The 144,179-nt window shown below is 43.1% G+C and overlaps 1 protein-coding gene and 1 pseudogene across 4 annotated transcripts; both read left to right on the top strand.

The window, feature by feature from the left end:
• The first annotated feature begins 10,772 nt into the window (after window positions 1–10,772).
• LOC118077580 (gem-associated protein 8 pseudogene) lies at window positions 10,773–11,243 on the top strand (annotated as a pseudogene).
• A 52,564-nt stretch (window positions 11,244–63,807) lies between these two features.
• VDR (vitamin D receptor) lies at window positions 63,808–143,570 on the top strand. Of its 4 annotated transcripts, none has more exons than XM_035101210.3 (11): window positions 63,808–63,924; window positions 75,134–75,227; window positions 102,151–102,222; window positions 106,222–106,372; window positions 114,268–114,398; window positions 131,944–132,128; window positions 134,019–134,130; window positions 134,447–134,609; window positions 135,737–135,888; window positions 137,377–137,493; window positions 139,111–143,570. In XM_035101210.3, the coding sequence occupies exons 2-11, from the start codon at window positions 75,218–75,220 to the stop codon at window positions 139,368–139,370; spliced, it is 1,353 nt and encodes a 450-aa protein (XP_034957101.1). In that variant the 5' UTR covers window positions 63,808–63,924; window positions 75,134–75,217; the 3' UTR covers window positions 139,371–143,570. The 4 variants fall into 4 exon arrangements, with proteins under 4 accessions (XP_034957101.1, XP_034957102.1, XP_088517447.1 ...); XM_035101211.3 differs by having other exon boundaries at window positions 63,923–64,107; XM_088661321.1 differs by lacking the exon at window positions 63,808–63,924 and adding an exon at window positions 71,814–71,833.
• The last annotated feature ends 609 nt before the right edge of the window (window positions 143,571–144,179 follow it).

The raw sequence follows: 144,179 nt of genomic DNA, 5'->3' as shown, positions 1-144,179 counted from the left end.
TGGTATAGAGAAGGTGAACTTGCAGCTTTCTGCATGCATGGATCCCTCCCTAACTTGTGTGGGATTAGGCTGGTGGTAGTAAACAGGAAGCAGCAAAAGCAGTATTCTGAAAGGCGGTGAGGTTTTGCTGCGCATGCTCTATACTGCTACGGTACATGAACTGTGCAAATACTCAACAGCAGTAGGGTGCCATGTCCCCCCTCTCTGTCACAGGGCCTTCATCTGTAGTATTTTTCTTTGGGCAATATTCCAAATCTCTTGGTTCCTCCTTCTCTGCAGTTTCTGGGAATATTGGAACCCAAGGGAGCAGCACCAAGTTCCTCCCCCCCCTCCAAGATCTCCACCCTTTTAGTTCTTGGGAATCCTGGCTTTGTGATTATATCATTTCCCAAAGAATAAAAACAGTTACAGTGGCCTCAGATGCTCCCTTGAGGCAGTAATTTGGAAGATCCTAACATGTTCTCTGCACATCACTCTAGGCAGCTGTGGGCATGAAGGTGGTTTCTGCAGCAGAATTGTCCAGAGAGTGCACAATTGGGGGATGTGCCTTTTTCTTGGAATTTTGAGTTTTCAAGATGCCAGGAACGATTTGCACTGTTAACCGAAAAGATGAGCTAGAGATGCACTTGCAGGATCAAAACAAAGGTTTGTCCTGGAATATCAGTTCTGGGAGGGGGAAAGAGCTAAGTGCCTTCATGACCTGCCTGGGAGCTTCCTGGAATCATCCGTCCGGCTTTTGTGGGCATCAGTGTATTGGACTAGAATGGTTTGCATGACCCTAAGTAATTGCGAGGTTGGGTAACTTGCAATCTGAACAGCAATGCCATTTCCTAGAAAGTCAAACATCTTTTCTGTTTCTGTGGAATTAAGCTTTACTTAGAACAAGATACATTCTGCCCAAAACGCAGTCTCCCTCTGTCCTCGTCTGCCACAGTCCACAAAAATCTGGGTGTCCTTTTCTGTAGACCTTGTGCTTTCCAAACAACTGGCCTCCTCCCACAAACCGTAATGCTTATATACTGGGATGGATCTCGTACACGGAAAACCACAAGAAGAATTCATTTCTGCTCTTCAGCCTACGTCTGGCTCTGTGCTCCATATAGCAACATCTAGTCACCCCACCCACCCACTCCCACAAAAATCTCTGAAAATCCCAAAGAGGTCAATATAGGTCCCCCCCCATTGTGTTGTCCTTTGATTACAAAATCCAGGCTCAAAACATGTGGGTAAATTAATTGAGTATTAAAAGGATTCTATTAAGCACCCACCCATGATTTAGCACAGGCCAGCAGCACCCTGTGTTTCGCCAAAGAAAGAGGAGAAAGAGAAAGAGAAAGAGGAGGGGAAGAGTTTGGAGTACTCCAACCGTGGACTTTGGAGCATATGTGTGAATACCAAAACTCTCTTCAAAGAAAAGATGGGTTCTTTGATCTGCAAGAAGGCATGCATGCATGCACACGATGATGTCTTATCTTTATCATAATATATGTAGCCATATTACTACCTGGAGTATTTTAGTCTGCTTCTGGCATTTGTGAATTGTGGCAAGAAGTTATATAGCGCATTGTGCAGCCCCACCCAACCCCTAATCCTCTTACATGTCATCTCTGAGAATCTACTACCCACATGTTGCCAGGTGTATCTTTATAATCACCTTCAGGATTCAAACTTGATTTTTTTTTTAAAGTGGAAACAGATTCTAAGTAGAAAAAACTGAATCCCATTGAAAGTGCTTCATATACTGTCTATTGCTGTTTTTCTATGTTTCTGCATAGAGTGTGACATGCAAATAGCTCTGTTTGCGATGGCTTACCTGTTCATCAAGAGGTATGCGTGTGCTAAACATAAATAAAAACACAGGTACAATGAGAAGAATTGGAAGCTTTTTATTTAGAAATTTAATGAACGATTCTATAAGATTGTAATTTATGGTTTTGTATGTTTTGCTCCTTTTTCTTCTTTTCTTGTTCTAATCTTTTTTCTTATTTTTATGTGTGTGTGTGTGTGTGTGTGTGTGTGTGTGTGTATCTTAACTCAATAAAGATGATTTAAGAAAAAAAAGAGAGGTATGTGTGTTGATGACCCTCTGAGGAAAAACAATATTTGGCTCCAACTTTCAAAACAAGTACAGCAGTAGGTTCTAATTACCAACAATGAGGTAGGAACAATGAGGTTCCTGGCAGAATGGAGTGTTCCTGGTGGGGTATGTAATTTGAAAGAATTTTTTTTAAAAAAAACCAAAAACAAAAATGTTCATGGAGTGCTCTAGTAACAACGGTTTCTCTGTCCTTACTGTCAACAACAAAAACAGGCGCTCTCTTCTGGTGTCACCACCCTGTTCCTCCTCATCCACTAAGGCGTCGTCTGAGTTGTACAAGTGTCTCTTTGTGCGTGTTCTGGGAATGGAATGTAAATAACTGGAGTGAAAATAGTAGGGACAGCAGGTATTTCGCTGAGATGCAGCCCATCATATTTGCCGTCCCTGGGATGTCCTGACCTCGGCTACCTGAGCGCCAACCAAGTTAACCTATAATTCAGAATTGTCTACAGAATGTCAAGAATGAAAAGCGAGGTTGATGTTTGTGCACCTATAATGAACTGTTGTGAGTCACGCTCCTCTGTTATGGAAAGTAAAGGTAGAAGCCCTGATTTCTTCAGGCTTTGATATTGCCTTAAGGTGGGGGGGGGGGGCAACGGGGCTGTTGGTTGTTCCAAGTATTTGGAGTGTGAGTCACCCACCTAGAACAGGCTGTAACTGGCTTGCCCAAGCTGATTCTAGGAGAGCACCTGCGAGAAAAGCTAGGTGCTTTGGCTAGAGGTAAGGTAAAGCTAAAGGTAAAGGGACCCCTGACCATTAGGTCCAGTCGTGCCCGACTCTGGGGTTGCGCGCTCATCTCGCATTATTGGCCGAGGGAGCCGGCGTATAGCTTCCAGGTCATGTGGCCAGCATGACAAAGCCGCTTCTTGCAAACCAGAGCAGCACATGGAAACGCCGTTTACCTTCCCGCTGTAGCGGTTCCTATTTATCTACTTGCATTTTGACGTGCTTTCGAACTGCTAGGTTGGCAGGAGCTGGGACCAAGCAACGGGAGCTCACCCCGTCACAGGGATTCGAACCGCCGACCTTCTGATCAGCAAACCCTAGGCTCAGGTAGGGATGGGCAAATCCTTCCACACCGGCTTCTCATTTCTCCATCAATTCACCACATTCTGGCAGCAGCCTATGACTACCGGTAGCATACATGCTTGTACGTGATTTCATCTCATTTCATCGCATTCTGGCAAACATTTCCCCAGTAGGAGGCATTTTTGTATGTTACAGTGGTACCTCGGTTTACAAGCACAATTGGTTCCGGAAGTCTGTAGTTAACCTGAAGTGGACTTAACCTGAAGCGAACTTTCCCGTTGAAAGTAATGGAAAGTGGATTGATCCGTTCCAGACAGTCCATGGAGTGCTTAAACTGAAGCGTACTTAACCTGAAGCGAACTTTCCCATTGAAAGTAATAGAAAGTGGATGAATCTGTTCCAGACGGGTCCGCGGAGTACTTAACCTGAAGCGTACTTAATCCGAGGTATGAGTGTAATTGGTTCCGGAAGTCCGTACTTAACCTGAAGGGTACTTGACCTGAAGCGAACTTTCCCCCATTGAAAGTAATGGAAAGTGGATTAATCCGTTCCAGATGGGTTCGTGGAGTACTTAAACTGAAAATATTCAAACCAAGGCGTACTTAAACTGAGGTATGACTGTATTTTCACCAACATATATGCATCCTTCATGCACACTTTCCCCTCATACACAAACTTACGTACATGTTTTTTGGTTGGGTAAATGCTTCCAATATACAGTGGTACCTCTACTTACGAATAACTCTACTTACGAATGTTTCTACTTACGAATGGAGCTCCGTCCGCCATCTTGGATGCGGTTTAGATAGGATTTTTTCTACTTACGAATTTTTGGATAGGGTTGCTTCGACTTACGAATTTTTTTCTCCCAATGCATTCCTATGGGATTCGACTTACAATTTTTTTCTACTTACGAATGTGCGTTCGGAATGCATTAAATTCGTAAGTAGAGGTACCACTGTATAGGCATCTGGATGACCACTGAGAGAAAAGGATGCTGGACTAGATGGGCCACTAACCTGATTCAGCGGGTCTCTTATTATGTTCTTGGGCATATTTTACGCCCACTTCCTCTGAGGCATCAAAGGCTATGACAGAGAAAGGACACCGAGGAGCATCATTCACGTTTGGTTTTGAATGACTCAGCAGTATGGCGAAACACTAGGAACTGATAAATCAGATTAGGTCCTAGGAAGATGCAGAATGAGATTGGATTCATGACACTTGGGCTGGACTAAAGCAAGGGTGGGGGACCTGTAGCCATCCAGATGGCTCCCATCAGCCCTAGCTGGTGTAACCAATGGTCAGGGATGATGGGAGTTGTAGTCCAGCAACTTCTGGAGAGATGCAATTTCCCCACCTCTGGACTAAAGGCAGACTGAATGTCTTGCTTTCCTTTCCTACACCAAGGGTGGCCATATATTGTGTGGCCAGAGTCTCGTGCCCATTTAGTCATTGTCTCTTTCACTTCCTCGTCAATCATGTCCAAATCTAGCAAAAGGTTATACATTTTAGATTTTTTGTTTTTTTTAAAAAATAATGTTTCACATGTAAAACATATTTGACTGTCTCAGCATCAATCCAGTGAATCTGCAAGTGGAAACTATTGAAATCCACCAAGGACTCAGTTGGTGAAATCGGGCGATCTTGTTTTTAAAAACAGATTCTTCATTTTTATTGACTAATTTACTTCGTCCACTTGTGTATAGCATCTTATGTGCTTCAGAAATGGTCAGGGATACAGAATGTTTACCTTGGTTATATATTTCTTTGATTAACTTCTTGTCCTTGTGTTCGCTATTGCACAAACATCCTTCCTTTGGCCAGTACATACTTGTGCAACCCATTGTTCCCTAGACTGTTCATTATTATTTATCTGTGGAACAGGCAATAATAGGTTGATACCGCTTTGCCTTATGATAGGGATTGGCCAAAATGGCATTCAATAGAGAAAAGGTGTCGTGGTTTATTGTGGCATGATTTTTCAAGGACACCAGCCTCCTCCTTTTGACACCCGCATCTTTACAGGTATATGCACCCTCCCGCATGAGTCAAACATAATTGCTTTTCTGAAATTTGTGTTTACATAACCAAAGGCGTAATAACAGGGCTAGAATTGGGATCAATTTTCTTTAGCGAAGATGGAGGGGAGTGTGAACTCACTAGCTAGGTTGGTGTGTGTGCAGCAATGTCTGATGCCCAAAGAATATTCAGTTACTCCGGCTGCTTTCCATGTAAACTCAAAATCTCTGAAGCACCTGATCCCTGGGCTACAAAGTGTCTCTGTTGTCATTAAAACACACACACACACACACACAGAGAAAGAGAGAGAGAGAGAGAGAGAGAGAGAGAGAGAGAGAGATTTCCATAGTTTATCCATCCTTGCTGCTAAATTTGCATAATGCACCTGCTAAAAATGTCAGGGACAATTTAGTAACAAAGAAACCCCCCTTTCCTATGAAATCAAATGCAAACTTCAGAAATGTCAACTGCAAACTCTCTAACCTGAAGAAGGCATTCTGAACTCCTTTCTAGAAGTGTCAAATGCAGCAAGAGTCTAATGGGGCCTCTGAAAGAACTCTTGGTGAGAGTCCAGGGGTCTAGCCAGTGTCCTGTATCTCCCCCTTCCACCCCTTCATGCCCTTTCTTGAACAGCCTCTCTATATATTTGGTGGGTGAGCATGCACCCTTGTACACTCGCAAGCATATGTACAGCAAAACCTATGACCAAGGCAGATTTGGTGACATCACACATTACATTACAGACAGACATGGTAAGGACGCATGGCTGTTCATGTTTAGCCTGGAGAAGAGAACTCTGAAAGTCATCTTCAAATATCTGAAGGGCTGTCACATGGAAGATGGTGTCTGTAACCCCATGGAGCCTCTGTTCATGGAAGCAGCATGTAGGCATCATAAGTGGGGGTGGATAAACGTGTTCTAACCTGTCCTGTTAGAAATTGATATTGCCTTGCTATTTACTTGGTATAGGGACCCAGGTGACGCTGTGGGTTAAACCACAGAGTCTAGAGCTTGCTGATCAGAAGGTCGGCGGTTCGAATCCCTGCAACGGGGTGAGCTCCCGTTGCTCGATTCCAGCTCCTGCCCACCTAGCAGTTCGAAAGCACATCAAAGTGCAAGTAGATAAATAGGGAGTTTTTGTGTGCTGCTCTGGTTCGCCAGAAGCAGCTTTGTCATGCTGGCCACATGACCCAGAAGCTGTCTGCGGACAAACGCCGGCTCCCTCGGCCTATAGAGCGAGATGAGCGCCGCAACCCCAGAGTCGGACACGACTGGACCTGATGGTCAGGGGCCCCTTTACCTTTTTATGATCTGGCAGGACATGGATGAAGGCGACAAGGATCCTGGCAAGGGGTGTAGCCATGACTGATGCACACTGGGACAAACTGAAGAGGTGGGAAGGGGAGGTTGGAGAGATAGATAGAGAAAGAGGGAGAGGGAGAGGGAGAGGGAGAGATACCCATGCTTGGTGCACAGGTGGTGATTTTCAACATCTGAACTGACTAGTTGCATATTTTGGCTGCGTCACTGGCTTGTAGCCAGACACATTGCAGTGGTCAAGCATGAAGTTGATAAAAAGCCACAGATGCCAGCTCACATGCTGCTGAAGAAATGCAGTTCTAGACACAGCTGCAATTTCCAAGACACAACAAGCATATGGCCAGCCCACTTTAGGAATGTTTAGGATCTGGTTTAAATTATAGCGAAATTACCAATGCATAATAATTTATTGGTTTTAAGTAATTTTATGGGAATTTTCATTGTCCAAAATTTAGAATTTAACACAAAACATGCAGGAGAGGATTTATAATAAAGTAATATGAAAAATGAGGTCATCTCACATCCATCTTATCCTCCCGTGGGGTAAATTTGCCCTGAGAATTAACACAGTACTGTGATTTAGACTTAGAGAGTTGTTTATGTGAGGTTAGCACCCAGTTAGCACCTCATCTGAACCAAGCCTCAGCTCAAGAACATATGGAACAGCAGAACAGCATTTGCACAGATTTAACAAAGGGACAGACAGACTTTTAACACTGCTATTCTCGTGTCCGGTATCATGCCCAAGCCTCCCCAACACCATCACACATTACTGAAGGATCTACTCTGTCTCATAGCTGCCAAGTCTCCCGTATTCCCTGGGAACCTCCTGTTTTTCCAGCTGTTCCCAGCCAAAAAAACGGATTTTTTTGTTTTCCCCCGGTTTATTCTGGCGCGGCGGCCATTTTGGAACTGGGTGGAGCATGCTCAGAAGCGACTTTTGATGCTGCTTTGCCCAGTTCCAAAATGGCTGCAGCGCGACTTCTGGTGTGGTGACCATTTTGGAACAGGGCAGAGCAGCATCAAAAGTAGCTTCTGAGCATGCTCCGCCCAGTTCTAAAATGGCGGCAGCGCTACTTCCGGTCTGCTCCTTCTGGTCCAGTCCCTTATTTCTCAGGCCGGAACTTGACAGCTATGCTCTGTCTGCTGTTATGTTGCGTTAATACACTCTGCAAGAGCCTGCCTGGTCTTCTACTGAGTCTATAGAATGCTTCTTGTGGCTAAGAATACCAGGAAAGCATTGTCCAACATTGTCCAACGCTTGCAGGGCATCTGGTGGGCCACTGTGAGAACAGGATACTGGATTAGATAGGCCATTGGCCTGATCCAGTAGGGTTCTTATATTAATATATTATCAACCATTCAAAATACAACTCAGCAGCTGCAATCTGTGAAATGGCCAGGTGTATATTAATTAGAAGGGGCCTTACAGAGGAATCCTAGGCATGTTTACTCAGAATGAATCTGACCGAGTTCAATAGGACTTACTCTCAGTTAAGTGTAAGGCTAAATAGAAAAGTATAAGGAATTAAGTAGAATTTTTTTACTAAAATGGTATAGAACACAGGCACAAATGGCACATATAGCGAAAGGGTTTAGCCCCAAATGCTGGCACTGCGGGCATCAAAATGGACTATACTCACACATGTGGTGGGAATGCAATTTGGTTAAGGAATATTGGCAAAAGATATTGGCAAGGTAATTTCTGGGCTATTCCAAATAAACATAGAAATTAATAGGGACTTGCTATTTTGGGGAATACTGGGAAATAACAAAGTAAAAAGTAACAAAAGAGAGCTGCATAAGATCATGATTTTAGCCGGAATGGCAGTTATTGCTCTAGGATGGAAAGAAAAAGCTAAATGGAATATGGAAAAATGGAACGACTATGTTTTTGAATACGTACAATCAGAGATATTTGCACAGATAGTAGTGGAGGATAGATGGGAAAATAAATGCCAAAAAATCACAAATAAGTGGACATTCTACAGGAATTTGATAGAAAGGGGCGAAGCCAACCTGAATATACAGGCACGAATGAACAGACTGTGTACAACATGGTTAAAGATATGAACCAGGAAGGCCCGATTAGGGGGGTGGGGGTGGGAAGGGAGGGGGAAAGACTGGGGAAAAGAAAAGAGGGGGGAGAGGCAAACTGTAAAGATACGTGGAATGAACTGTTGTTATGTAAACCTTTATAGGAATCATATATAATAAATATATATGTGTGTGTATGCATTGGGCTTACAACCTTAGGGTTCATCAGTGTGTAGCTGCATGCATGTCATGTGCAGGGGATGGGGAAAGCTGTGGCCTAGCGATGGGGAAGAAATGCAATTAAATGCAAACCTATCCAATTTGCACTTTTCAAACAATGCAAGAACCGAAGGACGTTGTTATTTGAAATTTGCACCCAAATCTTGCAATGCAGTTCTTCTTTTTTTAAATAATGTATTTATTAAAGATTTTCTCAAACAACAAAACATACAAAAATACCAAACACACAAAGAAAATTACAAAGCATAAAAAAGAAAAAAACAAGAATACAAAAAGAATTTAAAAAAAGAAAAAATGCAAAAAATAATAATAATTCTAACTATAACCCTTATTTCCAATCTATTGACTACCTCATTCCACCTCCTTCTGCGATTCTTTACATGTCCTCCGTAGTAAACTCTAAATCTTATATACATTCTAATTATTACTTTAACTATACCTTAATTCTTTAATCTTTTATATCTTATCCTTTTATATTCTATCTAGATCTGACTTCTTAATTTAATTGTCCTTAACTTCTATCAATACTTATTTCACACCATTGTATTATCTACATCCTCTATTTTATCTCCCTCACTTCCACTAATTCTAATCTATTATACGTTTATTCTTTAACTAAATTTTAAATTTCTTCCAATCTTCTTCTAATGCTACCTCACTCCGATCCCGGAGCCCCTCCCTTCCCCGAAAAACATTTCCCTGGGTGTCCCGACCAGTCCCTTAATACAATCCAGTTTCAGACCTTTTTAATCCATCAATTTAAATCTTGCAATGCAGTTCTGTACAAAAGTGCATGCACGTAAGGTGGGCATAAAGACAGCATAAAAAGACATCATTTTAGGGGAAACTGCTTTGCAACACCTCGTTTAATATTGCATGCAGACATGTGTATATTAGGAAGCCTGGTGAATTTTCACGAGGACATTTAAAATAACAACAATGGTAAACTGATGAGGAGAACTGATTGGGAAAATGAGAGATGGAGAGAAACCAAAACGGACAGATTGGCCCATCCCTAAAGTGGTCCACTGGGTGGACAACTTCCATCAGATCCAGTCAGCATGGTCTGCAGTCCGGGATAATGACAGTTGCAGTTCAGAAGCATCCTGAGCCACCACTGGACTCACAGCTCTCTGCTAGAAGCCAAATGGATTTGCATCCCACTTAGACATGGAACTTCTACTACTCTCTGATGGAATGGGTGAGGGATGGGAGGAGAGCTAAACAGTGAAGAATGTCAATGCTAGCCACTCTCACCAACAACATTCAATGATTGCTGTTGACCCAGGTAAAGGTAAAGGGACCCCTGACCATTAGGTCCAGTCGTGATCGACTCTGGGGTTGTGCACTCATCTTGCATTATTGGCCGAGGGAGCCGGCGTATAGCTTCCAGGTCATGTGGCCAGCATGACAAAGCCGCTATAGCGGTTCCTATTTATCTACTTGCATTTTGATGTGCTTTCGAACTGCTAGGTTGGCAGGAGCTGGGACCAAGCAACGGGAGCTCACCCCGTCACAGGGATTCGAACCGCCGACCTTCTGATCAGCAAGCCCTAGGCTCAGTGGTTTAACCCACAGCGCCACCTGGTTGACCCAGGTACTCGATGAGTTAAGGGTACATAGCCATTCCTGGCAACCTTGAAACTATTGGCTATGAAGGTATCTGCTTGTTTTTATATGTTCTTAATGTAGGAACGTTTATAATATACCTTAGTTTAGTTGCAGAGTCAAACTTTTCCTTACTGAGGTCTGCACAGCAGCAAAACGGCTTGCTGACTCGTTGGAGCAGGCATCCCCAAACTTTGGCCCTCCAGATGTTTTGGACTACAATTCCCATCTTCCCCGACCACTAGTCCTGTTAGCTAGGGATCATGGGAGTTGTAGGCCAAAACATCTGGAAGGCCGCAGTTTGGGGATGCCTGCGTTAGAGTCTTTCTTAGTTGCAAATCCCTTTTATCCCTTCGGTTCTTGCTGCGCACCCTGCGCCCTAATTTGTATCAGACGCTGGTGCACATTCACATAGATCATGGGGGATTCAGTGTCTCCAGAGAAAGGACCATGGTATTCCCAAAATGTCTATGCAAGATACTGGAAGCATTACAACCAAGCCATGGAGTGGATGGGCAGGCACCGAAATGCTTACAGGAAAGCCATGGAGTCCTTGTACAATCTGCCATGTCCTCCTTCTGAAAGTCTTCCCAGTGGACGCTACTCTGATTGGGATGAAGGGGAGCCCCTGAGGACCGCATCCTATTCTGCTTTCACACCCAGGCTCCCTCCCAGGTCTCAACATGCCCCTCATAATGCTGCAGGCAGAGGGGTAGTAGAGAGCGATTCCGAAACTGACTCCGACTCCGAAGACGAAGGGGATATCGAGTGTGACTTGAGCAAAATGGAGATCACAGAAGAGCTCCGCCAGTATTTTGAGCAAACAGAGAAGCACCGGGGAGAGCTGCGCTGGAGTCATTTCAATGTCTGTGCACTAGTAAGAGACTAGTGTGAAGAGAAACTCTTTTCTGAAACACTCAGTTCTGTTGGAGAGTCTTCTGTATTGTCCTAAATACAGGACTAAAGGGTGTTTAATAGATTATTTTATTTCATTTTTCTGTTGGAAGCCACCCAGAGTGGCTGGGGAAACCCAGCCAGATGGGCGGGGTATAAATAATAAATTATTATTATTATCTTAAAAACAATACACATGAATCTGTGTTATAATAAAACAAACTAGTTTACTGTCAGATTCATACTTAGGTTACAAAATAAACTATATGTTACATATTAGTGAGTCTTTACAACTCCTTCATAGCAACTATCAGCAGCGGCAGCTTAACTGTTCAACGGCCCAAACAAACAGACACAGAGATGAAAGTTGGTCCTCCTTGGAATGTTGGAGTTGGCTGACACATCCCACACTTAATGTTCAAAAATGCTTTTAAATGTATTGCATTTTAAAATACTACTTTAATACTTTGGCGCTTGCTGCCCCGGTCTCCTTTGGAGGGACAGAACAGAAATCCCATAGATAGCTAGATAATAAGACAAGAAGGTGGAGTGATTCCACAACGCATGAATACAAGGCCTTTCTCTAATATCAATCAAGCCATCACACCCACACTCATCTAGGGTTGAGCCGTGTCTTTGTTAGGGGATATTGCATCCCAGCCAATTTGGGCCCCAGCATCTCTCAATTTTAGCAATTAGCCACGGCATTTGTGTATCAACAGACCCCCACTGTGAGGGAACAGACTGCCTGTACTGCTCATCTAGATGGGAAAAGCAATTACCAAGATGGAGTGGGTGCGCAACCTAATCAGTCATTCAGAGTCTTATTGGTTCCAGCCCAGTCCATTGTGCTGCATATTGCTGACCCTGATTCCACTCTGATGAGTTTTCTTGGAAATCCATTAGCTCTCAGAACATGGTAGTTGGATGCTGGCTCATTTCTGCGTGAGTGAATTCCTAAAGCACACAAACACATACATATACCAGTAATAATATACAAGGCATATTAAATGTGATTCCGGAAATCTCAAACTGGCTTGTTCTCTTCTATGAAAGCCTTGCCCCCGTCTAGTTGTTCAGTAGTGAGGAAGAGGCACTCTGCATATGCTCATAGGTACCTTCCTTCATGTTTGAAGGCTGAGATTTGGCATTCAGAACGGACCCCAGAGCTGAGTCTTGGGGTGCTGTCACTCAAATTAAACCTCAATGAAGGCATTGGTCTATGAATCTGCTCAAGGAAGTCCCATATTCTGGCTGTAATAGATTATATTCTATGGGTGGGGAACTTGTGGCCCACCAAATGCTGTTGGACTACAACTCCCTTCTTTCCCAACCATTGGCTATGCTGGCTGGGGCTGATGGGAGTTGGAGTCCAAGAAGGTCTGGAGGGGCACAGGTTGTTCACACCAGCCATATTCGTATGCTACAAGAACAGCTACAGTTTGATCTAGCCTATAAATTGGTGTTTCACAAACTGTAGAGGCATGCCTTTTCTGAATCAAATATCTGCTTTATTCTCTCCACACCACTTTTGTGTGGGTTACTGTTCCAGGCATGCCACCTTACTGGTTCATTAAGAGGTGCAACAGGCAGCCTTCTCCAAAAGCAGGTAATCCTCTAAGAGTGTAATTGCATGATCCAAATATCACACAACTTAAGACACAGACTGTCCCAAGGTCATCCAGTGAGCTTCATGGCTAAGTTGAGATGAAAACTTTGTTCTTCCTGGTTGTAGCCCAGCACTCTATTCTGCTCTGGTCAGACCTCACCTGGAATACTGTGTCCAGTTCTGGGCACCACAGTTCAAGAAGGATACTGACAAGCTGGAACGTGCCCAGAAGAGGGCAACCAAAATGGTCAAAGGCCTGGAAACGATACCTTATGAGGAACGGCATAGGGAGCTGGGTATGTTTAGCCTGGAGAAGAGAAGGTTAAGGGGTGATATGATAGCCATGTTCAAATATATGAAAGGATGTCATATGGAGGAGGGAGAAAGATTGTTTTCTGCTGCTCCAGAGAAGTGGACACGGAGCAATGGATTCAAACTTCAAGAAAGAAGATTCCACCTAAACATTAGGAAGAACTTCCTGACAGTAAGAGCTGTTCGGCAGTGGAATTTGCTAGCAAGGAGTGTGGTGGAGTCTCCTTCTTTGGAGGTCTTTAAGCAGAGGCTTGACAGGCATATGTCAGGAATGCTTTGATGGTGTTTCCTGCTTGGCAGGGGGTTGGACTGGATGGCCCTTGTGGTCTCTTCCAACTCTATGATTCTATGATTCTATGACTCTGACCACTACACCAAACTGGGTTGAATTAAGTCAAGCTTTGGAATTTGGACTCTGCCCCTTGAGCTACAGTTCCAGGTTTCAGATTTTAGACTTTCCAGAGATGTCAGCATTTGGATATCCCGGACAGTGGTGGAGCGTAGGTTGCTAGCACCTAGGGTCATGAGTGGGAGGGAAGCAGATGGAGGACACATGCTCATTCAACTACCTAACGGCGTCCACGTCACCCAAGAGATTGCAGCCACAGTTATGAAAAGAAGAGTCATTCCATTGTCGGGAGAGGTCACAAAATGGTTCGCATGAAGAGAAGCCATTTTCAATGGAACCCAGCGCTGGAAATGTGCAGCTGTATCGAGGCAGCACTGAGTGTTGAAATTTCGTGCCCCAAACAATTCTGAACCCAGGGCAACCGCCCTGTGCCCCCCCCCCACCATGCTACACCACTGTCCTGGAGACCTGGCAAATCAGCAGAGAAGGATTGAGAAGACACACCTATATGGGGACCACTTCTAATGAATATAAATTCATCTTGCACTTTCCCCTCTGCATCATTTTCCTTCTCTCTCTCTGTCCTCTCCACCCTTCTGCTCTAATAAAGGAGAAATATTAGAGAAGCAGTTGAGGGGGCATTGAGAGAGATAATGGGAAATTGTGGGAAGAGGAGAGCGTGAAGCAGAAATATTAATATATTTATTAAAATATCAAAAGCAGCCCCTCTATGAATGTGTTTGTGTTTATCTGTGTGTGTGCTTCAAGGTAACAGGGCGATGTTTTCCAGGGAAGCTGAGGATCGGCACCTCTCTTTTTTATATAATCATGATTGTAGCTGGGTCTCTGCCAAGTTCTTGAAAACACAATGCAGATTTGCCAACTACTACATGCAATTGAGGTATTTGGCTAACAATGGCAACCCAGCTCGTAATGTATTGCCAGCCTGGCCCATCTTTGCACTAGACTAAGGTAAATAATAAGTATGTCATATTCTTATTTAATAGCACAAACAGCCAAGACAATGGAAGGAGAGAGCAGAACAATAATCTGAAAGGACAGAGCTGCGCAAAAAAACATAAAATTTGCCTTGTTGGATCAAAGGTCAAAAAATCTCTGCACCCAATAATCATCCTGTTCTTTTCTCCAGGCATCTGGTAATCACAGTTGGTTTGTCTTTGACTGTGGGCTTTGCATGCTTCCCATACCTAAGTCTGGAAATAGGCATTGTGGAGATCTCTGTGCAGCAGCCAAAATCTCCAGGCAATATCTAGGCACTCAACAAAAACACTATGGTGTGACCTTGCGCCTGTGTTCTCCTGCTTCTACTGATGCCAGTCTATAAAGTTAGGCCTGTGTGTGTGTGTGTGTGTGTGTGTGTGTCAAGGAAACTTGCAACAAGATGACATCAGATCCTGTGTTTTCGTTTACTACAGGGGTGGGGGATCGTTTTCGACCTGAGGGTTGCATTCCCGTTTGGGAAGTTTCTGTAGGGGTCACATGCCGTTGGGGCTGGGCCAGAGGCAAAAGTGGGTGGGGCAATGGATGTAAATTCTACCTACGTCTCTAGTTTCTACAAATGCTCACACACCCCTCTCTACTCTCCTCCATTCAGACAGACAAGAGGTAGCGGGTGGTTGCCCCAGGTCCCAAATTGTTAGGGGGAGCAAAATTTCAACACCTGGTGCTGCCTCAATACAGCTGTGTGCTTCTGTAGCTGGTCTCCATTGAAAACGGCTTCTCCATGTGAACCAGACAACAGAACGACTCTTCTTTTCTCTGCAGCTGCAATCTCCTGGGCGACACAGACAATGTTAGGCAGTTGAATGCACATGCAAACTCCATCTGTTTCCCTCCCTCCCAACTCCATCATATCCATGCGGCCCTGAGGGCTGGCAACCTATGCTACACCACTGACAAGAGGCTTTAGCAGAGTTTAGTAGGCAGATTCCAACAACACAAAAATACTTGGGGGCAAAGCAAAAGCAAAGGAAGAGGCTACTGCTTCTGGTGGCAGTACAGATTAGCAGTACAAAAGTATTGTCAAGGTTGACATGCTTTCTGCCCTCTTCAGCCTCTGGTGTCATGGTACCTGCTATGCCACTCACCCCTTTGTTGCAGCATCCTGTTGCCATGGGAACCAGGACAGTTGCCAGAAGATGCTTACATTGGGGTGTCCTCAAGTGATGATACCACTGCGTTCACAGCCCCACTGCATGCACCAACCAGGGCAAGTGGCGGGGATGATGATTATGCAGTGGAGACTGGTACCTTAGGACAAGTGGGGCACAACCCCGCCAGCCGCCTTCTGCATGCCTCCTTCCTTAAATCCAGTCCAACACTGCATGTCAGCTTCCTCCTCCTCCTCCTCCTCCTCCTCCTCCTCCTCCTCCTCCTCCTCCTCCTCCTCCTCCTCCTCCTCCTCATTTTTGCCCCTCGTGGAACAAAACAGGGAGGAGGCTGGGGGCAACACTTGGATTAGCTGGGTTTGCTTTTCACTGGCTCAGCCTCCACTTATTCTGTTGGCCTCCCTGACCAGGGGTGAACTTTGGTAATATGGTACCCTGAGTAAGGACAAAATCCCCCCTCCCCATTTCTTATTTTCACAATAGAGTGGTACCGCTGGTTAAGAACTTAATTCATTCTGGAGGTCTGTTCTTAATCTGAAACTGTTCTTAACCTGAGGTACCACTTTAGCGAAAGGAACCTCCTGCTGCCGCCACGCCGCCAGAGCACGATTTCTGTTCTCATCCTGAGGTAACGTTCTTAACCCGAGGTACTATTTCTGGGTTAGTAGAGTCTGTAACCTGAAGCATCTGTAACCCGAGGTACCACTGTAACTCCTTTTGGTATACAATAGTTGTGTTTTAAATGGTTCTTCTCAGTAGGTACACAAATATAGGATACTAGCTGTACCCGGCCATGCGTTGATGTGGCTCAGTCAGGGCCCCCGTTTCCCAGGATAGGGGGAGGATGTGACCCACCCCAACCCCTGTCTGCCCCCCCCCATATAAAGCATTTGTAGTTTGGGAAGGCTCTGTGAGGGTCGCCCAGTGGATCCCGGTGGGGTAGGGGGGTACCTGTAGGTAATGTTGGGGAGGGTCTCCCATTTCCCCCGCGGTGGAGGTGGTTTTGGGGCATGGTCTGGCAGAGGGATCAGGTCCGTCTCTTCTGCCGTTGGTGGATTCGGTGGAGGGGACTTGTGGGTCCAGCCTGGCTGTGGAGGTGGCGGCAGGGACGGCGGACATGGGATCGGGGTCCGGCCTGGTTCTGCAGGAGGTGTTGGACGGGGGATGGGGGCAGGCCTGATTCCGGAGACGGTAGAGGTGACGGCACGGGAGTGGTGGCGGGACCGGGTCTGACCCTCCTGCCATGCCCGGAGTCAGTGGAGGGGACTTGTGGGTCCGGCCTGGCTCTGGATCAGCCTGGTGAGGTAGGAGGAGGGGTGTGGGGTGTGGCGTTAGTACACAAATGGCGTCTGTTCCTTTGCCGTCCACTGGAGGGAGCTATTTTTTGTCACAAATTCATGGTTTTACCTGTGACAGGTGTCACATCTGTGCAATCTAAGTTTATACAAACACTCAAATATTGGACTGGAACGTTGTGTCCAAATTTCAACTCAATCGGTCAAGCGGTTTTGGAGAAAGGTCATGAAACACAAACATAGACCTTTTACATTTTTATATGGTGGTGGTGGTGGTGGTGGTGGTGTACCCCCTGGCTTAGCGTCCTGTGCAGGGGAACTGCTGTGCCACCCTAAACCTGGCACTGCTCTGACTTCCACCCCACCAGTCCCAATGGGCACATGGCCTAGCAAAACTGATCCCTGTTTCCAGTCTTGTCATACGGGGACTGCCATAAATGTGAATTGGCACTCAGTTTGTCAGCTGAGAAAAGTCACTTCTTTCCCATGCCCTTTCAGGTTTACAAGGGAGCGCAAATGACTAACAGCCAAGTCTGTGTAGGCAGATGTGTAGGCCCAGTTAAAATATATTATGGTGCAGTAACTTTTATGAAGTTGTTTGAATGGCTACGGCTCTTCTGTCTTCACGACAGGTGCGAGTGCACAATTTTCTGTCTGATTTTGCTGGATTTGCTGTGGCTTCCTTCGCCTTTGGAGAAGGATCGGGCGTCATGCGCCCTCTGCGCACACAGACACGCCATGCTTCAGAAGTGCTGCCTCTCTTAAAATCATCAGTAATTTCCATCAAAGCAGTTTTATTCGGTGGATTTGCCCTCCCACGCACCTCTCTAATCAAGATGTTGATTGTGCCGCGCGAGAGGTACTGTAATTTCCTTAGGTATTGGTTTCATAATGTGACTTGGGTAAATTGTCGGTCCCATTCATAGGTTCGTTTGAGTTCAAGATTCTTTTGCTTCTTCTTAACTTCAAAGATTCTTTAAAGAGCATCAGGCTGCTTTGCACTGACAGTGGAGAGTAGGGCTATTGTTGAGGGTGTGGTGTATACAGAGAGACATCCAGGCAGAGAGGAGCAGACTTCAGGCTTGTGGGATCTACTTTGCTTTCTAGTAGAATCCCAAGGTCCACCAACCTTTGAGTTAAAGGATTCTGAAGCCCACCTAGTGTACAGTGTCCAGTTCTGGGCACCACCGTTTAAGAAGGGATATTTACAAGCTGGAACCCATATGAGCGAGATGATAAAGGGTCTGGAAACCAAGCATTATGAGGAGTGTTTGAAGGAGTTAGGCATGCTTAGCCTGGAAGAAGAGGAGACTGAGTAGTGATATGATAGCCATCTTCAAATACAGTGGTACCTCGGTTTAAGTACACAATTGGTTCTGGAAGTCTGTACGTAACCTGAAGCGTACTTAACCTGAAGCGAACTTTCCCATGAAAGTAATGGAAAGTGGATTAATCCATTCCAGACGGTTCACGAAGTACTTAACCTGAAGCGTACTTAACCTGAAGCGAACTTTCCCATTGAAAGTAATGGAAAGTGGATTAATCCGTTCCAAACGGGTCCACAGAGTACTCAACCTGAAGCGTACTTAACCCAAAGTATGAGTGTAATTGGTTCTGGAAGTCCGTATTTAACCTGAAGCGTACTTAACCTGAAGCGTACATAACCTGAAGCGAACTTTCCCATTGAAAGTAATGGAAAGTGGATTAATCCGTTCCAGACGGGTCCGCGGAGTACTTAAACTGAAAGTACTCAAACCGAGGCGTACTTAAACCGAGGTATGACTGTATCTGAAGATAGAAGATGGAGCAAACTTGTTTTCTGCAGCTCCAATGGATTCAAACTACAAGAAAGATAAGACATTAGGAAGAATTTTCTGATGGTGAGCGCTGTTCAACAGTGGAATGCGCTACCTCAGAAGGTGGTAGACTGTTTTAAGCCCTTGTTTTAAAAGCTCATCTGCTGAAGAACAAGGAGTGGGGTTTACATTCTGCTGTGCACCAACACAGAACTGAACCCGCCCCTTGCCCATCTGAATGACAGCTAAGCATGGTTTGGGGGAAATTGCCTTGCAAACCAAAGTCAGCCCCTGGTGTGCCAAGAATGACCCATAGACAAGAGGTTTCCCATCCCTGCTCTAATAAGAAAAGGCATTATTATTATTATTATTATTATTATTATTATTATTAATTATTTGTATACTGTTCACAACATAAAAATAAAATAGCCTAGTACTGTTACATTTTGTAACAGTCCCATTAGCTACTGCTTTTAGAAGACTACAGGAATGCTGTGAGATGCCCTCGCCAGAGAACACTGCCTGGCACACATTTGCATGCCCTTTTGGGGAAGGAACATTTATTTAAACAACAACAAAATGCCCAGTAATTTTAGCCTGGATTTAAAGATGGCTTTACCGTTGTTTTATAGCTATACTGGATTTTTAGTGAGCTTTGCTAGAGCCTCTGTGATTCTGTGGTTTTACCCTTTTCATTTTGTGACTTGATTGTATTTGATTTTAAATTATACCCCACCCCAAGAGTCTTGTTACCAAAGGGCGGTTTATAAAGTGAATGAATAAAAATAAAATAAAGGAAATCCAGCTTTGAAGGAGTCTTGAGTTCTTGGACAGGGCCGTCTTAAGCGCCCCTGGCACCGTGGTGCGACGGATCCCTTCGGCGCCCCCCACCCCGTTTTCCAGTGCGGTGGGCCGGCGCCGTGGTGCCCTGTGCCACCCAGCTTGGCCATAGGGCCGGCCCTGTTCTTGGAGATACTGGCAGAAGGGAGTTAATGGGTCTTACGAATACTCTGACACAGGACAAGGACTTCTTTTCCACATCCTAGAAGGCTTTCCCTGAAAAGTAGGCCAAGCCAGGACCTGGTGAGTCACAGCCATAGCTGCCAAGTTTTCCCTTTTCTCGCGAGGAAGCCTATTCAGCATAAGGGAATTTCCCTTAAAAAAAGGGATAACTTGGCAGCTATGGTCACAGCTGGCACCGAATGATTTCCAAGACCATGCCGCTGCGCTGAAATGACCTGGAAAAAGTCAGCCTCTCCATGTAAAGTAACAGCTCCCTTCAGAAAAAGGGTTACAACACTTGGGGCTTTTTAGTTCAGCAAAAAGGCAAGTGCAGGAAGGATGACACATAACAGGGGTGCATAAAATTATGCATGGTGAGCAAAAAGTGGACCGAGAGATTTTTTTTTTTTTGCATGTAGAGACCTTTTAACCACCCCCAGAAATAAATTCAGACAAGACTCAAATTTTTGGTTTGGTTTTTGGCAGAATTTAGGCCACAACTTTATTGATTACAATCAAGTGAGTGGTTGCATAGGCTCTGGGTCGACTAGCTACCTGCGTCGGGTGAACACCTGGGACAGTGGAAAGCAGGGGGGTCTCCTAGGCCTCCACCCAGATGAGCCCTGGACTCAGGCACAACCCCACATGGGGAAGACCAACCATGAGTCCGTGGATTCCTTCTTAAAGGAATACCCAACGCATAGGGATGGCTAGGCATCCTGCCATCCCTATCCACCTGAACCAGAGCCTATCCGCAACCTTACAAGTTGTGACGATTTGCTATGCGGCAGGCGAAACCCCAATGGCACCAGCCAATCAGCCAAGTGGGGGAAATTCCTGCTGTGCCCCTGTCCCAACGACAGGCGGCACACGACGGTATAGCAAGGTCAAATGCAAGTCCTAAATATAGGGAGAGGTGGGCGGGTGTTCCAGTGCACTGAAGCCCGAAAGAGGAAGCTCAGGGACACGTGCGCCGATTAAATGTATTTTGGTTTTTGTGGGAAGTCGCCCAGAGTGGCGGGGGAAACCCAGCCAGATGGGCGGGGTATGAATAATAATAATAATAATAATAATAATAATAATAATAATAATAATAAATTAAATAGTGGTCCCTCGATCGCTTTGACTGGCGTCCCTCAAACCCAATTGCTCCCAAGATCGAGGGACCACCAATAGGGTGTTGTGGCCGCTCCAATGTTCCCACCCACAACACAGGGTCTGGTTGCCAGGCCCCACAGCAACACGTGCCCTCTTGTGAGGGAGGACCCGATTTCTCCCTCTGCCCTAATGATAGAACCAATGAAGCTGGATCTTGGAAGACGCAGGACAAAGGGAAATCCTATTTCACACAGTGCATAGTTAAACTATGGAATCAATTCCTACAAGATGTAGTGATGAACACCAACTTTAAGAGATAAATACATGGAGGATGCTATCCATGGGTATTAGCTGTGATGACTATATACCTAGCACCTTTGTTGTCTGAGGAGGTCTCCATATGCTTCTGAATACCAGTTACTGAGGAACAGAAATGGAGGCAGTGCTGTTGTGCTCATGTTGTGCTTGTGAGCTTCCCACAGGCATCTGTTTGGCCTTTGGCTTGATCCAGATGGGCCTTGGGCTTCATCCATTAGGACTCTTCTTGCGTTGTGTGAATCATCCTCAGGGCAAAACGAATTCCGTGAATTAACATTCAATAAAGAGAGCCCTTCCACTGGGATGTGCATTGCTTTGAGTAAAGGCTCTGTCCACACTAGCTATTATCAGTTGATCAAGCCATTTCACTGCATTCCTCTTATGCTCCCAGGACTATAGGGAGACGGAGACACCTAATCGTGGTGAAGATCTTCTCCCTGGACTATTTCAGGAAGTTGTTGCTGAAGAATCTTCTTCAGAGACCTCCACAGAGGAAACACACACACCCCTCCGGCAGGAACCATGTGGCTATTGCTACCATACTAGTCTCAGAGGCGGCAGGCAGTGTAATACTTTCAGGCGATATCCAGGGAACAAGAAGAATGGGCCCCAAATCTAGCACATTTTGAAGGAATCCACATTCACACCTGAAGAGGGCCTCCCCCATAAGACCATTCAGTCTAAAATTATCTAGCTGCACTACTGGCAGCAGGTCAGGGGCGGGGGAGAAATTTCATTCACTTCTCATTCAAAGACAGATCTACCTAATTTGCACATCGCAAAACAATACACAAACTGTTTCAATATGTGAACCTTTAAAAGTCACACTTCTCTGAATTTTGCAATGCAGCCCTCCAGTCAAACAGACATAGCAGTGTAAAGTGTACAAAAAAATGCACATATTAGTGAAGAATAACATACAAAAAAAATCATAATATTGGAAGGGAATGCTTGCCAAAATGTGTATGTTAGGCAAAACTGCATGCAGGAATGTATGTATTAAATGCTGTGAATAAGACTATGAATTGAAAGTAGAGACAATAGGTGTGCCTTTCCCTGTTTATCTGTTCGTTTTGCAACACAAAAAGGCTTTAAGAAAAACTAATAAAAACATAATTATCAAACGGATATGGAGAACTGAACTTAAGATTGGAAAAATGAGAAACTGAGATAAAGCAAAGCGGATTCATGCATCCCTCTGCTGGGCAAACTACTGGCAGCATTTGCATGGATCAGAAATGAAGTGCTTTCTCTAGAACTGTGTGTTGTTCTTCCTCAGAGAGGGCAACTGCACACACACACACACACACACACACACACACACACACACACACACACGTATATCTGCCACAGTATATAAAGCCCTCAGTAAGCTTCTGATCAGTGTTGGCCCATTCCTGTTGTTATAAGAATTTTGAGGTCATATCTATATATATATAATAATTGTTCATAAAACATGTACATGAATGTACAGGCACATGTCTGAAGCAGCACAGGAAGACAGGCCTTTCTGACACCATTTTGACTCTCTCTCTGACCAGGTGTTCCTCTGCAAGGAAGAAGTGGGGTGGGGGGAACCTTCTCATTGTCTCAGGAATTAAAGTGATAATCCCTGGCATCCTGATACCTGACTGCCAGACAAAAGGGTGGGATTAACTTGGCTGGGAAACAGGGAAATGTAAATATCTCTCAATTTTGTTGATTAGGTTTTGGGGGGCAGGGGGCAGGGTCCAGACTGCTCAGATTACTGCCACCAGACCTCCCCTTTCATGATGTACCTATGATGAATCTAGGGAGGGGGGTCTTGGGCTACACCCCTTCTGTGACATATGGATGATGCTTCTGGGGGGTGGGCTGAAACCAATTTCAAATTTCTTTTTAAGGGCAAGACATCTTTGTTTGGGGTTCCTTCCTTGTTCTCCTGTGTGAGAGGAAGGACCCTGTTGCAACAGCAAAAATAAAAGTGCCTTGCTTCGTACGTCCTGGTTTGGTCTCTGTTATTTGGTGGGCAGGAGACGCTTAAATTCGTCTGCTTGCCTGGATCCTTGAGCTCTCCCTGGGTCAAGATCCATTTCTCTGGGTTCATAGGAACCAGCTTAAATTTTACAACAATTTGGCGACCACTTCGGGGACCCAGTTTTGCCTTGAGCTCCGGGTTCACTGAGGAAGGGGAGCCCAGCGCGCCCTTGCCTCTTTTGCAGGGGGGTAAACCAACCTCAGGACCCGAGGCACTTGGTAGTAATTGAGAGTCCAAGCGGGACCCCCAGGACGAAGCAACGTTTAAAGGGACAAGGCTGTTTTTTTTTCAGGAACCAGTTGGAAGCTGGAGACAACGGGATTCGACTGAAAGGATCGGTCGTGAGTATTAAAAGGGGACACCTTGGGTGAGCTAAGAACCACAGCAACTAAAAATCTATTTCTCCACTTGGACTATCCTTTTCTACTCTCCTCTTTGGACCTTAGTTGCAGCAAGGCTGCCAGGCACAGTTACAAGGTAGAACTGAGGTCCAGGGCAACAGTCTTTACGTTAAACGCAGAGCTCAGAAAGACTGTCCCAGCTCCCTTTTGCCAAACTGAGCAGAAGTCTGAGCAAACTGTCGCTTTTCTACCAATCTGGGAATCTGGCTATCCCAGCTCTGTTTCCTATTCCTCTGCTCTTAATCTTCGGGTGAAGACGCCCCCCTGCCATGGCGACCTTTGTTAGGTATGACCCATGACCAGAGATTGCAAGTGCGCCCGTTCCTTTCCTACTACTCTGTATCTCTGTATTCCTCAGTTCCGACCTGACATTGCGTAGGCAAGCGTTCAGTAGGACCTGAGTCTAGTGTGTAAGAGGCAGGGAAGTTGCTGTGGAACCCTCAGGCAATTGATGACCAGTGGGAGGGTTCCAATAGGGTTTTAGCTGCACCAGGCCGCCTAGTAGTTAGTGCACGCGAACGGCAGGCAGGAACACCACTAGGACGTGGGGGTGAGTCATAGACTCGGGAAGTTAAGAGTGTCCAGGAACAGGGTCGGGGACCCGAACTGCAGTATAAAAAGGCTTAAGTAAAATGGGTGCAACCCACTCTAAGGAATTCCTTTCCCAGACTCCCAACCGAGGCAAAGCACAACTGAGGCTTGGCTCCGGTAAGGACTTTGAGGATGAAAGTCCACTCCAATTCGTTCTCTTAAATTGGCACGAAATCCCCGGGGCGGACAAGCTTGAAGGGAACCAATTGCAAAAACTTTGTAAGAAAAAAACACTGGGTCCGCTTTACTATGGACCACCCAGATGAGGGGAAATGGCTACCAGGAGGTTCCTTTAACATACAGTGAATCTCCGCTTTAAAATTAACCCTGGTGAACTCTGAATGGGAAAAGTTTTGTGAGGAATCCTGCAAAGTATGTTATGGTATAAAATTATATATGTTTGCATGTTACATGTTGTCTGTGTTGTCTGTGAAGTGTATGTGCGTCTGATCCTTGTGTCTGCTATAGTTCATTGTTCCCCTTAAAGTAAATGAGAGATATAATCCAGGTTTAGGAAATTAGGGGTTTGTGTAAAATTTGGCCATGACACCCACAGACTGCCTTTTTTAAAGCATGCATAGTTTAAAATAATATAATAATAAGGCAAGCTTGCTTAAATAATCTTATGTAAGGGCTTGATCAACCCAAAAACAATGGCAAATATTTAAAAGAGTGGAGGTAGTGTGTAAAGGTTTGTTTTAAAGAGGCTGTAGAAGGCCATTTTTTCCTCTCCAAAAGTAAAAAGAGGGGGCAGGATGAAGGAAAATAAGAGTAGTAAGTTTGAAAATGCTTGCTCAATGCTTTGAAAATATTTTGAAACTTGAAAATGTTCACTTCATGAGGTGTGCAAATGTTTGTTATTGAGAGAGGCTCTAAAAGGGAGTCTTCCTCCAAGTGACTAGAGGAATATTGACTAAAGGAAAATTGAACAGCTATTCCTATAAAGGTGAATTGTTTGTCAAAAGTAGAGCTTCCTTAGCCAGGAATTGTCTATCTGAGTCTAGTTTTAACTTCAATTGTGTTGGGCTCCTGATATCACCTCTTAAGGAAAAAAACTCATCTGCTAAAGGGTTCTATATAAAGTTGGTATTTTCATTCAAATCTTGTGAATCCTGTATCTTAGAGGGTTAGACTAAATGACCTCAGGGTCCCTTCTAACCCCCATTTTAGAGCTATGTGAAAGGCAATGTGTCTGATGTGGTGATGGGTTGAAATTCAGCCCAGCTCTGCTTTCTGGCAAGGAAAGATTATTGGTTTTCAGAGTTGGAACAAGAGTGTAATTGTTGTTTTTGTGGAGTGATTATATAAGTTTTTATCACTTTCTCTATTAAGGGTTAAAGTTTAAGCACATATGAAAGTCTTGAACATTTCCCAATCTTTCTCTAGAGAGTAAAAGTGGGGTGTATGTGCATACCTACCCCTTTCTGTACAGAAAGGGGGAGCGGGAAGGGAAAAGGGAGATTGTAACCTTGAAAATGTTTGTTTGTGAACTCACAATATTTAAGGTCTGTGTCACAAGGGAGCCATGTGCTCTGTATGTAATGTTTCACCATGTGACTATGGAATATGGTGTTCCTTCTAGGGAAATGTTATTAAAAGTAGAGGATCCATAGCCAGCAAATGTCTATCTGAGTCACTTTAACCTTGATTCAAATGGACAGAATGGTTTTAGTAAGGAAGTAAATTCCCTCTTAAACTGTTTATCCAATCTTAAGGTTTGCTAAAGGCTTCTATATAACGTTGGTACTTTTAATCTTCCCCTTCCTTATTTTTCCCTTAGTACACACATGTGCTTCCGTGATAGGGCATAGCCTGTGTTTCCTTCCCAGTCAGGCGTCTGTACTCAAATGTATGTGTATCCTAAGGGCAGTGATAGTGTTGAGATCCCCATATTTCAGAAGGGGTGGACTAGATTACTCAAGATCCCTTCCAACCCTTTCCAAACTTGCAAAAAGGAGGGAGAGAAAATGTGTTTGTAAGCACTGAAAAGTGAGTTTCTGTGTAAAATCTAACCCTATTTTAAAATCTACTCTTTCCCCTTCCCTTCCTTTATTCAGATGGTAATTTTGTCAAGAGGTGCAGCACTTTAAAAAATGGTACAATAGACTGCCGAATCATGAACTCTGTACATGCACAGAGGCTATGTCAGCTTGAAGAGGAAAATAGAGGAGAAAAATGAGGTTTTAACTAAGGGGCGAAAAGGTTATAATCTGCTCATGAAATATTATTCAAATTTCTTAATGTAAAGCTTTGAACCACTGAGGGAAAACAACCTCATGTGTGTTACTGGTCCATCAAGGTTAAGTGGTTGCCAAGTTCCAAAAATCTTAACATGCCAGATTCTTTCCACAGGTATAAATAGCAGAGTACTACTATAAGTCTGTCTCTTGAGTAGTTTATAAATTAATTAAGAGGTTCAAGGTTATGCTTTGCACATGAAACTTAAATTTAAATTTCCTTATGTAAAAATAAATAGATAAAGAACCATTGAGAACCATCAACTGTTTAGAAGCTGCCAATTCCAGTTCAACATGCAAAACTCTGTACATTTTAGGAACATTTCCTGACTGATTTTCACATGAAATAATTTTCCCTTTCCAGCAGAATACTGAGATTCAGGGTGTGGAGAAATTCTTTCAGAACCTTAATGCAAAATTATCTCCCAATGGGGGGGGGGGACGCCACCTAAACAAGCCCCTCCACACTTGGAAATTCATAGAAAATTGCTGTCTACCAGTTGACAGACTATGCAAACAAAAGGCTCCATTTCTTTCCTAGCAGGTACTCAGGATGGATACTTATCTCCCATTTGCATTTCACCCCGAAGCATTACCCTATGTTAATATAACCCTCCCTTTTCTAATGTAGCAATGATTGAGTGTTTTGCCAATTCTTTTCTTCCACAGCAAAAAAAAAAAAAAAAAGTGAGGAGTGAGGAGATACAAACAGTAATTTCATTTCTCTTTGGCGCTTCTCTTTAGCTTATAAATAATCTGCTTCCATTTATTATATCAGTTTTTCCATTATGTCTATGAAATTATTCTAACAATAACCAGGTAAAAATTGTTGTGTGAGTGGTAATCTAAATTTTATTTTGTTTTATTTTTGTATCTTTTTTTTTTGGTATTTCTACTTTTTCTTTCTGTACATACAAATGTAGCATCTAAGTCATTCTTTCCTGTAAATAATAATAATAATAATCCCTTTCAAACAAGATACATGAACCTCAAAGAGAATTCAGAACCACATAAGGAAAATGTTAATAACTTATCGATTGTGTCCTAATTAACAAAATTTTTGTCCTTTGTTTCCTCCACAGCCAAACTAGGTGAAGTAAATTAAACTGACTGAGTAGACAATAACAGCAGTAATTAAATAACTATGATCTTATATTATTTGCAGCTCCCCAAGAAGAAATTTCTAGAATATTCTCCCCTTTCTTGACTATTTATCACTATTATTTTTTAACTAATTATATCTTCAGGCCCCAACCCCCTGCAGGCCTATTTTCAAAAGGATGTTTTACAGGAAACCAAATTGACATTTTATCTCTTTGATCACAACCTAAGAAGGAGGACCTAGAAAGCTATAACGTTTCAGCAAGGTTTAGAAGTGCTGTTATAGAAGTACTGTTAACTTCCTCCCAGTGACTCGAAGGCAGACAAGAAAACCCCCTTGTTGGAGATACATGCAAAAGCAGCAAGAATTATCTCAAGTTCACCTGATTGCCTCAAGATATACAAATGGCGTATAATTAATAATTTGAAGGTTTTGTGCATTATGTGTTATATAGGAATACTGAAATGTGTCAAATGACTTTGGGACAAAGGGGGAAAGTGAATTGCAAGGACATTCTCTCTCCTTGACCTCAAGACTCTGTGCCCTAGGATTTAAAAGCAGCCGGAATTGTCTCAAGATCATGATGGCCTCAAGACATACAACTGATATATAATTATTAGGTCTTATGTTGCGTGATATTCGACAGAAACATTGAACTATGTCTGACAGTATGTTATTTCCACAAGGAGGGGGAGGTGAACCAATTTTGTGTTTAATTGTTGGGTTTTTTTTAAAAAAAAAAATGTATAGTGTCCCAATGTTTTTTTTTTTGTATTATTGCCATGCATTGTATGCCTTTTAAAGGATCAGGATATTGCATAGTTCAGTATTTAGATTAGATCAACTTATGACCACATTTTCTTGTCCCACCTGGCACTCTGCAGTGTGCCAACCTTCTCTACACATTTTTTAAATTTGTTTTTACTCATTTTACCAATTTTGAGGTCATATCTATATATATATAATAATTGTTCATAAAACATGTACATGAATGTACAGGCACATGTCTGAAGCAGCACAGGAAGACAGGCCTTTCTGACACCATTTTGACTCTCTCTCTGACCAGGTGTTCCTCTGCAAGGAAGAAGTGGGGTGGGGGGAACCTTCTCATTGTCTCAGGAATTAAAGTGATAATCCCTGGCATCCTGATACCTGACTGCCAGACAAAAGGGTGTGATTAACTTGGCTGGGAAACAGGGAAATGTAAATATCTCTCAATTTTGTTGATTAGGTTTTGGGGGGCAGGGGGCAGGGTCCAGACTGCTCAGATTACTGCCACCAGACCTCCCCTTTCATGATGTACCTATGATGAATCTAGGGAGGGGGGTCTTGGGCTACACCCCTTCTGTGACATATGGATGATGCTTCTGGGGGGTGGGCTGAAACCAATTTCAAATTTCTTTTTAAGGGCAAGACATCTTTGTTTGGGGTTCCTTCCTTGTTCTCCTGTGTGAGAGGAAGGACCCTGTTGCAACAGCAAAAATAAAAGTGCCTTGCTTCGTACGTCCTGGTTTGGTCTCTGTTATTTGGTGGGCAGGAGACGCTTAAATTCGTCTGCTTGCCTGGATCCTTGAGCTCTCCCTGGGTCAAGATCCATTTCTCTGGGTTCATAGGAACCAGCTTAAATTTTACAACACTGTGCTGTTGGTTTCTATCGATCTGTTCAGGGTCCACTGTGCTATCTCAGGGAGTGGAATGATACTGGTTGCTTATCACAGCTGCTTACAAGCCAACTACTGTACTGAAAGTGCCTGGTGATGAGACTTCAAAGTGTTTCTGCAGCTTTATACCTGCCAGGTTTTGGTTTTGACTAAGGGAACGGCTTGAGTCTGCCATTCATATCACAGGGTGTTAACATTGGTGAGTTGTTTCAATCCCTTTCAGATACGTCCAAGTGACGTTTAGATCTACTGAGATAGCAAAGTTGGCTGAATGGGATACCAGCCACATTATTCTTCTAGATGGTGCAAGTAAAAGAAATTGGCATTTGCCTGACACCAGTCATATACTCTCCTTTCCCCAAATTAGGCCTTGAAGTAGTTACAGAGACTCTTTGTTCGGACAGCAACAGAAACCAGAGGGTGCCTTCAGACAAAATACTTAGTATTTTGCGGGAGGGTTTCAGGGGCATATGGGGAAATGTATGGTAGGTTTGCACAATTAAGGTGGATTAAAGCGCTCTGTCACCCTAGCACAATAAATCTGCTTTTGAATAGAACCCGACTTTATGCAGTTAGAGATGGAGCGATGCACTAAAAGCATGTGGGGTGAATTAATGGTGGACAGGAAGATACATAAACATTGCACAAGTAAATCAGGACTAATGTGCATTGTTGTATAATCTCCCCACCAAGGAATCACAGCCAACGCTCAATAAACAGCAGATATAGTCTATTATCTGCACAAACTTTAGGCAAGCAAATCAGGCTGACATGCCCTCCAATGTTTCTTTGATGAAAATAGGGACACTTGGAGGGTATGAAATGAATGCTCAATAAATAGATCATCTGGAGGCTCCAGAGTGATTTGTGGTATCCAGACACGCTTGTCCGATAATCACAGCTCAGATGTGTCTCAGGTGTGTCTTTCCTTGTACAGTTTTCTGTAGATCAATAATAATTTTCAAATACCTTGTGCACTCCATACCAAAATTACCGTAATCTAGGAATAGTGCCCAGTACTGTCTGCAGGATTGAAGTCTCAACTTGCCTATCCAAATAGCCTGGGCAGCATCCAAAACCCGTAGCCACAGAAGCATGTGCAGGTGCACGCACACACATATATACCGGTAACTGATAATTCTGGCAGAATTTACATAGTATTATTTGCATAGGGTGTTCAATGTAAATACGTAACTTAGATTTTTCAGCAGACAAAATCCCAATCCCAGCTGGGATTTTTGTATTCCTTGCAAGAGGCGTGGGTAGTCAGCCCATTGGTCCAATCTGAACTTTTTTTCAACTGTCCTGTGGGTCTATTTATTTGGCAAAACCTGCTTTTTTTTAAAAAAATTGATTTTTATTGCATTTGTTCACTATACATAACATATACATAAAAGTTGTTTTGTACAGAAAATAAAAAGAAGAAAAAACCAGTATCACAAATAAAGCTCAAATAAAGAATATTTTACAAATTATACCACATGTTGTACCTTTTTTTTTTACCTCTCTTCTTCCTCTTATACATTTTTCTCTTAACTTGACTTCCTCATTCCTCTCTCTTAGTTTTATATTCCAGCTTACACTTCTCGGCGCTTTATTTATTTCTTGCCTGTCTCATTTTTGCATAGATTACCCATATTATATTTTTTTTCCCCGACGGCGACTATATAAAGCTTTGTTGTATTTTCTGCAATAAACCTACTGGTATTTTCAAATTTTATAACATTCTTTCAAATATACTTCAAATTTGAACCACTCTTTTTGATATCTTTGTTCTTTTTGATCTCTTAGTTTTAATGTCAACCTTGCCAACTCAGAATACTCTATCATTTTTTGTCTCCAATCATTTACAGTTGGGATTTCTGGAGTCTTCCACCTTTGGGCCAAAATCTGCTTTTGATTTGATCTCCGTGGGCTGTCTCCTGGCTGGAGTGGGTCTAAGGCTGGTAAAGGTAAAGGGACCCCTGACCATTAGGTCCAGTCGTGACCGACTCTGGGGTTGCGTGCTCATCTCGCATTATTGGCCAAGGGAGCCAGCGTACAGCTTCCAGGTCATGTGGCCAGCATGACAAAGCCGCTTCTGGCAAACCAGAGCAGCACATGGAAATGCCGTTTACCTTCCCTCCAGAGCGGTCCCTATTTATCTACTTGCATTTTGATGTGCTTTCGAACTGCTAGGTTGGCAGGAGCTGGGACCAAGCAACGGGAGCTCACCCCGTCACAGGGATTCGAACCGCCGACCTTCTGATCAGCAAGCCCTAGGCTCAGTGGTTTAACCACAGCGCCACCTGGGTCCCTATTGGCTGGTATTTTACTCCATCCCCAAAAGCAATGAGGCAATCGCATGTTGGATTCAGATGCCTGAATTTCGGAAGTATATGATCTATATACGATGGTGGCGGTGGCAGTACTGAGCACTGAGCCTAAAAAACAAACAAAAACAAAGTCACCCTAAGAGCTTTCCGCCTTTCCTGAATTTTCAGCTTTTGTGTTAGTATAAATAAATAGTAAAGCTGCAAATACTATGCACACAGAGTAAAGTTGCAACCAGGTTTGCACCCTTGAGTGATGCTTTTCTGCATTTAGCTGGAAGAGGAATTAAAACTAGAGCCGAGTGAAAAATGCTTCCCACCTTTTGAGGTCTCACTTGTCTGTAAAGCTATTTTTATTACAGCAAAGAAAAACAAACAAAGAAAACAATATTCTGAAGTCAACATCAAATATCAAGCATTTTTTTTTAACATGAAGACTAAAAGAAAGGACAGGAAAGAAAAAGAAAATACTTTTGATTCCCCATCTATCAGCTTTAAAAAGATATGCAAAATTCTTACTCCATAATAACATTCAACTCTTATACTTTTCCATAAACCAACTTTTTTCTGTCTTCAAACTGAAACCCTCGGGTATTTTTGTTGTTGTTTAGTTGTTTAGTCGTGTCCGACTCTTCGTGACCCCATAGACCATAGCACGCCAGGCACTCCTGTCTTCCACTGCCTCCCGCAGTTTGGTCAAACTCATGTTCGTAGCTTCAAGAACACTGTCCAACCATCTCATCCTCTGTCATCCCCTTCTCCTTGTGCCCTCAATCTTTCCCAACATCAGGGTCTTTTCCAGGGAGTCTTCTCTTCTCATGAGGTGGCCAAAGTATTGCAGCCTCAGCTTCAGGATCTGTCCTTCCAGTGAACACTCAGGGCTGATTTCCTTCAGAATGGATAGGTTTGGTCTTCTTGCAGTCCATGGGACTCTCAAGAGTCTCCTCCAGCACCATAATTCAAAAGCATCCATTCTTCGGCAATCAGCCTTATTTATGGTCCAGCTCTCACTTCCATACATCACTACTGGGAAAACCATAGCTTTAACTATACGGACCTTTGTCGGTCCAATTCAGTTCAATCAATAAATCAATAAAATATCACAAGCCTTTTGAGGTCTCATTTGGATAGCAGAGGGTGCTAAAGTTTCCAGGGCTGCTCCCAGCTCCTTGGATCTGCCAGGTGCCATATTTAAATCCTCAAAATGCAGAATTTGAACAGTTCATGTAATGGAGGTTCCATACAATGCTTAACATACCATAACATTATCCATCAGTGTCCTTGTGCATGGCTAAAACCCTTGTATAATGTCTACTTGACGGCATGTTCTATTCAAACGTACACATAATGGATCTGTAAATTTCTATCCTTTTTACTGTGGAGAAATAAGAGATGCATGCAGGGAGTGAAGGCTGGTCCATTTGGATGAATGGACTACTGCCCCACCGGCAGGGGTGCCAACCTATGAGGCTGAGGTGTCTTCAGTGCCTTCCATATCTTCTGGGAGGGGGCTGGGCCCCCTCCACATTGAGGGAGTGGAGGAGGCTGAGCATGGAGCCGAGTGTGGCACAGCTTCAGTGACCAGCTCCTCCTCTGCACTCAACTTCCTCCCGATGATGTGACATTGCACATGAGATGCACATCCTGTGCATGACATCACACACACGCGTCAGACGCATGATGTCACACAAGCATGACGTACAGCGCATGCTTTGGGCGCAATCGTGAGCCAGTGTGGTTAAAAGTGGTAGACTCGTAATCTGGTGAACCGGGTATGCGTCTCCGCTCCTCCACATGCAGCTGCTGGGTGACCTTAGGCTAGTCACACTTCTCTGAAGTCTGTCGGCCTCACTCATCTCACAGAGTGTTTGTTGTGGGGGAGGAAGGGAAATGAGAATGTTAGCCGCTTTGAGACTCCTTTGGGTAGTGATAAAGCAAGATATCAAATCCAAACTACTCTTCTTCTTCCTCTTCTTCTTCTTCTTCTTCTTCTTCTTCTTCTTCTTCTTCTTCTTCTTCTTCTTCCACAAATGGGCGCCTCTGCCCACTAACTTTAGTCTGCCCTCAGCCAGTCCCCATCTGCCTGCCTTCTTACCGTACTTACAGCACATCAGCTTCCTCCTCCTTAGTCTCCATGCCACCTTTGTAGAACTCATCAGGCTGTGGCAAATGAGTGCAAAGGCACTGGGGGTATTTGGTAAGTAGTTCAACCAAGGCTGGCCCAAGACATTTTGTTGCCCTGAGACAGAAATGTAAATGATTTCCCCAAGGGATAAAAGACACAGCGCCAAAGAGCAGGTGGGTACATTATGAAGAAAATGGCAGCTCCCACATTGAATTCTCCCCAACCCACCATGATGTATATTTGCCCTGCATACCATGTGTCTATTTTATGGTACAGTTTCATTTTGTGTCACATAGCTGCCAATTGGCCTCTTGTTAAAGGTGGCCCCCAAATATGTTGCCTAAAGTGTCCATTTGACCTCACAGTAAGTAAGACTGGGGTGTGTGTGTGCTTGTGTCATGCTAGTTAGTTAGTTAATTTATTGTTACGGTTCTTGACCAGCACAGTGTGGCATGCTAATAAGTTAAATGACTTAAGTTTAAAACCAGCTGAACTACTGAAATCACAAATGACTTCTCACTTACTCCAGTAGTCCCTACTGAAAGTGCCAGGTTTGTGGGGAAATGCACATTCATCTTGCGTCTGTCTGCAGCTCCTCACACTTCTTGTTGTTGCTGTTGTTGTTGTTGTTGTTGTTTAGTCGTTTAGCCGTGTCCGACTCTTCGTGACCCCATGGATCATAGCACGCCAGGCACTCCTGTCTTCCACTGCCTCCCGCAGTTTGGTCAAACTCATGTTGGTAGCTTCGAGAACACTGTCCAACCATCTCGTCCTCTGTCGTCCCCTTCTCCTAGTGCCCTCCATCTTTCCCAACATCAAGGTCTTTTCCAGGGATTCTTCTCTTCTTATGAGGTGGCCAAAGTATTGGAGCCTCAGCTTCACGATCTGTCCTTCCAGTTAAGGACAGGTAAATTGTGTGAGCCTTAGGCTGTGGGTAGACAATAACTTTAAAACACATTTGAAGCACATTCCTTCCCTCAAAGAATTATGGGCACCATGGTTTATCCCTCCAGACCAGGGGTGCACAACCTGCAGCCCTCCAGATGTTTCTGGACTACAAGTCCCATCAGCCCCAGCCAGCAAAGACAGTAGTACAGAGACAACTCTAGACTTATAATTCCCAGAAATTCCTGTTTTAAGTGGGACATACTGGATCACAGAAACCAATCCCAATCCCAATCCCAGAATGCTCTGTTTTTTGGTCCAGCGCTCTGTTGATCATTAACAGGGTTGCGCCAAAGCATCTTCTGGTCCAGTGCTCTGGAACAACCCTGCTGATGATCATCAGAGCACCAGACTGGAAGGTGTGCCCCTCCTGACCTCCTAATTTGGGGGACAAAAAATGTTGGAGGGTATTCTCTTACCAAAGCCATTCTTCCTGTTCCGAAAAGAGAGAAGGGGATATTTCAAAAAACAGTTTTCAAAGTGCTTTGGTCATGGGAAAAGAAGAGTAATATTGATGATGTCATGAATACTAGCCAGTAGATACCATGACATTGGGCCGATGACATTGGGCATATATATGTGTGTGTGCACACACACACACACACATGCTTGCAGAATCCTTTATAGAGCTCACTCTGGGACACAAAAGTGTTTGTTTTGTTTTGGGGAGCATTAAGGTGTGTTCCGCTGCACTTAAAATGCTATGTTTGCCTTCATCCTTTGAATCAGTCAACTTTATACTGCACAAGATGGGAGAGAGTTCTCCTGCAGAATAGACACAACCCCAACTTATTTGGACCCCGGTGCTGTCCTCATTCACCTCCGAATGCCTAGAGTGGGCAGAATAACTCCCGTACAGAGTTTCTCTTAAATTAACTGTTAAATTTCCTGCAAGTGCCACTTAATAATGGTGGCTGTATAACTGTAGGATCATTATCAAACATCATGCTGTAATGTAACACCAATATAACCCACCTACATAACAAGCAATATTATCCAAATCAACTTGGAGAGGTAACATTCGGCAACAGAAATAGATCTAATGTGCAGTACCATCTCCCTGCATGTTTGAGAACATTGTCCTCTCCAGAAAAGAATGATCCCTTCTTCACGAATCCTTAAAAGTAATTTAAAAGAAGAACAACCAAGTCTGATCACAAACTCTTTAGATTTTCTGACAGAAACATGGCAAAAAACATGTTTCTCGGTTGTTTAGAAATTGGTCTGTGCCTGTCTGTCAGGCTTCATGGACCATTGTTTGTTTGCTATTTCAATATTATTAGGGCTGGTACCTATGGATTGTGGGACGTGGGTGGCGCTGTGGGTTAAACCACAGAGCCTAGGGCTTGCCGATCAGAAGGTCAGCGGTTCGAATCCCCACGACAGGGTGAGCTCCTGTTGTTCAGTCCCAGCTCCTGCCCACCTAGCAGTTCGAAAGCACCTCAAAGTGCAAGTAGATAAATAGGTACCACTCTGGCGGGAAGGTAAACAACGTTTCCATGCGCTGCTCTGGTTTGCCAGAAGTGGCTTAGTCATGCTGGCCACATGACCCGAAAAAACTGTCTGCGGACAAACGCCGGCTCCCTCGGTCTATAGAACGAGATGAGCGCCAGAACCCCAGAGTCGTCCGCAACTAGACCTAACGGTCAGGGGTACCTTAACCTTTACCTATGGACTGTGTGTGGAAGACAGGAGTGCCTGGCGTGCTATGGTCCATGAGGTCACGAAGAATCGGACACGACTAAACAACTAAACAACAACAACATGGATTGTGTACCCAGAAGAGTAACACGGCTGAAGCTCTGTTTCAAAACCCAGTGTCGGCCCATACGGGCAAGAGAGAGAGAGAGGCTAACATTTGTGCAGCTGAGTTAAAGACAAAGGGCAGTTGCATCTTGCAGCCCTGCTCTTACAGTGGTGGGGTCACAGTGGGCTAACCTGGTGGGGAGTGACAGCAGCACTGCAAAGACACCGACTGACATTTTGATTTCCTACAACATTTCCCCATGGTCCCATCACAGGCTACAGCAGAACTAAAAATAGCAGGTGGCTGCCAGACCAGGTACACGGTATGGGCAACAGCTGTGGGCTGCCGAAGGGTGTTGGTCCTCGCCTGGACGGATAATCAATGCACTGGGCCCAGCACTGATAATTAAATTAAAGTATAATGCAATATTATAAATGTCGCAAGAAGAGCCTTCCATAGACCTTTCCTTTTAACCTCACATCAACACAAGGCAAGTTAGGCAGAGAGAAAGAAAGTGTATGTGTGTGTGGGGGGGGTAAGTTTCCAGCTCTTGAACATGTGTCTTCCCAGAAACAATTTCTTGTTTCTAGATGCAAGATGGGAAGAATCATTAGGGAAGAAGCAAACAGATGTTGCATGCAGTTGGGTGGAACTTCCCACCGTTTTGGTCTGTTTGTTTTGTTTTAACCAAGCACAGCCTCAAGAAGAGGTTGTGAGCTGAAGTGGAAGGCCAGTTGGGAAGGAACTGCCCTTAAGCGCTGCTCAACCAGCTCAAAACCACCCTCCCTAAGTTGATTTTGTGCTCAGAGAGAATATGGGAACATGGGCTACATTTCCCTAGAACAGGTTGCTTACATCACAGGGCCGTGCTGAATAAGTTCTCAGGAATATTATCTAAGATTCTATCGCATCATCTCGCTATCGGTCTATGCCAGAAGGAAATTCACATCTGTCAAGAGTGACTCATGATCTTCTGCATTAGGCCATCTATGCAATTTAGAACAAGGCGCTGTTGTTACATGTCACATTTCCAGTCTCCACAGTTGATCCGGGAAGGAAGTTAATTGCAGTGTCATAAATCTACTGAGGTGATAGAAGTAGCTGACATCAGGAGAGGAGCTGAAATCATGGCTTCATTTCTATGAACGTGGAGGATAACTATACTGGGGTTGCTTCAAACTTTATCTATTTTGTTAGTGTGCCCAGGGTGTGTGTGTGTGTCAATAATTAAGAATCCAGGTTTACAATCTGTGGCAATGCCGCTTTCAGGATTTGAAGTTGTTTTTACATTTGAAAGTGCTTTTTAATTGTTGCAATTGTGTTTCTATACAAAATGGTGAAATTGTTTTCATTGTGAAATTGCATCAAGATATTTTATGAGAAGTACAGTAATTCATAAAAAGATATGAATGGATTGGGGATGCTTTCACTCTAGAGATGAACTCATTAACTTGAAACATCTGTCCTCAGAGTAAAACTGATCCGGATCTAACCATTCATATATCATATGTCCAATGGATTTTCCTCCTCAGCGGATAAATTCTGAAAGCATAAGGACTCAAACCTGTTGTGTTTATACAAGACCAAGGGCTGTGAATGCAGCAACTCAGGAAGGTGTGTGTTGTCTGTTGAATCTTTGACTACACTCACCTCACTTTTCTCAAGTATCAGCACCATTTTAAAAAAAAACAACCCAAAAAGCATTAGCTCCAATATCATTGTGTGTATATATTACTGAACTGAGCACTAAGTAAGTTCTTGAGCACAGGCGTCTGTTTAACAGCCTTCTTGAGCTCCGAACACAGGCCTGCATCAACGCTTCTCCGAGTCGCAGGAAAGAGGGGAAGGAGCAATTCTCAAAGCTGGATTGTCCTTAAAGGAACAATGCACAGGGTCTAGATCAGGCATCCCCAAACTGTGGCCCTCCAGATGTTTTAGCCTACAACTCCCATGATCCCTAGCTAACAAGACCAGTGGTCGGGGAAGACGGGAATTGTAGTCCAAAACATCTGGAGGGCCGAAGTTTGGGGATGCCTGGTCTAGATACACCACATATGGGACATAACTTAGGGATCATCTACATTTCCTCTTCTCCCGTGCCTAGAAAGCATGGGTCTGAGAGGTCCCCCCCCCTTGCCTCACTCCTTTCCCAAGGAAAATCCACTCTCTAGTGCTAAACCGAAGAAAATGTCAATCTGGAAAAAAACCCAAATTGCTGTTTGCTCCAACTGAGCACTAAAGAGCAGTTTTCCCTGGGGCAAAGCAGCAAGAAAAGAGGAAGTATGGACAAGCCGTTAGGGAGCTACTCAGAGTTATGAGTGCACAGCCTCCTCCTGGTCTCTTAAATGCCCTACTCCAGGGTACCCTTGCATGAAGAACACTCGTGCAGTTTTGAGAAAGGGATGAGAATGTTGATCCACAAATGTCTAGACAGTGCAAGATGGAGAACTGTGTGTGTATGCCATATCTGGTTCACCATTTCCTGTTTGTGCTGATTGGCAGTGCTGGTGGCCAGTGAATGAACACTTAGAAGTAGGCTGATAGCAGATGGTGCTGGTAAAATGCTCCAAGAAACATTCTGCTCAAGTCTCCCTTTTTTCCAGGGACAGTCTCAGATTTACAGAAGCTATCCTGGTTTCTGATCTGATCCCGGAATGTCCCACTTTTCCTTATGATGTCCCTATTTTCATCAGAGAAATGTTGGAGGGAATAGAGTTATGTGACCCCCTGAGCCAAGGAGATAAGTAACTTTACAACCTTTAGAAGACATCTGAAGGCAGCCCTGTATTGGAAAGCTTTGAAATGTTTGTTTTATGAAGTTTTTATATATGTTAGAAGCCACCCAGAGTGGCTGAGGCAACCCAATCAGATGGGCAGGTATAAAAAATAAATTATTATTATTATTATTATTGAATAAAGGGACCCCTGACCGTTAAGTCCAGTTGCGGATGACTCTGGGGTTGTGGCGCTCATCTCGCTTTACTGGCCAACGGAACCGGCATTTGTCCGCAGACAGCTTCCGGGTCATGTGTCCCTTTTATTGAATAGGACGTCCCTATTTTTATCAGAGAAACGTTGCTGAGTGGCTGAGGCAACCCAATCAGATGGGCAGGTATAAAAAATATATTATTATTATTATTATTATTATTATTATTATTATTATTATTGAATAAAGGGACCCCTGACCGTTAAGTCCAGTTGCGGACGACTCTGGGGTTGTGGCGCTCATCTCGCTTTACTGGCCAAAGGAGCCGGCATTTGTCCGCAGACAGCTTCCGGGTCATGTGTCCCTATTATTGAATAAGACGTCCCTATTTTTTATTAGAGAAACATTGCAGGGTATGTAAACAGTTCCTACAGTCACATATTTAAATGGAAGGGTGAGTTTAGGACACTGCGAAGATCATCCTTTCCAAAGATCAGTGGGAGAAAACTCCCTCCTTAATGCTATCTTTGGTGCTTTGATAACTGAAAAAATTACTGCTGCTGCAGCTGAAGGTCTCACCCCTATCCTAATTCCTAATTGTAGCCACTTTCCCTTTCCTGAAAGGGAGAACACTACAGATAGCAGTGCTCATCATTTCATATGATTAATGTTAATGTTATTACAGTTCAAAATAAACAAGTTCTCCAGCAGCTCCAGGCATTGGCTTGAATCCTAACTTTCCTTCCCTGAGTGGATTTCACATGCACAGAATGGGTCTTTCATGCGTCTCCGTTCCTTCTGCAGCCCCCTACAAATCTGCTCCTGGGGTTTAGGGGGCCTTTAGGAATGTTTTGGAGGCTATAGATGGAGGGGAGAATTGGTCCAAGTGGATGGGCAACTTACAAGCCAAGCCATTACATTTATGTACTAATCGCTGCAGGGTTTTTAGAAAGCAGATTTGCCAACTGCACAAAATCCCCATCAGACATTCCCCACACTTTAAGAAGGAGAGAGAAAAAGAAGGCATGTGTTGCTCCTTGCTTTTCAGTATGTGTTTCTCCCTAGTTCTTACAATTCATTTATGAATCTGTCTTAGTTCAGAAACTGAGGACATGATACTCTTATAGAATCTGTGTACATGTTTCCCTGGGGTGTATGGATGTTGGGAGAGGGGTAGTACCTCTGCACTCAGCTCTCACCTGTGCCTCCTAGAAGCCACACCCCAGGAACAGCTTGGACCAGCCAGCTAAACCAGGTGAGGATAGCTGAAGGGTCTCAAACCCTCGGTGAGCAAGGGACTTCAGGCTCTGAATGCAGTGAATGCAGGCTCTGGCACACTGAGCGTCCGAGATCAACAGTGGGTCAAGCAAGGGCGAAACTAGGCTTTATTTCACCCAGGTCAAAGATGCAGTTTTGGCACCCCTCCATGAATATTTGCGTACACACACACACACAGGCTGGGGGTCTCAATGGCGCCCCTCTGGAGGCTTCACTCGGGGCAAAAATCCTGTCTACCCCCCCGTAGCTATGGCTCTGGGGTCAAGAAGGTGGTTTCTGCACGTGCCGTAGAGCAGGCATCCCCAAACTTTGGCCCTCCAGATGTTTTGGACTACAATTACCATCATCCCTGACCACTGATCCTGTTAGCTCGGGATCATGGGAGTTGTAGGCCAAAACATCTGGAGGGCCGCACTTTGGGGATGCCTGCCGTAGAGGGAAGTGAGAGGCAAATGAGGTTCGTCAACCTGGGAAGGTAGCCCATCTAGGAGAAGGACAAGTTTGATCCTAAACCTCCACTGGCTTGTGGGGTACTGTATCTTCAGGAGAAGAAAAAGCCAAGGTGTAAACCTCCTTCCAGCAACTCCTGCAGCCAGGTTGGTGCCAAACATCTTGCTCTGCTTTCCTTTGGACCACATCGGGGAGGACAAGAGGGGGGTCTTGTCATCTGGGCAGCCCAGGACCTCCACACACTTGTGCCCCAGGGAAGTCACTTTGGTACTGCTAATGCAGCCATCTGACTTCATCCCTGGAGGCAGACTCCATTGCCTCTAGAGACGGATGGATGCCCACAATAGCAACATGCTTCCCCTCACATTGCCTGTCATTTAAGTGCTTACTAAACACATAGGTCTAATGTGTTTGATTCAAATGGCACACTATCAGCTTTCCAACTGCACAAACTCTGAATTTTCTTTCAAACTGCACAAACTCTGAATTTTCTTTCAAACTGCACACTTAAAAAACCCTGAACATATTGAAGCCTGTGACTCATGCTTAAGATGTGTATGTACATGTCAATTAGGCTTTTTCTAAAGAATTCCCAGAGTGGAATAAAATGTACTGATGGGATTCCATGTGGTAGAGCAGGAAAGATGAATATGTGTACGGAGAACAATAGCAGTTCTTCTGAGAAGCTTCCAATTCTCTGAAAAAGCTATTGTCTGTTTTTCTTTTTTTTGGACATTATTTTTAGGGAGATCATTTTTCTACATCTTCTTACATATATAAAAATGTCAGGCTGTCATCACACAACCCGCACTGGAGAATTTCTAGTACCACATCACAATCCTGGATAAGAATGACGCCAGGGCAGAGAAAAGGAGCAAAAGAGAATAGATTCTATCCAGAAGAGTGAATCCCTTAGTTCAGTGTTTCTCAACCAGTGTGCCTCCAGATGTTTTGGGACTACAACTCCCATCATCCCTAGCTAGCAAGACCAGTGGTCAGGAATGATGGGAGTTGTAGTCCCAAAACATCTGGAGGCACACTGGTTGGGAAACACTGCCTTAGTTGAGAGTTATTCAAACTCAAAGCAGTGCTCAGTTTGGGAAAATAATAATAGTCTAAAACATCTCAACAAGCTGTTTTCCAGAGTTGGTTATTACTCAATTCCATATAGCACAGTACAGGAAAACACTTAAGACTTCGAGTATGAGACTTTGCACACATTTTTGAATCTCCATGTATATGTGAAGGTTGTTTATACATTTAAATATTTGCACCTTGCCTTATGGTCAGCCAGATTCTGTGTGAAGAAGAGCTGCTATTCCTGATGGTAGAGAGTATAGCTTTCAACAACAAAAAAATTCTGTAGAGTTTCCCAAACATTAATGGAGTTCAAATCAAAACCCCAGATTTGAACACCATAGAGCATTTGAGTAAGCACTTTGCTACCAAATATCTTTAGGGCAGGCTCAATCAGCCGCCCTCCCTTATTGTAATAGAACAGGCATCCCCAAACTTTGACCCTCCAGATGTTTTGGACTACAGTTCCCATCACTCCTGACCACTGGTCCTCTTAGCTAGGGATCATGGGAGTTGTAGGCCAAAACATCTGGAGGGCCGCAGTTTGGGGATGCCTGTAATAGAACATCAACCCCCCTATGTTTTTCACTGCCTCCATATAACACTTCCAACAGAGGGTTTTGCTAGAGAGTACACTCAAGTATCTAAATCAGTGAGGTTGTTCTATAACTTGTTGTTCCACCATTTATACATAGGACTGTGTTTGCCAAAAATCATAATCTTGGTCTTAGAGTAATTTATTGATAGGCTTTCCTCTGTACTGAACAATTCCAAGAGATTTCTGAGGCCCAATCGGGAAAGAGAGAGGAACACTAAATCATCTGCAGGCATCAAGATTGAGATCTTTCTGTTCCTAATTACGGGAGAGGCGGAGTTTGATTTCGCTAAATACCACACCAAATCATTAATATAAAAGTTTAAAAGAGTGGGAGCCAGAAGGATTGCAATCTGTAAACCCAAACTCCCATCTACAGCAGCACTCTTTCCAAGGAATTTTCACTGGCTGAAGTTGCCCAGTTGTTGGAAAGGCTGACCTTGGCTCTCTGGTGCCCTGAAATCTTTTCAGGAAGACTTCTCACTAAGTCTATGCTTCACACTCATCAGTATTCTTCATTCCAGCTGACTGCAGAGTTCAGCACTTTAAAATTGACTTTAAACAAGAGATCAAAATTTCATAACAAGTTCTTTCCCTGATCTGCACCCATTAAGTCAATTTTAAAACATTTAGCAAAACATTTTCCTCCAGGCAAATTAAAGTTGTCGAGGCTGGTACAGACGGATCATCTGTGTTACTGCCTCTTCTACACTTATTTCAGATTTTATCACTTCCTTTGGGTTCGCCGTTTGTCTCCACATGGAAGGAGATGGGGCAAATATCTCCTGAGGGCCAGGAGGGGTCAAAAGATATCGTCCATCTTACAAAAAGAGATAGAAGAACTAGAAAATGTGTATCCACTAACACAGGTAGGGGGAATGCTTGGCCCTTCAGATGCTTCTGAACTATAACTCCTATCATCCCAAACAAGCATAGTGATGATGGGAGTTGTAGTTTACCAGCTTCTGGAAAACCAAAGATTCCCCACACCTGCTCAGAAGAAAATGATTCCTTAAAAATAAATAAATCGTGTGAACTCAGCGTCATTTTTTGTTATTTAAAAAAATTAAAAAGTTTTCCTTTGCTTAGAGTGGCTCCCACCTGACCCCACTCACACACTCCTTTTAAGTAACAAGAAGGGGATTTAGCAGGTGGTGGTTGTAGGCCTCAGCCCTCTACCTACCATTCAGTGTAGCCCACCTGAAGAAATGGCCTAACAACCAAAGATCTTGACTCTGAAAGATCTTGCTCCTCTAGGGTTGCCGGACTCAATAGAGGACAGGACTTCTGTGCCTTTAATTGCCCCGCTCTCTTTTGAGCCTGGAAACCTTAAAGAGAAACCAGCAGACCCTTTGCTTGGAAATTAAACAAAGGGTCTGCTGGCTTGTTCTTTAAGGTTTCCAGACTCAAAAAGAGAGCAGGGCAATTAAAGGCGCAGAAGTCCTGTCCTCTATTGAGTCTGGCAACCCTATGCTCCTCCCACAAAGATGCCTTGTGATGTGAACTGGGATAGCTGTGAGATTAAAGAAGACAACTTGCCGGTGCCCATCTAGTTACCCCTGATTCACAGGAAATGTTTCTAGCATTCCTCCAAATAACATCAATTTCCTAATGTTACAATTATGTTTGCCACACAGTCTTTAAAAGCAGTGAGCCTTGGATTAACTTTTATTAAGTTTACTCAGGTGCATTTGCATCTACAATTTTAAACAGCCGCCATCTGCTGCCCCCACATTACCTCTGTCTGAATTATGGTGTGCTTTTGCGTTTTGTGCAGATTGCCTGCAGTGCAGCAGTGGAGGAATAAACTTACTGGGGAGAGGCGCTTTGCTCTGTCCCCTTCCTGACCAGAAAGCCATGGCTGTACCCAGAAGCAGGTGGCTACTGTAATAAGCAAAAATCTGCTCTTATTCCCTTATGGGGTACACAAGAGCCCTTATTGGGCTCTCCATTGGTCGGAGAATATAACCAGAGAATTTTGAGAAGCAAAACCTTTATTTTTGCTGTTGCAACAGGGTCCTTCGCCTCACACAAGAGATCAAGGAAGGAACCCAGAACAAAAGAGAACCTCCCCTTTTATCATTATTCCCATCCCCAAGAAACAACCCCAAAAATACATCATTCCTACATCACCGCTACATAATCAGTACCTCACGAAAAGGGAGGGTTCAAGGTAGAAATCTGAGCACCTTTGACACCTCTCCTAGTCCTCCTCTCACCCCTCCCAGGCGTGAATTCCTAAACACAAAGAGAAATTAACAGTTTCCTAAAAGTTGATCACTATCTTTTGTTCGGAGGAGTCTTCTTGTGAATGAGATGGCTAGTAGTCTGGCAGAATTGATGGGGAAACGTCCAGTTGGCAGAGCCTCCGGCTTTCAGGATTGTGGCTCCCAAGTTGATAGTCATGTGGAAATGTGTGTGTGATTCTGGTCAGAGAGAGTCAAAATGGTGTCAGTCAGGCCTGTCTTCCTGTGCTGCTTCAGACATGTGCCTGTACATTCATGTACATGTTTATGAAATATATATATATATATATATATATATATATATATATATATATATAACCTTAAAATTTACAACACTACAAAGAGCAATCCAAACTTTTGCGTGACAAAGCCCCCAAGAAATCCCAACAACTCACAACTGACACCATATTTTAGGTTTGGTTTTTGGGGATTATTTTGGCCACAACTTTATTTAAAATACAATTTAATTCTGAGTGTTGGCTTAGGCTTTGGTTAATCCTTCTGTCCACTCTAAGGGACAGGACCATTTCCATCTGACCATTGGGTCAGAACCATACCATCTGCCCAGTTGGCAGGACCAATTCCATCTGACCATTTGGGTCAGGACCAGCTCCGACTTACCTAGTGGTTTGTAAGTAAGTCAAGTAAACACCCCAAGGGATTGGAGGTACGGTTCACAGCACTCTCCTTCCCCCAAGGAGTGTTCCCCAAGGCTCGGCTCTGTAATGGACACACCATCCTTGCCTATGGCAGGATGATGGACTAGAGTCCCTGAGCCCCAGGATTCCTTTAACGGAATACTTCTATAAGGAGCAAATAATGGGGGTAGGCATTTTATGCTATGCCCCTCCTATACCATTTTAACCAAAGCCTAACGGCCAACCTAACAAGTTGTGACAATTTGCTTGACAGTAGGCAAAAACCAAATGGCAACAGCCAATCAGCCAAGTGGCAAAATTCCTACTGGGCCCCTGAATACAGGTGACCCCCGACTAAGCCTAAACGCAGTGTCGACTAAGCCTAAACGCAGTGGCGGGCGGGCGGGCGATTCGCAAGCTTTTCAAAAGACTGAGGAAACCGAAAGCAATGCGGTCATTAAGTTAGAAGAGGCTGTCAATCAAACTCTAGGCACGCCCCGTGACTCAGCCTAACTCACAGCCCACCCCCTCCCAGATTTCTCTCAGGCTCGTCCGCAAACGCCACTACACTCTATGAGTGCAATGGTCTTTACCAGGGAGTAGCAAACCAACGGATGAACGAGTGTATCCAAAGCTCTGTAAGCTTGTGCCAGTCAGGGAGGAAATGGCGGGGGGTGGTGGTGTTGTAGCTTCCCTTTTCTTTTTTGCTGTGGCAGCTCAGCTCGGGCCCCTCGGGGTAATGGGGTAGCTAAGGAGCCAGCAGGTCCGCGGCTGGCTCTGCTTCTCCCGTGCCCCACACCTGTACTGCCCTGTTTCCAGAGCATGTATCGACTGCTGCCTGCGGAAGATGTCCATGTTCTGCACTTCTCATGGGCACAGCAGAAACCTCTGCAGCGACAGCCTCCACATCACCAGTAGAGGCTGGCCAAGGTCAGGTGAGCGACTTTGCCATATCCTTACCCCCTCCAGCATGCAAATTTCAGGGTGTGGGGTTTGCTCTCTTTGCTGCGTACTAGGGTGGTGTCGTTTTCATTTTTTTTCTCACAAATTATTTCCTGTAGCACAAATGAAGAAGAGAAGAAGAGTTTGGATTTGATATCCCGCTTTATCGCTACCCGAAGGAGTCTCAAAGCGGCTAACAATCTCCTTTCCCCTCCTCCCCCACAACAGACACCCTGTGAGGTGGGTGGGGCTGAGAGACTTCAGAGAAGTGTGACTAGCCCAAGGTCACCCAGCAGCTGCATGTGGAGGAGCGGAGACACGAACCCGGTTCCCCAGATTAGGAGTCTACCGCTCTTAACCACTACACCACACTGGCTCTCCAGTGTAAATGAACTTTTGCCTATGGATGAACGTTTGCCTATTAATGACTAAAGTTCAAATGGATGAACTTTTGCCTATTAATGACTAAAATGAGGTATATTCCATTGAAATATTTTTTTAAAAAAGGTCACGCACAAACCGTTTTTAATTATTTTGTATGCTGTTTTACCATTTCATAAAATTGCATTGACAATTCTATATATATTTCGTATCAGATTTGGACACAACACCACATTCCACAATGGGGAGTGTTCTAAGCAACATAGGGTTTCCAAAGTCACACCTGCGCAAGGTAAAGGCCCCTTTTGGGGACCTCAACTCAGCCAGCAGACCCTGCCAGGCATGCTGGGAAAAGAACCTACAGGAGAGGTAGCAAAACATTGTCCTCTAGCGGCATCTATACTGTTAGTGCAGCTAAAAAAAGCTTCCTTGTGTGTTTGATGACCCTATATAATGTTGTATATATGTGACTCTAAAGCTTGGGTTCAATTTTATATCTGCTTACAGTGACTTCAAAAATGGTCAAAAAACTGATAAATAAATTTTTTTAAATCATTTTGTGCGTGAGATTTTTTTAATCATATCTCTTTGAAAGTAAGATTTTATCTAATCTTTAATGAAAGCTCATCAAATTATGATACAGGGAAATGAGGTTGTAAAAAAGTCATCATCCTCCCGCGTACATTTCATGCAGAGCACATAACTTCTTCCAAAGAATTCTGGGAGGTGTAGCTTGCCCCTGAGATTCACCACCCTTAACAAGCTGCACCACACCGGCTTTCAGTGACAAAGCAGAGTCCCCTTCATCAGAGGCAGAGGTAGCTGCTTCCGCACATGGAGTGGCGTGCACCCAGGGGGCGGGGCTAGCCACCTGCTGGGCGGGGCTAGCTGCTGCGGGGGTGGGGAGAGCATTCCAGGGGGGCTAGGTGCGCGTCCCAGGGGGTGCGCCAGCCGCTGTGTGCCTCCACCCGCCGCAAGCCTCCCGGGGAGTGCGCCACCCACAGTGAGCACCGGGGGGGCAGCGTGATGATGTCACACCCACCCACAGGGATGGCACCCGGAGCGGACCACACCCACCGCACCCACCGTTCTCCGCCTCTGCCCTTCATGGCTTATATAGGAGTTAAGAAGTTCCCATGAGTAGAAAGGGAAGTGGGGACCAGACTGTTTGCCCTGCCCCCCATGTTAGTTGCCTTCCTGGCCCTCTGATGGCCATGTCTACGGAAGGGAAACTTCCTATGTGGAGTTCTATGTGCGTAGTCTTCCAAGTTATTTGGAACCCTGCACAACCAGGTTTCCAAATTGCATGGAAGGCTACGCATCTGTTTCTAGGTTTCCCTTCTTCATCTATCCAAACTCAATGCATCAGTGTGAGAGGGTGGGGAAGGACAGGATGTCGGGGGCTCGGGCCCAGGGTGTGGCTCTGCTTCCCCTTCTACTTGTGGAGCCTGTACAGAAACTGGGCTTGGAATGTGCATTGCAGGACCATTTAACTCTAGCTCATGAAAGCCTTTACTAAAATATAACTGTGTTTGATCTTTAAATGACAGGGAACTCCATGTATTTTTGCTGGCTACAACTCATTCCTTCGCGCTGAGGATTCTGTTTTTGAAATGGATGTTCAGCCCAACTAATTGTATATAAGACTAAAGTTGTTACGCTCTGCAACAGAATCTTCTACACATCAGGGTGGGGGAGACTCATCCAGCCCCTGGGAGATCTCCCAACATTTGGCAAAACATTTTCTGCAAACTTGTAGCAACTTCACTGCATTCCATTCAGTTTAGTCACTTTTAGGACCATCGCTCTTAGTCGAGCAATGTTGATTTACCAGTGGCTGATATTAAGTGCTTTGAGTTCCCACATTATTTTCCCATTTGTAGCACAGAGAGTTAAAAATGTGCTGCTTTTTTTATTTGGATGGATGGAAGCCCTGCTTTGTAATATGTTGCACTGAAGTGTTTTGTTCAATTTGTAAGCTTCTGTGGAAAAACTTCCCCTCTATAAATAAAAAAAAATAAACCCTCTGATTTATTTGGATCTTTACACATCTTGTTTACATTTTCTTTTTAATGTTGGAAACAACTGGTGGATTTTGCAACATTCACTAAGCATGAATGAATCAAGAATGAATTGCACATTGGTAGGATTCCCAGCAGCACATTGCCGGTAAATGATAGGCAGAACACACCCTAGCCTTACTGAATGAATCAATGACCAATGTGTTGAGAAACAGGTGGATTTACTGCATAATAAATATTTGTGCTAAATTGATGGTGATATTTCAGCCAACCTTTCACTTGTCCTGAACTTTGGCTATAGAATTCACTCAATTTATGGTGGCCAGATGAAGAAGGAAAAAAGAACATAACTAGATTTTCAATAAGAATGGCAGATAATGCCCTGGAGGAAGAAGCGGCAGACTTCAGAGGTTTGCATTTTGAATTTCTCTCAGAGACATGCAATGAAATTTCCCACATCATGAAATCAGCTCAGTTTGGCAAGCTCCCAAGGTCACTTGGGGGCCATGCAAAAACAGGAGACTGGGATGAACTTCACTGCCTCTTAATATATTAAAAAAATTCTTTCAGTAGCACCTTAAAGACCAACTAAGTTTTTATTCTGGTATGAGCTTTCGTGTGCATGCACACTTCTTCAGATACACTTGAAACAGGTGTCAGACCCTTATATATATACAGAGGGTGGTGGGGGTGGGTGGGTGGGAATGGGTGATGGGCTGATGGGAGTGGTAAACCTGTAGATGGCTGTTAACGACTGCTGATGACTGCAATTAGTCCTGGGGGGGGGGGGAAAGCAAGGGCTAAGGCGCTAAAGAAAGCTTGATCATGCATAATGAGATAAGAATTCGATGTCTTTATTCATCCCAGGTGGCTCCATAGTTTTAAGCTTGGTAATGAGTTCCAATTCAGCAACTTCTCTTTCCCGTCTTAATATATTGATTGCCATTTTGCTCACTGTAGATCAGGGAGAGCCAGTCATGGTGCCTGCCATATGTTGCTGAAAGTACCCCAGCTCCCTTTTCTGACCATTAGTCATGCTGGTTGGGAATGGCGGGAGCTAAAGCTGAACATCTGGAAGATATTCTGCTCCGCTCTAGTCTTGTCAAATTCTCCTCCTTGCAAACAGAGAAGGAGGACATTTCTTCTTCTTCTGAAATCTGCCCCATGAAGTAGTTTCAGTTTTGGAATCTTCCTGTGATTGCATTTAAGGGTGCAATTGCAGAATTGTAGAATTTTCCATTCATTGTGCCTATGACTTTTGTGAAAACACCAGTTAGGCTCCAAGCCAACAACTGTCCACAACCCAGCTCTAACACTTGAGATGCATCCTTTCCTATACTGTGTCAAAAGAAAATTAACATTCCTGTGGTAAACTGACAGGCAACAACAAGATTTAACTGCAGCTTCAGCCCAGTGGGGCTTCCAGCAAAAAATTTAAGGGAATAAAATGTAAAGAACATGGGAGACCTCAGGGGCGTACCCAGGATCAAAACTAGGGGGGGGGGGCAAGCCATGGTCGTTCAGGGGCGGGGCCAAGGCACAGGAGGGGAGGGGTCACAAAGTGGGAATGTGGGCAGGGCTACAGGACCAGCGGGCCCGACGACTCTGCGGCGGCTGCAGCCGCTAAATGAACCCCCTAAACTCTCTCACACAAAAATCCCCTGCTCTGAAGCAGGGCCATCTCTAGGCCCGGGTCCGGTGGCGTGGGGCGCCAGGCCACCAGGGGTGCCGCCGCGCCCGCTGAGAGGCGCGGCGGAGGCCGCCCCAGGCGCGCCTCTCAGCTGTTCAGCGGCTTCAGGCTGCTTTCCGGAGGCGCGCGGGCCTGGGGCCGCCTCCACCGCGTGCAGGGGCGTCGCAACAGGGGCGGGCAGCACCCCCTGGCCCAGGGCCGGCCCCACGGCCAGGCTGGGTTGCGCAGGGCTCTGGCCCTCCAGGCGGCAGCCGCGCAGTGAGCTGCACCCGCCGCGCCGGCAAACGGGGCGGGGAGGGGGGCCAGAGGGATCCGTCACACCACGGTGCCAGGGCGCCAGGTATGCTTAAGACGGTCCTGCTCTGAAAACACCGCTCCCATCCATTTACGGCTAGCCACCCCCCTGAAAAACCCATTTGGGCCCCGCTTTCCCTCCTCCAGGTCCCCCCGAAGCCTTGCCAGTTCCCACCCTATATATCTGGGATGGGGAAGGAGCTCAGAGGTCTGCTAGTCCTGGGGGGCCACCCCCGTGGCCTGGGAGGATACTGGGGACCCCCCCGCCAAGCTGAGAACCTCAAAGAAGAAGAAGAAGCTGCCACCGCCGCCTCCCCATCGCAAGGGAGCAAAAGATGGGAAAGGTGGGGTGGCGCAACACAGGCGTGCGAGCCCCCACCCCAGCTTCGACCCTACGGCGGCGGCGGCTCCCCCACCCTCAACGCCCCTCTCTCAGCAGGGGCAGCAAGGGAGAGTGGCTGGGGGGCGGCACATTGCAAAGAAGGAAACAGCAGCCAATTCCCGGAGAGGGCAATGCACACAGGGGGAGCGGAAAGCTGTGCCGCCCCCCAAGGCAGCTCCTTTCCTATTGCCGGGGGTGGGGGGCGGCGAGGAAGGGTTACTGCCGCTGGGCTACTCCTGCCGCTGGCAATCCGGCGCAACCCCCCCCCCCACGCAGCTTCCTTGTAGCAGCCATGACCACCGCCTTCGGGCGTCGCCCCCCACTCCTCCTTTGCGGGCTTCTGCCTGCCTAGGCTGAACTGGCTCCTTTCGGTGCATTTCCTCTCCCGGCCCAGGAGGAGTCTCAGTAGCAACTCCTAACTCAGGGGAAGGGGGCGATTCCCAGCCCGCAGCGCAGACGATCGCAGTGCAGCCTACTGGGAGGTAGAGCGCGGCAGCGGCTGCAACCAATGCAGGGAGCCGCGTCTCCTTCGCTTGCCAGCCCAGCAGAACTCTTAGGCAGGAGAGGTTGCCGCCCGGCAGGGCTTTCCATTGGGAGGCGCGAAGGCTTTAGTGGGCGGGGATTGGTGCAAATGTAGGCAGGGCGGGCTGAGAGGAGGAGCCGCTGCACCAGCAGCATTTCCTCCCCCCCTCCCCTCCCGTGTCAACAAGCGGGGCGCCTGCGCAGGGTATTTGCTTCCCTAGTCGGGCCCGCGGTTTGGCCTTCTAGGGGGGGCATCTGCACCCCCCTGCCCCATGCTGGGTACACCCATGGGAGACCTCTTATTAATTCAGGGTCATATATGAGCAGGGGCTTGCAGGGGGCCACACTGAGAGCACCTGGTGGAAATAAGCAGTGGTTTAATATAGTCCAAACTAAAACATCAGTCTGTGATTCACAAGCTGCAAGGTGAGGCTCTGGTATTCAAAATGGCTTCAGCTGAAATTCTCAAGCTGTGGCACTTAGTGCAAGCTCTGGTTATTTCCATATGGTATGAAGCAGACCTTGGAAATTGAAGTGTACCTCTTATTGGTCTCAGTGCAGCCAGTCTAGCTTATTTGCAAGCTTGAATGGTGTGTGGGCTGTCCCATTAATCATCCTGCTATACCCAACATGAATTTCTTCTGTGGCTGATCCACACCGAAGCCATTTACAGGAACCAAATGTATTGACTGAAGCTCTCAAGGCTGTTGAGACCAGTCCAATGTCCAATTGCTGTGACACTGGAATGGAAGTAATCAAGGTATCTTAAGGGCAGGAATAAACACTATATTTAAGGAGCTAGAACTGCATAATTGCTGGCTGTTCTATTTGCAAAGATTGGGAAATCTTTCATATTGTGCTTCTCCTCAGAAAGCCAGGGTGCAATTTGAATCAAGCATCTGAAAAGACTCTGAATGTTTGCTAACTCCTCCCATACACCACCTGAAGAGTTTTATCAGACAATGATGATGTGAATGACAGCAATAGTTTCCTCCTCCCCCTCCAAACACGCCATTTGCATTTTTAAATCCTTGTCTGATTAAGAGTTCTGGGGAACTCCAAAGCTTGCGCACTATTTTGTAACATTTTGATTGTCCTGATAATACCATTGCCCAAATGTGCATGTTATATTAGTTCTAGGTATGCCCTTCTGCCTTCAAATAAAGCCCTATTTGAAACCAGTGGGACTTATTTCGATGTAAACATGGTTAGGATCTGCATGTAAATGTTTTTGGGAAGCAGAGATTCCCAAAGCTCCTTCTCATATATTGTGATATGATTTCTGTTGTTGTTTAGTCGTTTAGTCGTTTCCGACTCTTTGTGACCCCATGGACCATAGCACGCCAGGCACTTCTGTCTTCCACTGCCTCCCGCAGTTTGGTCAAACTCATGTTTGTAGCTTCAAGAACACTGTCCAGCCATCTCGTCCTCTGTCGTCCCCTTCTCCTTGTGCCCTCCATCTTTCCCAACATCAGGGTCTTTTCCAGGGAGTCTTCTCTTCTCATGAGGTGGCCAAAGTATTGGAGCCTCAGCTTCAGGATTCATCCTTCCAGTGAGCACTCGGGGCTGATTTCCTTCAGAATGGAGAGGTTTGATCTTCTTGCAGTCCATGGGACTCTCAAGAGTCTCCTCCAGCACCATAATTCAAAAGCATCAATTCTTCGGCGATCAGCCTTCTTTATGGTCCAGCTCTCACTTCCATACATCACTACTGGGAAAACCATAGTTTTAACTATACAGACCTTTGTTGGCAAGGTGATGTCTCTGCTTTTTAAGATGCTGTCTAGGTTTGTCATTGCTTTTCTCCTCTACTACAGTACTGGTACTATTGTTTCTGTGGAGAAATTGTCTTGAACTGGAGTTGCAAAGCACAAAGACTTCATCAAGGATCCAAATTTTATTGGAAGTTTAACTCGTCACCTCTTGACTGAACTCAAATTTTGAAGATTTTCCAGAAAATAATGAACTTTGGCCTCTTAAACCTGGGCCCCACCATTGGAACAGAGGAAGCTGCGTTACCCTGAGGTCAGGCCATTGCTCTATCTAAGGTAAAAGGTAAAAGGTAAAGGACCCCTGGACAGTCAAAGGCGACTGTGAGGTGTGGTGCTTATCTCACTTTCCGGCCGAGGGAGCCAGCGTTTGTTTGTTAGATAACTTGCTGTATCTAACTCAGTATTGTGTGTACACTGACTAGTTGCGCCTATCTGGGTTTTCAGGCAGAAGTCACTCTCAGCCCTACCTGAAGATGCTGTACCATTCAGGTACCCATAGCTTTCATATGCAACATGGTCATGTCTACTGACTAGAGCTTATCCCTTTTCTTTGGGCTCAGGACACAGATCCAGCACATGTGCTTATGCCTTAAAAGACTTGCGGTATTTGCTGGTGCCTGTGTGTTGATTGTCCTGATCAGCACATTTTTTTTGGCTTTTATGTCTTTCAACAAAGATAAAACCTAATTGATCTGACTTCATAAAATATTAGGTCACACTAATTAAATAATCCCTCTTAATTGCTCCCTTTAATGTTGAGCCCAAAAAGAAGCAGGAGTTGAAAGAGAAGTAGGAGAGAAGCTTTGTTAGATGTCTGGTATGAAGCCATATAAATTATATACAACATATCACCCTATGAAATTCAACCATCTACATATAATATGGATTCTTTGACCTGAATCTTTACAATTTGTGGGAAATTGTATAATTGAACTGTGAAACAATTTTTGGGCTGAACCATTTGGACGTGAAGAGACATATCCCCAAATTTCTTCTCAACTTGGCCAGTTATGTCTTTTCAGAAAGTCCCACATTCATGGTGTGGGTTTTTGTTTTTTTTAAAGACTGGTAGTAGTTCTAAACTGGCACTAACAATATTCTCAGTAGTATTTGTGTGACAGCTTGCAAGAAACTGCTTTCAAAAAGTTACTTTCTTGCCAATTGAATTTATTAATTAAAATAAGTATACCCCACTTAAAGTATACCCCACTTGCCCGTCTTAAAAGGATCCCCCCCCCCAGCAGTTAATGTACCCTGATAGGTTCCTTTTTCTATCAGTGAGTCCTGATTGGCTTATCTGGCTGTGATACAAAGGCTGCAGGAAGCATTGGGAGGCTAAATTGATGCTCTGCCAAGGGCACTATGGGAAAATAAAATAGTGACTCAATACAGCTGCCAAGCACAACTCAAAATGCTGCACCAGGGGAGGAAATTAAGGATCACCCAAGACAGACATCAGTAGTGGATTGTCAGTGGATTGGGTTCTGGAAGCTGCCCAAGGTTTCCAGATGTTGAATATATATATATGTCCTTTAGTACTTTAGTATCCATGTTTCACCAAAACCGCTTGATCGATTCAAATTTTGACACAATGCCGCATGCGAATATGAGAACAACCCCGTACCGTTTTCAAAGACAGATGTCACACCTGTGCCTGGTAAAAACCCCAAAACCCCGTGTTTCAAAACACACCACTCAGATGAAAATGCATTCTGGGAAAAGAACCAGGTTGCAAACCAGCACCATCTAGTGGCGGCTACACTGGTACTGCACCTATAAAACCTTCCCTCTCAACAGCACCTCAGCTCCCGTTTACATACTAGGCCGAAGCCTTTACAGACTAGGCCGAATGGAGGTACTGAGTCACCTGGGTGGGGGTTGGGGGGAAGAGGGGACAGGATAGGTCAGGACATGGTGGGACTAGTCACAGGGATGAACCGGGGGGGGGGGAGATACATCATGGATCGGCACAGGGTGGGTGGGGGAGTCACAGGGATGTGCCTGCGTAAACAGAATACAGTGGTACCTCGGTTTATGAACACAATTGGTTCCGGAAGTCTGTTCATAAACTGAAGCGTTCATAAACTGAAGCGAACTTTTCCATTGAAAGTAATGGAAAGTGGATTAATCCGTTCCAGAGTACTTAAACTGAAGCGTTCATAAACTGAAGCGAACTTTCCCATTGAAAGTAATGGAAAGTGGATTAATCCGTTCCAGGCGTGTCCGCGGAGTACTTAAACTGAAGCGTTCATAAACTGAAGCATGGGTGTAATTGGTTCCGGAAGTCTGTTCATAAACTGAAGCGTTCATAAACCGAAGCGAACTTTCCCATTGAAAGTAATGGAAAATGAATTAATCCGTTCCAGATGGGTCCACGGTGTTCATAAACTGAAAATTCATAAACCGAGGTGTTCATAAACCGAGGTTCCACTGTACACATAAAACAGGGGGACTCTGAAGGTGAGGGGAGTATGAAGGGGGACTCTGAGTCTCCATTTAACAGACTGAGCCACAGCAATGCGTGGCAGGGCCAGCTAGTGTGTGTGTGTGTGTGTGTGTGTGTGTGTGTGTGTGTGTATGGAAATCCCTGTCCTATGTGTCCTCCTTCTGTACCACAGAATGCTAAGAAATATAGTCCGAGTGCACATGCAAGTTCCCTCTCAAAGGAATGGCCGGCTGGCAGGAAATGATTGACCAATTGTGGACTATTTAGACAGTTACAGTGGAAGAACCAGAAATGTTGCACACTCAGAGATATCACAATAGCGACATGTATGTGTGTGCAATGTTGTAACTAGGGAGGTGCGAATCTGTCAGTTTTAGGTTCTCCCAGTTTCTCATTTTTCCAATTGTAAATACAGCTCTTCACAGTTCCACATCAATCTGTGATTTAAAAAAAAGTTATCGTGAAAATTAATCAGTTTTTTAAAAATTTTAATCAGTTTTTAGCATATTTCTCCTAATATGCATGTCTTTTTCACCGAGCAAGTTCCCCTAATAGAATGCATTTTTGTATCTTGCTTTTACTAATATATATAGTTTTATGCATACTTTACTCCAGCATATGAATTTCCATTCACATTACTTGGCTTCAAAATTAAGAAAACTGTGAATTTCAAAGGATGGCTATGTTTCGCTTCACATATTGTTTTGGGAAGCACAACTTTTGATAGCTTTGAGTTAAACTGAGAACTGAATCAAATTTCTCCCCATCCTTAGTTGTAACACATGTTTTTGTACAAAAATCTGATGCTGTTCCTCACATTATCTGCTGCATTTTATAACTTGTGCAATTTGTAAGTTGTACTATAGGGGTAAGCTGTAATGTGCCTTTATTTGAACTCTACAGCTCTTGCCATTACGATATAAAATATCTCACCATTGCTTTGCTTCTGCTCCTCGCCTGGTAGGGACCCAGGTGGCGCTGTGGGTTAAACCACTGAGCATAGGGCTTGCTGATCAGAAGGTCAGCGGTTCGAATCCCTGTGACGGGGTGAGCTCCCGTTACTTGGTCCCAGCTCCTGCCAACCTAGCAGTTCGAAAGCACGTCAAAATGCAAGTAGATAAATAGGAACCGCTACAGCGGGAAGGTAAACGGCGTTTCCATGTGCTGATCTGGTTTGCCAGAAGCGGCTTTGTAATGCTGGCCACATGACCTGGAAGCTATACGCCGGCTCCCTCGGCCAATAATGCGAGCTGAGCGCACAACCCCAGAGTCGGTCACAACTGGACCTAATGGTCAGGGGTCCCTTTACCCTTTACCTTTACCTCGCCTGGTGCTGTCCAGAATTACTTCCTTTTATACAACTATGTGTGGAATATTCAGATTCCTATTCTGAGTCACAGTTTCAGTCCGGCCCATTTCAGAACAGCTGTGTAGGTAAACAGAGTACCGTACATGTATTTAAGCTCAAATAAAGTTAATAAAAGACCAGGAACAGGTATTTTTGGAAGTCTAGGTAAAAGATTAAAGTATTACTTCCCCTTTTCTCAGATGTGCCTTCATTCCAAGCAACAGAGCTTGCTTTTCATTTGGACTTTGGATATTCATGTTATGCTGTTAGTGAGTAAAAACACAGCACATCTGCATTCAGTTGGATAGCAGCATCGAGGTGGGGATGGGAGTGGATTTTGAGGAGGAAAGTGAACTGACATTTTTTTTATTTTTCATTTATTTAACATTTTTTAGCATTCTGCACCAGTGACATCACAATGACATTTTCAACATCATGTGGCAGTAATACTACATTAATATATTAATAATCAGAGTAACCAGAGCTTTTTTTCCCTGGCCGGAACTCGCCGGAACTCAGTTCCGGCACCTCTCAGGTGGCCCTCATTGCATTGTACAAGAACAAGGGAGGTGTTCATGGTGAGTTCCGGAACCTCTTTTGCTAGAAAAATAGCAAAAAATAGAATAACGCTAAATAAAATGAGAGAAAAATAAAAAGAATACAATTATCATTAACAAACCAATACAGCAATAACAGAAAATATATTTACAAAACCTAGGTAGTATTTACTCCCAAAACTACCTTAAATTTAATCGGATATGTAATCTCAAAGCACTCCCAGCAACATGTGTGGGTTTATATTCTCCTGTAATTTATATCTATATAGCGTATATAAAAATGTGGGTGTATCTCCACTTTTCTCTGAAACCGCTTGACCAATTGTGTTCAAATTTTGACACGTCACATGCGAATATGAGAGTGACCCCATGCCATTTGCATAGACAGGTGTTGCACCTGGGCCAGGTAAAACCCCAAAAAACACGTGTCCCAGAACTCATAACTTAGATGAAAGTGCATGCTGGGAGCACAGTAGAGGTTGCAAAACAGCGCCCTCTAGCAATGGCTACACTAGTACTGCACCTAGGAAACCTTCCCTCTCCACAGCATCTTAGCTCGGCTTTCCAGACTGGGCCGAGTGGAGGTGGGGGCTCGCCTGGGTGGGGGATGGGGGGAGGAGGAGGCAGGATAGGTCATGGGTGCCCAGCCACGGGGATAAGCCGGGGTGGGGAGAGGAGGGGGCGGCATACCTCATGGGTCGGGACAGAGTGGGGACAACCACAGGGATGAGCCGGGGTGTGGGGGGAGGAGGGGATGGGATAGCTCATGGGTCAGGACAGGGTGGGGGGGACTCACAGGGATGAGCCTGTGTAAAAGAACACAAGTAAAACATTTCAACAAAATGAAGGGGGACTGAGCCACAGCAACACATGGCCGGGCCAGCTAGTCTATAATAAAAGTATAAGCAAATTTTCAACAAAATGATCATAATCCTGTCTTTTCTATCACTCTCTGAAATCATATTGGTCAGTTTAACCCAAACTTTTTCAGCAGGGGACTGGTCCACTGTTCCTCAGACCTTGTGGGGGGCCAAACTGTATTTTTTTTTGGGGGGGGCAAACAAACAAATTCCTATGCCCCACAAATAACCCAGAGATGCATTTTAAATAAAAGCACACATTCGACTAATGTAAAAACACACTGATTTCTGGACCATGCGCGTGCCGGATTTAGAGGGCGATTGGGCTGGATCCTGCCCCTGGGCCTTAGGTTGCCTACCCATGGTTTAACCATATAGACAGGCTACCTCCTATACTTGATTTAGGTAATCATCCAGTGTAGGTGATTGGGTACTCTTTCACTTATATGCAATTATCCATTCTGGGGAAACATTTCCATCATTCATGCTGTTTCAGCAGCTGGATGAGGAGAGCTATCTTTGTTGCGGAAATGGCACAGGGAGTTCCACAGTCCTGATCTGATTCAGTGGTGGTATGAAGGGTGTCACACCCCCTGCTTATTCAGACAATATGTAAATAAAAACAACAGAACCACAGACACAATATTGTATTGCTTTGTCAAAGAGCACATTATCGTGTGCTCCTGTGTACACATTATTGTTTACTCTGGCTCCGGTGCGCTCACACTGCTGCTGTTTGAAGTTGGTCGGGCTGTGGGTTAAACCACAGAGCCTAGGGCTTGCTGATCAGAAGGTCAGCAGTTCAAATCCCTGTGATGGGGTGAGCTCCTGTTGCTCGGTCCCAGCTCCTGCCCACCTAGCAGTTCGAAAGCACGTCAAAGTGCAAGTAGATAAATAGGTACCGCTCTGGTGGGAAGGTAAACAGCGTTTCCATGCGCTGTTCTGGTTTGCCAGAAAGCGGCTTAGTCATGCTGGCCACATGACCCGGAAGCTGTACGCTGGCTCCTTTGGCCAGTTAAGCAAGATGAGCGCCACAACCCCAGAGTCGTTCGTGACTGGACCTAGTGGTCCGGGGTCCCTTTACCTTTGACTTTAGCCATAATCTTCAATAGCAGAATATAATTAAATCTCAATTGTCTTCACATCTCCATTATTACTCCAAGGAAAGTACAAACGGATTCCAAGGTGCGAGAGATGCTGCCCGTGTGGATCTGGGGAAGTGGAAACTATTGGCCACATACTCCTGCGATGCAGCTACTACGAGGAGGTGCGAGGTGAGCTCATCTACATGATACTGGTTGAGCTTCCTGGACGCTCGGACAATTTCTATATAGAGTGGCTTCTTTCAGATGCTAACTCTAATGTGACAGCAAAGGTAGCCAAGTTCTGTGCTAGAGCCATAAAAATCCGAGCCGACCTACCGATCCATTGCTACCATTTGTTGTACCCTCCCAAGTAGTGATATCTTCTTTTATCTAATAATTTTATAATGGTTGAAATGGTTTATATTTATTGCTTATATTTTAGATTGTATTTTGGATTGTTTTATGTATATATGTGTATGCTGGTCAAGAACCATAACAATAAACTAAATGAATTACTCCATTCTTAACTGGATGGAAAATACCCACCCCAAGCCTGTGCAGTTGACGTGGGGGTGAGCAAGAAGGGGACTATATTGGGATTTGGGAGGAGGATAATATGGAATAAATCCAATGGTCTATTCCTCCATCCCACCCCCTGGCTTTTTGGAATTAGCTCAGTAATATTTATCTTTCTTTCCAAACCACAGACTGTTAACAATGTATGAGCTGTCCAAAAGTAAACAATCCTTTGCCTTCTCTTTTGGCTAAATACCCTGGATTCTTGTTTGGTGCACACTCTATGCTGACGCACTGGTTCCTTCCTGACAAGACACGCACGTGGGCAGGTTGCTTACCTCACTAATCTGTTGATTTCCATACAGCAGGTACAAATCAAGTACTTTCAATCTCAGAAGAGAAAGTATCAAACTACATGGAACCAGGGCTGCTATGGGTTTTCACTGCACAAATTGGAATGGTTACGTAGTCATTAAGCTTTGACCTAGGCCATGTCTCCATTTTCTGGTGACCTCATTCTCCTACAGCTTCTTTGCACAATCATGCTATCCTGGGAGAAACCTAAAGGTTGCTTTTGGTTGTTCAAACCAGAACTCACATAAAGATGTCCTGTAAGGGTTAAGGGGGATAGGAAAGTGGGGAAGCACATTTGGTGCCTCAAATGTCTGTTTTGTCCTATTGTAGGAAGGGGAAAAAAGAGATATGAACTCCAAGATAATCAACTATCCTTCCTCACACAATGCCCAATACCGTACTTCATATATATCCCCTTCTATGTATTGGGAAGAATTCTGAGGCTGGGCAGAAAATCCAGATTCAAATCCCTGCTCATTGAGAACTGGGTATCAAACATATACTACAACTACCATCACCCCTGGTCTTTGGCCATGCTGGTTGGGACTGATGGGAATAGTAGTCCAGAACATCTGGAGGGCACCATGTTCACTACCTCCAAATTACATGATTTCATAGATTATACGGCAGTCCGGACAGAATGTTTGATTAGTGTTTGCTGTGACAGACATTAAAATGCCTAGGAAAGATGTCTATCTCTAAACTAAGGGACTCTTAGAATGTGTTCATTTAATAATATGTCTCCCTGTCCCATTGTGCATTTATCGCTGCAAACACGGATGAACTAGGACTGCCCCCCCCCCAGCATGAAAAGATTCTGAGTGGCCTACTTCACAAGGTTGTTGTAAGAAGATGAACCCTACATGTGCTGCTCTGGGCTCCTTGGAGAATGTATAATATAGCAACTTGTCAAATCAAACAGAAATAATTTGTTGGTCTGCATGTAATGTATTACAAAAGTGGATATGGCTGTAACTAGAAAAGCAAGTACTGCAATGTGTTTCTTAGTTCAGCTGAAGCTGTGCTAGTTCAGGCCAATAAAAAAATTAGAAACAGGTTTAGTACACTGGAACCAGCATGATTCTGTTTCACAAGGAAAACGTTTCATGATACAGTAGTGATTTTCATATGTGAAAAGTGACCGATATTATTACTTTATCTTAATCTTAGGCTAATAGTTGAGTATGCAATTCAAATAAAGCCTGTAATTTGTACCACAGTTTGGAACACAGAGCGGAAAGTGGGAAAAGAACAGAAGAAAGCACTGCACTGATTTTGGACTAGCTGATACTGAATAATGGAAAAACTATCTACATGTATCTTGACCCCAGTAGTACAGGCATTAGTGATTTCAAGACTGTATGACTATGTGGGGCTTCCCTTGAGCTTGAGCTTGAAACTGCAGTCGGTGCAGAATGCTGCAGCCTGGTTACTGGCACATCTAACACCTCTGCTCAGAGATCTAGGTTGCGTGCCAATTTGTACTGGGTTACAGAATAGTAACACAGAATAGGTGTTACTATTCTGATATACAACCCTTAAAAGACTTGCAAGCTTATTTACAAGATCGCCAAGCCCCGTATGTGCCCACTTGACTGCTTCAAGTGGCACTGTTACAGGTGCCATACAATATTTGTCCCACAGTTGTAAGAAATCAACATCTTAGCACGGCAACGGCTTTACTTTGGAACTCCCTGTCTATTGGCTACACTTCGGAATTCCCTGCCTTCTCCTGTACTCTTTTCAGCACCCGCTTAAAACATTTTTGTTTATATGCAAGCTTATCCACACACACAAAATGCTTTTTAATCTTTTCGTCTTACAGTTGATTTTAATTCTTTCTTTGAACTACCAGCCTGAGAGTCTGGTAGGAGGCTCCCACAACCAGCACTGCTTGCGGCCCATTAGAAGCAACTTGCCTGTATATCGCTGGGTGGGGGCCCTCCACATTTTTTTGGGGGGGGCCTGCCTCTTCCAGAGTCTCTGAAACACGGGTGGGAGTTGGGAGTCCACCGACCAGGGCCAATGTGGTACCTGAGGCGAACCACAAAATGGTGTCTCCCTTTACCCACAGGAGGAAAAGAGGTGAGTGAAGATCTATATCAGCGCTAAGGCTGAAAATATACAGTGCCATATTGGGATTCTGCCACCTGAGGCAGTCACCCACCCTCATGGGTAGGCTGGCGAAGCCAACCATATATGAGAAAGCCAACAGTGGTGAGTTGCTCTTCTTTGGTGATCACTCGTAGCCCAGTGATATTGTCTTCCATAAACATAGTTTTAACAATGAGTCTGCAAGTGATTGTGGAGGCCAATTCTGGATCCACACGTCCTTCCACAGTGGGGACATTGGTTTCCGGGCAGGAGTTGATCACGGTGTGGATTTGCCAAGCGTGCCTTCCTCTTAGCACATTTCTCCCTTGTGTCCTGAGTTCGAGTGTCTTCAAAACCCATGACACCTTTGGTAAAGGCTGTTCTCCAATTGGAGCACTCACAGGTCAGTGTTTCCCAATTGTTGGTGTTTATACTACATTTTTTTAGATTTGCCTTGAGACTGTCTTTAAACCTCTTTTGTTGACCACCAGCATTACGCTTTCCATTTTAAAGCTCAGATTCAGAATAGAGTAGCTGCTTTGGAAGACGATAATCAGGTATCCGCACAACATGACCCCAGAAGTTGATGTTGCAACAGCAAACCCAGGCCACAGCCCGATTCGTATTTCCCTGGGAGTAAGTGCTATTTGGACTGGCTGGGACTCAAGACATATAGATATTATTAGGCTTGCGCCGAGAGAAGGGGCAGAGACCAACAGCCTCCCCTGTACCTCACGACGCGCCCCTCACCTCACACAACCTGGGTGAGAGTCTGAGGGCAAAGAACCACGTGACTCCCCTCGGTAGCAGGACGTGCGAGGCGTAAGAGACGTGGGCAGAGAGCCGAAGAGGAAGGACAAGGACTCGGGACCGGCCCGCTTCACGCGCCCCGCCTCTAAATACACGAGGGCGGGGAAATGGGCGGGCGCGTAAGCTTCCCCCGGGAGTGAGGGAGCGGGGGCGTGTTTAGAACCCGGTGCCTCGGAAAGTTATTGGGGCGCGCGGAAGAGCCTCGCTTCCCCATTGGGCGAAGTCCGGGGAATTTCGAGAAGGAGGCGGGGCCGGGCCGTTTCCAGTCAATAGGGCGTTTGCTGGAATGGGGTTGTCGGGAGGCGTGGCGCGCGAGTGAGTGGCAGAGCCGGGACAGGGAGCGAAGGTACGGAGCGAGCGTGTGAGAGGGGCGCGCGCGTGTCGCGTGTGTGTGAGGGCTTGTGGACTGGTGGGTGCTCGTGAGGGTGCCGTGACAGGCGGGCAAGGAGGGGAGACGACGCAAAGCGCCCGAGGTTGAAAGGAAGTTGGGGACTCTGACTGACTGTGTGTGTGAAGAAAAGTGAATACTGTATGTGTCATGACTAAGGGTGCGGGGGGGAGGGGGAGGGAGGAAAAGTTTGGTGACGCGGGGGGGGAGAAGGGGGAGGTGAGGGGTTTATATCTCCCCGTATGAATTATTTTCTTTTAAAATACTGTCTGTACAAATCACTTTTCTTAACGAACATTCGTCTGCATTTATGAAGTACCCGAACTGGTACACTAAGCTGTTCCAATTGGTTCACACTTAATATCGAGCTCTGCTAGGGTACTATGTGAGGTAAAACTGAAGGAAAATATAATTATCCCCCCCCCCCAAGAAACTGCTGTGTGTTTCTGAACCTACGGAGGTTTTCTCCTCTCCCCTGCTCTGCTGAATGGCTTTTTCTTGGTTTGTGGAGCCTATCCCTACGCCTTATAAGCCAAACACCTAAAAATACAAAGTTCTAAACTTAGGTAATGTGGGATATACCGTAATTCCAAATAAATAGAACAGGAACCTTCGAACACAGTAAACTTAACTGAGACACTTTGGCACGTGTATTCCTGGATGTACTTCGTGTGTGTAGGTGCAAGGAGGATGTGGTGGGTGCATACGTCAGTTGAAAGTTTTGCAAGTGTGTTTTACCTCTGCTTGTTTTGTGATCAGCTGCTATAAAGCATAGTTAGATCACATCCACACCATTCATTTAAAGCAGTCTTATACCACTTTAGCACACTTGCCCTGGGGAAACCCAGCCAGATGGGCAGGGTATAAATAATTTTTGTTGTTGTTATTATTATTATTATTATCATCCCCGAAACATGCTGAGAACTATAGTTTGTTAAAGCCGCTTAGAGTTGTAGCTTTGTGTGTAGAGTTGTCTCCTCACAACTTTCAGCATCCTTAACAAACTACAGTTCCCAGTTCTTTGGGGGAAGTCATGACTGCCGAAAGTGGTATAATACTGTTTTAAATGTATGGTGTGGGTGTGGCCTATGACTATAGATTTACCACAGTTGGCTCTGAACTTCCTGGTGGATAGGCAGTGTCACTAGATAGATCCTATCCCTTGGATAGGATCTATCTAATAATATATCCTAATCCACATGCCTAACATTCCCACACACTCCGACCTGTGGTATCACTTTGCTCTGTGGCCAGTCATAGTTATGGGAGGTGGGGTATAAAATGCTGTGCTAAGAGGAAGCTTTCTTTGCTATTCAACTTGTTTCCTTTCTCCTTCAAAGAATCTAAGCTTGTGTGCGGATTAAGCAAGCATCCATTGCTGATACCTGCTCTACCCAACCCATTGAAAAGCCAGTCTGATGTTCTGAACTATGTTGGGCAGCTGGGTCTAGCTGCCATGTTAATTTCCCACAATGCTCCTGATGTAGCATTCAGGGCATGTGGGAGTAATTAAAGTGGCAGTTAGGCACAGCCAGAGGCATACCTAAACTCCCTTGTGTTTTTGGAAGGAGTTGTACCTTTGGCCCATGCCAACGACTGGATTACTCTGTCAAAGCACCCAGCGGAGGCTGCACACCTCACCTGGCTGTGCAGAGGAGTTGCCTGGGGAGCTTGCAGATGGGTGGACGGGCTCCTAGCCACTCCATGCCAGAGTAGAGTGATGCAATTTTTGCACCCCCTTGGCAGTGGCCAACCTGACCAGTTCCTAGGGACGACCCTGGATGCAGTTGCTGCTCCACACTGTTGCCTAGCACTATCAGGTAAAGCTGAGGGGGCAGGCACTCAGGACTCATCTGATGTCACTTTGCTTTATAGCTATTAGAACTGCTCTAGGTTTAACTTCAGATGTCCCCTGTGATGGGGTTCTTGAATAAATATCCCCTCTGGATCCAGACTGCACTTCCATTTTTCTAAATATTGCAAAGTCTTCCAGTTCTTCCTTGAATGTGGCATTGTCCTAATTTATTACCTACTGTCTCTGCTCTACAGTGACAATTTAAAGAACACTGAGGCCTTATTTATGAGACCCAGAGTAATGCAATAGGGGAGGTATTTATCTGACATACCAGACAGTGAACACATGCCAAGGATCTTTCTGTGATCACTTGTAATGATCCTGTCTTCCTGATCACTCTGGTGCTGTAATGTGTAAACAAGACTTTTTAGAGCTTTCCTCCATAGATGTGAGATTACTTGGAGGACAGAATTGAATTAAACTAGAAATGACTTGTATAATAAGTACACAATGGCAAAGAATTCCTGCATTGCAGGGAGTTGGACTAGATAACCCTCCTGGTCCCTTCCAACTCGACAATTCCTTGATTCTATGAGTCTATGATTACCCTGACTTGGCTTTCCCTACCTTTTAAAACAGTTGTTTGGGACCCAGTTTGCTGAATAAATATTTGTACATGAACTAAACAGAAGTTTAGAGATGGCTACTTGAGATACCATTTTGTGTTCAGTCCAGCCTAAGTGCTACAGCAGCATCAAATCTCTAATCTTACCTACCCTGGCTCTGTGCCAGCATCACTGACAGTAGAGAGCTCTAAATGTCTGCATAGCACATGCTGTTCAGGTTAGTGTCTGAACCCATTGACCCCATGTTAGCAGTTCCATACAAACAAATCTGATTTGTGGGTTTAACTTTAGGCAGTGCTTAATTTTGAAAATGAAGTTGCATTCATTCTCCCTCCCTCCCTCCCTCTCAAAATCCCAGATGTATGGAACATTTGTTCCTCTGTACATTTATTATTATTTCTTCATGTTTATATCCTACCCTTCATGGAGCTCACCTCATTTCTGGATGGGGGTGCCATTTTTATTTGCAGAGCAAGGTTCAGCTGAGAAAAAAAGACCAGCCTGAGGTCACCCAGTGAATTTTGCAGATCAAGCTAGGATTTCCAGCCCCCAAATCAAGTATATGCCAATGTCCCTGTCGTCTTTATCATGGTTTCATCTTCATGGTTGAGCCTTGGCAAGTCCAGTTAGGTTGCATACCACTGCAAAAGAATGCAGTAAGAGAACAATGCCTTATTAATACTTTAAAAACCCATTCCCTGATTTCTTCCTGCTCACTAATCACTCCTTGCTTAGTTCAGATCTGTGCTGTTTAATTTTCCTACCTAGTTTGAGCCGAGACTTGACTATATCTACACTGTAGTTAGGATGGATCACATCCTTGTGTACCATTCTGGCAGGAGTGGCATGGGAGAATCATACCACTGAAGGTAATACAATCGTACCTTGGATCCCGAATGCCTTGCGAGTTGAACGTTTTGGCTCCTGGATGCCGCAAACCTGGATGTGAGTGTTCCTGTTTGTGAATGTTCTTCGGAACCCGAACGTCCAATGCGACTTCTGCGGCTTCCTATTGGCTGCAGGAGCTTCCTGCAGCCAATCGGAAGCCGTGCCTTGGTTTCCAAATGTTTTGGAAGTCGAACGGACTTCCAGAACGGATTCTGTTCGACTTCTGAGGTACCACTGTATATAAATAGAGCCTCTTGCAGCATCTTCATAAAGGAATCTGGACTTCTGCTCTCCGTTTTTTGTCCAGTCCTATGTTTCCCAAACACCTGTTTGCCAGGTAATGGAACTGCAGAAACTGTTGACATAAGGGAGGCAGGAGGCTGTGTAACAGTTTACTATTTGCCCATTCTTTCCCATGATTGCTACAGCCAAGTACTTTCCCCTCAAGTCAAATTTTTGGTTTGAGCCTCTTTAAAGGGAACAGTGGATGTGAAAGAGTAGGTCCACTCTTTTAATTCTTTTGCTATATTTCATTTTCCTGTGGAGTACTTGATTTATATATTTGTACAAAACATATTTTCATCATGTGCTTGCTGTACTTCTCATTCTGTGGGTTGTCTAAATAATAAAAGTTCTGAAAACTAGCTTAGCCTAGCGGGAGCCGCCTTGTTGCTCCACTATTAACTTGTTTGGTGGCCTTGGAAGGTTTCATTGCTTCTGCTTAAACATTCTTCATAGAGTTTTCAAGAAGATGAATAACTAATTATTTTACATACTTTAGAAGTAGTGGGTACTTCAGTAAAAAGAAAATTAATCCAAGCTTTTAAATTTTATGTAGTTTCTATACTTAGATAGAAAACCAACTGTTATTAATGCATTGGGCACAGTCTAGGCGACTTTCTATACATGCAAAGACTTACACATGCACAGCAGGTCTAGCTTTTCCCAATAGCAACCTTTTCCAAGGCACATTACATGCTGCTCTCAACAGGGGAGAGTCCAGTTGTGCCTGGGTCCTGCTTGGGAGCTTCTCATAGACATCTAGTTGGCCACTGTGGAAACAGGAGGTTGCACTAGATGGACCATTGGCCTGATCCAACAGTCCCTTCTTATGTTCTTAACTCTCCCCTCTTTGTAATTCCTATGTTTAAAAATAAAGGTGGGGAGGCTATTGCTTGAAGAAGCAAGGCACATGCCATGCTTTATGCCTTGTTCTGGTCTTATTGCTTCTAGGCTGGGCAGCTCTCCCTTACTGTAGGCCAGTGTTCTGATAATTATACCCAGAAAATATTTTGACAGGTTTCATACATTCATATGCTTTATGAATGTTGGTTTGCTTCACTGGTTAAGAACATGAGCTCTTAGCTAGACGTCTGTAGTACTAATGTCATCTTAGTCCTGCTGCTGTTTCTCAAGGTGTATGGAGACTTGTATAACATTGACAGTAAGTGCACTGTGGAAGCAAGCAGACCACAACAAGCACACATGGGTCAAGAGAAACCTGTTCTGCCTCTAGCAGAAACTAGATTTGCACAGCATCAATTGGCCAGCTCTGGTGTTATTCACAAAGTCACATCCCCCCCCCCCCCACACCTTCTCGGAGTAGGGATTTGCGGGCCGTTGTGTCAATCACAATGAAGCTGTTTAAAAAGCTTTTTTTTTAGGTAAAAAGCATAAAATACTGAACAAAAATGAAAACAGATAAACATAGAAGGTATTTGAAAACAAAGTTTTTCTGAAGCATGGGGCAGAGGATGGGGAACAGTGTTGGATCCAGAAGCTTTTATATGTGTTTTTACGGGGTTGAAGGTGCAGAGCTGGCAATGCAGCAGAAAGCCCACACCCATTCCTGTTTCAAGGCATTTTTGCCTTGGACTTAGTCCCCATCTGTAAATATTATGGAGATAACCTAATATCCTTACAGTGTTGTAAGGATCAGAGATTACTGTATGTGGAGCATAGTGAGAAGAGATGAAAGTGTTATTTGAATAATAAGTATTATCAGATTTCTCCAGTTGGGAGTTGGGTGCTGTCATAAAGTCATATCTGAAAGAATAATAGCATTTATATAGCATTTTAAGGTGTTCAAGGCACTTAGTGAACTTCTTGTAAATGTTACCAAAAAAACCCTGTGAGGTATTATTGCATAACACAGGTGGGGGGGGGGCTGAGGCTGAGAGAAGAACTTGCCTAAACCCTTTGTAAGGGTAGCTAACATGGTGCCCTCCAGATATTGTTGGACTCCTCTCCCCATCAGTCTCAGACAGTGTGGCCAGTGGTCAATAATTATGGGAGTTGTAGTCTACCAACACCTGCCTGAAGGGCGCCATATTGGCTACTCCACCCTAGTAAGTTCATGGCGAAAAAAGGTTCAAAATAGGGATTTTCTGATGTGCAACCTAGTTTATGATGCACCAGCTCTGAAATACATACAATTCCTGCAGCTCAAGATGCCCTACAGGATTTTAAAAGGTTTTAGGCCTTAAAACAGGCAGGCAGGGTGAGTTTTCCTTCCTCTTTTAAAGCAGGGTGGAGTAGGTATGAGCCTTAGGTGCCAGAGGAGATAGATGGCAGGTGACTATGTGTCCTTTCATGCTGCTACCTGGGATGTGTGTATAAAGGGCAAGGCATCTCTGTGGTTTGTTTGGTATGTCTCTGGTGAAATGAGAGGGTGGAGTTTCTGTTGAAGATTTTGTGAGCAGAAAGTACTCTGCTTATTATGGGTAAGGAAAGCAGCATCCTTTTCCTTCTCTCTGGATTCCCTTTCTCATCTTTCTAAGCTGTATCAGAGATCCTATAGATTTAGAATGAAGCCCAAATGTCATAGAAATGAGGTTTTTTTGGATAGAGATCTTCCCAGGGTTTGCTTTGTTCTGTGGCGTTCCTCCCACGCTATATATCGACTAGTGACTCATCTTCCTTTACAGGATCGGTTGCAACAGCAACTTGTTCAGGGAAATCAAAACAAGAAACCACTTCATTTTCTACTGAAAGAGACTTTTTTTTAGCATTCAGCTTTATTTTGGTGTGTCTTCAAAATTGTGGGAAATTTGCCACCCACAGAACAGACAGGGTTGCAACTAAAATTCAGCGTGTATGTCAGCTTGGCCTCTGGTCTTGAATTTCAGGGCTAAAGTTTCAGGACAGCTCGGGCACTTAAAATTATATACTGGCACCTCGGAATCTTGACACTTTTTTCTAGCTGTGTATAGCCTGTCTCTTCGGAATGTGAAATAGAGTAAACAAGGACAGCAAGAAATGCATCCTGGTTTGGAAAGAAAAATGGGGGGGGGGACCGGGACCAAACCTGCTTCTACATTTTAGCTGCTTCCCCCCTGTCCTACCCCCAGTTTTCTGCAAACTGATGGAATTATTGCTATCTACAAGTTAAAGTTACAGAACTTTAATGGAAAGATTTAGAGCATTATTTCTCATTTGAGGGTGGCCCTTGTGTTTGAATTGGGTGGAGATCAGGAGCGGGAGGCTCCAGCTGCTTAACCAGAGGCAAGAGAAATTTATGGAAAGGATAGCAGCTATTACCGGTATCATGACTTGCTGGAAGTCTGCTTAGGTGATGGACCCCTCTCCCTGTGGCCATCCTGCAAGGTAGACTAGAGCAATATGATCTTCATCCATGTTGAAATTTTCAATTTTCCCCTGGCTATAAAACAGGGAAACCCTCTCTATACATTCAAGTAAGCACCTGAAGCTCCTGGAGCAGCAGAATATCCTCTGCATCCACCTGGCATCCACGGACAGTCCGCTGCATAAGTCTGTTTAATGTATTCCTGAGTCACTGTCCTTTCTCTGCATCAGGGATGGGGATCTTGTGCCTCTCCAGATGCTGTGGACTCTAATTCCCACCATCCCCATCACCTCTCTTGACAGTAGCCATACTAACTGGGTCTGATAGCAGTTGGGAGTCTGACAGCACCTGAAAGGCCACAGGTTCCCCATTGCTGCAGTTTTATGTATGCATTTGTGGCTCATAAAATGTGATGGGGGTCTGTGCGAATTTTCCAAGCCCATTTCCTAATCAATGTATGATATAGCATTCACCCTGCCAGCCTATGCTCTGTTGGGACTCGGCTCTCAGTATCAGTGTAATTCAGCGCTTTGGTCCTGTTGATGTGCATAGGATTGTGTTCAGCATTTTCTCTTTTGCCACCCCCTGTACTCTCTCTGCTCACATATCAAAGATGCCAAATGGGTGTCAGATGGCCGGGGCTTCTGCCTATGAATCTTGAAGCAACCAACAGACCAAAACCCCTGGAAAGCCACTGTGGAACAAGGTAGATTATATCAGATTAGGTGGACTATTGGTCTGAGTCTGTGCAAGGCAGTGTTTATATGCTCGTATTGGTAACGCAATACTGTGAATCATTGTCATTCTATTGTGTTTTATTATGGGTTGGGGGGAAAACATTTTGATTATCAATATTTTCCTATTTCAGGTGTACTTATTAAAATGTCAGTGAGCAGGATATTATCAGCAAGCTTGGGAACTGTCTGTCCTTGTAAGAATGGAGAGAGGAATTATTTGTCTGAAATATAAATGGTGAGATAAAGAGAGAACAAAAGTCCAACCAGATAAGACAGGGCAAAGACTGTTGTAGGTTTTTTAAAAAAACTACTTTGTTGCATATTTCTAATCTAGAGTTGCTTTATGACATGCACAGTAACAGAATAGAAGCTGGACAAACCTGGCTTGGGAATTCAGCATCTCTGGATGTTTTGGGTCAATTTGAGAATATTGGCCAGGTGCTCAGTTGAAAATACATACCTGATTGTTGGGAAACCATGTCTTTTGGAATAATACAAGCTGGGCCATGTTCATTTTGAGCTTGAAATTGGTGTGTATTGATCATTATGGGATATGTAGCTTGACCAGAGTTAACATTTGCTAGCCCTGGAGTATTGGTTATGGTCGGGGGGGGGGGGATTTCATAATTTATTTGACCCAAGAAATAGCAAAGGTGCTGTTCCTTGTTATAAATAAATAAATCCATTAACAATCTCCATGTACAGAAAGTTTTTTGCTTATTCAGTGGTTGATATCTGGAAGGCTTCCAGAGCTAAATAAAAATATGGTAAAAGGTTAGTCCCCCATTTCAGTAGTAAAAAAATAGAAAAAGTTTTAAACAAATGAGAAATGCATACATACACACCACGTTACTGATGTTTCTTTGTTTTGTATGCAAATTTATATATTTCTGTGTTGTTCATGTTCTCTATAACGAGAAAGGACCAGGGGTGGGGAACCTCCAGCTCATGGGTCAGTGTTGGCTCACCAGGTGGTCCAATTTGGCTGCGAAACCATTTCCCCAAACTTCAACTGGCTGATGTTATCTGATGGGTGGGGAAGGGAGATTCCATGCTGCCTGGTGCTTCTTTGCCAGCCACATTAAATGTGCAGACCTCCCTCCCTCCCTGCAAGTCAACTAAGATATGGGCAGGACTGCTCACCTATCAGTCACCTGATGTCATGATGACACGAGATGATTAGCAGGTGGATGACTGTGCCCATAGGTCTATAAGTTGACCAATAGGGTAAGGGGAGAGAAAAATCTGGCATCCTGGACCAAAAATATGCCCCACTCCTGCCCTGTTGCAAGAAGGCAGCATTGTTTTTATAGCATCTGTCGACTACGGTAGGTGATCTGTTTGCCTGGATTGCTGTCTGGAGAATACAGTGGTCCCCAATAATACAAAAGCTGGTCATCCTTGGTTCTGAACTTATGGTCAGAACCATAAATTATCAGATAATTTAAGATTTAATCCATCAAGTAATGTGTTTTGAGAAGTTCCACTTTCTCGGATTGTGGTTTTTGGTGTCCTGGTTTTATAACCACATAGGATAGTAAGTGATAGAAAAAGTAGCTGAAATGATTAATACCATAGGTGTTGTGTTGGCTGAGTTTTTAGATGTGTGATGTTTGACTAAAGTGGCTGTCTCTCGGGGATAAGATCAGAGGAGGGAACTATCCAAAGAAATTGGAGGGCTTCACCCAAGGAAGAGCTCGTGTTTTTCAGCTTTCCATACTTGTTTTCTTTGACTTGCATATGAACTCAAATTTAACACTTTTTGAGAGACTGTAGACCCATTGACTTGATATGTGATTATAAGAGTTCATAAGAGTTCATGACTTCAATTGTTTATTTGCAGTGTTGTTCAAACCAGTAACATACTGCCTGTTTCAGTAAACACTGAGAGGGGCTAGATGCAAATGCTTTGCATGCAGATGGTCCCAGATGGTTCCAGGTTCAACCCCCATAAATTCCAGTTTAAAATACATCAGGTAGCAGGTGCTGGGAAAGACTCCTTGCCTGAGGTCCCGGAGAGCCTGGTGTCCATCAGAATAGTCGAAAATCCCTCTGACCTGGTATAAGCAGTTTCTTACTGCTTATATTCCTATCTTACATTCCTATCTACAAAACATTCAAATTTAACCAATGCTTAAACTCATCATGCAGTGTAGATTCCTTGAACTTCTTTGAACAAGTCCTGAATCTAGAACTAAAACAACAACAAAAGAAACCACTGCTGCCATTCTTTGTTCTTAGATAGGCTTTCATTAGTATTTGTCTGAATTTACTGTGATGTTGCTGCTGTTTTTAAAGCCAATTTGCACTCTGCTTTTCTTTGAATTTTAGTGCAGCTTCGGTGTTGCCTTCTTGATATCAGTTGTCAAACTGTTGTAGGGAATTCTCAAGCTCCTTGGTAGCTTAGGAAAGGGGTGGGAAACCTGTGGCCTTCCAAATGTTGTTGTTGGACACAGTAATATTGGCCCCAGCCAGCATTGGCTTCAACCAGCATAACCTATGGGCCTGGATGTTGGGAGCTGTATTCCAGCAACATCTGGAGCGCCACAGGTTCCCCACACCTGGCTTAGAAGTCCCATAAGGTAGGAGATGGGGGGACCATTGCTCTAATCCAATGAGGGTGATGAACATCCAGGAGTGCAGTTTTTGTCCTAGGCTTCATTCTCTCTTGCCAGATTGCTATTTCCATCACCTGAGGCTGGGTGTTCAGTGCCTGTTGTTGGGTTGCGACTCTGTATACAGTGGCTATCAGGATTCCTTTGTGACTATGTAAGCCATTGCACTGAAGAGGAAAGCATGGGTGGATACCTTGCTTTTAAGTGAGTACCCTGAAGGTAAAAGAACTGATGGGCGCAGCCCACTAACCTTCCACATATATTCCGGCATATAAAACGACTGGGCCTATAAGACGACCCCCAACTTTTCCAGTTAAAATATAGAGTTTGTTATATACTCGCCGTATAAGAAATACGACCCGGTGTATAAGACGACCCCTGACTTTTGAGAAGATTTTCCTGGGTTAAAAAGTAGTCTTATATGCAGTAATATGTTGGAAGCCCTCGGCCTTGTGAAGCTAAGAGCAGCTGGCTCCCTTTGTCTCCCCTGTCTTCACCCCTAGGGTAAGGGTGACTGGTGCCAGTGCCCTTCTTCCCCAGCCAACACTGTCAATGTTGTCAGACGCTACCATTGTTCTGGTGTATGCACACCTTAATCTATTGCTGCATATGAGGATCTTTTGATCAGGGTCATTGTGTTCCAGTGATATCCCACGGAAATGAGAGAATGCACTATTTAGATGACGAAATACATAGTACCCTTCATGAGCCTCTCGTGGTTTAGGTTTATGTACTATATATATGTAATACCGGTATGCTTAATTTTAAACTATTAAATGCCACAGGTTTAGAAATTGAACTGGACCTATATTGAAGAACACTCCCCCCCCCACTTCCATTGTTATTAATGATACTTGTAATACAGTGTAATACAGAAACCCTGGTGAAATAAATGCCTAATTTTTATTTATTTGTTCTAGAGCTTGCCCGCCTTGAATAACAACACTAGCTCAGATTGGAAGCTGCCAAGAGCCTCACTGCATCTCTTCTCCAAAAAATTTCAAATGGACATAGGTAAGAAGCTTGTTGTTTATGTTCTTTTTTATTATTATTCCAGGAGACGCATACAGTATTGTTGTAGTTTTTAAAACACTTCTAGCCCCCCCCCCCAATGTCTTCTTTCTTTAACATGGCAGCTTCAATTTTTTGTTCTGATTTGGACTTTTTCATACAACTCTGTAAAAGAATTGTGTAAACTGCATCCATGTAATGTTCCTTAATCTAGGCCAGGGGTGGCCAACTCCCAAGAGACTGTGATCTACTCACAGAGTTAAAAACTGGCAGTGATCTACCCCCTTTTTGGGTTCAGGTCAAAGTTGTTTAGCTTTTTTTAGGAAGGAGGAAGGTCCATTTTGGGGGGGTTCAGGTAAATGTTGTTGAGTTTTTTCAGGGAGGAGGTAAAATGTTGAGCTTTTTTTAGGGGAGCCACAGTTGCTCAGCTTCTTTGAGGGGAGCCAATGATCTACCAGCGATCTACCACAGACGTCCAGTCATCTACCGGTAGATCACGATCTACCTGTTGGACATGCCTGATCTAGGCAGAGGAATACGAAGGAATGCTTGTGTGATTTGGCTGTAACCTTTTTAGTACAGTGGTTACCTCGGGTTACAGACGCTTCAGGTTATAGACTCCGCTAACCCAGAAATAGTACCTCGGGTTAAGAACTTTGTTTCAGGAAGAGAACAGGAATTGTGCTCCGGCGGCGTGGCGGCAGTGGGAGGCCCCATTAGCTAAAGTGGTACCTCAGGTTAAGAACAGTTTCAGGTTAAGAATGGACCTCCAGAACGAATTAAGTTCTTAACCCAAGGTGCCACTGTATTGATGGATCAAAGTGATATTTAGGGCATGTGTTCTTTGGCTTCAAACTGGTATAAGAAAATAAATGTCTTATAAACAGATAGGTTGTATTTTTTTGAATAACATGTTTGTGTTTTATTCGTCTTTGTGCCTTTCCACTGATTGTCTCTGAGGCAGCTCACATAAGGACAATTTATAAGCAGCAAATGCTCTCTGTCTTTTATCTGTTTGAGACTGTTTACTAGTTAGCTCTCATGGTTTTTGTTCAGTATTTTTCAATTTTACATAAGCAACTCATGGATCTGGGACTTAAAATAACACACTTCCCATTGCCCCTTAGCAGTCAGCTGTAAGGCCCAAGGATTTATAATTTTCTGCCACGATTTTTTTTCACCCTTCTTTCAAGGAACTCTCAAGGATATGGGATTATTTGCTTGTTTTCAGGTTAAGTGGAGACACATAGGATTCATTACTGAGTGAGAATTGAATTTGGGATTCCAAACCCATTGCTTTTATCAATGTAACATCAGTTAAGGCTGTGACATACAAGTTTTTTGTGCCTAGAAACCAGGCAAGCCTCCCTGGAGGGAAAATCCACAACTGTGACACCACAGCCCAAAAAAGCCCTCTCTTGGCTCAGTTCCAGCCTCATCTCATCTTATAAGGGTTTCTGGGAGAGGGCCTCAGATAGGTTGATGTGGACGAAAACTGACAGTATTTGGATCCCAAACTGTGTAGAGCTTTAAAGGCTGGCACAAACACTTTGAATGATGCTCGGAAATGCTTTGGATGCCAGTCTTTTGTTTATATATCTTCCCAATAATTAAAGTATTGGGTGCATTCTGAACTACCGTATTTTTCCGTGTATAAGACTAGGTTTCCCCCCTAAAAATAATGTCAAAAATTAGGGGGTGTCTTATACACGTTACATCTCCCCTTACAGTATTTTCTTAAATCTAAGCCCCCCAAATAGGGGGTGTCTTATACATAGATGGAAAAATACAGTAACTTAAGCTTTTGGGCAGCCTTCAAGGGTAGGCATACATACTGTGCAATGTATTGCAGCCGTCTGTTCTGTTAATTATTGGTGAATACGAACAACTGTGTCCAGCCATCTCTGTGGAGGAGGGATGACAGCTGGCACACCAGGCTGAACAGGTGAAAAGGTGCTTTGTGTCATTGATGCCACTTGTGTTTCTGGCAGCAAATCTAGATTAAGGAGTAACTTCAAACTGAGGAGCTGATGCTTTTGCTTTGGGGGTTACAGTTCCATTCAGAACAGTTTGAACACCATCTTCCTTATAGAACTCATAATTGCAAATTTCACTGGGCAGTTTGCACCACTGTCTTAGTTGTCATATTAATAATTGTGTAGGTCTGTTGGCTGTCACAAAAAAGCAGCACCCTCAAGTTATGCCATGTGCAGAATCTTCACATTCTAAACATTTTATTGGGATGTTTCTGCCCCTTATCTATCTGCACACTGGCTAGTATTGCTCCTTTCCTGGCACTCATTCGTCCTGGGACTATAAATGCACAAACCTTTTTTTATCTATTAGGAACTAAAAATAGCATACTTGTAGTTTGGACTGCAATTATGCATTTTTCAATTGCTCACATGAGATAAGATTTATTTTTATAGTATATAATCTGTCTTCCTTTAATTAAAAAAAAGTTCACAATGTTGCACTTATTTCACTGTTGGTGGTAGAATACAGCACAATCGCTGAATAGGTCTTGAACCCAAATCATTTTTTCCCCTATGTGTAACATAGCCTTGAACAAAGGACTTCATGTGTCTCTTTGGGACACCCCCCCCCCCCGCTTATGTGTCAGTCTTGGGAGTTTCTAGTTACAGTATATATAACAGAAATTCTCAGTGTTTGGATTGTTTGTCAATGAGTCCTTGGATGCTAACAAATACTAGCAAATCTTTCATTTGTCTTTCCCACAACTGAAAAAGCTTATTTTAGTACCTGCAATCTTTCCTTCCCCAAAGTTACATATGGGTAATAGATTTCATTTGCTTTTAAAGGGGCAGGCAAATTTTCTGCAGATTGTGTTATCAGAAGAGGCAATGAAGGGGCACACAGGTTGCAAATAATGGCTTTTGGGTTTGAGTGTCATCCACCCCTTTTAGGTATAGATTTTGTATCTGATAATACAATATATATATATATTATTACATAAACAAACTTTAACATTACTTTTCAAAGAGGAAAGTGAAAAAGCATGCCAATAGAAGCTGGCAGAGCGATCCCATGCAAACGTGAATGCTTATGCTGGCATTGCAAGCTGCTTTACAAAAGATACAGTGCTCAAAAGTAATAAACTTGCATATGTAAATTTTTTGGCGATGCGTGTGTGAATACTATACAGTAATACCTCGGGTTACGAACGCGATCCGTTCCGGAACGCAGTTCGTAACCCGAATAGTTCGTAAACCGAACGCAATGGGCGCCGCCGCTTTGCGCATGCGCAGATTGCGTGATCGCGCGCGCGCCGCTTCTGCGCACGCGCGCGCGGCGAAAACACTTCCGGGGTTGCGCAGTTCATAACCCGAACTGTTCGCAAACCGAGGTGGTCGTAACCCGAGGTACGACTGTACTAGAATTTATGTTTCACTCAAGGCAAGTTTGTCAAATTCCCACCCAGATTCTGCTGCAAAATCAATTTCTCTTCAATTATCCCGTTCATTGTCCTCTGCCCCCCCCCAATTGAATTAAAAATGAACAGGGTGCACATCACAATACAGTCGTACCTCGGGTTACGAACACTTTGGTTTGCGAACAGTTCGGGTTACGAACTGCGCAACCCCGGAAGTGTTTTCGTCGCGCGTGCGTGCGCAGAAGCGTCGCACGCGCGGTCTGCGCATGCGCAAAATGGCGCTGCGTGTTCGGGTTACGAACTATTCGGGTTACAAACAGCGATCCGGAACGGATCGCGTTCGTAACCCGGGGTATTACTGTACCTTTCAAGTGGGGAGTGGGCGGGGGATCCTTGCTATGAGATGAGATGGCCAGCAGGTGGTGTGTCTATTTGTTTTTACTTGCTTAAAACAATAGGCATTTGGCAGCCCTAGGGTTGAGGCCATGGTTCAGGGCATGTAAGAGTCCTCCTGGATTTGCATTTTTGCCCCTCAGCTGCTGGTATATAAAACTGTACAAAGAAGTGCTTTGCAGTTTGCCAAGTGCTTTGCAGTTTGCCAAGTCCCTCATCAAACACTATATGATGAAAAGGTGTAGGAGACACACAGAGACATGAGCCATCATGGAAGTAGCTGAGTTATGAGATAATGAAATAGACAGGCTTGCTTCTGCTAAAATAAACCCAGCAGGAGTTAACAATGTATGTGTGAATGGGTACACAACCTCAGTTGTGTGAATTAAGCAATGAAGGATGTCAGATGACCCAAACAGGACATTGTTAGACCTTTGCCCAGGCACTCTTCAGTGAAATGCAGACTTTCAGAAATGGAGCACTAAATGATAGTGACAGATCACTCTGCGCATTATGGACTGTGTTGTTCCTTGTGTTATCAATAGTCTATTTGCATGAAAAGCCAACTATATGGCCCCTTAACATTTTCTGGGCATTCTTTCAAGGGCTGGATAAATGTTTCAGATTTCTGTGCACCACTATCAGATCTTATATGCAGTCTACATCGAGATGAAAATATGTTTGAAGAAATATGAGGCTAAGGCCCAAACTACATGTTACATATAGTTGTGTGTAAGTTAAAAATAATAACAAATAGCAGTAATGGAAAACAGCTGAAGGGGAAAGGGTGGAGAATGCAGCCGAAGCAGAAAGAGTTAACTTAGTTAAGTACACCCTCATACTTGCTGGTACTCTGCTCAAGATTGCAGTCTCCAGCAGCCACTTTTGGTTAAAAAAACAAATAACAAAGAGGGAAGGAACTGTGTTCATTTTAAACTCCACCACCACACTTTCCAATAAACCTTTGCAGTAACAGATAGGATAATTGAGCAGTTTAGACCCCAGTGTGCTGCATATACCGAAGAAGCATAGCGACAAGAAAATACACGCAGAGCCAAATAGCTTAAGCTGACTTGTGCAATGAGCCAAACCACATGCTACAGGGGAAAGCAAAATGAAAAGCAAAATCCCTTCAAGGTCCCTAACCTATCTGACCTTGGGGAAAGTAAGTCTTTCTTGATTGGATAAAGCAGTCATTCAGACCCCAGAGGAAGGAAGGAAGGTGGGGGAAAACATTTAAAACTCATGCAAAGGGGAAACTCCAGTGTTCCACAACTAAGGCCATATCCAGTGTAAGGCTATTGATCAGAAGTAATCAGCCGTGTATGATCATGGCCAGATGAGCCGAAGGAATATGCAGAGATACACTTGACAATCTATTGGAGCCTGGTGGTGGTGGTGGTGGTTTTTACTTTTATGCTTTTGAGCAGGCATCCCCAAACTGCGGCCCTCCAGATGTTTTAGCCTACAACTCCCATGATCCCTAGCTAACAGGACCAGTGGTCGGGGAAGATGGGAATTGTAGTCCAAAACATCTGGAGGGCTGAAGTTTGGGGATGCCTGCTTTTGAGTTTCTCAGGATTTGAATAGGAATCTCTAGTAATGCCCTTTCGCTGCTTGGGAACTTTGGAGATGATTAGTAACAGTTTTAGTAGTATTGTAAAGATGTAGCCCATTGAGTTGCTTAGCTTGATAATATTTGCATTACTGAAGCTAAAGATGAGGAGATGAATATGTAAACTAACTTCTCACGTTGGCAAGTGATTAAGCATAAAAAAGGAAAACAAATTATATTGCAAAATGAACTTGTTCAAACTGGTTTTAGTGTGGCGTGCAGTTTTCAGTCAGTGACTAATGCATTTTGTAAGGATTTGTTAATATACTTTTTCATAATTCATTCTGGTCAGCTTGCCACTGACAAACTGCAAAATATGCAGGTGCCATGGGTGCATTTATTCATGAAGAGTGGCAGTGGCAGCCGCCTTCTTACTGAGTGGAGAAATAAAACTCCTGGGATTATTTTCCCCTTCGAAGGCATTGAGTATAATATAATCAGTTTAACTTCCTCAGAGTTATCGGTACTGCTAGAAAAGGAGCCTGCAATTGGAAGCTGGTGCATTCTGGCTGTGCCTGTGAGTCATGTGACTGCAGGGTCTAAATTGTCAGTTCACTAGTTGGATCAACCAGTCACTTGCTGAAGGCACAGACCCTGGGAGCTAGGATCTCCTCTAGCCTAGGTGCTGTGAGCAAACAAGTACTACAGGTAAATATTCTGTATCATTTTTGCCTTGCTGATTTAATATTTAGATTAGTTTCCTGACTGTCTAAATGCTTTAAAGTTTAGCAAAAACTCAGCTGACTTTTCTTTTTAGTGTGCTCAGGTTTTTGGTCTCAAGCAAAAAGCAGTAATTCTTATACTGTAAGACTTTTTAAAAAGTAAAGCATCACTAATCATTTGTAATTTAATAGCTCTAGCAATTAACTTTACCCTTTCTCTCCATATGGATGTTAATTAACTTGTCTTTTTGAAAATTTTTGATATAATAATTGGGTATAAACACTTCTCTTTTTTTAAAAAAAAAGGAAAAAAAACCTCTGCTTCTTTTGATCAGGCAGGACAACTTGTTTCAGTAAAATGAACTGTAGGATGATAAATCTCTTGTTGGCAAAGATGTGCAGTATCCTGTGATATAGCACAAAGTTTTTAACACTTTAGTTAGCTTGTTATGGTCTTTTCTGAGTCGATTTTCTAGGGGAAAGTAAACCTTTTGTGTAGTTAAATTAAGAAGTCAGGTCTTCACTACCAATTTGAAGTAATTTATAATGCTTTTCAAAGCAAGAAAATATTACTTGCATGTCATGCCAGATCCAGCTTATGTGAGCCCAGTATGAGGGGGAATGCTGAAAGTTAGCTGACGCTCTTCTAAGAAATTCCCAACAGATGTGAAGCACTTTATAAGTAGGTCAGAAATCTAATGCATGTGTTTTGGGAGAGTGGCTGAACTTTTCAGGTTCTGAGCCAACAGTATACAGAATTACACGTGCCTTCAGCTGTGAGTGTTCTACTGGCTTCAGTTAGGATCCCCCCCTTTCCCCAAATATTGTCCATTAGAGGGCAAGGCTTTTGGACTTGGATAAAAGCACTGTTTTAACACTTCTAAAAGAGTGTTTCTCACACACATAATTCAATAGAACTTACTAATGATAATCTTGTATATTAGAATAGGCAGATCAGATTTTACTATGATGATTTCAGTTTTTATGCATTGTTAAAACTGATCTGTGCCCAGTAATTTAATTTGAAGCTTCTAATGATGGCTTTTTTGCAGGAAGTTTGGAATGATGTACATAGTCTAAACATAAAGCTGTAGATGATACATGTGAATGATAAAATGTTTTGAATAAAGAAAGTAATTCCATCGCAAAGCTGGGATAACTCAGTTGGTTAAGATTAAGACTCTTAATCTCAGGGTTGTAGGTTTGAGCCCCACATTGGGCAAAATATTCCTGCATTTCAGGGGGTTGCACTAGATGGCCCTCCTAGTCCCTTCCAACTCGATGACTCAGTGATCCATGACTGTTCCTGTAGTATTCTATATTGCACTTTAGAGGTTGACTTTAAGTCTGAAATAGTATTGAGCACAATTATCAAAGCTATATGTTCATAGGCATAATTACGGTAAAGTGTGCTGCTGAACAAGAGGAGAGGTGGAGATTTGGTTTAGATGGGCACCAGTTGGATTTTTTATATGCACTTTATAAATAGTAATATTTTTTATTAATGCTGCTGTTCACAATGCCAGGCCCAAATCCGGCTTGGTATAGGACTAATCCCTCTCCTAGAGGACTTGCAATCTAAAGGCCTTTTCACACATGATGACTTTTCTATGCATATATCATGTTGGCATTGTGGGATGGGGACATGTATATGTGACAAATATATGTACTGTATACCTGTTTTGCTCTAAAAAAAAGGGGGGGCAATTTTTTATTGAATGTTCCAAGGATTGTTGAGAGAGTTAATCAGCAGCAGACAGCTTAGAGCGTGAGGTGCTGTCATGATTCAGGAAAAAAATTGCAGAAATGATATGTGTGTGTGCGTGGAGTGGTATGAATGATGTTATTGCACTGGTGGCTTGGATAGAACAGAAGAGACTGTTCAAGGTGTAGCAAGAATAATAACAGAAGATACAGATGTTAAAATTAGAGTAGGCAACTCAGGAGGCTATTGGGTAAGGGGCTGAGAGCCTTGAATGTTAAATACAACACACAAAAACAAACACAACAACCTTTCAACTTGAAGCAGATGCAGAAAGTAAAGGGTGTCATTCAACAAATAAGGGATACTGAGAAAGCAGTAAGAGACAAAAATAGAATGATCCTTCTCCTCGCTTGGATAGTAAACACAGGTTGTTAACAAATTCTTTCTAGTGGCTCAAATCCTCTGGGAGATCCTACTACTCAGGGAAAGGAACCCTATCTCCATGCCCTGCAGGACACTGTGCTTACCCAGCCAAGATTTACATGTGTAGCTGACTTGCCTAAGTCATACCGGTACACTTTAAGCTCTTGTCTGGAGACAGACAAGAGTAGAAAATAATTTGATGACGGTTTTGTCTTCCATAATGTACAGTACACTACTTTTTGTCGCACTGCCATGGCTTAGTTAGACAGGGTTTATATGCTTTGAGATTATGCAAAACCCTGACTATCAGGGTAGAGTTGATTGGAGCAGCCTGCATTTAAATCCTATCTGAAGAGTTTGGAGATGTGACACTTTTTAAGATGAAAAGGGATGCCGTGAGTTAGCTGAAACATTCCACCTCCCATGATGTGCCTCCCTATAGCCCATCATCTCTCAAAGTCACAGACACACACTGGGGGCTACTGCCTTTGCTCACCAAGCCCACCAATGAACCAACCACTCTTTCCCCACACCTGACCAAATCCCCTTCCCTTTACACCTCATCCACCCCCTCGGTTATCCCCTCATTGCTCACCCAAACCTTCCCCTCCCCTATAGCTCACCCAAACCTGCTCCCCTCACAACTTGTCTTGGAGTCACTTCAGAGAGTGATTTGGCCTGTTGGTGGTCATGTGAAATGCAGCATGACTACAGCCTTGCAATTTTATTAAATAATAGTGGGGTGGTGGTGGTGAAGTCCTGGATTTAACAAATGGGTCTGCCGCTGTCCATTTGAGCCTTGGAGGCAAACACAGGATACGGGTTCCACAATGAGCACTGATCTCTCTTTCAAATGATTGAGTGTGAAAAACTCTCTAGTCTTACATTTTCCACTGTTTAGTCAGTGGTCCCCTCAATCATTTCCCACCCTTCACTGCTTTTTCCCATTCTGAGCATGCATGCATTTAAAAAATAATAATTCAAGGCGATGAACAAGATGAGATATCACAAGCCTCTAATAATCATGTTTCACAATGGGCAATATGCAGGCTTGTGCTTTTGAGGGTGGGAGGAGCAGTTTCCATTGGGAGCCTTTTTAACAATAGTCTTATTCAAGACTGATATTCAGCTATTCCAAAATTCTGTTAGAGGTCTTAAGTAAAAGCTCTGTATTTATTTATTAACACACACAGTCCTGAGATAGTTTCCAAGGTAGTTCCACCACATATGTTGAAAGATCATGCAAGATGAGCTCCTGAAATTCCAGCATGCCTTCAGCATGCAGCAACAGGTGGAAATGGTCATGCTCATATCGTTTAGACTGGCAGATGAGAAGCAAACAGCAGTAAGGGTATGATGATAGACACCACCCACCAAAACATTTACTGTGCACATGACAAACTGCTCACCCCAAAAATGTGCTAACAAGCTTTCACACCAGTGGTGATTGTTGGAGTATAACAAGTTATTTTTACTTAATGCATTTTCCTTGATAAGAGGAAATTCAGATTAAATGTAGCAAAAGAAGTACAGTGGTACCTCGACTTACGAACGACTCGACAACCAAATTTTTCGACTTATGAATGGGGCAAATGGCCGTGCGCTTATGAATGTCTCAACATCCGAATGGAAACTGCGACAGTTTTAGATAGGGATTTTTCGACTTACGAATTTTTTAGATACAATTTTAGATACGATTTTTCCTGTTTCCAATGCATTCCTATGGGAAATCGCATTTCCAATGACGCTTTTTGACTTACGAATTTTTCGACCTACAAAGGCGCCTTCAGAACGGATTAAATTCGTAAGTCGAGGCACCACTGTATGGGCTGGCATTTTGATGGCAGCAGTGGCCTATGGGAGGAGCAAAAAGCTTGTGTGCGTGAGCAATTTGCCTTTGCCTGGAAGGACCAGTTATCAAATTTCCCTATCAGATTTCCCATCAATTCTAATAGAATTCCCGCAGATAAGGTGCTCTATAAGTGAGACAGGTGAATTTCACTTATGCATTCAGCTTCAAGGTGTGTCTCAAAATATGGATATAGCAAAATGAACAATAAAATATTTCAACAGTAGTGTCAATATTCAACCTGTGAGGAATTATATTGGTGTTGTACTCCTCTCCCAGAAACTGCTGCTTTATTCACTATAGTATATAAGAGACTAGCAGTAAACTTGACATTATTCAAGTGCCGTTATCTAAAATTAATCTTCAACAACTAGCAGCTTGTTGATTTCCCCAAGTACCCTTTTCAGCCTTGATCTTCCATTCCAGCATAGCAATAAATTATTTGACTATTTTATTTAGGAATTCAAATAATCACAGCTTGTGTGTTTTTGGTTGAGTGAAGGAGGAGTGGGGGAAACCCTCAATGCAAGGTCTGTCTGCAGGTCCACTGCATGAACCAGCACGTTTAAAGACTCGTCTCACCTTCATGCTGTTGACTGAGAGACAGGCAATGTGCATGCGGTAAATATAACAGCCCTCATAGACTGTGAATCTGTATTTAGAACTGTTGGAATGAATTGACACTCTTGGCACTGCCACGCTGCATGCTCTTGCTGCCAATTTATGGAGCCTTTTCCTCATTTTGCAGGCCTTGGCATCCACTTTCTTGTTACTTTTATTTATAACAGAAGATCTTACATGTTGGGCCTTGAGCAGGAGGGGGATAAAAGCATTGCATCATTACCTACTTCGGAAATGGCTTTTAAATATGTTTTTAATGACTTGGTTCTATCTGTACCTGTTGGTTTTACTGTGAGTGCTTCCTTTCCCTTCTAACTTGTTTGCCTAGAGATAAGCTATAATGTTTGATGCAGCCATTTGAAACAAATCAAACTAAAATATTCTGCTGCCTTTCTGTCCCAATTGCCTGTGAAGTTTTGCTCCCCAAAGGTTTTGTGTATGCCTTCTGTGATACAGCTGTTCTTTTTCCTCCCATTTGTGTTTGTGTAACAAGACCACATTCTTCATCTGGATTGATTTACCAACAACTTACAACCTCTTGGTTTTGCTAGACACGAATTGAGGCCAGTGGGAATGACTTGCTTTTAGACTATTTTTGTATTGTGTGCTAAAAGGTAACAAAAAATGTATTAAAATTTAACCAACCTGGTTAGCTCGACACCATAGCATCACTACAGGCCAGGGGAGCCATAGGATCAACATGAACATAATAAACTCCTGAACCCTGGAAGTCAAAAAAGATGGAAACTCTTTAAATATGAGGGGTAACTGGGAACCCAAGTCTCTAAAATAAGGAATCCATTGAGAACCACCACAGTTTTTGTTGGGAAAAGGAAGTATATTTCATAGAGAACTAGAACTATTTTTCTTCAGATGGAGTTATCTTCCAGAGAACTAGCATGCCTGTTTCTCTTGTTGCATGAAGGCTAGTGGGAAATGTTATCTGAAATAATAACATCTTATATAAGCAATAATAGGCTCTAAGAGTGGAAAAGCACAAGATTCAAGGTTCAGCACCTAACTCTGTAGTATAAATAAAATCTCCTGCAGATACAGTCTTAGTTTTGTAGGTCCACCCCCTTCCTTTCAGCTGTACCTATTTAGCACCGATCTTCTCCCATCTTTGGCTATGCATCAACTTCAGAGAATCATATAGAGTGCCTTTATGCATCTTGAGTCTGTCCCATGTACTTAGAACTAAAGAGGAGGGCTTTACTCCAGGGCATATAGTGGGGCTCGTATATAGGCCTCAGCCCTGTCGCATCTCTACAGTGGTACCTCGGGTTACGAATTTAATTCGTTCTGGAGGTCCGTTCTCAACCTGAGGCGCACTTTCGCTAATGGGGCCTCCTGCTGCCGCCACGCAATTTCCATTCTCATCCTGGGGCAAAGTTTGCAACCCGAGGTACTACTTCTGGGTTAGTGGAGTTTGTAACCCGAAGCGTTTGTAACCCAAGGTACCACTGTATTTTGAAATTAAACTCTGTCCACATCTTTCACAGTGTTCTGAGAGTGTGGTTTTTAAATATTTTAATTTTAAAAGTAATACTTAAGGTTGTTGTCATTCTGTAGCTAAATGTTGTACAGACCTCTGTACTTGTTCAGTTTCACCGCTACTGGCATTCCATGTTACAAAGATCTCTGGGAAGGATCTAAACCAGAGACTTTGGACAACTGCTTTTCATTAAAAGAGAAAATGCCAGAGTAGATGGGGAAATGGTCTGACTTAGTAGAAGCAGCATCTTGTCCCTTTAGAAAGCTTTAGGTTGAAGAAGGAGGTCCACGGTTGTGAGCACTATAATGGTTTTGAGTAGCAATTGGAGATGGTTGCCACCATTTTCAGAACAATAGAAATGTGTGTGGTGGGGTAGAATTGTGAAGGGTGTTGTGAGTGGAGCATCTGTGCACATGTAGTTAAAGGCAGCTGAAAAGGTTCAGGAAAATTGAGAAAACTGGACCACTGGGGTCGCCAGAGGTGTGATTAACATGCTCTATATTAATTTGAAAATACATTTCTTACAAAGCATGTTAAAAGTTTATGTGCATGGGGTAGATCCAGGATGCAAAGTATGGTAGTGGGTGCAAACGAGTTATTCAATGCAAATCTCTTATATGCCAGTTGGCAGTTTACAACATATCTAGGAATCGGTTGAGCTTCTACTTATATTATTGTCTGAATAGATTGCATTGATGACTAGTTCAGAGAAAATATTTTCACATGAATACAGCCTCACAAGAGTCTTGTTCTGTGATTGCAAAATGTTATTTCACAAGAATTATAGCTGTCATTGAGGCTAAGCATAACTCTCTTAGGCTACAGCTTTGTGGGCAATAATATACTATATAGCCAAGCTGAAGAAACTCTCCTAAGAGAAGGCAAGTATTTAGTTATTCAAAAGTGCTGATGGCCTTCTTGATATTAGCTTTTAAGTGTGAATATTCATTGGGTTGCTCCTCCCTCCTTATCCCTTACTTCCTTTATCAATTATGTCGCAATTGTTTAATTATTTGGTTTAATAGGATGGATCAAAATAGCATTGGTATTGGATAAATTGCCACACCTATTTTTCTGTGTTCAAACAGAGGCAAGCGTTCTGAATTGTGTGTATACGTTTTTGTTTGTTTGTTATACTGTATAAGTTAACATGCCTGGAATAGTGGATACTAGTTTTCATAGGAACATGTGAATCTGCCTTATACTGAGTTCTGACCATTGGTCCATCTTAGACCTGGGTGATGTAGCGATACATCGTCCAAAACCAGTTTGTAGGCCAGATCATGATAACGATTTCATTAATTTTTGACCTGGAAATGTACCTCGAATCACAGCTCACTCCACTGGCCGCTGCCAGCACCATGCATTTCATTCCTCGGTGTTGCCTCGGTTTGTGCCCTGCAAGGCCACCCGATGCTTGCCCACATACTGTGTGTGCACAACAGGAGCTGGGAACCCTGCTGTGAAGCTGCCTGGTTATTGCTGGGCCAAAATGGAGGGAGCAGATTATAACTAGGGCTGGGTGATATATCTCAACTGATTCTTCCTCTCCAGCTTATTTCCTCCTTTCTCCTTATTTCACACATTGTGATATATCAGTATATCACAATATTTAGCTGGTGATATATCACGATGAAAACCAGATATCGCCCAGCCCTAGCATCTAGTTTGATGTTGTCTATACTGAATGGCAGTGGTTATCCAAGATTTCATACAGAGTTCTCTCCCATCCTTACCTGGAGACGCTGGGACTTGAACCCAGGACCCTCTGCATGCAGAGCATATGCTCTGCCACCGAGCTACAGCCCTTCATGTTAGTCTAAGCTTCCATGAAATTCTAAAGGAAGCCTTAGAGTGGAATTAAATATAGGTATTACTTCTAGCCATGCTACAGTCATGCTGAATGAGGTGAGAGGGTGACGATGTAGACTATGCTTTCTACTATATATAGCTGAATGGTAATCCCAGCTGTAGCTGGTATTTGTGGGTCTCTGCCCATCTTGGATTTGTTAAGGAGTGGAGAAGATGTGATTGTAAGTGCCGGCTTTAATTGTGTCCTCTGTTTGCTTTGATCTGTATTAAGCTGGAATCCAATATGGTCATGCTACTTGCCATGGCATAGCTGCCAAGTTTTCCCTTTTCTCGCGAGGAAGCCTATTCAGCATAAGGGAAAATCCCTTAAAATAAGGGATAACTTGGCAGCTATGTGCCATGGTGCAGTGCCATGGCGGTACAGTTAACAGTATAATGGTATCAATATGGAAATCATGTTGACTAAGCAAAAAGCTGTGCTTTTGTGGGCAGAGGCAGGAAGCAGTTTCTAGAAATAATGGTTCCAGATAAGAAGTGGAAACCAAATATTTTTTTTTACTATTTCTACGCAACTGTAATTGGAACTCCTTATTACCGCATTTATATTGGGCTTCTAAAACATTTACATGGGTGACTTACTTTAATGGCTAGAGCCGGTCTTGTTTAATGTCAACATAATGGCATGGAAAACACACATTAGTGATAAACAGGTTTTATACTGAAAATAGATGTGCAGATTTAAATATCTTCCTCCTTAAAAGCAAAAGAACCTCAGCTCTTTGGAGGAAAATATATTTGCCATTAGATTTTGAGGGAGAAGGGGCAGTAGCACAACTCTGCTTAGTCTAAAGGAAACCTGTTCTCTCTCTCACACCCACCCACCAACTTCCAATGCATTAAGAGTGTGTGGAGGGATGGACCTCAGTGTAAAGAACTATGTACTTTACAGTACTACAGAACTTGTCCAGTTCCTGACGTGTGCTGGTGGCTTTCTTGGAACATGCATCCTTTCAGTGCCTATCTAACTCAGGGTATTCTATCACAACTTCTGCGTAGTTGTGTACTGGGTTAAGTGCTTGTGTTAGCTGGCTATTGGATAAAAACCATTACAGGTAAAGGGACCCCTGACCATTAGGTCCAGTCGTGACCGACTCCGGGTTTGCGGTGCTCATCTCGCATTATTGGCCGAGGGAGCCGGCATACAGCTTCCAGGTCATGTGGCCAGCATGACAAAGCCGCTTCTGGCGAACCAGAGCAGCGCACGGAAACGCTGTTTACCTTCCCGCATGGAGCGGTACCTATTTATCTACTTGCACTTTGACGTGCTTTCCAACTGCTAGGTTGGCACGAGCAATGGGAGCTCACCCCCTTGCGGGGATTCAAACCGCCGACCTTCTGATCGGCAAGCCCTACGCTCAGTGGTTTAACCCACAGCGCCACCCGTGTCCCCAATAAAAACCATTAGGAATAAAATTAAATAAAGCAGCCTACACTTGGGTGCAATGTTGTCAGGCCTGTTATATTTTAAAATAAATGGATGCAATCTTAAATGTACACAGCACAGGCCCAGAGCAGACACAACACTGATAAGGAAAGAGACCAGCACAGAGCATGCAGGAGGTCTGAGGTGAAGCATGGTAATGAGGAGAGGGGGATGACATCATAGAGATTAGGAGTAGATGACCTGAATGAGGAAGAACAGAAAACAGTAGTGGGGGAACACGGGGGGCTATATAGGCTTTTAAAAGCCCATCTTGCTACCACTTCTTCGTGAACTAGTGTGCCTGGTTTCTGAGTTTCTTCATTTTTTGTGTGTGTGCTTTCATACTTTTCTTTGCAGCCACAGGGCCTGGAACTGTCCCCTTTCCCTCTTTGATAAATTGAAAACCGGCTTTCTATTGCCAAATCTCAAACTTGCATGGTGAATCACAGGGGAAGCTTTAACTCCCAAGATGCTTCCCAGGGCGCCAGTTGACTAGGCAAGTGATCATTACAGTAAGTTTGTGTGGGTACCTGTGGTCTCAGCCATCCTCCTTCCTTTCTCATTGGGTGAACTGATGCAATCATGGTAGCCTTTCTCAGTGGAAGGAGATGTTTGTTTATGAACATTTTATTTTTTTCCTGCTTTATATGTGCACTCTGGTCACCTACTACTAACTGAATCAGCAATGTAACAACCAGCAATCTTCCTAATCACATTTCTTGAATTAGTAACACATGCCTATCAATATGTACATATCTGTATCATTATCTAGGCCCACAAACTAAAAATAGACTGTTACTTTGCACCATGTATACCTTGGAACTAAAGACAGAATGGAAGGCAGTACTACATGTATCTATAACTGTCTGTGTTTTGAACAGGACATAGTATTCCCAGTAGCTACGCTGCTTTCTGTACTTGGCAGCTTTACTAAATTCTTCATTTAATATATAGTTACTACTATACAGTGTCTCTAGGCCAGGTATGTAGCTTCACTACATTCTGTAAGTAGATGCTCTTTAGTGATATTACAAACCAACAAAGTAAAATGTAGAGTTGATTCCCCCCCCATGAGTGTTAGCAGAAATTTCAGGAATTATTCCATTAACAATATTAAGTGCCAGTTGGAAACATCCTATATAGATATTGTATATCAAAGTCTTCTACTCTTGTTTACTACCCTGCACAAAGATGCTTATGTGGAATCCGTTCCTTCCCTCTGCATAAGCAAGGTTTTTGTGCTCTTTTATTGAAAGTGTGCACAAAACCATAACTACAAGACAAAATCCAGGAGAATGCACATTTTTCACCTGAGATGTTGATGATGAAAAGTGGAAGCTGTGGCCAATAATCTTTGGATGGTGTTGTTTTCCCTTGTGCAACACAGCTGTTTTCTGTTAGGAAACAGAAATACAGATTCTGACTTCCTTTGAGCTGATTCACACAGTGCTGTTTGGTATAAAAACATGCAGTGGAATGATGCATACATTTAAATGTTGGGTTTTCCCCACAATAAATAAAAAACCAGTGATCAGAAAAGGAAAGTATGTGTTGGCACTCCACATCTTCTAAAAAAATGTGGATTAATGTCTGTTCATGACAACAGACTTATGATGAGCAGTGGAAAATACTAGGTCAAAGGTATGTCCAGCAATACATGTTGGACTAGTGATGTACTGAGATATTCATAGAGGCCCTGAAGTCCTGAGGTGGCCCATTTGAGGTAGCCACAGCATAAATATTTCCCCAATACTTCTCCAGCACTACACCTGAGACTACATCCACCAGCACAGTTAAGGAAGTTGTAATGCAGATAGGTGAATGGTACACTTTAAACATCCCCATTCTGTCGCTCTCCCAACACAACAAATAAACCCAGAAAGAGTGTGGCTTGATCTTCTGGTGAGGGAGATTAATTTTTTTCTGGATGATAGTGACCCTCCCTGCCCTGGCCCTTCTTACCTGGACTGGTGCTACACAGGTGGCCTTATGCTAACCTTAAGCCCCACCATACTTTTACCCACCTCCGTACCTCCCCCAACCTGGTATCAAAGGGATTATAGCCTGATTCCCCTCATCCCCCTGTCCTTGACCCAGGCACATAATTCCCTTAAACCACCTCTTTAACACAGTGATAGAACACAGACAAAAAAGACAGACATAACCATCTCAACCAGAAACCACCCTAACACATGGGGTGTTGCATACTGATTCTGGAAGTGGTGGATCAGGTGAGTGCTCTTCAGAATTTTGGTACATCAGATTCCTCAAGCATACCTAATACAGGTATATAGTGAACATGACTTCTGGGATTTTTGCCTTGGGTAGATAGATAATTACTCAGAGTTTACCAGAAGGCACTAGTTATCTGCTTGACCTTTGGCACGATGCAGGTCATATCTTCTATAATCATTCCAGCATCAAAGGCTTTCAAGAGTGCTGAAGTAAACACCACGGTGGCAGAGTCCACCAGTCCCTTTAAGAGGATTGAGTTGTGTGATCCTGGCAGAGTCCCTGTTAAATAGCACCCTGTAATGTAAGTTTTAGATTTATTGGTTGTGCAGTTGAAACTCGGCATTCCACAATGATTTGCAGTTTTAGCTAGCTAGTAAGCAAGAGGTCACAACTGGGGTTCGTTGGTTGGCAATGATGGAAGAATCCAGTGAATGATGCAATGTCCCTTAAACGAAGGAATATGCATGATGCAGCGCTGAAAGAGCCATGAACAAGCCATCCACTTGTAACCCTGGCTGAATAACTCTGGCCTACCGTGCAGAGCTGATGTAAGACATAAAGGTAAAGGGACCCCTGAGTGACCGTTAGGTCCAGTCGCGGACAACTCTGGGGTTGCGGCGCTCATCTCGCTCTACTGGCCGAGGGAGCCGGCGTACAGCTTCCGGGTCATGTGGCCAGCATGACTAACCAGCTTCTGGCAAACCAGAGCAGCTCATGGAAACGACGCCATACTGAAAAGACGTACTGAGATATTAATGTGAGGTGATGGGAACACTTAAAAGTGCAGTAGTTTTGAAGTTTTATGTTGTAATTACCCCATTCACTCTACTGAGTGAAATGGCAAGAGCACAAGCCTATACCCCATGCATTCTTCATGTGTTGGGCATGGAAAGGTGGGGCTTCGTTCAATGGGTCTCTGCAGGTAAGCAGTGCCTGAAAAGCACCTTGCACAGCACTTTTCAAATGCCCAGCAGTCGGCTGATTCTTGCTGCTTGCAAAACCCTCTGCTTGGTGCTTTCCTTTATTTATTTATTTATTTATTTAATTTTTGATTTATTTATTTTTGTTGAGCTTGGTGCTTTCCAACTGCCAAGCCCAGGGCTTTCAAAGCCACTCTGCCCAAGGATCTTTGCAAGCTTCCTTTGGAAACGAGCGTGGGGTGGGGAGTGAGAGACAATCTTGGAAGCAGATTAAATTAAAAGCACTTTGAATACAAACCACTTTTCTCTGCAGAAGGGGAAATGCTCCAGTTTTAGGATTTTTATATTTTAGTACCTGGGATTCAGTGCCACAAGGCAGGATGGCATTAGCTTAGATAGCTTGGAGAAGTTAGTATTAGTTGGAATTGCTTTAGATGTTCCTAGTGTAATAGCTACAACATGAAAACAGTGTGATATTAAGCAAAGAAAAAGCCAACTGGAATAAAGATTCCCCAATGTAACAAAATTATTATTTCAAACCTTTCAGTCTTACAAGTAAAACAAAAAATTGCCCTGCATTGCCTTTGCACATGCACATTCCACCCTAAAATTTCTGTAATCCCAAGCACTACAGCAGACATCCCCAAACTGCGGCCCTCCAGATGTTTTGGCCTACAACTCCCATGATCCCTAGCTAACAGGACCAGTGGTCAGGGAAGATGGGAATTGTAGCCCAAAACATCTGGAGGGTCGAAGTTTGAAGATGCCTGCACTACAGCGTAATAGGAGCCAGCGTGAACCCAGGTGTTAGTATAAAAGTAATATTCAGGATCTGGAACCTGCTCAACAAGACACAGTTAAGATTGAATAAACAGTTCCACTTTTTCATAATGTTAAATTGAAAGCCACACAAACTGACTCTTGGGATTCTCATAAACCTATAATTTGACTACGATGGACAGCTTGAAACAGTTTGCTCTCAAATTAGAACTGTAAAAGAACTACTTATAGTGACACTGCTTCTGTTGATTTGTTTAACTCTCCCAAACAAGTAGTGCCGCTGTGGTCCTCAACAGTTTTTTGAAATAGGTGTAAAACATTTTTAGCAAACCTGAACCACTTCATATTCCATGTACTCTGGAACAATTATGGGGTCAGTAGTCTTGTAGTGTTTAATCTCTCTCTCTCTGTCTTAACTAAACCAGCAGGGTCTGATTTACCTGTTAAAGTGAATGAGAAACTGAAATGACCAAATGGCTAAGCTAACTGAGGTCAATTCTATCCCAAGCCACTTCTCAAAATAAAATAGACAAAATAACATAGCATTTTAATTTATCATAAATTATATTTTTGTGTGTTTATACCAGGCATCCCCAAACTTTGGCCCTCTAGATGTTTTGGACTACAATTCCCTCAACCCTGACCACTGGTCCTGATAGCTAGGGATCATGGGAGTTGTAGGCCAAAACATCTGGAGGGCCGCAGTTTGGGGATGCCTGGTTTATACCACTTAAAGAGAACTGCAATAGATTTCTGTCTTCTTCTTTTTAAAGAAAAGATACATTCATGTGTACAAAAATTAATTCTAAAGCACTGCAGTGGTCTGTTGCACTTCGGTAGTAAATTTATTTGTGTGCAAAAGGAACAGCAATTTTAGGTATTCTTCATTTTAGTTAAACATACAGTACCTTCAAATTGACCACAGAGAGGGGAGCACAATGGAAAAACGAAAAGAAAGTCTTCCTCCTCTCAGGGAAATTTCCAACACTGAACGTTGTCTGTCTCTGAATTGTTATGTCCCATTGATTATTGTTTGTTTTGTTGAACCTGCTCTAGACACTAATGTGCAAACAAAATACTGGAAGTAGACATTAAAAGCTGGTGCATTATCCCATTGTTCCTTTTTAAAGCATGAAAAGTGACTTCCGAGGGGCAGCTAGGCATAACTCACTTATCCCAGAGCCCAGACTGCATATATTAATGTTGGAGAAAATGTGTTATTTCTTGTGGAAAAATCTGTGATTGCTTATGTAAACAGCATGTGGTTACATGAGACTCATGAGCACATGAGCTGAGGATCAGTACTCCCTTCTTCCTCCCATTGACTGCCACCACCAGCACCACCCACTTTTAATATATTTTTAGATCTTTGTGTTTCAAAAATTTTAAAGTGCCATTGAGGAAATGCTCTTCATGGCTGTGTTTAGAGGTGCTATGCTTCGCAGCTTTCCCCACAGCTTCCTACAGTGCTGTCTTCCCTTTCCCTCTCTGCTGAAGGAGCAGGCAGCTTCATAATATATTAGAGGCAGTAGGACAGTTGCCCCTCTTCAACAAGGCTGCTGCCTTACCTCATAATGTGGAAGCTTGGTATCAAGCCATGGCGGACTGATGGAAGTAGAAGAAGGGCCATAGCTCATTGGCACACCATGTGCCTTGCATGCCAAGGATCACAGGTTCAATCCTTCCTCAGCATCTCAGGCAAGGGGATGGGAATTGTCCCCTGCATGAAAACCTGGAGCCGCTGTCTGTCTCTGTAAAGAACAACAACCACTAAGCTAGATGGACCAGTTCCCTGCCTCAGTAAAAGACAGTTTCTGGTGTTCCTAAATACTGCCAAAAATACTTCAGTTTGACATTATTAACAGTGGGTGCTCAGTACTTCTAAAAAAAAATGCAACACAACAAATTAGTATTGGTAATTGTGCGGGAAACATCTCAAGCTGCATAGGCAAATTTACCTGTTGGTTTTCAGTGAGGGAAGAAAGGAAGAATGGGTGAAGGAACGTATTAATGGAGAGTCCAGAAAGCAATTTTAAAATAGTTCATAACTGGTGTTGCTATAAAACAGCTGTGTCTGAAAAATGTCTTTGAAAAACTGGGTCTGAGTGAAAAATACTGCTGATTACGGAGCTTGCCAAAAGCCCCAAAAGGAAATAACGTTTTGTAGAAGAGACTGTCTACCTGTTGCAGTTGTTTAATATCAAGTTATTCAAAGTAATAACAAACTCTCATGGTATTTCGGGAACCTCTCCAGATTAATTCACACTTAGAAACATCAGTGACTTCGAATTGCAAAAGAGGTGTGAAAATCACCATAACCAGTCATCAGTCTTACCTCTTGTCAGTCTCTTTTCATTATAACCTAACAATGGGGAAGGACCCTCACATTTACTGTACTGTAGTAGTAATTCTTCTTTGCTGTACTAGTAATCCTTCACATTTACTGCACTAGTTTGCTTCTTCATTGCAGCCCAGTTGTCACACTGAAAGTTGTTTAATAAGCCTTTCATGCTACATCTGTGTTTAAAAGGTTAATAAGCTTCACAGTACAGTACAGGAAAAAATCAGAAGTGGCGGGAAAGTGATTTAAGTTTGTGTCTATTCTTCTTCTTGTTATTATTTTTACCAAGATTGAAAATTGAGAAAAGCTAATAACCTTGAAGGAAGGCCCTGAATGCTTTGGAACCAGGCTATTGGAAGGAATACCCTCTCCACTTGAACCTGCCTATGCTGTGCATGTCATCTGTCATCGGGACCTTGTTTCATTTCTCATTGACTTCAGAGGCTCATCTGATGGGAATGTGGGACAGGCATTTTAAATTGTGGAGTCCCTATTGTGTCATTTCCTCCCCTGGGAGGCCTGACATACTCCTTTCTTAATGCCTTTATGATGAGGTGCAAAAGAGAAAGGCCAGGCCTTAATGAATCACAGCAATGAATAAAAAGCGGACCAAAGTAAGAAACATTTTAAAAGTATTTTTCTTAAAAATTGCCAGGGATGGGCAACATTTGGGTGTGGAGCCACCACCCAAAGAACCCTGTTTCTGTTACCTATCAACCTAATATAGATAAGCAGGGCTTCGGTAGCTGATTCTAAGGCACAAGCAGGCTCGTTCGGGTGGTCCTTCAGATAACATGGTCCCTAACCATGTAGAGTTTTCAGGGTCAAAACCAATGCTATAAATCAGGCCCAGAAACAAAGCAAAGGAGACTTGCCTGTGCACACATACTGAGCTAGATGGACCATTGATCTGAGTCAGTATAAAACAGTTTCCTATGTTCCCGTGAAATGCGTAATGTTGATTCCAGTGTATAACTTGACGAAGTATGGTTTTTAAAAAGAAAAAGGGAAAAAAAATCCAATTAAGGACCAAAAGAACTAGGCCTTTCCAAAGAGTAAAATATTTGTTTCCTGGCTAGCTCATAATTTTTGCAGGATTGCTACATCCAATGCCTATTTATTTAGTCAGCAAAAGGGAAATGAATTGTGGATGCTACAATGAAAGGGGACAATTAAATCCCATGCTGCCTTAGTAGGTGCCTGTTTGGGAAAGCATCTGAAAGCTGTATTAGTCATGGCTTAGTCACATTGTCATAATTGTGTGCTGGGAAAATCCATATGCCTTTTGGTCTTTAGCCATTATATATGTATCATAGTGAAGTATCATGCTATCCTGATTGCAACCCTTATGGTATTTATCCCATGGTATTTATCTAAGTTGCATCTAGACAGAAATTATATTAATTACTGGCTGAGACTATCCATCCTCCTGCATGGCCTTGCTCCCTTAACTATTAAGGACAGTTTCCAAACGATTGGAAACATGCAATGATAAACATAACAACTCTAGGCTTCACCCCACAGATCCTACTTAACATGAGGTATGAACAAGCCAAAAAAAACCCCATCAAACTGTGTGTAGAAGATACCAAATGCCAAGCAGATTTAGCCAGGTCCCTGAAAATTTTAAACAGTGAAACCAGAAGACACCTCATCTCCCAGATGCCATATATAACCAACCTTGGAATTCCAAAACAGTGAAGGGCTTTTACTGCTGCCAGGCCCTCTCTTTAGCCATCCAGGAAGGCCGCTATAGGAAGACACCTAATACCCATGTGGCTCTCAGGAACTGGAAACAACAGAACATGTCTTTTTTCACTGCCAATACTATACAGATATACGAGCTAGGTTCATCTTGCCTATACTGTACATAAATTCCCAGGTTGCACAGAAGAACTTTATACCTCTCTGCTACTTCAAGATAAAAACCCAGATGTTACATACTCAATTGCTAGATTCTGCACTGCCATTATGGATATACATCGAAGGATGGTTTGTGCCACAAATTAGGCCCCAAACCTGTGCCATAAGCCTGTGCTCCTTCACTCTCCCTTATAGTCGCTTTTAACTGTTTGTCCCTGTTTCTATCTTTTTAAGTATGTATGATATAATTACCTTCTAATTACTAGTTTTTATTCCTTACCTGTTTTAAGTCTTATGTTTTATCTTATGCTGGTCTATGACCGAAATAAAGGATACTACTGATACGTTTGACGCTGATATTTTAAATTCTGAGGCCAGGAAATTTGCTATCTTGACTTCCTGCTTAGTTGGAAGGCAGAAAGAAGGTGACTCGGGGGTGCAGAGTAGACTTCTTGAGTGTTACAGAAACCTATTAGCTGTGTGTGTGTGTGTGTGTGTGTGTGTGTGTGTGTGTGTGTGTGTGTGTGTTGGCATGCAGCTAACACATTGCCAGTTGTTTGCTGCAAGTGTACGTATCATTCCACTCCCATCACTCCTTTAAAGATTTTCATGGAAGATGCTCCTATGCTACCTAGGGTGGAGTTTTGGAGGCGGCCCATGAGCTTCTCCAGTTTTAATGCAAGGATTATAAACTATCTAAAATGCTTGTTCATAGGATATTTCAGTAAGAGACTTGAACCCACAACCCTAAGATTAAGAGTCTTATGCTCTACCAGATTCACCTATTACAGGGAAAGAAGCAGCAGGCCCTGTAGTAAAATCATTTGAAGGCTTTGTAGATAGCTTTGACCGTGGTCCTGAAAACCTTCCTGTTATCTTTAATGAAATCTGTTTTGACCATGATAGAGAACAAAATTTTACCAGGACTAATATGGCCCGAGGGAAGGGTAAGTGACCTGGAGGTGCTAGAACCAGAACCAAAACTATTTATTAAAGAAGTTGATTAATTGTGCCCTTCCTCGAAGAAGAGAATAGTTGTGTTGTGAGAGTTGGGCCTTAAAAAAAACAAAACTCCTTAAGCCAAAGCAACATGCATAAGGTGGTTTACAAAGAGTGTCTTCTGATGTTATCTGAAGTACATTTCTGCTGCACAAGTTCCCCTTCTGTTACTAAGTTTAAAGCATTGCCAGTCAAATGCAGAAGTCAACTGTGGTCCAATTGATGGCATTTTGGGGAATGTCAGATTGTTCAGGGAATTTCTGGTTTCCGACCACAAGTGAGGCCGTGGTTCCTGAAATTGTTAAGGACGGTGTACTAATGATCTGAAAGGCTCCTACTTTAATGTAGTTCATATCAGCAGCAATTAATCAAAGTTTCTGTGGTGCTCTACATTGACCCAGCTCCTGGGTAGTGTGTTGGCCCTCAAATGGCAGGGCTGGAAGTTGAGAACTTAGGCCAATAACTTTGGTTTTCTTGCACCCAGTGAACCAGCTCAGGTTGCCAGGCTTTGCAAGTGCTAGCTTCAAAAGCAAATTTAAATATATCTGGTGGTGGTTGAGGAAACATTGTGCTCTGTGGGACATGAGTGTTACACCCTGTGTATTTAAACATTACTTGGTATCATATTGCCCAGTAACTGAGAGAAAGTGTTCTTTAATTCCAAAAAGAGATAGGGCTTTGGTTTTGTGGAGCTGAAAGAGCTCAACGATTGAGAACAGATGCCCCAGTTCCTGATGGAGCCAGTTTGTTTTGCAGAAAGATAGTTTCCATACATTTAATCATATCTTTCAGAAAAAAGGATATTTTTTTCCCATAAATCTGCTCCTGTTCAGATTTATAACACTTATTTGGTGTAACCTTTGTGCTATGCTTAAAAAGTAATAATTGAATGTTTGTCCTAGGTCAGAAGTATGATGGATCCAACTAAAATATGCTTAGATTAGTAGTAGCCATTCTTGCCCGCCTTTTATCAGGCTTCTTGGTTGTCTGTCGACACAAATTGATAGCATGGTCAGGAGGGATTAAAGTGAGTTAAACTGATATATAGTAGTATGTATATTGTACTGAAAAATAGAGCAGGTTTCTAGAATCTAGGTGAAGAATAAGCAGGTGCTTTTAATGCCATTGAAAGATGGTGCTCTGACTTACCTGCAAAACAAAAAGGGAGAGAGAGTACTCATGAGAGATGGTTAGTACACAATGCATTAATTCCTTTGTTATAATGCTTGTTTGAATTTTGTGCTGCTTTTGGAAAGTATTATCATCAAGATGCAGGTAGAAGAATGAAGACTACTTTGTCTTATCAGTGGGTTGCAATAAAGATTTTAACTAAAATTTGCAAAAACATGGGTTTGAAAAGGTCTTCACATTCCTAGAGGCCAGTGTTTTAAATATTTGGGATGAACTTGGTGATAGTGAGTCTTGTGTGTATGTGTATATCAATATGCGCACACACAAGCACATGCATGCACACCACATATGTACAGCACACACACAAAAACACACAGCTACAGGATGTTGCCTGAACATTGTCAAAACCTGCTAACGTATTACCTTGCTGTAGCTTGGCAGCCATGGATATTATGAGAAACCAAAGTCAAATTCAAAGCAGGCTAAGGTAGTAGCATGGGTGACATACCACACATTTTCTACATTGCCTACAAATCTTGATTAATTAGCAGTTGGGATTCTTTAGTTGCGGTTCCTGCATTGCAGGGGATTGCACTAGATGACCACTGGGGTTCCTTCCAACTCTACAATTTTATGATTCTGTGATTATGTAAGGTAAAATAGGGGAGACCCCTTAAATGCCAGCCTTTGCAGAGGCGTGCTGTACTGTTTCCTTATCATTACAAAAATTCTATTTTAAAATATTTATCAGCTAAAGTATCTCTCAAAATCACTATTCAGTTCATTGGCATGAGTTTTCTTTTTAGCTGTTAAGTAGCTGTGATCTGAAATGGGAAAGTCTTCCTCCCCTCACCCCCATAGCACAGACCCCCATGTGTAAATGCAGTTTCGTCTTTGAAAATTCTTCTAAATTATGTGGTATGCTTCTGGGAATAATGCACCATGTGGTTAGCATTATCTCCATGCCAATAGAAGTTCCTGAGAAGCTGTACTGAAATGACACCTTCTGTTTAATGAATCCCATTTGGGTGTGGTGGATTGTTTGCAGAGTGCCACGCCTCACTTTTTAATGTATGTTGCTTACGTCAATAGATGAGAGTTAAAAGCTAGAGTAAATTTCCAAACTCAAAGCAGAGTGTGAGATTACCAAACTGTCTTGACAGCCGTTGGATATTAAATCAAACTTAAATATTTTTGGGTTGCAGGTGGCTCAATGTCGCAGTTTCAGAACTCGTGGGAATTATACCAGCAGAGTATACAGAATGACCTGGATATTGGTAAAGTATATCACTTTCTTGCAAACTGTTTATTCGATTTTAATAAGTTTGTCTCTTTCCCTCGGTCAGCAAAGGGAGAATTGTGTATTATTAAAATTATGTCATCTTGGCTTTTAAAAAAAATCTGAAGAAAACAAAATGAAAAATAATGTGCTCCTTGAGACTTGTCTGAAGAGTCCACTTCTTACGTGCATTTTGTTTTCTTTCTCTGCAGATTATGTTGGGTTGGTCTCTGATTAAAAAGCAGTGGCATTTCAGATGGGACTAGCTATTTGTTGAAGTGTGCAAACTTTCAAGTTACATTAATGCTTTTCTAGCAAAGAGACTGACCTAAGGATCAGCGTGTCTTCAGTCTTGCCTCTGCTACAAATTCAGGCCATCCACACCATACATTTAAAGCCCCACATGATTTCCTCCAAAGAATTACAGGAACTGTAGTTTGTTAAGAGTGCTGGGAATTGTAGCTCTGTGAGCAGTAAACTACAGATCCCAGGATTCTTTGGGGAAATCAGTGCACTTTAAATGGTGTGGTGACCTCTCTCTGCTATGAGCTGACATCCCTTCTCTCTCTCTCTCTCTCTCTCTCTCTCTCTCTCTCTCTCTCTCTCTCTCTCTCTGTCTCTCTTTCAGCATTGGCTCTTCATCTGCAAAATGCAGACAACAACATTGACATGCCTTAACATTTGTTTGGTTATAATCCTAACTGCAGCACTTTAATCAGAATGCTTTGAATACCCTCTGACGTGCTATATAAAAGATGAACGTTGTTAACATGTGTCCTTGTTAGGAAGACTGGTGAATTATTATCTTGAAGAGGTTCCCCATTCCCCACCTTGCTATTCTTCAGAACATCTGTGGAGGATTGTGTGTGTGGGAATTAAAGCTTATCTTAGTTTGGGGGGCAGCTGAGGCGACAGGTTTGGGGATGAGGGAATTGGATTTTGTCCTGAGTTCTTACATCATGGCTGCTGTTGGGATGGGTTTGGCTACAAATCTAAATACATAGTGTAGTGTTGGTTTCTAATGCAAGTATTTAGTCACATCTCAAACACGCCACATATGAACACCTATCAGTGAGCAGAGTATTCAGTTATTGTTCAGACTCCAAAATCAAGTTACCTATTTGATCATTTAAACAACTGGAAATTTGCAGCTGATCAGTTTACATTCTGTACTGAAAAACTTACAAATTGGCCTGCTGCCCATTTGAAATGATTAATTGTCTGTATTGGTAACCAGATTTGCTCTTTCTAGTAGAGCATGAATTCACCTCTCACCTTCCAGATGTATTTCTACACTAGCAATTTACCGGTTCAGTAAGACACCAAATGGATATGCTCCTTTTGTAGATTTTGTTTGCTCCTTTTGTATTTGCTGCCAATATTTAATCAACCCTTAATCAACCCTGAGGAGATAAAACAAAAATATGGGATGTTAGCAAAGGCTAATAACAATTTGGAATATTAATCTGCCATCCTAGATTATATGACTGGCATGACTTCCACAAGGAACCTATTCCAATACATCAGAAAAGCCATTAAACATTCTGAGGTGATATTTGAGCTGTTTTATAGCCTTTGTTGGGCTAGTGTCTGAATGGAACAAAATACAGCCAGCTCAAAGAGCTGTGCCCCTTTAAGGCTTTAATATCTCATGCCCCATTTATTAAGTAAAATGACTGTAGCAGTCTGTTTTGTTTCTACCCAGCTAACAAAGTACTATCTGACAATCCCATTTTGGTTGCAAAATATAATTGTTTCTCTGTCAGTAGTGAAAGCAAACAAGTGATAAACATCATGTTTTAGAAAGTCCCCCTCTTGGCCACCAGCTCGGTAACTAAGCAACACTCCTTCCTGCTATCTGAGCATTGTTAAATTTATGAAAGAGGAAAGATAACTTTATTGAATGTTAACGTGCTGTTTCAGATATCAAGTCTAAGTTTTAAATGGAAATAGTGACATTCAAAGGTCAACAGCCCATCATTGATTAGTACAAACTTAGACATGCAGTTAACATAGTAACTAATAAGTGCACTTCCTATCTGGGCAGACTGTCAATGTTTGCCTTACTTGCAAAGGAGTCAGGTTAGGTCTATAGTCAAGGATAAATCTTAATTTCCATTTAAAGTGGAAAAGGGAACTGTTGATTCAAGTAAGTTCATCTATTTCTTCTTCTTTTAAAAACAGTTTTCAATTACTCTTTGCCAGACCCATCAGCAGAATACTGAATGTAATAGAGGAAGAATAATAGGTTTAAAAGTAAGAATGTGGAGCCCCTGAAATGCATGTCACGGGATAAATGGTTGTTGCAGCTAGATTCTTCTTGCACAAACTACATGTGATGGTAGCAAACCCATTTGTTTAAAACTGGGTCTGCCCCAACCATGTACAAAGTGGGAGGTGGAAAACCATTTTTAGACCAAACGAAATTCACTGAAACCTCCCACTCAGGACTTACCTCCTCACAGTCAGAGTCTGTCGCCCAGGTGCTTTTCTCCATAGTACCTGAACTGAAAAGCACAAAGTGAGAGTTTAGCCCTTCTCACTGGCTCTTAACATTCAGAATCCTCCATACATTTTATGTGTGATTGGGGCAGATCTGTGTCTGATCAAACAATTCTGCCAGGGTCACATCATCATTGGAATCCCATCCTTGCATATAGGTACCTACCAGTACATTTTACCAGCTTAGCATGCCACCCACGTGTTAGGAAGAGCCTGTTGGATCAGGCTAATGCCTATCTAGTCCAACATCCTTTTCTCACAGCCACCAACCATATGCCTGTGGGAAGCCTGCAAGCACAGCCTCTTTGCTCTCGCAAAAAAGCAAGGAATTTTAATTTTAGCTGCTGACACTGACTATGTCAGATTATGCTATAAAAATTAGTTTCTCTCCATAAGACATATCTGACTAAGCATACAACATTACCTTGCAGACATAAAACAACATTAGAAAGTAAATAGGAAATTTAAGTTAAAAGTTTCATCAAGTCTTGATTCATGCTTAGACACCAGCTGCCAACTTGCTTCTTGACCTCTGATATAGCCCTCACATTTCTCATATGTATACACCCTGCCTGCTGCCTCTGTGACTTGTTTCACACACCTCTCTATAGACTGAGCATGGCAGGGCCACTGTGGAACTTGCACAGTCTCATCAATGAACTTCTTTACTTCTACTATAGTAAGTTTACATGTCAAAGGAGGTTCATCTACCCTGTCAGACCAGTCCATCAGCTCCACCAGGGACAAACCACTAGGGTTGATGGAAGCTGTCTTCCTTGGACGTCATCATCTCTGCCCCTGAAGTCAATGATCTTTTAGACACCAGCTCTCCTCTCTTCACTGTCATATGATGATAAGAGTGTCAGGACCAGCATTTTGCTGAATGCATACCATGCTGAGTGCAGAATGGTTGGCAAAACAGCATCCTTATTTTGCAGTCTTCTTTTGCAGCCTAACTCAGGCATCCCCAAACTTCGGCCCTCCAGATGTTTCGGACTACAATTCCCATCTTTCCCGACCACTGGTCCTGTTAGCTAGGGATCATGGAAGTTGTAGGCCAAAACATCTGGAGGGCCGCAGTTTGGGGATGCCTGGCCTAACTCATCACAGCTGAAACAAGGTGTGATGTGAGCCTTCCACCCAAGTGTGTTTTACTTTGATGTTCAACACCCACACCCACACCCAAATCCTGGATTTCACTGCAACCTGTGTTATCTATAACACAGTGGTCTATGTGAAGATGAGAAAATGAAACCATCTTAGCTGTTGATTGTTCTAGAGGGGATGTTTAACAACATGTATATCGTGAATTAAGGATTTTGCTATATTCCAATTGAGTATTGATAAGCAGATCAGGAAATGGAGTGGGGATTCTTACTAGCTTCTGCAGAGTCTTCGCTACATAGATTATATTTGGTTATGATTACCACATAGATTATAACTGAAAAGACTGTTGTATTGAGGTTGATAAACTCTGCACTTTTCTCTGTCACAGAAATGGAGACCATGGCACCTTGCTCAGCATTTCCGGATCCAGCCAGTGACTTTGACAGGAACATTCCACGTATCTGTGGTGTTTGTGGAGACAAAGCTACTGGCTTTCATTTTAATGCTATGACCTGCGAAGGCTGCAAAGGATTTTTTAGGTATGTGACTCCTCGCATTTGACATAGAGTATTCATAAGAGATTTTGACCTCTGCCCTCAAGAAAACCCATCTTTACATGGGCCAGCAATTTACTTTCAGCACAAAGATCAGCAAAAGAGGTTTCCCCTACAGTCAAACCTCAGATTCTGAATGCCGAAAACCCAGAAGTAAATGCTCCGGTTTTCTAACATTTTTCGGAAGCCAAACGTCTGATGCAGCTTCCGCTTGAGTGCAGGAAGCTCCTGCAACCAATTGGAAGCCACGCTTCACTTGTTGAACATTTCGGAAGCCTCTAACCCCACCCACCACTGACATGCCCTTGGAAGGTTGCTCAGGAGGAAGTGGGACCCTCTGGCTGCAAATATTTCCCAACCCCTGCTCTAAACCACTGTCTCTGTCTATACAGACTTTAGATGTAATTAATGACTTGATTGTGGAGAAATGATATGGTGCTTATTATATTTAAATGGGAGTAAAAAAGACACAGGAATAAAAAAATTACAAAAAATGGGAGTTTATCTTATTACAATTTTACTCTAAAGCATTTTCGAATTTCACTGTGTGGGAATTCCCCTGCTGCTTGGGAATGGTTCCTTTTTCAAACCCAGGATAAGAACTTTGATCATCCCTTACTTAAGCAGCAGTTTGGATTCCGATTATCATCTTTTGCTTAGGGCATACAGAAATTTGCTGTTCTTCTGGTTCAGGGGACTGTGCCTACCCATGCACCATCTGAGTTTCGCTACCCCTGCTATATGGACAAGCAGGGTGTTTATGAATACTGAGCACAATACTGGCATAGAGAAAGCTGGAGGGCAGCTGTCTCCCACTTTCCTCTTAAACCACATTAAGAAGGAGCCAGTATTCCATCTGCAGTAGCCCAAACAGTTCGAAGTAGTTTAGCATAGCTCAAAAATGAAGTGTCCATCTTTCATAAAGCAAATTACTGTAATGATGACATAGGACATTTTCCTGGGAAATCTTGGTTAAAAGCAGATGACTAATAACAGATGTAATTAACAGCTAGGTAAAGGTAAAGGGACCCCTGACCAGCGGGAAGGTAAATGACATTTCTGTGTGCTGCTCTGGTTCACCAGAAGCGGCTTTGTCATGCTGGCCACATGACCTGGAAGCTGTACGCCGGCTCCATCGGCCAATAATGTGAGATGAGCGCCACAACCCCAGAGTCGGTCAAGACTGGACCTAATGGTCAGAGGTCCCTTTACCTTTACCTTTATAGTAAACTAGACACATCCACTCTTGCTAGATTGTTGGAGATGGAATATTTTGCATACCATCAGCATTGCAGCCAGTTTTCCAGTTGGGCTACAGTGCACCCTGGCTAACTAGAACAACAAGATTTTCTTCAATTACTGTTGCTTAAATAAGCAGCTCATCTTTCACAGGTATATTTCCACATACAAGGTTAGTGCCCTCAGCTAATCAGTCATACGCTGTGCTTCCCAGACAAGATAAACGTTGGTGCATGCCATTTGTCAACTTTGAAGGACACATGCATGGAACATCTATTCCAAGGATCACTGTTAAGAAACCTTAGAAGGTAATGAGAGAGGCTTGGTGAGCCGTGTACCACACTCCCAGTGAGATGTTAAGAAAATCTTAATCATTTTCAGAATTTGTCAGAAAATCTCATGCTCAAATATCTGGCCAAGGAGGACATTCTCCTTTCATGGAAACCAGGTTTATAGGACAATACTTTCCAAATTTCTGATATCTGAGGGATGCCTTTTTTGGATTAAAAATTGAGGCACCCCTCTCTTAAACCCCAAAAGGTTGGAAGAAGGCAGACCTGGAGCAAAGACTCTGAAAGAGATACAGTGGAAGTTTTCCTCTGATGGCAGGCCATTTTGCATGAGTGCAACTGGAGAATTCATTCTCTACCAATCCAGACACACAGGAGAATGATCTGCCCTCAGAGGAGGCTGATTAGAAGGAGCTAGGATGGGAAATTCACAGCACAATGATGTCACGCCATGCATTGTGTTATGCTCGATGTTACGAGGAAGAGAGCAGAAAGAGACATGGAGCAGCTGCTGCTCCATATCTCTTGGAACATCTAGTTCTGGCCCATTAAATGTGGCACAATAGCTGAGGTAAGTTGCCAAGGAAGCTGGAGTTTCCATGACTTCAGACCAGCAGTGCTTGATCTTTTTCTGAAAACGTGCTGAAGGCAAATGCCAGTTGCTCTGCTTGACATAGTGGTGGTTGCAGGGACGCCAATGGCATGAATGATGCACGGGGTTAAGCCTGAAAATCCCTGCAGCATTATCTGACCTTGGAGGTGGGTGGGAAAAGGTCACGCAGGGGAAACTTGCACTAGGCTATTTTGCTTCAAAGCAACGATAATGACATCTTGAGACCAAACCAGGATGTTAGAAATGAGATGTCTGTCGCATAACTACTTCCCCCTCTGGACATTTTCCTCTCCTGAGCATGATTCAAAGAGTTTGCTGAACACCTTGCCTTTCACCCTTTCTGTGAAGGCCTTCATAAAGAAATGTGCATGTCGTGTTATGGAACACTGAGTAACTGCATTTTAAAGCTGAAACAACAAAGTTCTCAATTGCTTCACAAACACAAACATCTCATGGCAAATCCCTCAAGATGTTTTGCAAAACTTAACGTTGGGGAAGCCATTTGGTATTGGCCTTTCAGTGGTTTCTCTTCTATTGGGAAATATAATCTGCAGACACTTTAGAGTGCATTGTCTTCCCAGTGTCCTGTGACACCTTTTGAAGTTTGTTCATATTGGATTGGTTGTTAGTGGGCCTGATATCTATGATAAAATTTAAAATACTGATACGAATTGTAGAAACTAGACTAGATAATAAATAACTTTGCAGTGTACTGAATATGAAATACTGGGTGTCATTTCTTCATTTTATATGTAGCATTGCTGATTTGTTTATTCTTATCAGTCGGTGTGTGTGTGTGTGTGTGTGTGTGTGTGTGTGTGTGTGTGTGTGTTCTTTACGGCGTCCTGGGACATTTCCAGATGGGCTTGTTGGTCCACAGAAAAATTTATGGTTGTCCTGCACTATGTGGTGTAATGATCTCATGCAGGATAAAAACCAAATGCTGACAATGCATAGCTGCCAAGTTTTCCCTTTTCTCACGAGGAAGCCTATTCAGCATAAGGGAATTTCCCTTTAAAAAAGGGAGAACTTGGCAGCTATGACAATGTCATATAGCCACCCTGCAGACATATAGCCATGCTGCTACGAGTGCTCAGTAAGCAGCCAGTCTGGAAGCTCCCTTACTCAGTTTAATTTTCTCAAGAGTTCTTGATGTAAGGTTGCTTGGTAAAAATGTAATAATGAGAGAGGTGTAGCATTGAGGGGAGTTTCTCTTTCTCCTGAACCGAAATAAGAGTGAGGACTTCCTTCGCACTGTGCTAACTTTTAAGACATGTGCAGTTGGTGTCTTGGTGCAGTCAGTAAGCCCGCAGCTCCTGCCAGTGGAGAAGCAGGAGAAGAGTCAGGTCTCTAGCTTGCCCGGCCGGAAGCAGGCGCACTTCTTCTGCCCAGCCTTGCACTTGCAGGGCTGCTCCAGCTGAGTGTTGCAAAACAAGTGGCACCTGAAGGTGGTGCTGCCTGACTTCTGGGTGTGCAGGAAGACAATCAGCTTGTTGGCAGTGATGTGGAAGTTCACATGGCACAGCAGGTCGGCTTCCAAGACGTTCAGACATGGCAAGAAGCGCTGGGGGCTGTCATCCTCTGCCTGGTAAGGGTCTCTTCCTAAGCCGGCTAGGCACACCAGCAGGGTAGACAGGGCAGCCTTAGCCAGGCATTGCTGCAGCTGGCATGTGTGCCCAGGTACATGTCCTGCAGCACCAGCCCCCTGAAAGGCAGCAGCAGCACCAGCACCCCAGTGCCAGCACTCCTCCATGGCTGGGTGGGCACATTGCCACTGCCCAGTGGCCCCAGTCACCACCCCACCAGTGTCATTGCTGTTGCCCTCCTCCTCACAACTGCCACCTCCATGACAGCATGCATTGAAGAAGGACTCCCTCCACCTTCTTCTGCCATGGAGCTATAATTTTGGCTCTGTCTTGCACCATTAGAGTTTGTTATTCCGCCTTTGATTTATCCTTCCCTTCCCCAAGGTTCAGAGTCCTCTTTCTAAGCAGGTGTGAGTTCTCTTCCAATTTGGCAGTGGAAGATGCCAGATATTTTGCTTAGTGCATGAGAGATTCAAGCAAAATATAGTTGACTGTTGAACAACTTTAACGAACTTCCTGATTGGCAAAGAAGAGTGTGCATAAGGTCTATCTGGTGGGTGGGGAGAAGAGGATGTGACTTTAAGTAAACACCTCTCAAGTTAGGAGCAGGTGCAACCAAATGGTTGATTGGAGAGGACTCCGATTCCTGGAAAATAACTCTGATTCCTGGAAAATAAGGTAACTTCTGGCCAAAGACGGGACCAGTAGATGTGCAGCGGAGACACTTCTATTCATGGGTTACTCTAATGAGAAGCACGGGGACCTGTTCTGAGGCATGCTGCACTAGATAGCTGTATGTGTTAGAAAACAGTTTTACTTCATAAGAAAAACTTACCCTCTTGGTGGCAGAGATTTGTTTTTTGTATTCCGGGGGGGGATCCGTTTTTTCAGCTAGGAACAACTGGGAAAACGGGGATTTCCAGGGGAAAACGGGAGACTTGGCAGCTATGCCTATCAGCCAATCACCCATTCCCACTACCCTTCTGAGTAATACCCCTCCCTACCCTCTCACTATATATAAGGGTTTGGTGACTTCTGTTTCAGTGTATCTGAAGAAGTGTGCATGCACACGAAAGCTCATACCAATAACAAACTTAGTTGGTCTCTAAGGTGCTACTGGAAGGATTTTTTTTTTTTGATTTCTGAATGGTTACCAGTCTAGTACAGAGCTAGACGAGGTTGGCATATATGCAATCACAGGGCATTCCACTTCTAAGGGTGAGTAGTAGAAGCCCTTTGGTGATTGTCAGTTGTGTTTACATAGGGGTTGCTACATGTACACCAGTGTCTGCTACAGTGAGCTCTGAAAAGTGTGTTTGGAGATGCCTATCTGCAAAAATGTGCTTGAGTATGAGCCAGGGAATCATGGCCAGTGATGGGTCTCCAGCTTAAGCACCTTGTGCTTGACATAACACCTGCCTTTGACCTTTCACTGTTTTCACACAATGAGATAAAGTAAACAAACAATAAAACTCATATCCCTTGTACAGTGTGAATTGGCCCTGAATTTGCAGTCTGACTTGTCACACTTTTGGAATTTTGGAGCAGTGATTAGTGGAACGTCTTAGGGTATTAATCTTTTTCAACAATCCCTTGGAAGTTTAGCAAGCTACTTCTCATTTTCCTCATTAGTAAGTAACTCATGTGTCGCTCCAAACTAGTACAGTGGTTCCCAACAGGTGGTCCGGGGACCCCCAGGGGTCCGTGAGCTATGCCAGAGGGGTCCGCAAGATGCTATTAGAATAAAAAATATATTAAATATATTTTGTATGATAACAGATTTTTTGTTTTGGCCGCTTCCTGCATGAGCAGAGTCTAGCGCAAAACTAGAATTAGATAGAGGCAGTAGTTCTGCTGTATGCCGTTAGGTGGCGCTTTACAAACACTACTGTTTTGCAAAGAGGCAGCGCGCGCATTCTACTAACGCTCACCTCCCCAAGATGCTTTGCGCGCGTCGGCTTCATTTGTGCGCTACTGCGCAGGTACCCTGTCTTCTCCATTCCCCTCCCTCCTCCCTGCCGCGCGCTGCCTCTTTGCAAAACAGTAGTGTTTGTAAACAAAGTGTTGTTTTTCGCGGAAGCTACAGTTCGCGTAGTTAAAAATGGACCGTTGGTTAAAAAGTGGTTCGTTAAAACGACAAAGGCCTACAGATGAAGAGGAAGATAATGCATTTGATGTTCAAGCAAGTAAGTCAGTGACTCTCGAACCAATCTTGTCAGTGTCCATTGAACTTAAATCGTAACTGTAAAAAACGTATAAATATAAAATATAAAAAGACTCTTAATTTGGCTCTCACTTTTTAATTTTAGGATTAGGAATTAATGGGGGTCCTTGTCACAATAGCGGCTCGATGAGGGGTCCTCGAGAAAATTTTGTTGGGAACCCCTGAACTAGTATACTGTTATATACTACAAGATCCACCACTGATCTTGTAAAACCGTGGATCAGTGAGATGGACAGTTTATGTCCTGCATCTGCCTACTGGCTTATGCCTTGTTAAGCATACCAAGCTCACCAAGTACAGTATTTCATCATTTTCTTGCGTAATTGCATGAAGAGTACATTCTATGGAAGGCAGGGGAGTCCCTTCAAATATTCTTCCCCCACTCCTTAAAAGACAGACCAAGAAAATTCTGCAAAGGCAAAATGCATTTAACACCTAGCTAGTTTTTAAACCAGTCCACCCAGTCTAGTCAGCCTTTTTTAAATGTTATACCCAATTACATTTATTTACATAAACAGAAATGTGCAACTAGGGGAAAGGTAGAGATGTCAAATGCTTCCTAACGGCAGCAGCAACAGCGAAGGACATTTGCTTTCAATTGCCTTGTATAAGGAGAGAGACTTACTTTTTTCAATGACTTCATAAAACAGTGAAGAAAAGGAGATTCAGATTGCCATTCTTCCAAGGTTACACGGTGGCCTTGTTTGTACCTCACACTGAGCTATGGTTTTGTCTGAACACATAGGCTCTAAGAGAGGAGATTGTGGCTGTTTTGCTCGTCCCTGGTCATCTTGTTGCTGTGTCGAGCTGAGACATAGTTTGCCTTTGTCATCTGAGCCTTTCCTTGTGGTTTAGCTTCCCCAGAAAAACCACGAGCCATAAACCAAACGGCAAACCTTGGTTATAGTCTGGGGAGAGGGAAACCATGAGCCAGATTCAGATAGCACAGTAAGCCAAACTATAACTTACGGTAGCTCAGGACAGCGCAGCAACAAAACAATCAGGGAGAAGGTAGCAAAGAGGCTACAATCCAGGAGCTAACGTATTTGGGCTACACCAGTATGGGAAAGCTCCTGACTCCTGCTCCAGTGATACTGCCTTTTGTCATTCTCTGAATTTCTTTGTGCAGTAGACCAGTGAGATAATATCCAAGCTGTTTGCTTTATCAGGGTCTCATGAGGCTTTAAGTAAAGAAAAACACTAGGCAATTCGGGCTTCTCTTCTGAGTCTATATGTGTCACCTTTGCAGACTGTTGTGTATCTATGCTCCTACCAGATTCTGAGTCAACTTCATGTATCTGTTGACGATTATTGTCAATGGAAACTCATGGAGCAAACCAGTTAGTCTTTTCTGGAAATTCTTTCATTTTGCTGCTTTGGGCTATTTTCCTTCAGATTTATAAAGTACAGTAATCAGAAATGCTTGAAAATTGTCAAATACTATATCTTTGTTTTTGAGTTGAATTCTGGGGGTTTTTTTGTTTGTTTGTTCTATTCAGTACCTAAATAGTTCTCCAACTTTAGATGGCTCTATTTGAGCCATTCAGACTGTGGTTAATGTTTTCCTGTTTATGGTACAAGTTGCATCCGTTTGACAAGAAACTGTGTTTTTCTGTATGTGTTACTTAAAATATTAAGTTCTTTTTAGAAAGAAAACCATGAAGACGTGCAGATGGTTACTGTTTTCAAAGTATAGTAACAGGGCAGATTTTTAAATAAAATAACCAGATTTCTTAGAAACAGAACAGTAGCTATGTAGGGGATATTTATTCCATGCCTGGCAAATACTTGTATGTTGCCCATTTAGCTCGTTTTGTATGCAGGTCTGCCACACTGTTTTCTGAACGGTATCCATGCAAAACTGATGTATTTTCCTAAAAGAAAGAAAGCAAAGATTATATATTTTGTGTGGCTTTTTCCCCCCACAGGAGGAGCATGAAAAGGAAAGCGATGTTCACATGTCCTTTCAATGGCGATTGTAAAATCACCAAAGATAACCGGCGACACTGTCAAGCCTGCCGGCTGAAGCGCTGCGTTGACATAGGCATGATGAAAGAGTGTGAGTAAACACGTAGCACAATAGAAATATTGCAATAATCAAGATTCTGAGAATCTAGATCACTTCCTCAAGTCACTTTGATTACTTAAAAACATTTTGAAAATGCCATCCTCCGTGTTTGGTTCACTTTTTTAAAGGAGGAGGCGAAAGTTGGTTCCTTTACCTAGATTTCCCCAATAGTCTATTTTGTCGATATGTGGATGTCCCCCTGCCTTAAAAATAATAATTTAGATACCTAAACTCTTCTTAATACAGAAGTTAAAGCATGTGTCTACCTAGGCGGAAGAGGTGTGTGTGTTTGTAGTAGATCTAACCTGAAAGGTATTTGTGTCCCTTCGCCTTTTCACTGTCTGGCTAAGAAGATTATTAGGTAAGAGGGTAAGAGAGAGGATCATGCAGTCTTGTCAAGATGGAAGTGTAGTAAATCATTGATAGGCTGTTTAGAATTTAGAATTGTTTTAGGCCATTTGCTAGCAAACTAGCAAAACTTGAAACAAGAAAACATTTATTGCCTGTACTGCTATGACTGACAACTGGGAAACACTGGCCTGCGAGCGCTCCAGTTGGAAACAGCCTTTACCAAAGGTGTCATGGGCTTTGAAGACACTTGAACTTAGGACACAAGGGACACTTAAGACGCTTGGCAAATCCATATCATGATCAACTCCCGCCTGGAAACCAATGTCCCCACTGTGGAAGGACGTGTGGATCCAGAATTGGCCTCCACAGTCACTTAGGGACTCATTGTTAAAACCGTGTTTATGGAAGACAATCTTACTTAGCTACGAGTGATTGCCAAACAAGAAGAAGAGATGAGTTCCCATTAAGTCTGGAGCAGGGAGAGGTGGGGACAAAGTAATTGGTGGCAGGTCTACCAATGGGTATAGATCAACAGAGTCTCTTGTGTTTCTGTAACCAAACTTGTTCACTCACCTGGAAACTTTTATAGGGATTGGGGAATATCACATTAAGAACTCTAGCATAATTCGCATCTAGTCTTTTTCTAGGTCCTTCCTGCAGCCTAATCTTCAGTGGTGGTGCATAGTCTTAAAATCCATTGTCTGACATCCTGCTGTGGGATAGGTTCCTGGCAGATGGCATTACTGTGTTAAAGAAACTGTCAAGAAATTATCAGTGTCTAATATAACAATGCGACGCAGGTGGCGCTGTGGGTTAAACCACAGAGCCTGGGGCTTGCTGATCAGAAGTTTGGTGGTTCGAATCCCCGCGAAGGGGTGAGCTCCTGTTGCTTGGTCCCAGCTCCTGCCAACCTAGCAGTTCGAAAGCACCTCAAAGTGCAAGTAGATAAATAGGTACCGCTCTGGCGGGAAGGTAAATGGTGTTTCCTTGCGCTGCTCTGGTTTGCCAGAAGCGGCTTAGTCATGCTGGCCACATGACCCGGAAGCTGTATGCCAACTCCCTTGGCCAGTAAAGCGAGATGAGCGCCGCAACCCCAGAGTTGTCCGCGACTGGACCTAATGGTCACTAAGGGGTCCCTTTACCTTTAATATAACAATGGGGAACCTTGGGTGCTTCAGATGTTGCTGGGCTATAATTTATATAATTGCTGGCCATTGGCCATGCTTGCCGGGACTGATGGGAGTTGTAGTTCAGCAACATTTGGAGAGCCAAAGGTTCCCCACATCAGCTCTACTGTGTAGATCAGGGGTGGTTGTTGTTTAGTCGTTTAGTCGTGTCCGACTCTTCGTGAGCCCAATATGCTACATAAGTTTTTGACTACCACTCTTTGAGATTGGTTTGAGTTGTAGTAGGGTTGCCATACGTGTGGAATTTCCCGGATATAGCCAAGATTCGGTTGTCAAAAACATCCCTAGTTCTAGTCCATAACATCTGAATGACACCATGTTGGCTACTCCTGATGGAGATTATTGGCCCTCCTTGTGCTTTCTGTGCTTAGAACTGGCAGTATCCCTGATTTTATTTGTATTCTGTATTGTATTCAACGTTTGTTATGCTCAGAGTAGATCCACTGGAATTAATGAACATGACTAATTTAGGCCTATGAATTTCAATGAGTCTCCTCTTATTTTAACAACACTCTTGTTTCCTTTCACCTTTGTAAGCAGCCAAATCTTCCTTACTCAGCAGTCATTTGAAACTGTAACACCAAGATTTATTTTGGAAATCAACTCCCTAGCACATAATAATTAGTTAACTAACTGCAGAAACTAGTGATTGGAAGGAGTCCATGTAATCTTGGCCAGTTTGTGTTCACTGTGGTCAGATTAATGTAGCATTTCTTCCTTCTCTTCCAGAGAAAGTGCCCTCTTTACTTTGCTGGCAGTCAAAGTAGATGTGCTATTGTTTAGCAAGAGCAATATAATGTGTGAAAGTATGTTTTTTTAAAATGGTATTTTGAGCTGTTAGTTGCTGTGATAACAGAAGCACTTCCTTTCCTTATGACTCAAGGCTGCTGCTTTACTGGAATTGTTCCCCTTCTGAGGAAGCATAACTCATCCAGGGCTGTTCCATTCTCCTCTTTCCAACTTAGGAGGGATGACAAGTTTATAGCAGCCATATAACATAGCAGTGCTAGTTTTTTACAAAAGGCTTCTAGGAGATGTGAACTATTAGTGCACACTTGCCACAGGCACACAAATATTCAGACACATTCAGGCACTGTTTCTTGTGCGCATGCATGCACAAGCCCATACACATATGGGGGAACCCAGCCAGATGGGCGGGGTATAAATAATAAAATAATAATAATAATAATAATACATCCCCTAATCTCTTAGCAGACACTCAAGCTGATGCACATACTTATTTAGATACACACTCCCACCCTGTGCTTTTTTTCTGGGGGTACACAGGGGTACGCATACTCCTAAACATTTTGTGAATCTAAGTTTGGCCTCATTGAGGGGCAGTATTTCAAAGTGAGTAGGAAAATGAGAGTACCCTTAAACTTTTTTTTTAAGGGGGGAAAAAGTACTGCTCCCACCCACTACTCTGCCAATCAGCAGAGCACACAGAAGAGACACAAGGGATTTTCTTTTCCATCAAAACACTGTAATGGAGTTGGAAGGTACCCCAAGGGTCATTTAGTCCAACCCCTTTCAATGCAGGAGTCTCAGTTAAAGCATCTGAGACATATGGCCATCCAAACTCTGCTTAAAAACCTCCTGTGAAAGAGAGTCCACAGCCTCTTGAGGGAGTCCGTTCCTCTGCCAAACATCTCTTAGTAACAGAAAGTTTCCCTGATGTTTAGTTGGAATCTCCTTTCTTGTAACTTGAATCCATTGGTTTGAGTCCTATGCTCCAGAGCAGGAAAAAACAAGCTTGCTCCATCTTCCATGTGACAGCCCTTGAAATATTTGAAGGTGGCTATCATATCTCTTCTCAGTCTCCTCTTTTCCAGGTTAAGCATACCCAGCTCTTCCTACCGTTCCTCTCATGGCTTGGTTTCAAGACCCTTGACCATCTTGGTTGCCCTCTTGTCAATATCCTTCTTAAATTGCAGCTTGTCAATATCCTTCTTAAATTGTGGCGCCCAGTTAGATTACTGTGCCTAGATTACTGCAACTTGTTATACTTGGGACTGCCTCTGAGGACAGTTCAGAAACTTCAGCTTGTGCAGAATTCAGTGGCCAGGTTGCTCACCAGGGCAAGACGGTTTGAGTATATATAAGACCAATCCTGGCTTGACTGCACTGGCTGCCAGTTAGTTTCCGGACTCAATTCAAAGTGCAGGTTTTGACCTATAAAGCCTTAAACGGCACAAGACCTCATATTTGTTTTCTTTGTATATTTTTGTGTGCTTGTGTATTCATTTTAATCTCAATAAAGTTATATTTTTTAAAAAAAAAACGGCACAAGACCTCAATATCTCAAGGACCACCTCTCCTCGCATGAACCTACCCAGACCCTGCAGTCATCTAAGGCCCTTCTTCATGTGCCTCCTCCGTGAGAGGTCCGGAGGAGAGGCCTTTTCTGCAGTGGCTCCTCACTTGTGGAATGCTCTCTCCAGAGTGCGCCTGGCACCTTTGCTACATATCTTTATGCGCCAGACAAAATCAGTCCTCTTCTCCCAGGCCTTTGGCTAATTAAACTGTCCATGGCCTTTTAAATGGTTGGGGGGCATTGTCTCCGTTGTTTATCGTGCTGTATATTTTTGTGTTTCTATATTGTAAACCACCCTGTATTGTAATCAAACAAACCTTCTCAATAGCAAGAGCCCATTCTCCTGTAACAGTGTTTCTCTCTTACCCACCCACCCAAATGCTATTCATTAGACAGGTAGCATTTAAAAGGAATCAATGCCTTTGTGCCTCCTTGGAATAATTGTGCCTAACAAGCCCTGAAGAGAGCTGAGGACTTTGATTCCTGCAGTCCTTTGTGGGAGTCAGGGGCAGCTCCAGTGGAACTGCATTTACTTTGCCTAGTTTGTGAATTTGGCGAGGCTACCATTAAACCTCAATAGCGGCATGGGATGTCCCTCTACCCTCTTCCCAACCTTTGGATATTGTTTCACATGTTACAATGAACATAACTGAAAGACTTTGTAATATGGTCAAGAAAAAAAGTGAAAGACATTGCACGTTATTTGTAGTTCATGGAAATCTTCAATGAAAATTATTTCAATAAATAAATAAATAAATAAATAAATAAATAAATAAATAAATAAATAAATAAATGATTCTTCTAGTGAAATAGTTACATGATTAAGGAAACCTTAACTGACTCCAGCTAAAAATAGCCTTTCCCGGCTGTCCGCTAGTTAAATGAATGGGAACAGAATGTGCTTCAAAGAGCTCTAGGCCAAATTACTAAAAGGGTCGTGCTCTCTGTTAGGGTGCTAACTAGCTGGGTTTTTTTCTTTCTTTCCTGGAAGCAGCTGTTGCAATCCATACTACATCCTGGATTTAGGATTCCACTTCTGCAAACTAAGGGTTGCGTCCAGCAAAGTCATCCCATTAGCGCAAGAGCCTTCCGTGAGCACTAATGTAGCGCTAATTCTTTTCAAGGCTGGCAGTTCTCGAAACACCCTAATTAAATAGTAAACAAGAGTGACTTTGTTAATCTGCTACTATCGTTGGCCTTGCTTGTTTTGACAACAGCCTGTCCACTGTGAGTTTGTGCCTGACTGCTCCCTCAGCTTCAGCTACAAAAGTTTTGGCCTTAAAGGGTTCACCTAATTACCAGTACATTCCTTTGCACAGGCACCTTGACCACCCGAGCCCCACACATAGATAAACCCCATATATAACAGGCTGTACTAGCATGCAAAGCTGCCTGCTTTGCGCACTGTTAAATGAAAACGTTCACAGGGGAGATTCGTGTGGAACATAGTCTTGTAAATGCAATCAGTGTATTTGGCTCCTCAACTCCATCTTTACATAAATCAGTGGCAGGCCCATATAAAAACATACAGTGTTTACAGGGGAAAACCACTTGGGTGAGGAGTGTTTATATGTCTGTTTTGAAACATTTTAACTAAGGGGTGCAAATGTAAAATATGAAAGAAAAAACAACAGTGCTGTATGAATTAAGAAAATGTCTTTGTAATCTAAACCTATTCCCGATTGCATCATCTATGTTTACCAACATAAAACACAATACAGTGGTACCTCTGGTTGTGAACGGGATCCGTTCCGGAGGCCCGTTCGCAACCTGAAAAGCCCGCACCCCGAAGTGCCGCGTCTGCGCAGGCACGTGACATAATTCGGCGCTTCTGCACATGCACAAACCATGATTTAGCGCTTCTGTGCATGCGCGTGTGCCGAACCCGGAAGTAACCCGTTCTGGGACTTCCGTGTTCGCCCTGTTCGCAACCTGAAAAGATGTATCCCGCAGCAAACGTAACATGAGGTATGACTGTACGCCATCGCTGTCATAGTGTTGTGCAAAAACAAATGAAATTCTAAATGGTGGCTACTGAGAAAAGCTGTAATAACATAGTGTTTGTTATATTTAGGACTGTATTTTGTGTTTGGCTTGCCAACAGTATAGGGGGCAAAAAGGCAATGCCTCAAAATGCTGCAAAGATGTAGGAAATCAGATATAAGATTAAACTTCTGATAAGAAACACGAAGTTTTCTATATCTTGGCATCATTTTGAGGCTTTGTTTCTGATTTTTGTCACCTTGAGGTCTGATGCTGCCTACTTTTTTTCCCCAGCTTAACAATCCAGAAAACCATTGGTGTTTCAAGCCATAATACTTTTTCTCTCCTAAATTTCAAACATTTGACTTTACATTTTATTTTCCCATCTATTTGTGTTGGACTTCCAGGGTGAGGTCCAAAGAGCTGTGCACAGAACACTCCATTGCATTGGGACTTTTTGAGGGTGTGGGGGCAAGGGCACACGCCCCAAAGTCACTCTAGGAAGTTGAGGGAACTTTTAGAGGACCATGGGATGCTGCAGTTGGAAAGGGAAGCTGGCTGAGGAATAACCTGCCATTAATTAAGAAAGGAAGAATAGCCCGCAGCTATGGATGTGCAGTAGAGTTTTCTATTTGCACACAGGCTGATTTGCCCTCATTGTTTTATAGGGACAATTGCTGTGTTAATGATACCTGTGCCCTTCACTCACACCTGCATAGCTCTGCATGACTCGAGACCCCACCCCCTCTGAAGGTAGCATGTGTCAACATTAGTTGTAGGAATTTTGCGTGTGTTGATAATGATCCTAATGTGAAGAGAAACCAGGTTCCCATGACTGCTATATACATCTGATTTAAATCAGCCAAGGCCACTCCCAACAGAAAAACATTTGTGGCCCTAGCAGTTTCTGAGATGCAATGTTTATCTTAACCTTTTGAGAGCCAGAACTTGAGCATGTAAGAGATTTGCTATGTTCGGTAAAATTCCACACTTCTGCTAATTCAAACCATTCCTGTGTTCTCGTTTGGTGCTTATAGTTCATTGTTTGAGTTCTGTATGAAGCCCCCATGGAGGAGACATAGAGGTTAGGGACATCTTAAGTTCTGGCATTAAAAATAAAATTACCAAAACACGAAACCTTGTGAGCACTTTTGTAAGTGGCATTTAAGAAAATGGAGTGAGACCATTGCTTCACTGTTTATACTTATACAGTACTTGTATACCCTATTTCTCCTCTCTCGACAAAGGATCAGTGAGGTTATATGGAAGTAATCCCAAACCAGTGATCTGGTCTGTGTGTTTATAGTTTTAATTTATAGTTTAATGTATAATTTTAGAGTTCTTTGCGAGTTCTTCCTACCTTCTAACAAATGAGATGAGTTTTATTGAAGGACTGTTTGTGACAGTCAGGCAACTAAAGATGTGGCAGTGAGAGATTTTCTCCTGAACAAACAGTGCAGCAGCAGTACGTGCGACTCTGTAAAGAGTGTATGTGCCATTCATTGCAATTCCTATATCAATGAGAACAACAAATTATGGCTTCGTTAAACTGGAGTCAATGACTGATGAAACGAACACAGTATGTCAATATTTTGGGGGTTTGGACCCAAAGGTTTTACTCTGAACAGACCACGTTTCCATTCACGGTCACAGAGTGAAACACTTGAAACCAGATCGTTACCTTTTTCAAGCCACGCTGTGCCTGTTTTTGCTGCCCAAATTTAGAGGCATGCTTGGGGGTGGGGGTGGAATCAGTTTCCAAGATACTTGGGGAAAATTCACGTGCATTAAATGCATGCAGCCTAAAAGCCATTTGTAACAGTGCCAGGAATGCTACTGTAAACTTTCTCAGTGTGCCATTTTTCAAAATGGGGAGAGCTGTAGCTCAGTGATGAGAAGATTTTCTTTGCATGTGCAAGAACCCAGGTTCAAAGCCTGACATCTCTCGGTAAGACTGGGAGAGAAACCGTCCTGAAACTCTGAGGGCCCAATGCCAATCAATGCCGGCAGTGCTGAGGTAGATCTATTGCAATCTATTTCTTCTGACTGAGCTACCTTATGTAGCTGTGTGCTGGGGTCAGATTAGGACTAGGTAATTAAGGGATCACTGTATTCCTATTTGTATATGGAATATGGGGTGGGGGTCAGGGAGCCCAGAGTACATACAGTCCTGTAGCAACATTTTAAAAGGCCCTATCACGCAGACCAGGATCTGAGGAAAGATGATTCACCTGTTTATAATTTTGCCAGGGTCACAATTTCCTTTAATACATGCTTCCACTGGCTTCTTGGTTCATGGTGAATCACTTGGGTGCCCATGATTGTTTTCATTATTTTTTGCAGCCATTTAGTACTTGTTATGCGTTGTTTGATTTAGAATTACCAAAAAAACCTAATTGCATTCCTTCCTTCTGAAATATATGATGTGGCATGTCAGGAAAAGTGACCTTCTATTCATTGTGCTCTCTAGAAAAATGTGCGACAGCGCTCTGAAAGAACAGTCTTCTGCATGGTAAAAAATCTTAGAGCTGTTGCAGTTATTACCCTCCCCAGAATCTAGGGCCCATAGGACTCGTGTGAGGATATTTTATTGTAAAATATAGCCTACAGCCTGCAATCCTGCGGTTTGAGTGAACTATATAGATTTATATTTTCAAGCATAGCTTGAAAAAACTTCTGAGAGTTACAATTTCACAAAATACATTATAATTGTAATGGTTCTTTCAAGTGTGTGTGTGTGTGTGTGTGTGTGTGTGTGTGTGTGTGTGTGTGTGTTTAAAGACAGTGGATCTCCTTCCTGGTCCACTTCATAACATTGAATGAAATAGGCTCTTGTCTTTCGAAGCTCAAACTGCAGTAAAGTAGCTAAATCTGAAAAAGTGCTGCAAGACGCTTTTTAGTCACAATTCTGCACCCTCTATATGTAGGGGAAAGCTCTAGAACAGTTGCCATCACTTCTGTTTAAGGCTGCATACACATCATAAATTTACAGCATCCCCAATGAATCTTGGGAATTGTAGGTTGTTAAGGGTGCTGAGAATTGTAGTGCTGTGAGCAGCAAGCCACAGTTACCAAGATTTTGGGGGGAAGCCATGTGTTTCAAATATATGGTGTCTACACAGCCTAAGTTGCTATTGCTTACATGCACATAAACCACATTTTATTATTACATTTCACATTTGCAGAGATTTTTGTTAGATTTTAGCAAGCAGTTTCTCTTATCTTGAAGATGCTCAACTTTATCATAAATATCAGATGGTGCAGGGTTGGAAGCATTGCTCAAAATCATTACTCATAAAAGCATCTTAGATTAGACATGGTACACAAAATAGGAAGATATTGTGGTAAGTTGTATCTCTCTCTTTTCTCCGTTGCCTGATGTTGTACAAATCACATGTATTTTCTGGGATGTTCACAGATTTGCATTCTAAGCAGAAGCAAAAATTAACATTATGGCAAGTGGAATTCGCGAAGGTGATTTCTGTTTTCCCAATGAAACAAACTCCCTTCTCCTTCCCCACAGGCTGCTCTGGGGCTTCTCAGCCTCCAGAGTGAATTTGGGGGAGGCGCAGATGGGAGGGAAATCCATGTTGCCCTAGTGGGGAATCAGACTGATTACCTGGACTGCAACACATTTATGCCCTTTTGCTCTACAGCCATGCATTGGAGAGGTCAGCAACAGGCTTGGCAGCCCTCTGCTGTTGAACTGGTTGCAAAGTAGTGATGTGGTATGGACTAGCACCAGTGTTTGGTGCTAGGAATCCAAATGAATAATTTGAATAATTTTATTATCTCCATTGATCTGAAGATATTCTACAACATCATTTAATCTTTCATAACATATTGGTTGCGTGGGAAGTTACAGTGATTCATTTCCTACGTTCCATCTTAACACACAAGCTGTTGCAATAGGCTTTCCAGCACTGTTCATAATCCTTAAATTTATTTAAAGGTTTTCTTTAGAAATGAGTCCCAAAGCAAATCTTCCCCACCCCCCGCTTTCCTCTTTTATGAATCTTTAAATATTTTGTGTCGCAGAAAGAAATAGAAACCTTTGCTCTTGAAGGCAGCGTGTTAAAAAAAGAAAAGAATATGAGCTTGTAATTTAAAAAAAAGTCTATGTTTTCTTAAAAAGTGTATTTGAGTCACTTTGGAAACAGATGGCCTGAACTTCTTCTGAACAACCTAATTTGGAGATCAAGCCTCCATGTACCTCAAGAGAAGTGTTTTTTTTGGGGGGATGGTAGATCATGATTCTTGTGACTGGTTAAAGAAGTGTCAGGATGTTTTCGTGCAGGGTGCCCCAAACTTGGGTGTCCATCTGTTTGTGGACTACAACTCCCATCATCCCTAGTTAGCAGGACCAGTGGTCAAGGATGATGGGAATTGTTGTCCAAAAAGAGCCGGACACCCAAGTTTGGGGCGCCCTTTTTTAGTGCATGGGTAGCCAATGTGGTACCCTCCAGATGTTGCTAAACTACAACTCCCAATCATCCCTGACCATTGTCTGAAGGGCACCACCTTGCCTACCCTTGTTTTACAGCATTTGTCTGCTGGATAGTGCAAGCCATTAGCAAATAAGAAAAAGTGTTTCTCAGTGAGAGATTTGACTGGGATTTTCAATAGATATCATTGATTGACCTTCCAAAATGCTTTCTACAAAAGATAAAGCATGTGGTGGTCTTAATGAGGCACTCATTGCTTCACTGTTTTGTAGGAAGAGGAAAACTTTGGCTGGGTTCCAGAAGGAGATTAAAATGTGGAGCGTGAATTTGTCACCATGCCTACTTTGGCTGAAGCAAAGTGCGGAAACTCCTTTGCTGTTCAGTCTCATGCAAGTGCGAATATTGAAAGCAGGTGTTTTTGTTTTGTCCCTGGAATAGAATTAAAGTTAATCCATTGGTGACAGGTGCTTTAAAGAACCTTTCCCCCTCAATTGTAAGCATTTAAACAAAGCTTATCCGTGCCAAGTGTAGTGGTAAAGAGGCTGCTAATCGCTTCCTAGAAGACATTAAGAGTCTCCAAAACAAACATCGCCTCTCTGTTAACAAGTTGACTGAGTTCCTCATAAGGAGTATATGAGGCAACCTATACAATCCAATCCCCATAGCCTTCCAGAAGAAAGTTTGCAATCGTGCCAGCCAGATTTTAAACGCACACATATGAACACAATTCCCATTTGCCAGCCCCCACAATAGTTGCTCTGTATGCCCGGGGTGTTTATTTTCCACCTAATTCATCAATGCTCAGTCATCCAAATGTGCAGTGCACATGTTTGCAACAACTGCATGTTGAAGAGAGGTGGTGCCTGAATTTGTGCAGGGGGCAGGGGCTATACCATTAGGGTTATGTCTGTAAAGAACTGAAAATGTATTCCTTCCAAAACGGCACCCACTTATGCGAGAGAGCCTGCAACAAACATAATTCCCCCGGACCAAGCATAGCCAATGTGATGTTCCCTAGATGTTGTGGACTACAACTCACATCAGCTGCAGGCAGCGTGGCCAGTGAGTTGGGGTGTATGCGATAGCTACTTAGGGTCCTTACACCAACACTCTTTTTCCTTGCAGTTTTGGCATGGGTTGACTTTATATTTGCCTGATCCTTTCTAAAGAATAAAATCTGGATTAAATAGCTTCCACTCAAGGCAGGCAAACCCAAGAGTATTCCCACTGGAAGCTCTGTTATCCGATGAGAGTTTGCCTACTGTGAGAGCTCTGGTTATTTATTTAATTTATAGAGGCCTGAAGGGGTGTGCTTGTTTTCCATTAAGCTAAAGGAGCTGGGGTGGGAAGGGGTGTGTGTTGCTTATTGCTTTATTTGGGTTTATTTTGAGGATAAGTATAAAAAATGCTTACACAGTTATATAACTCACAACTTAATTACCTCCCCAAATGAATGTTGGTACTCTAGCCACCTCATAGCCTTGAAACATCACAGCTGGACACCACCTTGATCTTTTTGGTCGTTTTCAGCCGTGCATAGAGTTGTGCAACTTTTGTATTGGAAAAACACTAGCGGCTAATTAACCCTCAGCCGTAAGTAGCTGCAGGCTGCATAGCAGAGCAACTTGCTTTGCATCACACATGTATGCTGCTACAGCACATGACCTGGGTGCTTTTATTTTTCCTTGCCAGACCTCTCATTCCAAACCCCACCTTAACCGTAAAATGTTCCTTCTGCCCAGTGTCTGCAAAAACAACATCCCAGTCCTATGATGAATGCTTTCTTGTGAATTGTTACTCACTTTTTTTTTAAAAAAAGGTTGCTAGTCTCTTAGTAAAAAGCAACGTTATTGTTGGCTTCAAGTTCTTTTTCTAGTGTGCTGCTGAGTTGTAGTTGCATTAAAAGGGTCTTTCAATGCTTGACTGTAGCTTTTAGTGCACAAATGGTGGAAGAAAAATCCTACACTGAATGTGAAAATGCAAATCTCACACCTACGAATTTGGTGTTGGCACACATTAACAACCAACATGCAATGATGTTGCTAGTTTGGCAGAAACCTGTGTCAACTGAAAATCTTTTCTTGAGCTTGAGAGAGTCTTGTCTCAGTGAGCCATAGCCAAGAGGGCGAACTGTTAAAACAGGGCAGATTCATTGTCCATTTAAACTTAAACAGTGTATACATAAAGACCACAGTGTAAACTAGCTGACTTCTGACAATATAGCTGCCCAGTAAATGTGACAGGCGCATTGTCCTAGCCTGCACTCCCTAGTTTAAGCATGTTTCTTTTAAAGAAATTCCAAGCCCAAGGTCTCAACATGTGAGAGCGTTCATGAGACTGCTTAACTCACAGAAGCCTGGCCAGGTAAAAATAAGTGCTGTGAACTGGTCCCAAGGCAAACTCTTCTTCTTTTTGAACTCTGAAACTCAACTTTACCTTTGATTTAATCTATGCATTCTGTCCCATCATTGAATACAGCAAACATAATAATAACTTGTAATTTTCTTATTTGTACTCCACCCATCTGACTGGGTTGCCCCAACCATTCTGTATTCTGCACATCTTTCAGATTTTACTATCCCTCTCCTCCAATTTGCCTGCTTTCAGGATTGAGGCCAAAAACAGTTTCCTTGTTCGTTGTTAGATTTACTCAAACTAATTAAGAGGTTTTTTTATATCTGGGAATCTCAGTAATAGAATCATAAAGTTGAATGCAATATAGAGTAATAATAAGTTTTATTACTGTGGTTTTAGATTAGCGCCTAGATACCAGCCTCGTTTCAGCTGCAATTATTGGATGGCCTTGAAGTGAATTGCCTCAGCTTTCTAAATCTGGGCTCTTATATAAATATGAACAAACCAGTTTGCAGGCTGGATGTGCATTCTTACACCTTATCTAAGAGCTGCTGTATCATAATACCTATACATATTGCACAGATTTGCACATTTACGGTACTTTATTATTTATTTTAGATGTCTCTCCTACTTTTTTTAAAAAAATAAATAGCTTATTGACTATATGGCATTTAGTTTTATGGGGTTGGGAGATTCAGTAACCACATGTTTTCTGGTTGTAAATTTGCATCAGGGTGTGGCATTGCATTCCTAGGAAACTGCAGTTTGTGATCTTTTTCCTGTAGAAATATTTCTACATGCACGTGACAAGTATTGTGCAAATTTCCCAGAAGTAATGCATGTGATTCAGAGAAGAAGGAATAATATGTCTCTGGTAAACAGCTTGCTGAGAGTTTGGTCACCCTCTTAGTTCCCTTTCAAATAAAATGCGTGTGTGCCTGTGCTTTCTAAACAAGGAGCTGAGACTCTGCTCTTTCACATACTTCTAATACATACTATTTTGAGTAATGCATGAGGTATGTTAATCACAAATCTGGCTGTATTTTTTTATTTTTTTATGGAGCAATAAACCATTACGTGAAATCAGATGAGATTGAAGAATAACTGTTATGCAACATCGAGTAATATACTTTGCAGCTTGTGCCAGCCATAGACATTTTCCAGCATAACTGTGTTATATATATATATATATATATATATATATATATATATATATATATATATATATATCTGAGACATATTGTCTGGGCTTACCTTGAATCTGTAGTGAGAGGGGTAGAGGAAGGAAAAGAACCACTCTTGTGTAACCTAATGGCTCAGAATCATCTTCCTTCCCCTGCCCACTCAGCCCCAGTTCTCAGATTTTAAAGGTTTGGCCTCAGTTGTTGCTATCACAACTTAATCTAAAATGTATTGACAACATTTTTGAAATTGGTCAGAAGTAGGCATTCCTGGAATGGGCATGATGTGTATACCCAGCTCATCTGTGTTTCTTTGGTTGCTGGAATCCTAGCAGCATTGAGACCGTTGTTATAGCAAGTTATGGGTGCTGGCCTCTTGCAAACCGTAACAGGTTCTGCTCCAGCTGCAACCGCAGGATGGATCCCAGCCTGACATTCTTCTTCAACAACTCATACCTGCACACTAGCTAAGAAGATAAGAAGGCTCTAAGAGCCCTGCAATTCTAGTATACACACACGGAGTGGCTTGAGCTGCAAAACTCAGTTTGGTGTCCTTTCATGCCTGCACATGATACATCGCAGGCTGACCCTTATAACACTTTTAGCATGCAGAGGGCTTCCTAATCTCTGTCTCATTAATCCTTGCATCTGTGTTATAGGTCTTTTTTTTTTCAGTTTCCAAGCACAGAAACTTGATTGCTCAAGGCTACCAATAGCTGAGGAGAGATATGAGCTCCAGTTTCCCAGGTTCTAAGTCCAACTTTCTTTCCAGTGTGGACATCTGCCACGCTGTCATTTTGTCTCAGGAGATACTGGTGGGCATACTGGCCCCCCACAGGTGCCATGTTGGCAACCCCTAATTAGAAAATGGTGGACTTAAATTATTTCAAATCTACCATTTTCTCATTAGGGGTTGCCAACACGGCAACTGTGGGGGCCAGTATACCCACCAGTATCTCATATTCTCCCCATGAAAAATCAGTAAATATTTTCCTACAATGTGCAGTGTGAAGAAGCTGTTTGCTCTTCCTGCTCAGTTCCTGTTTGCACTGACTTGGCCTCTCCTACATTGAATATGCCCACATTTCATTGGAGGACAAAATTGAACACCTACCGCCCCATCTATTGTGAACAGAGGAAAGATGCTAAGAATTTCTGTGAGCAAGCACTAGGGTGGCAGGTGTAGGCACTTTTCAAATTGAGACGGAGGACACGGCCGCACCATTTTGTAGTCCTGTCTCTTTCTTTGCTCTTGTAAAAGTGGAGGCCATTTTGTGTCTCCCCCTCGCTCCAAACAACATCTGTTTTGTGACTGCTGCCTATGGCACTTCCTCATAATTCCAGATGTGTTCACTGGTCCAAAAAGGTTGCCAGTGTCATGTCCCAACCGCAGAGGCATACTTTAACAATCCAAGTGATACAAAACGAGTATCCAAAATAATCCTGGCTTAAGGTGTGCCATGGCTACAGAGATACCATGTAATTCCTCAGAACATATATGCAATCATTGAAACAATCGGAGCTAAATTAACCCATCTGACTTGAAGATGGTAGAAGAGCAGACAAGACACACCTGCCCACTTTATGTACAAAATAATGTGGTGTGTGGTCACACTGCATGCAAGTCCATTTTCTTGCAGTCCTTCAAATCTTACTCCACAGAACATGCACAGGGTATTTCCCATCTTGTATTTTAAAAGCAGCATATTGTGGAATTCTGCTGAAATTTTTGCACACTAAAGCACTTCACGTTCCTGCAGCTTCTTCTCCATCCATATTAGTCACACCAGTCTGCTTGGAGTTAACTTTGATTCTACTCAATTGTTTCGTCACCACTTCTTGTCTCTCTTTGCTAAAAATATGCCTGATAGCCTATAAATGTCATGCAACTCATGTGGACATCTGTGGGAGCCCCTCTTTATTCAACAGTAGTTGCCTTTCCACCAGCACTAATCTACATGCACGATAACTACAAGGTCTACACAGGCTGCAAAATTTTGGTTTTTCTGATAGCCTTCTGACACAAGAGGCCACATTGTCCTCTGAAATGACCTCTTCCTATCCTGAAATGCTCAAGGTGTTGGTATTGGTGCCCCTAATGCCACAATACTCAGTGATGGAAATATATCCACAACCATTCAGTTGCTTGATGTTCAAAGAGTTGCACTGCACTGTTCCACTTGTTAATTACAGCTATACACACGGGAAATGCTTTGCCCATTTTGGAGTGTACATCACTGTACAGTGGTACCTCTACTTACGAATTTAATGCGTTCCGAACGCACATTTGTAAGTCGAAAAAAATTGTAAGTCGAATCCCATAGGAATGCATTGGGAGAAAAAAATCATAAGTAGAAGCAACCCTATCTAAAAATTCCTAAGTAGAAAAAATCCTATCTAAACCGCATCCAAGATGGCGGACGGAGCTCCATTCGTAAGTAGAAACATTCATAAGTAGAGTTATTCATAAGTAGAGGTACCACTGTACAAGGGAAAGAAATGCTGTTAGCTTTCTGTTTTCTTGACACATGTGAGATGCATAGGAACATCAGAAGAGCCTGCTGGATCATGCCAGTGCCCATCTAGCCCAGTTTCCTGTTCTCATAGTGGCTACCAGAAGCAGTCGTGGGTATGAGTCTTGACTGGGCCATGCGCACTTAAGAGAGGTTTCTATGACCAGCAAGCATCTTGCTCAGATGCGTAATACGCGAATGTTGGTCCCGCTTGGCAACTGAGTTGTGAACATTTCATGAAGTTTTATGGTTCACCGATTATTTCCCCCCCCCCCAAAATTTTTAATTTATTTTTATAAAACATAAAACACAACATAAAACAACAACAACAAAAATACAAATACAAATAAAGAAAAACAAATTTTCATTGTTCTTAGCATCAGGCCTAACCATTGTACTGTGACTTCCTCGAATCCTCCCTGCTGCGGTTCACTACTAATCCTATTTAGCAATTCTATTTCATTATCCTTTTATCTTATCTTATAATTATACAAATTCTTAATTATGCTAACCATTATTTACTATATTTTCATCTTCTCCTTTATCTCTAATCCCTTGCCTAAGCTACAACTTCTACTATGTTTCAAAATCCGTATCTTACTAATCGATTACAATACTAATTTTCTTCAAATAAACTTTAAAACTCTTCCAATCTTCTTCCGTCGACTTTTCTCCCTGGTCGCGAAGCCTCCCGGTCAGATCAGCCAGTTCCATATATTCTAACATTTTGTGTCTTCCATTTCTGTGCAATCAACATTCTCGCTGCTGTTGTGGCATATAAGAAGAATGTAACATCTTTTTTTTGTATTTCTTTCCCAACTATTCCCAGTAAAAAGGCCTCTGGTTTTTTAATAAAAGTGTTTTTAAACACTTTCTTCAGTTCATTATAAATCTTTTCCCAGAAGTCTTTTATTTTGGGGCAAGTCCACCACATGTGATAAAATGTTCCTTCCACTGCTTTACATTTCCAACACTTATTATCATATGTATGGTACATCTTTGCTAATTTAACTAATTTATGGTTCACCGATTCTCGTTGGTTTTTTTCCTCTCTTCAGTTATTTGTTCTCTTCTTGGACATTAGTGTCACCATGCTAATCACTCCAAGTCTTTATAAAAGACTGCCCTGGAGTTTCTTGACTCTTGTTCTAGCAGATGGATTCTAAGTGTTAAATGTGTTTGGCATCTCTCCATCTGTTGACAGTTATTCTGACAGATGAAGAGGTTCAGAGGAAAAGAGAGATGATAATGAAGAGGAAGGAAGAGGAAGCCCTGAAAGAGAGCCTAAAGCCCAAATTGCTGGAGGAGCAACAGCGGACCATCGATATCCTTCTGGAAGCCCACCGCAAGACCTACGATTCCACGTACTCTGATTTCAACCAATTCCGGGTAAGCTTCAAGCCTCAATTTCCTTCTAACTTCATTACGGATGTGACTAGTAGGACATCTGCTGGTGGAATAAGGAAACTGAAGCAGTAGTTCTGAATCAGCAAAACCTTTGCTCCCTTCTCACTTGGAAGAAAGTAACATGCAGCCTGCAAACTGAAACCAGTTAGGTAGACCCGCAATCTACCTGCCGTGAGTGAACTATATGATATTTCCTTACCTTTGCCTTTGGAACTGGCTAAGAGAGGCTTTTTAAACGGTGGCATTCATAAAAAATTTTGGTGCCTTGTCAAATGCCATAATTAACATGTGTGTTGAAGCAATATGATCTGGTTGCGGGTGAGATTGTTTCAAATCTCATAGCCTCTGGGCCTATTGCTTGTTTTTGAAGGCCTAACTCTGAAGCCACTTATTCCATTGGACGGTGTGGATACCAGAATGCCAGGCTTCTGGTGGGCGGGTGTACCATTTAGCCACCTGTTGGCACATCTTCCTCGGCTGCTGCACACATGTCCTGAAACAGCTGTTTTCCTCAGTTCTGAGGAAGGAAGAGCAGGGAGGAGAAAGCACTTGTGGCTGAAGCAACCACAACTCCTTCCTGTTTGGTAAGAACTAGTAAAAAAGCTGGGAACTAGAGCTCAGCTTTGGGGTTTGAGTGACGCACGTAAGAGCTAGGGAGAAGGGCTGGGGCAGAGAGAGGAGTGGGGGGGGGGAAGAGAACCAGCTCTGTCTGACTCATGGTTTTGACAACTTGGAGCCTGTAACGCTTGTTGTTTTGTACTACTTCCCAATAGACTTCCCCCCTTCCCTCTCTCTGCCAGCTGATAATATTCTAAGCAAAACAAATATCTCGAGCACCATGGGATTATAGCTTCCAAGTCCCCTTCAGCTCCTGGCCCCACCCTGAAAATGACACAAATGTGATAATTAAATGTGTATCTTACATGACGTGGGTTGGCATTTGTAGGTGCCTTTTCAATTTTCACATACATAAGATGCTAAGGACATCGAATCATATTTGCTGTGGCTTTCTGGCTCATAACATGCTCGCGCTCTCTCTCTCTGTTTTCTAAGTCTGCCTTTCTACATTACCATAGAAATTAGCCATGTTGGGGCAAAATCATGGTACATCAGAAACATTTTTTCTTAGGGGGAACCGTTAATCTTAAGGAAATGGGTTGACAGGGTAAACAAATTAGGCAAAATTTAAAAGAAGTAAAGCATAGTGGGTGGGAGTTTATAAAAGTATCCTGTATCAATCTGGCCCCAATTCCCATTTAGTTCATTGGTGGAAAAGCTCTAAGCATATTTTAGAGATGTAAAACCAGTGCTTTTTTCTGGGGACGGGGATGCAGGGACCCCTGAACATTTTGTGAATCTAAGTTTGGCCTCATTGAGGGGCAGTATTTCAATATGAGTAGGAAAATGAGAGTACCCCTAAACATTTTTTATTTTTTATAGAAAAAAGCACTGTAAAACCATTCTGTTTTCCTTAACAATGGGCCCTTGTCTGTGCACAAATTTACTAGTAAATAGAACTGAAGTGGTGGGGTCAGACAGAGATGTTATTTGAAAAGAGCAATTGACAAATAGTTGGACTGGAACCAGGCAGAGGGCCTTCTCGGTAGTGGCACCCGCCCTGTGGAACGCCCTCCCACCAGATGTCAAAAAGAAAAACAACTACCAGACTTTTAGAGGACATCTGAAGGCAGCCCTGTTTAGGGAAGCTTTTAATCTTTAAGAAATTAGTGTATTTTAATATTTCTGTTGGAAGCCACCCAGAGTGGCTGGGGAAACCCAGCCAGATGGGCGGAGTATAAATAATAAATTTATTATTATTATTATTATTATTATTATTATTATTATTATTATTATTATTATTATTTGTTTCAGCCTCCTGTGAGACTTGATTCAGGCAGAAGAAGCACAAGCAGATCTTCCTCTCTTATGTCACAAGGTTTCTCTTCCTCAGAAGACTCTTCAGACACTTTCAGCTCCTCCCCAGGTAATGTGAAGATTGCCAAATGACCTCCATGCCCACGGCAAACTAATCCAGGAATGTTATCTCCCGCTATGGATTTGTTTTCTCATTTGCCAGGTTCAGTTTCCCGTTGTCTTGTAGATCAGAGCTCCTTAGGATGCGCAGCCCACCCACTCTCATCTTGTGGCTCAGTTGCTGAACTTGAATCCTCCTTCACAGAAAACTTTAATACATTTGTTAGAGCTGGCCTTTTTAAAGCCTTAACTTTTCATTTAAAAAAACAAAAAAAGCCCTACATCTGAAATGTTAATCTGTGTGCTTTCCCCTCTCTGTGTTGCAGATCCCAGGATGTTATCGAATGTGGAACTCAGTGATGACAGCGATGAAAGTGCAACCATGTCCATGGACTTCTCACACCTCTCTATGCTCCCTCACGTGGCCGACCTTGTTAGCTACAGCATCCAAAAAGTGATTGGATTTGCAAAAATGATTCCAGGGTTCAAGTAAGGATGCTTGCTTTGGTTTTGTTTCAGAATGGTTTGATGTGTTTTCCTTCCCTTGAATGTATTTGTGTGTGTGTTTAATACATTCATTTTAAAAATTGCAACGCACCACACAGCTTTCAGAAGGAGACTTCTGGGCTGGTTGCAACAACAATAAATTTTTTTTGAAAACAAGCAAACAGGATTAATAAATACATACAGGAAATCATTTCCCCAGGAGAACAGTATTTTCCAACTCAGTAAGTTTAGGAACTTAGAATACATTTTCCCAGCTGCCTTCTATGACCAGACATAATTTGACCAGACATAATTGATGTGAGCCAGAACATCAATGCCATTAAGGCCTCTGCTACTCACCCTCCTCATCCATTTAGCCTCCAGTAAGGTTGCTTATTTAGAAATCTCATTGTAAATTGAGCATTAATGGAGCTGTTACATGATCCTTCTGACACATGGCTCAGTTGAATGAGGATTTGCTCAGCTTTTATCTGCCCGCACATTGCAGGATGTGCATCAGCTATGACTTGACATGATTGAACTTAAGCTGTTCCTATCTACTGGACAGTACTGCACTCCCACAATGAAAAGCAATGGTCATGTCAAGCCAGGAAATTTAACGGGGCTCAAAGTTGGAGTTTATGAGTTGTGCATGGATTGCTCAGCACTTGATGGCTCTTAGCACAGTGTGTGGGCTATTTACATTGAAAAGTATTGTACAAGAATTGGGGGATACAGTTCACATATGCTACAGTCAATGTGTTGTGGGCACAAATGGGTGAACCAACCCATAGTGTTTTGCCATGGTTCTTCAGAGGTGACTGGAGGCCATAGCTGCCAAGTTTTCCCTTTTCTCGCGAGGAAGCCTATTCAGCATAAGGGAAAATCCCTGTAAAAAAGGGATAACTTGGCAGCTATACTGGAGGCTGACATTCAAGGGGTTGAGTAAACGAGATCAGTGTAATGATGAAGTGCGCAATTATTCACTGAGGGAGCTCCTTTGAGTATCACACAACTAATTGTAGAGCTGGAAGGAAGCAAATAATCAGTTCTAACACCTATATAATGGAGTGTTATGATGCTGGATGCTTTGAGGTTTCAGATATATATTCTCTCTTCCCAAAATGTAGAGATCTAACAGCGGAGGACCAGATTGCTCTACTGAAATCGAGCGTCATTGAAGTAATTATGCTCCGTTCAAATCAGTCATTCTCACTGGACGATATGTCCTGGACCTGTGGCAGCAATGACTTCAAATACAAAATCAGCGATGTCACTCAAGGTACGGTAGTTTCAGGTGTGAATGGTATAAGATTCCAGTCAAGCACAACACTGCTCTGGAGCAGCCACCTAAATGAGCTTGTCTCATCTTTTTTAAAAAATTTTTAAAAAATTTTTAAATTTTAAAAATATCTTTATTTAATTTTAACCATAAAATCAACATAAACATAGACATTAAATCAACATAAATCAACATAATCAACATAACACAAATCTTTCCAAAAATCCAAATTATACAAAATTATATAAAATTAAATCAATTATACAAATTAAATCAACTTATAATAGAAACAATAACAGAAGTAATATAAAAAAGCAGAAAAAAAGGAAAATTCTTGAAAAATCATGGGGGGGGGAACCAGAAAGAACAAAAGAACAAAAAAGACATAAGATAAAAAAGATACAATAAACTTCCCAGCATTTCCAGCTTGTCTCATCTTGATTTGCTTACAATTGATATTAGGTATTATTATCCCTAGAAGATATAATTGAAGGCCTACAGAAGGCCAAAGGAATGCAAAGGTTAGAATAAGCACAATCTGTGTTGTGTTTCTCACTTAGTCTATTGATATTTTGGAACCAATTCATGCAATTCATGCAATTGCCTTTTCAGGTTTTTCCCCAACTGTGAAGAGACCATTGAGTCATTACAGTTAGGCAACTGGGTGGGGAGGCGGGCCACTTCATTGCTTCATAATGGACTCAGTTCCAGCTTTTAGCATGCCACTACAAACACTAGCAAAAAACAGTGTTGTGTGATGTGTTCAATAAAAAAGCTGGGTGCCTCTTTCAGTATTCAGACAACCACTTTGCCATCTCTGTTCTCCATCCGCAGAAAGTAAAAAGTAACTTCTCCAGTATGGGGAAGGTGGGAAGTTCAAAAAGCAGTCATATAAATTGGTCCTTATAAGTAATGGGTGAATTGTCAGTTTGGGTATTCTGTTCACATCAACAACTGAAGTGCCAGCAGCCCATCATATCCCTCATATTTATAATTCTCAAACCCCTAGTTATTTGAAGATGCCATGGCACTTGCAAAATGGAGCCAAAGTCACAGAATTGGAGGTGTCAGAATGTATCATTGCTAGGCAACCCTGAAATGGCCGGGAGTTAATTTAGTGAAATCATACCTAAGTGACTTGCAGGCTGGCTATGCTTCATTTTGATGGAGAAAGTATGCACTCGCATTAGAAGGGAAAGCTCTTGACCCTTAATAGTTCTTGAACGTGTGAGTAAAAATTGTAAAAAGGCATTTGAAAATATATATTCTTTGTACAGCCTTGGCACTCATTTTGTACCCGAACATATGTGGAAGTTTCCAGGACTGGAGCGTTTCCTGTTCTGAAAGGAGGATAGTATTATCATGCCAACTGTTATTTGTCTTGAGTTTATGTTTAATTTTGCTTCTTGCTCTGTTTCCCGTTAGCTGATAAATCTTTCAAGAATCTAGGGCCTGCCTCTCAAAAGGGTTTTTATGTTTCTGTTTCAGCTGGGCATAGCCTGGACTTGCTTGAGCCCCTTGTTAAATTTCAGATCAACCTGAAGAAGCTGAACCTGCATGAAGAAGAACATGTTCTCCTCATGGCCATCTGCATCCTTTCTCCTGGTAAGAGAAACTTTTGCCTTTTCAGGCTGTGTTTTCATTGGCTATCCTATCCCACCAGCACCAGCACCAACCACGAGTGGCATCTACAAGCCAGCCACTTCCAGGATATAATTTCTATATAGGCATAGCTGCCAAGTCTTTCCTCCCCAGGAAATCCCCGTTTTTCCAGCTGTTCCTAGCTGAAAAAATGGATTTTTTTGTTTTTCCCCGGTTTATTCTGGCGCGGCGGCCATTTTGGAACTGGGCAGAGCATGCTCAGAAGCGACTTTTGATGCTGCTCTGCCCAGTTCCAAAATGGCTGCAGTGCGACTTCTGGCGCGGTGGCCATTTTGGAACTGGGCAAAGCAGCATCAAAAGTCACTTCTGAGCATGCTCCGCCCAGTTCCAAAATGGCAGCAGCGCTACTTCCGGTCTGCTACTTCCGGCCGGTCCCTTATTTCTCCGACAGCAACTTGGCAGGTATATATATTGGAGATAACATGCACAGTGGTGTATTCTGTCCTGTGTGAAAAGAATGCAAGCATCTGCTTTGCCGCAATTACATTTTGAGTGATGGGTGTACATGAGAGGAAAAATATAAGCCATAAGATTGGGTTTTGTTTTGGGTTTTTTACTATCCCTTCCACAGTGTAGAACAAGTGTATCCTTACCCTTTGGCAAATACTGAGAAGCTGTAGCCTCCTTCATTGATCATGCAGGAGTCTTTGCTACTCTTTTATTGTGATTATTCAGGATCCTAATCATTAGGGAGGGGAGAGAAATTCTCTTCCAGAGGCCAAATTCAGTTATCGAGGCCTCTCTGTCTGACTCTTGGGACCTTCCCCATGCCCTGGCCGTGCTCTGCATCTTCTTTGAGTATTTTTTCCTGGGCTGGAATGTTTCCTTGAACCAGTGATGGTGCCACTTGCTTGCTTGGATGGAGAGAGTCACCTCTGACTTTTGCATGGCTGGAATGTAAACTGCTCTACAAAAGTAAGAGTCTCATCCATTGCTCCAACCCACTTTTTTTTGCTGTTTGCCAATGTCATGAGTTCCCCAGAAGAAAATGGCAGCTGGGAAAGGTTTACTTTCTTTAGTAACTTAAGAACAAGCAACAGGGGCAGTAAGAAAGTAACATGAGCCTCAGCTCCGATAATTGCATAAAACACAACCTAAGCTACATTCAGTGATCTGAACTGTTGCTTTTAAAGGCTTGATGCTCATTTTTTTTCCCATGCAAAAGAGACCCGGGCTGATATCTTCTGCTGCTTTATTTTAGCAGAAATGAAACATGGTATTTCACGATCCTCAGATCTTAATACTCCATTTCAAGCCTCTGCTTTTGGCACATGGCATGAAACGTATTAGAGGATGTGTGAGTGTAACTCTGCAAATTCAGCAATGTTTTGTAGATTTTTAAGAGCCGAGTTAGTAGCTCTGAGAGTAGTTGCGGGGATGCCCATAATAAGAAACAAATATCAGACAGCATGGGCCGATTGTCGGGAACTAGCATTCAGAACACAAAAGAGGAGAAAAGACAAACTTAACCACAAGTAGAGTAAACAGAAGGCTCTTGTTGTTTTTTGTATTTTTGCCTACCCTGGTCACTGGAGGTGTGTTTATGTTTTCTGTTCCTAGACCGCCCTGGCGTTCAGGACACTGCTCTGGTGGAGTCCATCCAAGATCATCTTTCAGCCATCCTGCAGACATACATTCTCTGCCGACACCCTCCTCCAGGCAACCGCTTGCTCTATCCCAAGATGATCCAGAAACTTGCAGACCTCCGGAGCCTGAACGAGGAGCATTCCAAGCAATATCGCTGCCTCTCCTTTCTTCCCGAGCACAGCATGCAGCTCACTCCGCTGGTCCTCGAAGTCTTTGGCAACGAGATCTCCTGACTCGGTGACTGGGAATGAAACATGTTAAAGTAAAGGGAGAAGTCAGCCCAGCTTCCCGCTGGTGGCAAACTGAGAGCTTTGGCCCAAGTTGAAAGTTTTGTATATTCTGTCGGCAAGAGTTTTGATTTTGTTTTCTTTCCACACTACCAGAGGGACTGCATTGTTTGTATATCTTCAGCCTCATATTTTGCATTGCTGCTGAGCAGCAGTTCGCAAGCTAGCCCCTTCTCTCCTGCCTATCAAAACAAAAGAGCTTTCTCACCTGTTGCTTTGCCATGACGAAACCGCTTGTTGCTTTCTTCAATGTTGAGCTTTTCAAGCCAGCAACTGAAACGTCTGTGCTGTGTCTTGAATTGAAGGTGAATGGTTGAATAACAGCTGGTGGAATTTAAGATTTGTGATGGATTGGACAAGGGATATTCTTTCTTTTAACACGTTGAGAGCTTTCGGTTCAGAATGACTGTAACATGCAGGGAAGAGTAACTGTTATTCTCGGTGCAAAATGTCCACTCCCCTCACCCCTCATAATTTTCTGCCAAACCTCAGAGCTCTTCAGCACTATATAAAGTATTTATTAACCTAAGAATAAACAGGAAAAACACCAGCTGTGTACACATTACCAGCTTAAAAATGCAGCTAGGTTGCTCTTTTCCTTAATTTGGATCGCAGGTGATTTGGGGGAAATGCAGGAGAGATGGATGAGAGATCCGGATTACAGATAATGTCATATGTACACCTCTTCCGAAATCAGTAGTGGGAGTGCATTGGATGCAGGGTAAAATGGGGTGTGTGTGTTCACAGCCAAGTTTACAGGAATAAATAACCTGTGTCATCTTTCTGACTTTTTATTAGTGTGTATAAACGTGCCTGGCACATTGTTGTCACTAAATAAATTTGCAATGGGAGGAAAATTATATTTGACCTAACTGTGCGCTGGTGTAGACACTGTGGGAGTTGAATCCCTAATAGCCAAGCCCCTGCTTGGAGCTCAGCATTGCTTCCCAAGAAATAAGCCTGCTAACAACTCATGTCCTGTTTGCAGTGTTCGTTCTTATACTGTACTGTTTCAGACATGACCAGCTGCCAAGAGCGTTACAGAACTGGCTTCTCATCTAGCCAGCAGGCCTGAGTTTGTTCAGGTAACTTGGGGTTACTTTGGAGTGGCAAGGGGGAAACTCCCTTTATCAGGATAAGCCACATGCAAAGTACCGGTAGCACCTAAATATTCCAGCCATCATATTGAGAAATACTCTGCAGAGGTGATTGTCAGATGTCTCCATGCTGGAGCCATAATCAGCCCTTAGTAACACTCAGGGAGGTTGAAATTAACATTTCGTGAGTTTGACAACTTCTGGTCTATGACCTCTGGAAAAACAAAGCACATGTGAGCTGTGTGCTGAAAAGGGAAGTAATTCACCGTCAATATTAAATAAAGTAATTTCATTGCAAAGAACCTGCTTGGGATATTTAGTTGTACAGTGGAACCTCGGTTTATGAACACCTCGGTTTACGAATTTTCGGTTTACGAACGCCACAGACCCATCTGGAACGGATTAATTCACTTTCCATTACTTTCAATGGGAAAGTTCACTTCAGTTTATGAACAGACTTCCGGAACCAATGACACCCATGCTTCGGGTTAAGTACGCTTCAGGTTGAGTACTCCGCGGACCCGTCAGGAACGGATTAATCCACTTTCCATTACTTTCAATGGGAAAGTTCGCTTCAGTTTATGAACGCTACAGTTTATGAACAGACTTCCGGAACCAATTGTGTTCATAAACCGAGGTACCGCTGTAGCTTCATTGGTCCCAAAGAATTCAAAAGTAAGATTGGAGGACACATAGCTATTAATTGTACAAAACAGAAATGTTAAATTAACTGTCAACAAGAGAGAGAGAGCAAAGATGAATATAGACATTCCTCCTAGTCGCTTGATAGATAGAGTGGCCTTTTTCATCAAATACATACAAGTGTACTACTCTTTTCAAACACATAGTGTACATTCATCAATGTGTTATTGTATTTGTGTGTGGTTTTTTATTACCGCAATAGCTGCAATTTGCACACTGTATACACAGCTACAGATTGTCACTTAAAATGTCTGGTGAGATGATGAGAATTCAGTTCCGTGAACAAAGGAAGGTCACATCGAACCCCTTAGTTTAAGAAATCCTTTGGGGTTGTGCTGGTAGGGTTTTGCATATGGGAATAGAGCAGGGTAGGGAAGGGAAGGGAGCTTCCTTTTTTGGGATTGAAATCTCCCTTTTGCTCACTAGGTGTCAGTAGGGTAATAGGGTAGGGTAGAAAGTAATTATTGTGCAAAGTGCCTCGAGTCTGCTCCAGAGCAATGAATCGGTTCCTCCCAAAGCCATGGCTAGATTCTTTTACTCTAAAATTAGTCTTAATTGCTAGGATTTGGTAGGATTCATCAAAGTCTTTAACTTCCTTCTGTGCGCATTAGAGAGCTGGCACAAGGGCAGCCCACCCACATGGAGTAAGTCTGTGGTGTGTGTCCCGTCCCCCCACCTCCTAGCAGTGCAACTATTTCCCTTTTCATAGACCTTTGCAGCCTGGCAGTGGGGACGAGAAGAAAGTACCCATTTGCTTCATGTCTATAGATAGATAGGCTTGTAATGCAAGCCTCCCAAACTCATTTTCAAAGCCCACTTGAGTTGCAGGGGGAAATATCAGCCACTTTATTCAGCTACTTCAGAAAGGCTTGTCAAACGTTTGAAATAAAACAGATATTTTAGGGTTTTTTTGTATACTGTAGTGGCATTTGCAACCTGACTCTGCATGTAAGCATACAGCCATTTACACGGTTAGCAGTGTTTCGGCCTCATGCTGTTGCCATGAGCGCCATAAGGTTTGAAAGGGAGATGTGCATCTGCGCACACATGGTGGCCATGCGCCAGGGAGTTGCGGCAATTCCCTGGCATGTACCGCTGTAAAAGATGCCCAGTTGCTTATCCAGGAGAACGTTATTGAGTGGATGTACCTTGCAAAGCCTGCCCGCCTCCCAAAATGTGAGAAGCAGTTGTGCTAAATTAAAGGACACATTGCCGATTCTGAGAGAGCTCGTTAGGCTTATTTGCAAAGGGGAAATTAGCAGTTCCTTGCCATTCTTTCTTTGGTTAAGGGGTGGAGGGAGACTTGCCTGAAACAAAAAGGTATATAACATTTGTAGGAATCACAGTCTTGGGTGTGAGATTTCCATCCTGTCTCAGGAAATAACCCTCAAGCCTAAAGGGACGGAGGTATCAATATAATGCTTGTTCTGTCAATGTGGAGAAGAGAGGAGTAGAACATAACATGCTCCCCCAACCCGTGTGTTATTTTAAACTGCTTGTAGATGAGCTAGCTAGCCCTGGATTATTTTTTATTTTTTTAAATCAAGAAAGCTCTTAGTTCTATTGTGAATCTTTCACACAGATCTATTGCTGTTTTTCCTCTGATTCTTTTTTTTTCAATGAGATTTTGTTGGGGGTGTGTGTTGTCTTTTGGTTGTCTGCCCTAAGTCATGAGGATAGAAGACTGTTTGCAGTCATTAGAAAACAAACCAGGCTGCTGTATTTTCCCAGTAGCTTGGGAGAGTGATTTAGATACCCAGCTCCTGTGTTAATTATGCCTATGCTGAACAATTTGCACCAGGTTTTGTGGAATAATTGAATGTGTAAATAGCTATTTAATATGGGTTGAAAATGGTCTATTGTAAAATGTAAATTGGATTTTAGACATTTTAAGGACAATGATATTTGAATCATAGCTGCTCTTTTTCAGAGATGCTGGGGTTTATTTTTGCCAAGTCTGCATGTGAAAGCCAAACCTGTACAATAAGAGAGGAGTAACTTCTTTCCAAATGTGAAACACAAATCATCTCTTGCCTTGTGTAATTTAAATCATGCAATGCACTTTATAAAAAAATCAGTAGAATTATTTAAAGAGACAAATCTATATTTTAATTATAGTGGTGGTAAATATGATGAAGACCTAGAGGCGAATGCTATCTTTTTATTCCTCTGTACATCTTTGGGCTTTTTTTTTCTAATGGATAAATAGATCTAATATTTAAAAAACCAAAACCTATTCCAGAGCTTTATTGACAGGACAAAGAATGATTGAATACTGTTTTCGTAGTTGTAAGTGTAGAATGCTGTTACCTTATTAATAAAAACGTACTGCTTTGTGAGAAAAAAATCATTTCACTTGAGTGATTTACTTACAGGGGAATCCTGTACAGGTCTGCTCAGAATTAAATCCCATTGAGTTTAGTGGAGTTTACTCTCACAGGCAGGGGCGGAGGGGGCGGGCCGCCCCGGGTGCCACACTGGGAGGGGTGACAAGGTGGCCCCTGCCTCCCTCCAGCTGCGATCTCGCACACTGTCTGGACGGGCTGCTGCTTGCACGGTGACCGTTCAGACTGCTGCGCGAGGGGCATCCCATATGTGCATCTGCGGCATTCCGTATGGAGTGTGCATGCGTGGGATGCCACACATGCGCAGTCCGTACGGGCTGTGCCGCCCTGGGTGCTAGAAAGGGTTCCTCCGCCACTGCTCACAGGCAAGTAGAATAGGATTGCCACTTCATTCTCTCTGGGACGAAGTTGAGCAGCTCATAACCACGTTTTAAAAAGCAGATTTCCTGGCTGCACCAATTCCCCATTATATACCCCACACTTCAAAGAAGAAGAAGAAAATCCAAATGTACAGAGAGCTTTGCTCCATTCTTGCACCGGTCATGGTGGTGTCTCCATAGGAGTCCATAGTTCTTACCTACTATATAGCGACAATTCATTTACGAACCTGC

This window comes from Zootoca vivipara, chromosome 2, assembly GCF_965207765.1.
Source record: "Zootoca vivipara chromosome 2, rZooViv2.hap1.1, whole genome shotgun sequence".
NCBI lineage: Eukaryota > Metazoa > Chordata > Lepidosauria > Squamata > Lacertidae > Zootoca > Zootoca vivipara.
Note: the sequence above shows the minus strand (reverse complement) of the source record. Positions and strands in the feature narration are given on the sequence as shown.

Coding starts and splice junctions, on each gene's coding strand:
- VDR (XM_088661321.1), top strand. Junction 75,228..102,150: donor AAAATTTCAAATGGACATAG/GTAAGAAGCTTG, acceptor TTTGGGTTGCAG/GTGGCTCAATGTCGCAGTTT. Junction 132,129..134,018: donor CTGATTTCAACCAATTCCGG/GTAAGCTTCAAG, acceptor TATTTGTTTCAG/CCTCCTGTGAGACTTGATTC.